This window comes from Piliocolobus tephrosceles, chromosome 10 (assembly GCF_002776525.5).
Source record: "Piliocolobus tephrosceles isolate RC106 chromosome 10, ASM277652v3, whole genome shotgun sequence".
Classification (NCBI taxonomy): Eukaryota; Metazoa; Chordata; class Mammalia; order Primates; family Cercopithecidae; genus Piliocolobus; species Piliocolobus tephrosceles.
In genome coordinates this window covers 66,167,387-66,311,565 of record NC_045443.1, presented here as the reverse complement: position 1 = coordinate 66,311,565, position 144,179 = coordinate 66,167,387, and the positions used below count along the sequence as shown (strand labels likewise).

Genomic DNA, 144,179 nt, shown 5'->3' with positions numbered 1-144,179 from the left:
GCCCAGCATGTTATTTCTGCCTTCTTTAAATCTCAAGTGAAAAATACTCTTCTCAAACTTGGACTTGATGAACTGACAGCTTCCTGCAATAGCTGTCTGGCTTATCATACCGATAAACAGTGTGACAGCACCATCATGACTGGCGAGTCAACCCTCATGTCTTCTGGCTCCTTTGAGTTTGCTATATTAAAATCATGGTTCACCCAAAACAAACAAACAACTTTATTTTCATATCATTGTGTGAGTCCTAGGATTGCCAAAAGTGTGGCCTATACAGGTACATGAAGAACAATCTTGGGATCAGAAAAGCAAATATTTAGAAAGTAAATGCAATACAATTTTCCTGGACTCTAAAGATAGGAAATGTCAATTCAGGAACTCATACCTGCAGGATCTGCCTTTCCCCTTCTTCATAACTGCAGAAAATGCAAGAGAGGAAACAGTCGCCATCCACTAAACCTTTATTACTCAAAAGTGTGGTCCATGAACCTCCAGCATTGGCATCACCTGAGAGCTTATTAAAAATGCAGAATCTTGGGCTGTATCCCAGACCCACTGAATCAGAATAAACATTTTAACAAGTTCTTCAAATTATTTGTATGTACATTAAAGTTTAAGAAGCCATACTAAATTTTCCAAGCATGCAAAATTCATGTTTAAATTATTGGCATTTTAAACATGATCCAAAAGCATTGCTCTGGCCATTATTTTGTAACCACCCAGTGGGTTCATCTTGCCCGATGCCTAGACAGAGCCGATTTACCAAGACAAGGGAATTGCAATAGAGAAAGAGTAGTTCATGCAGAACAGGCTGTGTGGGAAACTGGAGTTTTATTATTACTCAAATCAGTCTCCCGGAGCATTCAGGGAGCAAAGATTTTAAGGATAATTTGGTGGGTGGGGGAAGGCCAGTGAATTGAGAGTGCTGATTGGTTGGGGTGAAGATGAAATCGTGGGAAGTCGAAGCTGTCCTTTTGAACTGAGTCAGTTCCTGGTTGAGGGCCACAAGATCAGATGAGCCAGTTTATCGATGTATGGGTGGTGCCAGCTGATCCATCAAGTGCAGGGTCTGCAAAATATCTCAAGCACTGATCTTGGGAGTAGGTTAGGGAGGGTCAGAATCTTGTAGTCTTCAGCTGCATGACTCCTAAACCATAATTTCTAATCTTGTGGCTAATTTGTTAGTCCTACAAAGGCAGTCTAGTTCCCAGGCAAGGAGGGATTTTGTTTTGGAAAAGGGCTGTTGTCGTCTTTGTTTTAAACTATAAACTAAGCTCCTCCCAAAGTTAGTTCAGTCTACACCCAGGAAGGAACAAGGACAGCTTAAAGGTAAGAAGCAAGATGGAGTCGGTTAGGTTAGATCTCTTTCACAGTCTCAGTCATAATTGTGCAAAGGCGGTTTCAATTTCATATTGCTGGCAGCAATATACAGTCTGATCTATTAGCAGTTTCTATGTAAGATGAGGGAGCACAGTGTTAGGATTTTACCAACTTATATTTTAAAGGTTTCACTTGTGATCTGTTTATTAGAAAACAGTTAATCAGGAACTGATTGGACACAGTTATAATCCAACACCAATTTGGTGATATTGCAATGACCAAAATGCTGATATCCTTAAGGATTATTTTACATAGTAGAACCTCATATCCAACTCTGCTTCATTTAAATGATATATGAGGTTCTTGTGGACTCCAGAGGAACCCTATCATATCCACATCTAGATCCCCTATAGAGCCTAATAAAGTATTTTGTAGCAGAAGTATAATTACTAAGGGTACGGCTTAGAAAACAAGGCTGTACATGTAGAAGAAAAAGGAGAATAAATAATGGTGGCGGAAGGAAGGCAAGCAGAAAAAGGTGACCTGGATTTCACCCAGGTGTGATGGGTCTTGGGAGCCATCTCCTCTAGCTTTGAAAACAGGGCTCAGCCTACATCACATCTGCACCAAAGACTGTTCATAAAACTTCAGAGAACAATGTCAATCTTATCAGATATTTTGTGGAAGACAAAAAGATGGCTTATATCACATTTGATAAAAGAAGAACTTCAGCTGAATTAAATTTAAAAGAGTTTAATTGAGCAATGAATGATTTGTTAATTAGGCAGCCTCCTAAGCCAGAATAGGCTCAGAGACTCCTGCACAGCCACGTGGGAGAAGAAGATTTATGGACAGAAAAAGGGAAGTGATGCAAAGAAAACAGAAGTGAGAGGCAGAAACAGCTGGATTGGTTACACCTCAGCATTTACCTTATTTGAACATGGTTTGAACAGTTGGCTACATTTTATTGACCAAAACTCAGTGATTGGCACAAGTGTAGGCTACAGTCTGTTTACACCTCCACTTGTTATAGTTTATGATGTACAGAGAAACCTTTAGGCTGAACTTAAATATGTCAGGAGGCAGCTTTAGGCTAAACTTGATTTAACAGTTCTCCCCTTTTGATCATCTTTTCAATTTTGAAAGGTTGACCAAAGCTTTAGTCACTGATGTCACTATCACCATTGTAAATGTACTTATTTGGCCTTGGTATTAGTTCGTTTTCATGCTGCTGATAAAGACATACCCGAGACTGGGCAATTTACAAAGGAAAGACATTTAATGGAGAACTCACAGTTCCGTGTGGCTGGTGAAGCCTCACAATCATGGCAGAAGACAAGGAGGAGCAAGTCATACCTTACATGGATGGCAGCAGGCAAACAGAGAGCTTATGCAGGGAAACTTCCCCTTATAATACCGTCAGATCTCGTGAGACTTATTCACTATCACCAGAATAGCACAGGAAGGACCTGCCCCCATGATTCCATTACCTCCCACCAGGTCCCTCCCACAACACGTGGGAATTCAAGATGAGATTTGGGTGGGAACACAGCCAAACCATATCATTCCACTCCTAACCCCTCCTAAATCTCATGTCCTCACATTTCAGAACTAATCATGCCTTCCCAATAATCCCCCAAAGTCTTAACTCATTTCAGCATTAACTCAAAAGTCCACAATCTAACATCTCATCTGAGACAAGGCTTCTGCCTATGAGCCTGTAAAATCAAAAGCAAGTTAGTTGCTTTTTAAATACAGTGGGGGTATAGGCATTGGGTAAATACAGCCATTCCAACTGGGAGAAATTGGCCAAAACAAAGGGGCTACAGGCCTCATGCAAGTCTGAAATCCAGCAGGGCAGTCAAATCTTAAAGCTCCAAAATGACCTCCTTTGATGCCATGTCTCACATCCAAGTCCCCTGATATAAAATGTGGGTTCCCATGGTCTTAGGCAGCTTTGCCCCTGTGCCTCTGAAGGGTACAGCCTCCTTCCCAACTGCTTTCATGGACTGGCATTGCGTGTCGGTGCTTTTCCAGGCACACAGTGCAAGCCATCAGTGGATCTACCATTCTGGGGTCTGGAGGACAGTGGTCCTCTTCTCACAGCTCCACTAGGCGGTGCCCCGGTAGGGACTCTGTGTAGGGGGTCCCACCCCACATTTCCTTCTGCTAGAACCTCCAAACAAGCTCTCAAAACAATGGACTCCCATAATTTTGCTTTAAAAAATTCCCCCTTTTTGGTCAGGTTCTTACTTAGGTAAGAGTGTGACCAAAACTTAGAGCCTCAGCGGCACCCACAATTTCGGGTTTCTGGTCTCAGCATGTTATTCATAGGTTATGATGCCCTCATGTTCACTTACTCCTTTCAGCTCTTGTCATTCCAGTTAAAGAGAGACCATTTGACATTCTTGAGATGGCTTCATGCAAACATTTAAAATTTGTGCTGTATTGAGGGAATACTGCACACCAGGGAGACTACTATTATGACTATCAGGAGGATAATACCAAATGTTTGGAGTGTGCTCCTTACCCAGGGTCCACATAAACCAAACCACCTAAAATTAAATACATCAAACAATGAGCCAGATAAAGAATTGACTCACTTAACTAAGTAGTCTCTTCTTTAATCCCCTACAACTGAATCTCTATAATCTACATTTGATGTATGTTTTCATAGACCACTCAAGTGCCAGCAGCTGCACAAATACTTTTCCATTTAGCCACTAAATAATCTGGAGCAATCCTGTTATTTAGCATAACTTTCACAAGATAATTTAAAGTCTGTTGTGTAACCATAGCCTTTACAGTAGAATCTGCTATAGAGCCTACCATGAGGGATATATTTCTAATCATTGCCTCTTTTATTCCAAACCATGGAAAAAGGGCCTAACAAATGATGCCCTTCTAGAAGATTGAAGGCCTCCAGGCAATGTTCTCTTTAACCCATGGTATGGATTAAGAGGCGTGAACCAATGTTCTGTTTCTGACTGATTATGAGGCAACACAGGTACCTAGCTTTTCATCTACGTTGGGCCTTAATTTTTCATCTATCAAGATATAAGGTTATCCATGTATAAGGCTGGCTGCAAAATCCTTTACAAATAAAAGTATATCCCATGAGTGCACACAACAGACCCCTCTTTCACTTCTATTGTCCACAGAGTCATAACCAAGGAAAAAATATCTAAAGATAAGAGTTTCATGATAGTAGAGAAGTTGTGATCTGTGATCTTGGGAAAAGCTGCTCACATCAGGGATGCCATCTTCTTCTGGGGAGGAACTTCCCTGGTTAACTTTACCTAAAGGGGTCCAGTGGGTGTACAGTTCCGAGAGTGGAGGGATCCTTCTTAGTTGTGAGATTATGAACACGAGGTTCAAGGTCCTAAAGTTTGCTGCAGTGTGGATGGCAAGGGCAGGCTTTCTCTGATGTTCCCAGAAGATCCAATCTTCAGGTTCTAGATTGTGAAGGGGTTGATTGTCCTCAGTCAGTGAATCATAAAAAGGTTTTTTTACCTAGTGAAAAAATACTGTGGTATAATAACCTACTGTTATAACATCAGCCCTCTTGCATGGGAGACCTTTTATATAACCAGAAAACAGGCATTGTGAATGACAGTTGAATGAAATCCCTCTATCAATGCTTAAATGGCCCATCAGGTAGCTGAATGTACCTGAAGCTTTGATTGTCTTCCCAGGAATATGGGTTTGACGAACCAAACACTGGTCATAAACTATTTTAGTAATTTAGAAGTCACCACACCAATATATATTTAATTTGGATCATTGTATCTTTCCCATGATGAGTCATGGAATACAGAACTTTTAATAACAAAAGCTTTAAGAACTCAGGAAGGACAAGGCAGCTGTCCTGGTTCTCTGTGATTCCATGCTTAACACTGGACATATGTCCTCTTGAATACTAGTTGTTTCTCCAACTTAGGTGAACAGCACTGAAAACTAATGGGTTATCATAGGTAATTTGACTTAGACCATGGAGTTCATTCAAATTGTATATCTAAACAATTTCAGTATCAGCTGATTTAGCATGAAAATCTGCAAAGTATTTTCTTGGTATTCAATTAATTTTTGTTCTACTTGGGTAAGCAGTTTTGTAAACCAGTCAGTCTTTTCATTAAAGCTCCAGGAATTCTTACCTAGTCCAGATGATATGATTCTAAAATTACCAGAAACCTGTATTCAAGAGTACTTTTCAGAGTACTTTCCATTCTTTCATGAACCTCCTAAAATATGCCATATTCTAGGATTTTGCATGTTTGTGAAGTTTTCAGAAACTGCATCAGCATTAAGCAATTAACTATGGAAATGACTTTAAGTAGTCATAGTTAAAAGACACATTGACAAGCATATTTGGTTATTTCCATCATCTACAATAATTTAACATAATAACCATACTTATGATTGATAGCATATATTCAAACATATTAGAATTTTAGAAATGCCATACAATTTTGGAACATATATTAATAACATTCACTAAAATGTAACCTGAAGAAGGTTGAAACTTGTTTTTTATTTTGACCCAATGCTTCCCGTGTAACTTAACATGTTATATAGTCTTGTTTACCTCTCTTTTGGATGCTTCAGGGACCCTCTGTAGTATCCCAAAGTTAGAGGTCAGAAAAGACCATTTTGAAGCTGAAATTTGATTTTGGGAAGCCTGTCAAATATGTTAAAGGTTTAAAACAGTTGATATTATGAGATAGAATTCCTGGTCACCATAAGTCATTCATTTAGCCAAAATGATGACTCAAAAATTTTAAAAAGGCAGAAACCTTTACTAACAGAAGACTTTGTTTTCCAAACAATCTGTCTCTTGTGTTTCTCTTCTTTTTTCCTGTAGCTTATTCAAAAGGCAAACAAAAATATTTGACTATCCTTCAATATCATGCAAAAATCTTGTTCAAAGGAGAAAGCCAAATTTCACCCTTGCATTAGCATACTATTAATGTCAACCCCAATCTTTAATAAATTATATAGGCAAATTTACCCAATCTTAATCAGTTTGATCATAAGGTGAGATTCTCATAAATCTTTTATAACACTTTACAAATATTTGTTAAAGAGCAGATCAGTGCTCTAAGAAAACCCTATTGTGCCTTTATTTCAATGTTCAACTTACAGAAAAAACAAGTAATAACCCTTTAAATGTAGCCAATATGTTCACACACAGAATTTTTTTTCTTTTTTCTTTTTTTTTTTTTTTTTTTTGAGATGGAGTCTCGCTCTGTCTTCAGGCTGGAGTGCAGTGGCGTGATCTCTGCTCACTGCAAGCTCCACTTCCCAGGTTCACACCATTCTCCTGCCTCAGCCTGCCATCACGCCTGGCTAATTTTTTGTATTTTTAGTAGAAATGGGGTTTCACCACGTTAGCCAGGATGGTCTCGATCTCCTGACCTCGTGATCTGCCTGCCTTGGCCTCCCAAAGTGCTGGTATTACAGGCATGAGCCACTGTGCCTAGCCAAGAATTTTTTTTACAAGATTAATTTTTCATAAATCTTCCACAATTTGCTCAAACCTTCAGCTTTATCCTAATTTAAAACAATCTTTTAAGCCTCTAAACTAGACAAAAATTTACCTTCCTGCTCCTTCTTATAATCTTTTGCTAAAAGCATATTTCACTTTCCTCACACACCTTGCATGTAAAATGGTTTTTTCAGTGGTCTCAGTTACATGTTACAATCTTAACTCTTAGCAATTTTTATTTTTGGTGAAAAACCCTGGTAAGTAGGTGATTTTAATTATGTACCAGGTGTGAAGCCTAGGACACCAAACAGAAGTATAGATAAAGTCTGACTCTTTTTAGCATAGCCAGGGGGCTTGGCTAACTCCACATGTCCTTAGAACTTACTTCAAATCTAAAGCAGGCCCCAAAGCAGGTAAGTTGAAAAATTTTCAAAAGTCAAAGAAGCAGTTTATTGCCTTAAAGTATTTAGCAAATCTAGGCTGGGTGCAGTGGCTCACGCCTGTAATCCCAACACTTTGGGAGGCCAAGGCAGGTGAATTGCTTAAGGTCGGGGGTTTGAGACCAGCCTGGCCAACAAGGTGAAACCCCATCTCTACTAAAAATACAAAAATTAGCTGGGCGTAGTGGCAGGTGCCTGTAATCCCAGCTACTCAGGAGGCTGAAGCAGGAGAATTGCTTGAACCTGGGAGGCGGAGGTTGCAGTGAGCCGAGATCACGCCACTGCACCCAAACCTAGAAGGTTATTTAGCGAATCTAATACGTGACCTGCCTAACTTAGACCAAATGTCTTTATTTATTTCCCAAAGCTTACTAAAGTCACATGAACTAAAAGGCATTACAGTTTTAATTTTTCTTACAAAATTTTTGATTTAAGTGTTTATTGTTTTTAAGCCAATTAATCAGAGCTCTTTTATACACAAATGTCACACACAGAACACATAGAAACACAGAAGATCCAGTCGTTGTAAGATGCTTCATTTGCCAGTTTTTAAGTTTCTTAACTGGATTACTGGATTCAGGGTGGAGTCCTTGGAGGAACAGGGCTAAGAAAACTTTCAGTTTCTAGGTCCTAATAAGTAAGCACAGCTGGAAGACAAAACAGATCTCCAAAAACACAGGATCCCAATTTTATACTGGATCCTGTATCCTCAAAAGAGAAATGTTATGGAACAAGACAGTGCAGTGATTTGACTGTGCATTTCATTGCAAAGCCACCCAAAGCTGATCAGCGCCTTCTGTGATTAGCACACCCCAATGGGAGTCTTATCTCTTGGTGGGGGGTGGGGACATTTCCACACTTTCCAGGTGGCCAAGAGTGTGCTTCTCTGATCCAATGTGCAAAGAGCTGTTTCCCCAACTGCCATTTGCCATCCCTAAAAGTATATTTAGCCTTAGATTTTGAGAGAGATCTATCTGCTTCTAATTCCTGGGGTTTCATGAGGAAGACAGGTTTTTCCCAAAACGGGGTCTGTGGCACCTCCTCTGTTTTTCCCAAGGAGTCCTAGACTGTTAGAAGTTATCTTAGGTCCTCTCATGTATGCATCAAGAGTGGCAAGAAGAAAAAAATGGAGAAAAACAATTCAGTTGCCTGAAAAGAAAAAAAAAAGATCCAAAAAGAGAAAAAAACCATAAATGCCTTTTAACTATACCTATGGCTGGAATATCCACTTTTAACTGGGTGTTTTGTTTTTTGTTTTGTTTTGTTTTTTTTTTGGGGGGGGACAGAGTCTCACTCCATCACCCAGGCCGGAGTACAGCAGTGCAATCTTGGCTCTCCTCAACCTCTGCCTCCCAGGTTCAAGCAATTCTCTTGCCTCAGCCTCCTGAGTAGCTGGGATTACAGGCGCACAGCACCATGCCTGGATAATTTTTTTTGTATTTTTAGTAGAGATGGGGTTTCGCCATTTTGGCCAGGCTGCTCTCATACTCCTGACCTCAAGTGATCTGCCCTCCTCAACCTCCCAAAGTACTGGGATTACAGGTGTAGGCCACTGCACCTGGCCTACACTGACTTTTAACCAAATATTTTTTTAACCGGATTCTAGCCAGAACAAATAGCAAATATTTCTGGCTTATGAACTTTACCAAAGGTAACCTCCCAGGTGCTCAGAGAAAGAAGAATTCAAGATGGGAAGTCAAAAGGAGAGGAAGAGAATCAATAAATAGCAATAGCCACTTAGATATCAAACCAGAAAGGACTCATCCCCTAAGCCAGGAATGGAATCCTGACTGCCACTGAGAAGAGACAAAGCCTTCGCCATGAAGCTACAGCATTGGGCAGTTTCTGTTGTTTCTTCCCAGAAGGAGCCTAGAGCAGTCAATTTTGAGCTGCAATGGCTTTTAAATGTTCACAATAATTTTTAGAACTAACTGTCACATGAACGCCCAAATTCCTGTTTCCTGGATGGCAGAGGCCAAGAGAAAGTACCACCCTATGGTTACAAGGTCAAGCTCGCAAGAGCATGAAACAAGACAAGAGGGAAACCTCATCCAGTTTGTTGTTGTTGTTTGTTTCAGGGACCTGCAGCAAAGTTTATAACTGACCAGTTTGCTGGGTTGGCTTGACCAGCAAGCTTATGGGGGCCTAGGCCTGCATTCCATCTTATGGTACCCCTTTTTATGACTGAACGATGCAGAAAGACAAATTCATAGCACAAAGTACACCAGATTTGCTACAGCTTAAGACCAGCCTCATGAATCCTTTTCACATTAATTAAAATTTCACAAGAGATAGTAATTTTTTACCATTCCTACAACCAGTTTGCACAGAGAGAGAGGAAAGAAAGGAAAGGGAGAAAAGCATTGCTTGCAGCAGGGTAGAGAAGGCAAGCCACTCAGGGAGGCCAGAGTAAGACCCACCCACTGTAGCGACGCTGAATCAAAAGTTCAGATGGCCACACGTCAGTTGAAAAGGGATATTTTCCAGCAATGCCATCAGCCCTCAAGTTTCCCTCTTTGGGGAGAAAAAGTTTCCCTGGGTCCCATGATCCTCTACATGCCTAATCCTGTCACCCACTGTCATCAGCAAAAAGTGAAAGACAGATTAATCCAAGGAGAGTAACAGTTAACAGCCCATAGTGCCAAATCCATTCTTAACCAAGAGGGATTTTACTGAGGGGAGGGCCTCTAACTCAGTCCTCTAACCCAGTACAGGTAAAATGTACTCCACTACTTACCCCAAGTCGGCCAACTGGTGCTGCAGTTACTTCCTTTGGATTAGAATAGTAACTAAGCCAAAAGGTTAGCAGATTTAATTTTTTAAATCAATTAGTCGTTTAAGCTTCTTATTTGCCTTTTATAAAGTCTTCAAATAAAAATACTGAAATATTTTTACAAACTTCTGCATATCAATACACATCCCTAGATGAGACTAATTTGGAAGCCCTCATTTTCTAACACACTTCAGTGCAGTGTTGTTCATTTGGAAAGTTCCACTGTAATTTATCTTTAGTAAGATTTTGCCATTTCTTTAAGACTTCGTTGCTTATAGGGCCTAACACTTGTGCATGTATAAGCCAGAAGGAACTCAGTTCTTCAGAAATTAAGGATGTCATTGTTACCTCAAATATTGGCTTTGCTTTCAGGTTCCCTTGATCAACTTAACCGGTGATTTTTTCCCTACCTAAGTGCACAAGAAAAATGAACCAAAGGGGTAGAACAAGAAAATCCCTATGAATTTCCAAAAGCCAAATTTTACACCCCCTGCAATATTGCCATTTACTACTGGTTTCTTTCTGACCCAGTCAGATGCAAGAAGCCTCTAGCTGGATCCAAACTAGTTAATTACTGGACCCAGTCCAGTTTCTTGCCACAACTTCCAAATCCAGTTTGGATCAGAAGCTTGCTCAAAGAAACTCGGAGAGCTAAAAACACAATCCATGGAACTTTGGAATCTGAGAGAGAACTTACCACAATCCCCAGTTGCTCCAAGAGATCAATGGACACAATGGGTCTAGAGAGTTCCTCACTTGGTCACTCAATGCTCCTAGGGGATGTTAGAAACTCTACCTCGGATCCCACTTCTGACACCATCTGATAAAAGAAAAACCTCAGCTGAATTAAATTTAAAGGAGTTTAATTGAGCAATGAACGATTTGTGAATTGGGCAGCCTCCTGAGCCAGAATAGGCTCAGAGACTCCAGCACAGCCACATAGGGGAAGAAGATTTATGGACAGAAAAAGGAAAGTGACATACCGAAAAAAGAAGTGAGGTACAGAAACAGCTGGATTGGTCATAGTTTGTTGTTTGCCTTGTTTGAATACGGTTCAAACAATTAGCTACATCTGATTGGCCAAACCTTGATGATTGGCACAAGTGTAGGCTATGGTCTATTTATACTTCCACTTGTTATAGTTCATGATGTACAGAGATACCCTTAGGCTGAACTTAATATATGTAAGGAGGCAGCTTTGGGCTAAACTTGATTTAATACATTTTAAACAGGAAACAACCTAATAATATCCCCCATTAGACCTTTCTGTTATCCACCAGCTCTGGGCTGCCCTAGAACATGTCGCTTAATACATTTTCCTCCCATACTCCTAATTTTCCACATCCCCCCACCCCTTAATCCTTTCCTGTGAGAATGATATGACTCTGTCTCAAATCTTTCAATTTTGCATAACTGCACATTACTTATACTGTCTTTAAGAAGAATGCTTCACTTTGCAGTCAGGAAACAAATGATGCTCCAAATGCTGGGCTCTACCTTCCTTATGGGCTGCAGGGGATCAAAAATATTAAATGACTCCGCAGTCTAACCTAGCAGTCTAAGGCTTTGGTTCTGGTGTCAAGATTCTATTCTGTGACCTCATGTAAATTACTTGACCCCCTAAGCCTCAGCTTCTTAATCTGTAAAATGAAATGTCGACCCTGAGTAATAAAGACTGCATGTTGGGTAATAAAAATAATGCCTACCTTATGCATTTGGGGAGGGTCATGTCAGATATTGTATGACAAGAACTTCTCTAATCTCAGTGCCTATCCCAAAGTATTATAATAATAATTATTAAATCCCTCCTAATCTTAATCATTCTAAGTATTTGATAGTTTACTAATTGAACTCCAAATACTCATTTATTAAGCATCCATTTAATGACTACTATTTCATATGTGCATAGTACTACAAAAACAAATAAGGAGGAAGGAAGTAGGGCAAAATAAACATCCACTGAGAGCCTTCTACGTGCCAGGCACTTTATATAAATCATCTTGTTTACTCCTTCAAATAACTTGAGAAAGCTTTGTGTCCTCACTTCTATGGATGGCACAGAGCTATGAGGGGTTATATAACTTGCCTGTAAGGCACAAATCTGAGCTGGCATCCGGGTCTGTTTCACTCAGGGTCCCTTTCTCCTCCACAAATTGCTGTGCCTCACAAGTAGAGTGTATGTCTCAAACTGACCAAACCTTAAATTCAAAAGGAAAAGGGAAGAAAAGAGGGGTCAGATGGATTGAAAGTGGAAGGGAGAAAGAGGGAAGGATAGGAAGGGGGAAGACCGGAAAGAGAATCAGATGCTGAGGAAGAGAAAATGGAACAACAGGGGGAAGCCAAGTAGCTCCCCTACTTCCATCCATTGCAGAGGCTGGTGGAGAGCCAGCCCCCTGAGCTCATCCTCATCACCTTAGGTGACGTGTCCCTGCCAAAAGAACCAGTGCCAAAAGGAAATGCATCATGTCTGTGATTTCCCACAAACTCCAGCTAACAAAAGCTGACCTCACCCTCTCCTTTTGGAAGCTCCAACAAAAGCTCTATAGCCTTCTAGGTGGATTCTAACTCCCTGTCTTATTTACAGTTTAATTTTGTACTGATAATTGTCTCATGTGGGCTCATCTTATTCTCACACCCAAGCTATAAAATATTCAATGCATGCATTTTGGTTTACTCCTCTGTAAGAAGACGGTCACAGATGAAAGCGCACTACAAAATTTTATATGACTTCCCTGAGAAGAAACTGAAAAACTCTGCCCAGAGCTTGGGGTAGGCACTCATAGATTACTTGTTGGGGTAGAGAGAGTTACTTAAGAGCGAATAGCATAAACTCTGGAAATACACTGCCAGATATTATGAGGTTATCCTACTGGTCCCATGGTGATGGGAGTGTCTGCTGAAGGGAATGAGCCCTTGTCATTGGGAAGAGGTCAGTTTGAGAGTAGGGAACAGAGACTCTGGAAGGAGCTTACCTGATAGTGGTAGGAGGAATATTTTCTTTGTTCTAGATCTGGCCAATGCTTGGCAACCTCAGTGTCATGCAATTGCCGGAAGCATTTCTGTTGGTGGAGGGTGACTTTCCTTGTCCCTGGGAAATTACCTGCGAGAGAGCCTGGGAATGTGCCAAGGAAAGGGCCTCGGGCTGGGTCCTGACTCATGTGTGTCTAAATTATGCTCTGTGCCACGTGTCCTTTCATCATCAGTACAGCCTGTCCTGCATTGGATCAGGGAGGGGTCCACACCCACACCTGCGTCAGGACGATGCAGGGAAATGCTGGACCCCTTCCCTGGAGGTCAGGTGATGGTGCCAACAGAGGACAACAGGGCTCAGCGGCAGCCGGAGTACTGCCTAGGGCTGTTACCTTGTAATATGAAAAGAAGCAGTATCTACCTCTCGGTTGTCACGAGAATTAGAGGAAAGACATGCAAAGAGACTGGAATTCATATCCTCATTCAACGTTTATTCATCTCATCACATGTCGTAGTTACTTCATGCCAAGCTCCTGGCAATAGGAACAGAGCAGTGAGGGAGCTGGGTCAAGTTGCTGCTCTCTTAGTTTATTTCCTCTTGAGAAGTGGGGACAGACAGTAAGCAGATAAACACACTGTCAAGGACTGAGATGGGGATTTGGGTGCATGTGATTTATGAGGATGTTCTCCTCAGGAAAACCTGTAAAGGGTGAGGAGATCAGGATGGGGAAGGGGAAGAAGCCAAGTAGAGGGGTGCTGTAGAAAAATTTAGCCTGGGCTTGATCTCTTGGGGCCCTGAAATGCAAATTTCACCTACAGAGTTGTCCTTGAAGGCAAGAGGGGGAGCTTTTGTACCCGTCTCTGTCAGTCACTGGCCGCCCCAGGGTGTTGTAGTAGCCTCCCAGGTAAAGAGGCTCCTTAGGCAAGAGCGTTTCTTAGAAGAAGGCCATGGGTGTAAGGCGTCAGCTGCTACGTGCACAGGAGTGGGGCACATGGGCTGGTCATGGGGCATGCGCAGAGTGTCAGCAACATCGGCTACATCTCTTCATAAGGGGAAAGTCAAGTAGTGGGAACTGCTAGGAGAGATGGAAATTCAGCGACAGCAGAGAGACTGTACCGTTGCTTTAGACTGCGTGACCATGAAACGGGTGGATTCAGATTTTATAGATTTTGAGACTTAGAATTTGGAGGGGCCTTTTTAAAGTAAAAGACTATGAAATCATGAATGCAAAGCTAGTACAAACATGAAAATTTATTCAAAATGAGAAGACAAAGAATTACAAATAAAAGCTAACAAATAAGCATCACAAAATCCAGAAAAAATAATTAATATTGAATTAAAGTTAATTAAACTTTCTGACACACCTCTACAATACCTTTTCCTACATTATTCGGCCATATATATTTTTGATTACCTCCTTATATGATAATGGCTTGGTATTTGCTTTTTAGTAAGAGACTAGAAAGACATTTTAATCTTTTCCTTAAAGTGGTAAACCATTTATTGTTAATATTTTTAAAAAGTTTTTGAGCTTCACGACTTGTTATTTGGTAAAATTACATGAATTTTGAGGATTATTATCAAGATTGGGAAAGCCTCAATTAAGCTTCTTTCATATATGAGCTATAAGCTTTGAAAAGATGCCCCACAGATAGCTTCTGACTCCACACATTTCAAACTCACTTTTGCCAGGCACAGTGACTCACACCTGTAATCCCAGTTATTAGGGAGGCTGAGGTGGGAGGATCCCTTGAGCCCAGGAGTTTGAGGCCATTCTGGACAACATAGTGAGATCCGGTCACTTAAAAAAAAATTGGCCAGGGGTGGTGGCTCATGCCTGTAATCCCAACACTTTGGGAGGCCGAGGCGGGTAGATCATCTGAGTTCAGGAGTTTGAGATCAGCCTGGCCGACATGGTGAAAACCCAACTGTACTAAAAATACAAAAAAATTAGCTGGGTGTGGTGGTGGGTACCTGTAACCCCAGCTACTTGGGAGGCTGAGGCAGGAGAATCGCTTGAACCCTGGAGGCAGAGGTTGCAGTGAGCTGAGATTGTGCCATTGCACTCCAGCCTGGGCGACAAGAGCAAAACTCTGTCTCAAAAATAAATACATAAATAAAAATAAAAGAAAAAGAAAATAAGACAAACTCACTCTCCTCCCATACTATCTTTGTCTTCTGGTGCTGAGTGTTTTAGGACATTTTCATATTGAGATGCCTTCGTGTGACGATAACAGGTGGTCAGCAGTGAGTGACGAGTATTTCAAGAAATCATTGCTGTACCAGGGTACCACGAGGAAGTGACTGCAAAACACATACTTCCCCTCAATTCAATGAACCCCTAAATCAACTTCCCCTTTGCCAGGTCCTCCAAATGCCTATAGCCACTCCAATGCCAATGGAAGAGAGGCATGAGGGAGAGAAAATTGGAATAAAAAGAAAAAGTAGCCTTAAGTTTTAACTGATTGTGGTTAAAATATCTTACTTTTGCAACGTTTACAAAAACATACATACATGTGAATAGATCACTAGGGTCCCTCCTAGAACTTACAAAGGACCCCTGCAAGTGAGGGGCTCTGAAATGTAAGCCTCATTGATTTCACCATAAATCCACCTCTGTCAGTGAGGGACTCTTTGAAGAGGTGACATGTAGCTGAAAGCCCTTAGATGACATTCAGTAAGTTATTATTAATTGGAGACTCATGGTAAATCTACGGCAGTCTTTGAAAGCAGAGCTGTCTTGCTCCATCCTGAGTCTCAGACTAACTTATACAAGCACAGGAATACAGCACTTCCCCGGGAAAGCCTCTTTAAAAATAGAAGTTGCCTGTGTCAGAGACCATCCCAAAATTACTGCACTTTGGCCATCCATGCATACAGGGAATGCCTGGTAACGGTCTAAGTGTCTCTGCAGCATTGGCTGGAATCTATAAAGATCTGAAATCAATGCATTGTTTGGCTGCAGTTTGTATCCTCTTTTTCTTTGCTGGCTCTGGGTCTCTGGGGGAGGGAGTCCCTTGTGCCTGCCAGGTGCTCTTGATTAGAGTTTGGGGCTCCCATCATTGTAATTATTTGTTTACCTGCCTATCTCCTTTGCAAAAGTGAGCTGTGTCAAGCAAAGGCCCTATCTTATTTATGCTTGCATCCTCAGGGCCTAGCACACAGCCCAGCACACAGAGGGCACTCCATTCATGTTTCCAGATGAATATATAATTGCCTATCCAGGAATGTATGAAAGAAAAAAAAAATCATTCCACCAATTTCTTTATTTCATCTCAAATTCTCCAAAACAGGTAAGTTAATACTTTGTTCAATTTTGTCAGTAATGCAATGCTTGACCCTGAATCACTTAAAAATATTTCTATTTTTCAAATCATTTGCAGAAGGCATGAGCAAGTTTACATAAATAATTTTCACTGTTTGATAGAAAGCATTCACAAAATCAAGGAGAAATAACATACAATATGCAGTTTTCATTCTGGGTGCTCTGCACTGAAATATGCAACAGATTCTCTTTCTTATTTTTGAGAAGGACAAGAGAGCTGCTTGTCTAGAATCACTGTTCCCTTTGTCAATAAATAAAAGGCCTTTGTATTTGCAAGGATTTCACATGATGTTACAAAAAAACAAAAAGAAAGAAAGAAGGAAAGGCGTGTAAAGTTTTCCATAGCAAGTGTGCTCACAAAATTTGCCTGTACCGCTTAATTACAGAGGATTCAGAGGGAAAACCCACAGTTCTGTGCGGTGCTGTTAGAAAGGCTTCAGGGTGTCTGGGTGTCTTTTCCTTGGGGTCTCCTCTTTCCTCTCTATCTTTCACAAATTAAAAAAAAAAAAAATGTTAATTAAAGCTGAACAGTTGAAGCTGATTTCCAAGGGACTGACAACATCTGACACCAAGCTGAATTAATAGCAGAGAAAATATTTTTTTCCTGTATTGAAACTACCAACAGTGTTTAGCAAAAGTGATTTAAATCCTTTATAAAGTTTCTAGAGTTCTTAAATAAACACTGGACTAAGATAAAGGTCTAGTTAACTCCAAATATTTCAAAGGAGTTAAACAATATAAATATTTTCTTAAAAGTTAAAATCGAGATGAATCTCAAAACTAGTTAATGAAGATTAACTCTGGATATTTAGAAAAGATCTTTATCTATAAATATGTACGTTTATAAGGCAAGAAGAGCCTTGGTTTCATTAAGGAAGGAATAGCAGGGGCTGGCAAATGGAATTTTATTAAGTAAAGGTCAATCCATGTAGCATCAGGTGATAGTCCTGTCACCAACTGCCCTACTTCTACAGATAATCTTTAATGATATTAAAAGTTTTTGTCTAACTCCACTTAGTTATTTCTGCCCACTGTTGTACAATGTATGTGAAAACCCTGGCGTCAGGCTCATTTAACTCTGCTAAAATAAGTTAGTTCTTATTAATCATTAGTACCTTATTGAACTGACATTTGCACTAGCAAGAACATGAAAGAAAGAACATAGAGTAGGTATGTGGGCTACAGGGGTCAGGAAGGTTGAACACATAAAATGGTATCCTAAGAGCGGTAAAGGCAGCTGTCCCTGGGAGAGATATCCTCTCCAGGGGTGGAACTTGTAGAATGAGGTGGTTCTGGAAAGACCCCCGGACTGTGGTCATCTCACCCAAGTCATGCCATCTTGAAGGCTTTTCAGGAGATGCCGGATCACCTTCTCCAGGGCCTGTGTTCTCTTCTCTCTCAATGTGGACTTACAGTCATGGTCAAACGCATGAGCTCTGCAACCAGACTGAGGTCCATTGCTCAATTACAATTTCAGCTGTGCCACCTGGGAGGGGGTACTTTTTTGTTTATACATGTCTGCCCCATTTAAATGTAGCTTTCATGAGGGCAGAAGCTTTCATTCACAGCCATAGAAGAGGGCTCAGTGCATGGTGGGTGCTCAATACTTCATTTAAATTTATTAAAAGAATAAATGAATGATAAGTGAATGAGTAGATGAAGTGTGTAACCTTTCTGGGCCTAGTTGGTTCATCTGCAAAACGAGGGTAATAACAGCACTCAGTGTGACATCTACACAGGTAGCAACCGGTGTCAGAATGCAGCAACAGGGTTTACCTAGCCAAGGGGTCCTTTATGTTCTTCCTGTTTAGGGAGAATGTGGTTTCAGGATGTGCAGCTGCTGGCAAAAGGGTGACAGCTAAAGCAACTGCAGGTGGGTCCTGTTATGTGTTGTTTAATCATGTTCACTTGGAAACTCACTCTGCTTTTTCAAGAAGGAGATTTGGTCGTACAGACGACCTTAGGTCATTCTGTTATTTTTGGTTTCATAGGACAGCCATTTATATTTAATGAAATAAAAGAAACTCAAATAATATGTAACTGAAGAAGGAAGAAGGATAAGAGCAAGATTTTCCAGTTATATCTCATGGCTCTCATTCTCATTTCACCTACACGACTTGGGTGGGAAAATATTTTTAGAATTCAGTATGCTCAGTTGCAAAATAAGTGTATAAACATTGATATCTTTCCTACATATGGCTCTGTTTGGTTGGAAAAAAATAATGAATATTGTTTTGCAATAGCAAAACTAAATATTAAATACCCATGAATAAACTCGACAACAAATATGAAGGCCTGTGTAAAGAATCCTTTACAATTTTACTCAGAGATAAAAAAGGAAATAATTAAATGAAGTGACATACTTTATTTCCGGATGAAAAGATTCACTCTTATAAAGGCATCAATTTCCAAGTCAATTTAAAAATTTAATGTGAAAATTTCCACAGCATGTTTCTTGGATCTATTCAAATTAATTTTAAACATTATCTGAAAGACTAAACTTATAAAAATAACCCGTATCATTTAGAAAAATCAGAAGAATATGGTTAAGGAAGAACTTGTCCTGTTAATTATTTAATAAAACATATCATAAAGCTTTAGTATTTAATGTGTAATAAAAAAGATTGCAAGTCACGACCTCCTAAATTATTTCATAGCCTACTAAGGGTCATGAACGGCAGACTAAAAAACATTGGTTTATAAATATCCAAAACTGAGCAGTTTCATTAAATATATTATAATACAGTCATAATGCAGAATATATGCAGTTATTAAAAATAATGTGGTAGAACTATATCGGTATGGAAAGATGTTGACAATACGTGGGTGAAAAACTTTACTAGAACCACCCTGTTTTGAAAGGAAAAAATATCATATATTTTTATATATGCAGAGAAAAAGCATATGGACAGAAAAGTACCAATAAATCAACAACAGCCCATTTGTCTCTAGCTGCTGGGTTTATGGGCAAGTGTAATCTTCTTTTTACTGCCTATAATGAATATGCATTAGTAATTAAAAGATGAATTTTAAACGTTTTAGACTGTTACATAATATATAGATTTTGTTCATTATTTTCAGTCTAATGTTCAAGAAAAATGCAGATTTGGTCCTTAATACATAATTAATATCCATTACACGATTCTTTAGCAAAGATATTATAAAGTTATAGTGCTTAAAGTATAATAAATAAGTTTGCTAGTCATGACCTTCTAAATTATTTCATAGCTTACTGAGGGTCATGAACTGCAGTTTTATTATATTTTCTGTCATTTTCTTTGACAGAAAAATACGATAAAATGAAACATTCCTAATTTCTTTAACATTAAGTTTGCAGCAGTAGGCAATCCTCAATCAAAATAATCATATTTTTAGCTGCAAAATAGGAAACACTTCTTCCAATTCCTGTCATAGAACTTCTCTAAGAATAAAACAGCTGCTTAGCTATCATTGCCTTTAAAGGAAAAATTACCATCATTAAACTGCTGCTTTGGGTATTTGAGTCGAGGTGCTCTACGGGCTATTGTGTAACACTGTGCCTCCTGTCACACTACCAACCTGCTGGGCTTGAGTGGGCCATCCAGGCTTAGAGCTGGCTCTAACCAACACGGGTAGAAGTCAAGATTTATTTATGCCAGGGCTGCTGACTAAGGCAGTTACTCATGAGGACATTTTTAAACTGGTACAAGTAAACCCAAGCAACCTTTAAGGGGAGAAGTCACAAACAAACACATGAAGTCTGGAGTTGGACATGTGTCTTGGGAGAAGAGACACGGGTGAGGGAAGATGATGCTTGCGATTTCCAATGTGCACCTCCCTCTTTAGCTGTGGCTGGTAAAGTTACCTAAGTCATTGATTTTCTCCCCTCTAGATGCTGCCCCGAATTTCACTTTTGTCTGCTTTCATAATTGAGTGACCAGAGTAACAGTCTGTCAACCACTCCTCAAAATATTTGCCTCAAGTCAAAAATAGCCTAGAAGAGTTGTTGGTGAATACAAGGCCAATTTCATGCTCTCTTAAAATAATGACACTTCCAAGAGTAGAACTGAATAAGTTTCATAGTTCATATCTCTTGTTCTAGACTTCTACATCAGGAAATGTTACAATTTTCAAGGCATGTAGATTCAGTGAAAAAGAAAAGAAAAGAAAGAAAGAAAAGAAAGCTTAAACTCAGGAGGCAGAGGTTACAGTGAGCCCAGATCATGCCACTGCACTCCAGCCTGGCGACAGAGGGAGATTCCCTCTCAAAAAAAGAAAAAGAAATGTTACAATTTCACTGTTTTCGGAATCATTCATTCTGAAATTTTGTACATCTATAAGTTGAAAGAACTAGATGAGATGGTTTTAAATAAAAGTACTGAGTGAGAACATTCTCTAGCACATTATCTGGCAATATGAGATGTTGTAATACAATGTTAACAGTATACAATGTAAAGACACCATTGTATGCTGTTAACACTGTAACAGTACACGTTGCCTCATAATATTAAAAACTCTTATAAACTTCATCTTAATGGCAGAATAATATTCTAAGATGTGATTAGGAAACCACTTTGTAAACCTCATTTCCAATTTTTTTGTTATTTTAAACAATATTATGATTTCTAACTTTATGAAAAAAAAATTTCCAAATTTCAGGTCATGCCTTTAGGATAGATTCACAAAGTAGAATTACCATAATAAACATTTTAAACTTACATTGCAAAATTATTTTCTAAAAGGCTTGTAGCAATTTTCATCCCTACCTGCAATGTATCAATAGCCACTTCCTTGTTCCCTCATTCATATTAGGCATCTCATTTTCAAAAATGAATACATACAAAAAAATTTTTTAAGTATTTGATACATTGATAGGTTATGAATTTTGTTCACTGTTGTTTAAATTTGTATTTATTTTTATTTACAGTAAGATTAAACACTTTTCTGTATGTTACTTAGTCATTTGTATTTCCTCCTTTGTGTATTGTTGCACATGCCTTTTGCCTGAAAAGGACCATTTCCTTTTCAGTAGTAATCAACATTAACTACCATGATGGCTACTATGACAGGAGACCTGATTTAGCTTGGGCTTGGGGGAGGAAGCAACAGAGGTCTGTCTGCTGGAAAGTGACCTTTGAGTGGATATTCAAATGATGATGGTGGGAGGTAGAGACATTGGGCAGTAGCTTTCCCGGCAGAGGGACAGAATCATTTGTTTTGAGGCAGGTCTGACCTGTGAGTCCAGGGCTGTCCAGGGAATAAGAATGCTGGCTCTAAGGGACATGGGCATTCTGGTAAAAAATGAAGAACATTTTCATCCATGCTTTGATGAGACAGACCTCAAACTACTATCACACTACTATGATACCATAGATGATGACTACTATGATATGATTTTTTTTCTTTTTTTTATTATACTTTAAGTTCTAGAGTACATGTGCACAACGTGCAGGTTTGTTACTTATGTATACATGTGCCATGTTGGTGTGCTGCACCCATCAACTCGTCAGCACCCATCAACCCGTCATTTACATCAGGTGTAACTCCCTAGACAATGTAGTATAATACAATCTCATATCAAAACTCAGGGTCTAATACCTTCTCCTATCTAAAGTGTTACCTTATCATAAAACAATGAATGGTTTTAAGATAGCTAAGAAATGTAATACCCTACAAATTTATTATAATCATTTCTTGCCAAAGACATTTTCATTTATGCTGACATTTCAAATATAAGGACTTTTAAATTTCCTCTTTTTCCTAAATGCCATAAAAGTAATTGTAACTAACATGTTGGGCCATTACTTTAAGAAATTTTATTTACATAACATAAAATTCCTTTATGAATGAACAACATATTTTTAATTGGATTGTATTGTGGTCCAAAAGACCTTAAAAAATAAAAGAAGTTGACTGAGCTGAAACTAATTCTTGATCTACTTTCAGCCATCAGAACTATTACATACTTACAGTGTCATAGGGAAGGCAGTCATTACTTTGTTTTCATAAGTTGGCATAAGTTGGGCATTTTATTAAGTAAAAGCACTTTTGAAACTGTGAATCATGATCATGATCATTAGTGAGTCATGAAGTCAGTGGATCAGACTGGCTTTTTTTTTTTTTTTTTGAGACGGAGTTTTACTCTTGTTACCCAGGCTGGTGTGCAATGGCACACTCTCAACTCACTGCAACCTCCACCTCAAGGGTTCAAGTGATTCTCCTGCCTCAACCTCCTGAGTAGCTGGTATTACAGCCGCACTCCACCACGCCCAGCTAATTTTTGTATTTTTAGTAGAGATGTGGTTTCACCATGTTGGCCTGGCTGGTCTTCAAACTCCTGGCCTCATGTGATCCACCCACCTCAGCCTCCCAAAGCGTTGGGATTATAGGTGTGAGCCACTGCTCCCATTCTTTTTTTTTTTTTTTTTTTTTTTGAAATAGAATGGAAGGGAAAAGAAAAGAGCATTGCATATAATAAAGGTAAGTATTGCTTCAAGTGGATGTGCCACGTTGCTATGTAAAATGCATCCCTACTCTAAGGCTATGGTCAAACTGGTGTAAAAAGCACTGGAATTCAGGCATAGTGGCTTATGCCTGTAATCCCGCCACTTTGGGAGGCCAAGGCATGAGAAAGGACCACTTGAGAAGCTCAAGATCACTCTGGGCAGCATAGTGAGACTCTGTCTCTACAAAAAAATAAAAATAAAAATATATAATAAGTAAAACTTAGTCTAGCATGGTGGCACACACCTGTAGTCCTAGCTACTCAGGAAGCTGAGGTGAATGAATTGCCTGAGTCCAGGAGGTCGAGGCTGCAATGAGATGTGACTGCATCACTGCACTCCAGCCTGGGTGACACAGCAGGACCCTGTCTCTAAAAAATAATACTAATAATTGTTTTTTAAAACATTTTAAAGCACTAGACTTTACATAATAGCTGGTACACTTCTTATTTTTAAAAAGTCTTAAATTATTCTATCCTCACCCCAGCGAATACTCTCCATTAACATTAGCCTTTAATAAGGTAAATTTAAAGTTAAATGTGCTGCTACCATGTGCTACGGACTGTTCTAGGCCCTGAGGATGCAATGGTAATAAATTGGGATCCTAGCTCTCATACAGCTTCCATAAAGTTGGGAAGACAGATGAAATATATGAAATACAGAGTCAAGTTGTTCTACAAGCAACAGAAAAAGATGAAGTGTAATGGCAAGGCAATGACTCAGGTGCAATTTTATGTAGGATGGTCAAAGAAGGCATCGTTGAGAAAGTGACATTTGAACAGAGTCCAACATTTAAGTTTTTAATCTAGCATTTTAATGTTATTTTAAATTTAAGTGAATATTTTGATAAATAATAGCTAACAACTGCTGAGATTTAAAATTTTAAAAACGATTTCATTCCCTATTATGATGCTTAACTTCTTGTTCATTTGTGTATTTGGTCATTTACTCAACAAATATTTATTTTGTGCTTAACCAAGGGCTGGTCACTGTACTGTGCCTTGGGGATTGAGCTGAGGAAAAGACAAACTTATTTCTTGCTCTTAGAAGTGTCTGGCCTCCTGAGGTGTACACTGAGGCAGGAGAATTGCATGAACCCTGGAGGTGGAGGGTTTTTGTACACTGGTGTGTACAAAAGAAAAGAAAAGAAAAGAGATACACAATTCCAAAGTGATAAGTGGATCATGGGGTAGTACAGATTGCAGTTCCCTTCTTGGGAGATCAGAGAAGACTTTCTGGAGGAAAAATGATTAAATTGAGATATAGAGGGTAAAATTAAATTTCAAATTTTTGCACACACCCTCATTTTAAATTTTAGTCGAGGCCACAGGCTTTTAGCGGTGCTTAATAAGAAACTTTGAGTTGTGACAAAAGTACTTTTAACTTCACTGGATCAGTCATTACTCCCTGATTTAAAAAATACAGAAGTTTAAAGAATGTTTACACACTTGTTACCATTAAATTTACATTAAATCTATAATCATTCTGTATCTTGTAATCATAAACTTAGATTTCCCTCTATTTACTGAGAAGGGCAAAGAGTGCCCTGTAATATTCAGAGGTACGTTTTTGCAGTTTGAAGGGCAGTTGGTTTATAATCTGGAGACTGCAAATGTTGGTACTGCAGAACTGCAGTCTACACTATCGAATGTTGTTGTAGAGAATTGTGTTTGTTCACTTGAGGTTGCAAACTGTGTTTGTCATGTGAGGTTAAACTTGCTCACCAACCCCACGATAATTAACTAGTAAGGCCTCACTGATGTTGTTATAATGAACTCAACCACTATAAAGACCTGTGGGTTTTCTTGGCATAAGGAAAGTATTTGAAGCTTTTTCCTTGCATAGTTTATGCAAATAAAAATAAATAGGTAAGGCTAAGCCAATTAATTTCAAGCACAACGCCAAATCTCATTCTTCCACAGAAGTTAGCGTGCAAGGTGGAGCAGAAGTGTCTAGTTTTCCAAATCAAGGGAACGGAATGCAGCAAAGGCCTCAAGGCCAAAACCGGCAGGTTTGTTTCAGGAACTTGAAAGTAGTTCAGATGCGAGGCTTCCGGGTGAAGAGGGCAGATGGAATAGATGCGTGTTATCTCTCCCCCGACCCAAACTTAATCCACTGATGCAATGCCCTCCAAAAATGGCATTTCATAACCACCACCACCCAATTTTTATCCAAAGCATTTATCACTCTCTAATAGACTGTGTATTTTATTTCATTATTTTCTGCTCCCAACCCATTCCCATGGCCATTAGAATATAAGCTCATGGAGTACAGTAATTTTGTCTATTTTCCTTACTAATGCTCCAGATTGAGGATGGGGAAGTAAAGACTGATTGGAAGTTCAAGGCTGAGGCTTATTAATTTTGACCTTTACTCTAGGTCCAAGGTGCTTTGGGTAGACTATTTTTTGACTTCCCTCATCCCCACCCTTAATCTCCATGTTAGTATTTAAAAGTATTTTCCTTTGGACTGGTTGGAAATTTCCCAGAGAAGAGTCTTCCAGTCTCCTGCCTGGAGGGTAAGGTCTGGGAAACTGTCAGATTCTGGGGGCTGAGTGGGAGAGAGGTCTGGAGTACCTGCACCATGGGCATTAAAATGCAAGCAGCCACTACACCTCTGCTTTCCACAGAGGGTACCATTCCTTCACCTATGTCTGGTATCGCTCACTCCAGAGACACTATTTTGCCCTCTCTAGAAGATAAACCTCCAGTCTTCAAGGGGCTATGGCCTCAGTCACCACAGTGATCTGGAGTGGGGCAAGAGGTGAGAGAGCCCAGAACTCCAGAACACAAAAGCCTGCCTGCCTTCCTGGGAGGGTGAAGGAGAAAATCACTTTTCCTTATTTCATTGATGAATCTGATCCAACAGTAAACCAGTTCCAAGTATATTTCTATTTTAAATTATTACTCTATACCCTGTCACATTAGCTAACGCCAATGAAATCCAGGGAAGCTCATTGCTTTACGATCCATTAAAAGAGAAGAGCCCCACCTGCCTTCATAAACATTTGTTCTCTCTTTGATGTGCTTTTTAGGGCATACTAAATAAGAGGCCCATGGTAAGATATTAAATGTTAAGCTAAGCATTGAACTAAAGTCTGAATCTGTGTTCCCAATGGGAGGAGAAGGGTTTGGGTTTAAATGTTTGACATCTTACACTTGTACAACATTCTTGTAGCACTCTGACAAGTATACTAATTATATTTCTGATGGCATTATGAAAAATTTGTATTATCCCATTACTGAGTATATACCCAAAGGATTATAAATCATGCTGCTATAAAGACACATGCACACGTATGTTTATTGCAGCACTATCCACAATAGCAAAGACTTGGAACCAACCCAAATGTCCATCAATGATAGACTGGATTAAGAAAATGTGGCACATATACACCATGGAATACTACGCAGCCATAAAAAAGGATGAGTTCATGTCCTTTGTAGGGACATGGATTAAGCTGGAAACCATCATTCTGAGCAAACTATCATGAGGACAGAAAACCAAACACCGTATGTTCTCACTCATAGGTGGGAATTGAACAATAAGAACACTTGGACACAGGGTGGGAAACATCACACACCGGGGCCTGTCTTGGGGTGGGAGGAGGGGGGAGGGATAACATTAGGAGATATACCTAATGTAAATGATGAGTTAATGGGTGTAGCACACCAACATGGCACATGTATACATATGTAACAAACCTGCACGTTGTGCACATGTACCCTAGAACTTAAAGTATAATAAAAAAAGAAATATTTGTATTATCTGTGTTTAAGGAAATATTTGTGATTTTGAGGAGGGTAGCTCATTCTCCCCACCCCCATAACCCAGGTTTCCAAACCTTCTCTGAGGAGGTCAGAGGAATTAGAAAAGAATCCCAGGGCCGGGCACAGAGCTCACACCTGTAATCTCAGCATTTTGGGAAATGGAGGTGGGCAGACCGCTTGAGCCCAGAAGTTCGAGACCAGCCTCAGCAATATGGCAAAACTCCATCTTTACAAAACATACAAAAATTAGCGGGGCATGGTGGTGAGTGCCTGTAGACCCAGCTATTTGGGAAGGTTGAGGCAGAAGGATCACCTGAGCCTGGGGAGGTCAAAGCTACATTGAGCCATGATCATGCCACTGCTTTCCAGCCTGGGTAACAGAAATCTTGTCTCAAAAAAATAAAAATAAAAAAGAAACCCATTTACTTAACAATTTCCCTGGGGATGTTTCTGCACAGCCTCAACCTTTGCTCAGCCCTGGTCCTGAGATCTCTTTTGAAGAGGACCCGTTTGAACTAAAAGTCTACTCAAGTCTTTCACTACTTAAGGTCCAGGACCTCAGCTAAGGACACCTGTTATGAGGTGAAAGTATTCATAGCTTCAACTGAAAAAAAAAGGTTCTAAGTCTTTTGGAGAAGCTCTTAAATACCAGTAGATACTAATGTTGCTCTGTTTCCTGTCACAGTGACAGTCTATATGACGCTGCCCCTTGTTGCACCACCCCGTAGTCACCCAGAGAAGCAGCAGAGGTCAGAATATTAGTCATTAGCATTCAGCAGATTTATTATTAACTTTTCTACATTGCCTTTCAGACTCAGGAGCAAATTTATGTCCAAGTTAGCTCAGCTCAAGACATAGAAGCAAAAAGCTGATTATTTGTCTGGTCTTCTCTTTCTATCTGTGCTTCCAACTTCTGCTAGTTCTCTTCAACAGTCTGGCTGGTAATGGTTAGGTCCCATTCATCAACTCAAATATTAAGCTATGGCTTACCTAAGTAAGTCTATAATATGCTCCATATGGATCTCTGGCTTCAGACATCCCCTCTCTTTCTTCTTCATTCTTCTACCACAAACGAACCATACCTTCTCTTCTTATTAATATTTAGGACAGGAGCTGTCTTATGTAGGATAGGTCTTATTTATTTCCTTTACACAAGGCAAGCAGAAGCCTCACATAGTGACTGAAGTCACATGTATTTCTGATGAAAGAAAATGAGGTAAAGGGAAAAGGAAGCAAAGGAACTCACAGGAACATTGGAGTTCCATAACAGCATATTCAGTATGCTTACAAAAAGTTTATGGACTGCTTTAACTCAGGCACATGTATACAAAGATTTCATTTGATAAACTTCATTGATCCATGAAGTCATATTAGCAAGAAAAATGGCCTTCAAGATCAATTCCTGCTTTGCTGGACCTTCTACTAATTCTTCTGATTCCAAGCTACCAAGTTGCAAATGAGTTGCAATGATAAGTCAAGATCACTGTTTAGCCAGCATTTGCAGATGGGGATTCTGGAACTCTCAGATAGATGAAGACACCCTTCTGAAATAATGGTTGATTATTTACCTAATGCTGGTTTAACTTGCTTTTTTAACCTGGCAGCCAAAACACAGTCTGCTGTTGGTAAAAATGGAGAAATTTTATTCAGTAGAATTCCTTTTAGGGAGAGCACTGTACTTGTTTCAAATGAATGTCTTGATAAGACATTTTGGGAGTATTTTTAAAAAGACTACCAACCCAAGTGTCCATCAATGGATGAATGGAAAAACAAAATGTGGTGAAGGGAACCAGACTGTTCCACCCCAAAATATGCCACTTTGGCATAAGAATTATTTTGAGCTAAAGACAATCAAGAAACAGCAGACAGAAAAACAAAAACTCTCTGCCGTCCCCCTATCTGGCTAAAAGCAGGACATGACTTTCCATTTTTAATGGAAAAACCAAACTCTGCAAAATAGTTTAAAGAGATTTTTCTGAGCCAACAAGAGTGGCCATGACCTGGAGAAACACAGCCTCAAGTGGTCTTGAGAAAGTGCGCTCATGGCCAGGCAGAGTGGCTCACACCTGTAATCTCAGCACTTTGGGAGGCCAAAGCAGGTGGATCACTTGAGGTAAAGAGTTCAAGACCAGCCTGGCAAACATGGTGAAACACTGCCTATACTAAAAATGCAAAAATTAGTTGGGCATGGTGGTGGGCACCTGTAGTCCCAGCTACTTGGGAAGCTGAGGCACAAGAATCACTTGAATCTGGGAGGTGGAGGCTGCAGTGAGCTGAGATCATTCCACTGCACTCCAGCCTGGGCAACAGAGCAAGACTATGTCCAAAAAAAAAAAAAAAAAAATCAGAGAAAGTGTACCCAAGGCAGTCGGGTTATAGTTTGGTTTTATACATTTCAAGGAGACAAGAATTACAGCTAAAGACATAAATCACTTCATGGAAGGTAATATCGGTTCAGCCCAAAAAGGCAGGACATCTTGAGGTGGGGAGAAGAGCACTTACAAGTCATAGGTGGGTTTTTGGGATTCTTTAGGTGGAAATTGGTTGAAAGAATTAAGCTTTATCTAAAGACTTGAAGTCAGTAGAAAGGAATGTTTAAGTTAAGGAGGTTCATTAACCAATACACTGCGTCAGAGTGACCTGTAGGGATATGACTTAACCTTTGTCTGGCATGGTCATAGGTCCCGTTTATAATTTGGTATCTTACTGTCACAAAGAGTCTGTTTTGTCAGTCTTGTGATCTCTATTTTAACATTAATACTGATCAGTTGTGCCTGAACTCCAGAAGGGAGGGAGTATAAAAAAATGTGTTCAACCTCACTTCCTGTTATAGTTGGAAATTCAGTTTTTAAGGTTTTTTGGGTCTCCATGGCCAAGAAGCGTCTTGTGTCATGTGGGCTTAGGATTTTATTTTTATGTTATGCATTTACAAAGGTGTGCTCTCCCTTGTCAAGGAAGAGAACAACTCTTAACACAATTCCCTGATGGGTTTGGTCAGCCCTCTGCACAGACAAATCCAATTTACTGAGATTGTGTTATCGCAGTAAAGAAAGAGTTTAATTAACGCTAGGCTGGCCACATGGAAGATGGAGTTAATACTCAAATCAGTCTTCCTGAAGGCTTGGAGGTTAGGGTTTTTTAAGGATAGCTTGGTGGTTAGGGGACTAGGGAATGCATGTTGCTGACTGACTGAGGACACAATCATAGGGTTGTGGAAAATGGTCCTCATACACTGAGTCTGCCTCTGGGTGGGGGCCACAGGACCGGCTGAGTCATGAGTCAGTAAGGTCAGTCAGTGGCCAAAATGCGAAAGTCTGAAAAACATCTCAAAAGATCAATCTTAAGTTATACAATCATGATGTTATCTATAGGAGCAATAGGGGAAGTCACAAATCTTGTGACCTCTGGCCACATGACTCCTGAGTAGTAAGGGATTATAGAAACTATATTTTAGCAGAATTTAGGCCCCTCCCATATTCTAATCTTGCAGTCTTTCACTAGTTTTACAAAGGTGGTTTCAGCTCCTGAACAAGGAGGGGATCAGTTTTAGGGAGGGACTATCATCCTTGCTTCCACATTAAACTAGAAACTAAATCCCTTCCATGGTTAGCTTCCTATGCCCAGGAATGAGTGAAGATAGCCAGTCTGTGAGGCTAGAAGCTAGAAGGTTAGACTCCTCTCACTGTCATAATCTTTGCAAAGGTGGTTTCATTAATCATCGGGACTCTTCATCACTGGAGATGACTCCAGATTCTTTTCAACCCAAAGACCTAAAGGGGAATGTATATAACAAGCCTTACTAAACCACTCTTTTTTTCTATTTATTTCCTCATATATTTCCTTCCCACAAGTTACCACCCTTAGGAATCCCCCTTTTCCTTTGTCTTGTCAGTCTCTGCAGTGTATCAAATGTATCACTCTTTGTCAAAATGCTGTGTCATCTCTTAGGTCTAACTGCTTCTCTGCCCCTTCACTTTTCTAGGAAGGCTCCTGTATATATATAAATGATAAACCTTTCCTCCTGCTAATCTGTCTTTCATCAGCCTGATTTGCAGGGCCCCAGATACTGAACCTAAGAAGGTAAAGGAAAACATTATTTTTCTTTCCCCACAGTGGTATATGCATACCATTAACTATTATTACTTAGCATTTAAAAGGATGGAAATTCTGACATATGCTATAATATGCATGAACCTTGTGGACATTATGCTAAGTGAAATAAGCTGGTCACAAAAAGATGAATACTATATAATTCAACTGGTGGGGTGTCTAAAATAGTCAAATTTATAGGGATGGAAAGTAGAATGGTGGTTGTCAGGTGCTAGGGGGAGGGGGAAATGAGAAGTTGTTGTTTAATAGCCATAGAAGTTCAGTTTTGCAAGGTGAGAATGTTCTGGAGATTAGTCATCTAGGGGCCAAGGGAAAAGTTCCCCTTTGCCCTGTGAAATTTCACTGAAAAATCAACTCACAAAAGGCAGACTAATAGGAGAAATAACATACAAATGCATTTAATGTGTACATGGGAACCTTCAGAATCAAGACAAGGGAAAGTGCACATTGTTATGTTTAGGTTCAACAAAGTATGTAGAGCTGTGTAGAAATATGACTGGACAAAAGAGTATGATCTAACTTCAACAGATGAAGTAAGGAAACCCAGCAAGGCCTGTCTGTCTAGATTCTTCTTGACTTCCCTGAGCAGCATTTCTTCCTTCTGGGTATGGGACAGGACCCTTTCTGGAATGGGGGTCTTATGACCTACAGTCAAACAAGGTAGGTCTGATCATTTCCTTATGGCCAGTTTTTATACACAATGTCAACCAAAAGTATCTGAGACAGGTCCCAAGCAATGTAGAAAGTTTGTTTTGCCAAGGTTAAGGGCACACCCATGACACAGCCTCAAGAAGTCCTGCCTCTGTGCCTAAGGTGATCAGGCCACGGCTTTGTTTTACACATTTTAGGGAAACATGAGACATCAATCAATACATGTAAGATGTACATTGGTTTGATCCAGAAAGGTGGGACAACTGAAAGCGGGGACTTCCAGGTCATAGGGAGATTTAAAGATTTTCTGATTGGCAATTGGTTGAAAGAGTTATTATCAATAGAAAGGAATGTCTGGGTTATGATAAGGGATTGTGGAGACGAAGGTTTTATCATGCAGATTAAGCCTTCAGAGAGAACAGATTGTAAATGCTTCTCATCAGACTTAAGAAGTCTGTTCTATCAATAATTCTAAAAGGGAGGAGGGTATAAGGGGGCATGTCTGGCTCCCCCTTCCCATCATGGGCTGAACTTGTTTTTCCGGTTAACTTTGGGATGCTTTTGCCAAGAGGAGGAGTCCTTTCAGATGGTTAGGGTACTTAGAATTTCATTTTTGGTTTACAAGAAAGGTGGATGAAAAGTTTGATAATATTTTTAGGTTTTATAACTGACTTTGAGGAAAAGGGGTTCTGGTTTCTAGGACCCACCTGGGGAAGAGGGATTCTAGTTTCTATGGCTGCCCTCGGGGGAGAGTGGGACTGAGAGACAGGAGGCAAGCAGGAGAAGATCAGAGAAAACCTTTTGCTTCTCAGGCTGCTTCTGAGGCCTTGATTTTAGGGTATTGTTTTCCATGTCCCAACAGTGACACAACAGTGTGACTGTACTTAAGACTACTGAACTGTAGATTTAAAAATGGTTATGATGGTAAATTTTGTGTTATGTGTATATTACCACAGTTTTTTAAAATCTATTTTAAAAAGACCATGAAACACTTTAAACATTAAAAATAATCAAATATTTTTTAAATTGCTGATTTAAATATACTTATGATGGCTTTTTAACCTACACAGTTGTCGTTGGGTTTTTTGTTGTTGTTTGTCTGTTTGTTTGTTTAGTAGAGATGGGATTTCACCCTGTTGGCCAGGCTGGTCTCAAATTCCTGATGTCAAGTGATCCACCCGCCTTGGCCTCCCAAAGTGCTGGGATTACAGGTGTGAGCCACCATGCCTGGCCCATTCAACTTATACAGTTTTTTTTTTTTTTTTTTTTTTTGAGACAGAGTCTTGCTCTGCCATCTCGGCTCACTGCAAGCTCCGCCTCCCAGGTTCACGCCATTCTCCTGCCTCAGCCTCCCGAGTAGCTGGGACTACAGGCGCCCACCACTACGTCCGGCTAATTTTTTTTTTTTTTTTTTTTTTTTGTATTTTTAGTAGAGATGGAGTTTCACCGTGTTAGCCAGGATGGTCTCGATCTCCTGACCTTGTGATCCACCCGTCTCGGCCTCCCAAAGTTTCTTCTTTAAATAAAAAATACATAAGCCAGGCACAGCGTTGCACACCTGTAGTACTGACAACTCAGAGGTTGAGGTGGGAAGATTGCTTGAGCCCAGAAGTTCAAGGTCAACATTGGCAACATGGTGAAACTTATTCTCTAAAATAAAATATATATAATAAAAAATTTAGGCTGGCCACTGTGTCTTGCATCCGTAATCCCAGCACTTTGGGAGGCCCAAGGAGGGTGGACCACTTGAGCCCAGGAGTTCGAGACCAGCCTGGGCAACATGGCAAAACTCCATCTTTACAAAAAACACAAAATTAGCCAGGCATGGGTGGCACGTGCCTGCAGTCCCAGCTACTTGGGAGGCTAAGGCAGGAGGATCGCTTGAGCTCACTGGAGGTTGCCATGAGCTGAGATCACACCATTGCACTCCAGCCTGGGTGACAGGGCAAGACTCTGTCTCAAAAAAAAATTTTTTTAAGACTACAGGTATTTTCATTATTTTTCTCATGACTCTTCTCATCCTTCTGATATTTGTACCTCAATCCTCAGACCACTGTCCCTGTCTATTCTGTCTGGGTGGACATTAACAAATTTCCTAGTTTTTTACTGGGGATGACAGTTCCCAATGCTAAGTTGCATAGCCTTTCACCTGCCTGACTGGTATACTAAAAAATCAACTCTCAGTTGTTACAGGCAATCATCAAGATTAATAGAAAATGCGTTACTCTTTTCACCTGTTCAGCAGATAGGACAAAGTAGGTGCAGAATGGTTAATTCACCTGAACAAGTCATACCAAAGGACTCAAATGAGGGCTTATACAGGGTCAGCTTTCTGGGCTTGAGACCTGTACAGTCACAAAGGTCGCCACACTTAGAGGAGTCCCATGCTTGTTTAAGGTTCTGCTGTTATCATCTTGACATTATATATATATATATATATACATTTTTTTTTTTTTTTTAACAAAATGCTCCATATTTTCGTTTTGCACTGGACCCCGCGAATTATCTAGCTGGTCCGGGACTTAGGTCACTGATCTCAAAATACGATGTTCTGGGCTCAGCAGTGGGAAGGGTCATACAAGTAAAGAAGCGTTATCCCTTTTATCCAAGATTCAGCGTAGCTATTTTATACACAATGGACATACTGATTTTGCTGTAAAGCACTGCAATACTAACACTAGAATCCACCATTTAAAGGGAAGTTAGAGCCCTCAATAGTTACATCCAAGTTTCAGAGAGAAATCCCCACAAAGACGGATATAATTTTCTCATAAATATTTACAAGTTTTAAATAGTTGGATGTTAGTCACCCCATTTATCTTGGTGTTGTTTCCTTGTGAATGAAGCCCATCCAATGTCTACATCGTATTGAGAAAAATCTATGAAGCTAATGCAGAAAAAGGAATCAAGAGTGCCAAAAATAAATGTTTCCATCCTGAGCCAAAGAATGAATCCCTTGTGCATTCATATGTTATAGAAAATGTGATTCCTTTTTTCCAGTTTTACAAGGCCAACACCTATCAGAAACACAAATTCTGACTTTTACTGACTTAGACTAGGTCTCAAAAGCCATAAAAAGGCTGTTCATGGAAATGAACAAAGAATGTGTTTGTATCTTTATCTGAGAAGTCATGCCAGAACCCCTTTCCAATCAGCAGGGTAACATTTGCTTTTACATTTGTATGTTTTAGTGAGTTTTATAAACCCTGAAGCTAATCGACTTTTCTTGTAAAGTAGAGACGTAAACTGATTTCAGGAGAGATGCCTGGGGATACAGCAGAGCTGAAATGTTTGTGCCTTGTTTATTAAACATGATCATCCTCACCAGAAATTACCACAGCATCAGGTTTCCCAGAAGGTTCTGAGGGCTAGAGTTTGTGCTTCACTTCTTCCTTATTCCTAAGGCACCTAATGCGACGCTAGCATGTGAGAAGTACCCAGCAAACCCTCTCTTCACCCTCCCCCCAATTTTGGCCTCTCATGGGAAAACCCCCTCCTTGTCCATGATGTTTCACCCACATCTGTCTTGACTCGACAATGCCCCCATGCAGCCAACTTTTCATATTCTCTCTTTCACACTTTCATTATAATGTATTTGTCCTTGGTCCCACTGCCTTTGATTTCTAAGACAAAAATGATTTAAAAACTAACTCAGTCTTATGTTTTGAAGAATTAGTGTATTAACAGCGTAGCACAAGACCTCTATTCTCCTTTAGGTAATTTTTTTTTTTTTACAATAACAATGATATTTTAAGACAGTGACCAATGGAATGAATCTAAAAGTTGGAATGTCTTATTAGGCAATGGGGATTTTGAGACACTTCTGAGTCTCATCATTTAGATTGCAGTCTATGGAGAGGACTGGCTCTTTCTAAAACATATCCATTCATTCATTTAATCATCAAACATATCCTGAAGACTTACTCTGTGCCAGGGACTGCTGCGGGTGCTGGGATGGAACACTGAACAGGATGACCAGGACCCTTTTCTCATGGCACTTACATTTGGAGGATGGTGGTGGCAGGAATATATGAATAAGGAGAAAATATTTAATGATAGTAAATGGTATGATGAAGGTGAGACAGAGATGTGCAAGGAAATGACAGTTGGGGTGCAAGAACTGGGGGCTACATCTAAGTGGTCAAAGGTCTCTCAAAGAGGATGGCACTGAAGTTGAAACCTGAATAAGAAGGAACCAGACATGGGACAACTTGGAGAAGACTGTGTCTGGCACAGGGCAGAGCTTGTGCAAAGGCCCTTGGGTGAGAGGCAGATCTGTGTGTTCAGGGCACATGTGGCTATAATGTAATGTTACCAAGGGAGGAGAGGCAGGCGGGGCTAGTTCATGTAGGGTCTCGGGGTCCAGGAAGGAAGAGGCTTTGGGTTTGATTCTGAGTGTGACTATGACTAGAAGCCCCTGGAGTGAAAAGGACATGTTCTGATTATGTTTTAAAACACCCCTCTGGCATTTGAGCTACAACTAGACTACAGGTAGCAGAGAGGAAGCAAGGAGGGGATTGGGAGAGAGACGATGGCATCTCGGACCAAGATGGCAGCAGTGGAGGAGACACAAACAGCATTAGGAGATATCTTGGTGATGGAGTTAACAGGACTTCCTGAGGTATTGCATTGGCTGGGGTGGGTGGAGAGTCAAAGACTCCTGGGGTTTTGGTTTGAGCAACAGTGTAAGGTGGTTTCATTTCCTGAGACAGAAAAGCCAGGGGTGGAGGGGACTGGGTGGAAGGGGTTTGAGGGGAAAACCAAAAAAGTCATTTAAAAATCCCCTTTTTAAGTCAGGAAACAACAGATGAAGGAGAGGATGTGAAGAAACAGGAATGCTTGTACACTGTTGGTGGGAGTGTAAATTAGTTCAACCATTGTGAAAGTGTGGCGATTCCTCAGGGATCTAGAACTAGAAATACCATTTGACCCAGCAATCCCATTACTGGGTATAGACCCAAAGGATTATAAATCATGCTACTATAAAGACACATGCACACATATGTTTATTGTGGCACTGTTCACAACAGCAAAGAGTTGGAACCAACCCAAATGTCCATCAATGATAGGCTGGATAAAGAAAATGTGGCACATATACACCATGGAATACTATGCAGTCAGAAAAAAGGATGAGTTCATGTCCTTTGCAGGGACATGGATGAAGCAGGAAACCGTCATTCTCAGCAAACTATCACAAGGATAGAAAACCCAACACCGTATGTTCTCACTCATAGGTGGGAACTGAACAACAAGAACACTTGGACACAGGAAGGGGAACATCACACACAGGGGCCTGTCATGGGGTAGGGGGCTGGGGGAGGGATAGCATTAGGAGAAATACCTAATGTAAATGACGAGTTGATGGGCGGCAGCAAACCAACATGGCACATATATACCTATGTAACAACCCTGCATGTTGTGCACATGTACCCTAGAACTTAAAGTATAATAATAATAATAATCTCCTTTTTAGTACCTAACATCCAGTTAAAAGAGAAGTCATGACTCAATCCTCAAGAAACATGGTTATATGGAGTCATTGCCTTATGTGGGCACAGTATGCATTTAGGAAGGAAGAGTCTGTCTTCTGGGAAAGTGTGGAAAATCCAAATTGGACAGAGCTCATTGAAAAACGCAAGATTTCAGTCACCAGAGCTGTATTTCTCAACTGCATTTTGGAAACTTTTGCCAGCACATTCTTAAGACAGGGAGCTCGGAAGGGAATTTGAATCGTGGAGATGCTGCTAAAGGAGCAGTATGGTGCCCCCTTAGCTGAATACAGAATCACCGGAGAGCTGTGTCCATGACCATTTTTGTTTTTAATTTTTATATTTTCTGAGAATCACTTCTTGGTCACAACACATCATAGACACTGTTTCTGGAATACAGGTTTGAGGATACCGTGTCAGCAGCTTCAAGAAGAAGAGACCTTCTTGCCAGGACATTAAATGATACTCTGCTCTGGGAACCTGCTTTGAATAGTGGGATTCAAGGACATGAGACCTTCTTGCTGGATTTTTATAACACAATCTCTTCATGATTTTACAAATAAAGGAATAAAATCCAGATAAGATGATGTCTACCCTTCCTCGGGGTGCTCTGCCGATTGTCTGGCGATGATGTCAGGGCAGCCAAAGACAGGATAAAGGCGGAGGAGGGTGTTTGTGCCCTTATGTTTTTAGCACCATTGTTCATAGGACTTGTGAGAGGATTCTGGAACCAATAAAGGGGTAGAAACAGGTACCTGATTCATAGGTGAACTGGAACAAACACGAATGTGCCAGACTTGTATTGAAGCTAAGCCATATTTATTGCAATGTTGAAGATTCTCAGAAATCAAATTTTATGTCTATCCATAAGTAAAATGGAACTGCCATTAATAGAGCTTTTACAATGTAACATGTGAACGGTGATTTGGTGCTCTGAAAAAAACACGGAATGAAGAGTGGGAAGGAAGGTTCTAACCTTGGCTCCTGATAACTTGTTCTGTGATGTGGAGCAAATCATTAACCTGTCTGTTTTTTACTGGGCAAATGGGGATAATCAAGCATAGGTCCTTTGGCCAATGGGTTGTGATGATTAAACAAGGTAATTTCGTGCAAGAAGTCCAGGTTTGGGAGTCAGACAGACCTAGGTTTGAATCCAAGTGCTGGTGATGGCAGCGGTGGCCTGTCTGGAGTGGCTGCTGCCATGATGCCAGCTGTAGTGGGGGAGGCGTGGCTGGGGCAGCAGGCTCCATGGAGCCAGTGGGAGCCGGGAGCAGGCCCTTCCAAGTGGGAGGGATGGGAGCCCCGCCCTCCTGGGTGCAGCTGCAGCTGCCCAGCCCCGACTACAGACCCTGGCATCCCTGCATTCTTGGGGCCCAGGAATTCCCCCTGACCTTGCAGGCTCAGAGGTGACTGGTCCCACTGCCTGGCCTCTCCCCGCTCCTGGCACCCGTTCCAATTTTAGAGCAAACTGTGGCCAAACCTGGGTGCTGTCATGATTTGGCCAAGTGTGCATGCTCTGAAGCACTGACATGCCAGCACCCCGCCACCTGGGACCCCTCCAGACTTTGGGCACTGAGGAACATTGGAAGCAGGCTAAGAGGGGACTGGGTGTGGGTCTGCAGGAGCCCCTTAGCAGGAACAGCCTGGGCACTGTGGGTGCTGTGGAGGGCAGGTTGATGGTGGCAGGAGGCAGACAGGCTCCTGGGTGGAAAGCGGCAGGTACCCAGTGAAGCCCCACCTCCAAACTAGGGATGGCCTGAAGCCTGGGAGCTGGGCTGTCAGTTCTGCACACTGGAGTGAGAACTTATGGTGCTTTTTCTGGGACACCCATGGCCACCCATGGACCAATCCATACACACTTCCTCCCCTCTAAAGCCTGTAAAAACCCCAGACTCAGCCAGACTCAGGCAGACATGGGATGACCTGCCTGAGGATAGGAGACACCTGTTCCAGGTCTCTTCTTAGCTGAGGGTTGCACAGACCTCAGGGCAACCTATCTGCAAATGGGAGCTACCCACTTCAGGTCTCCTCAAGAACTGTTCTACCACTCAGTGAAGCTCCTCTCTCCCTTGCTCACCCTCCAATTGTTTGAGTACCTCATTCTTCCTGGATGCAGCACTAGAACTCAGGACCCACCAAGTGGCAGGACTAAAAGAGGTATAACACAAACAGGGCTGAAACATGCCCCCCCACCAAACACACACACTCACCATGTTGTAAGCAACAAGAAGAAGAGAAGAGTTGCGGCCCTTTGGGAAGCGCAGACCTAGGGGTTGCTGAACCCAGGTCTGTGACACCCAGGGTTCCTGGCATCTCTCAGCTTCCAGGCACCACTATGTTCCCCTCATCCAGACACAGGTGCCTGCAGCAGAAGCCATGTGCAGTACGTCTGGTCCAACCACAGCCTCACATGGAGCTAGCACCTGTGCCAGTGCCTGGAGCTGCCTGCCCTGCAGTAGCAACCAGCGTGCCTGGCTGTGTGCAGTGGCTGGAGCCTGCACTTGCTTGCCCACACACCCCTTGCTGCTCCACACCTGGCTTGTGTTTGGCAGGTGTGGAATCCGGGCCAGTAGCACAAGCTGAGCACAGCCTGCTGGGCTGAGTGAGCAGAAGGAGCCCAGCAGGCCCAAGTAAAACTCAGGCAAAGGTGCCGCCGGCCACAGAGGCTTCCAGCAGGAAAAGTGACACCCCTGAGGATCCTGGGACACTGACACTTACTCGCTTAGTGATTGTGGATATAATTTTAAATCTTTGTGAAGCTCACTTTGAAAAATTGTAAAACAAAGTACTTAGCATGCTGCCTGGTACATAGAAGTCCAGTCAGTGGAAGCCATTATTATTATGTGAAACTTTTCGAAAATGTACTTTTCAACTATAATGTAACATGGTATTACTGTTTGAAAATTAGAGGCAGTAGTTTGCATTTCTCATGATCAGAAGCCAAAATATAAACACACACTACCTAAGAAAGCTAAAAAAATTGTTTTTTTTTTTAGATGTTGAGTTTGAGAGGCCTATTAAACATCCAAGTAGAAATGTCAAGTGAGCATTGAGATATGTCAATCTGGGGCACAGAGGAGAGGTCAGGGATGAAAATTTAAATCAGGGGTCACTGGCACATAGATAGGAGTTAAAGCCAAGGGACTGGATGAGATTATCTAAGGAGGGGGCAACACAGAGAAGGCAAGGAGCCAAGAAGGCCCTCACTTGGGGAAGGAGAGAAGTCAGCAAAGGAGCCTAAGAGAGATAAAAATCCAGACTGTGTGTGTCTCAGAAGCCAAGAGAAGGTAGTGCTTCAAGGAGAGGGAGTGTAAACTACGTCCAGTACTGGTGAGAGCCTGCCGCAGAGGCAGACAAAATATGCGCTCCTTGGAGGTCTTTGGCAACCTTGAGAGGGCGGTTTCAGAGAGATGGGAACAGAATAAGGGGACTGAAGGAATGTATGTCATACGCTTCCAGGTTGGGCAATACCCCCCAAGTTGTGCTAGACTAGCAGCATACAATGTTCTTTAAAGTTTTAATTTTTTTTCTAAGTGATGTGGCACAGAGAAAATATACAATGAAAACATGCCGTGACATTTTTATCACCACCTACATAGCTCATGAATCTTGAAATGTCATGAAAGAGTTCCTAAATTAACCAGCATGAATAACTTTATGGGGTGGCTCTTCAAGACATCATGAAGGAGTAACTAATAAAAGCAATTGTAAAAAAGCCTAACAAAAATAGAAAATCTGGCTCGGAATAACTCATGCCTGATGCATTTTATGTTGTAATGCTGACAAAACCACCATAAACACACAACAATGACTTCTGTGGTGAAGGCATTTATATTACAACCCATCCCACAACTAACAAAACATTTCTCTAGAATTGTGACAGACTTTTATTTCACTTGTCACAAAGTGCAACTGGAATCATATCATGTTCCATTTAATTCAACGAATATTTTTGTTGAGCAGATAGTAAATGGAAGAGGCTGTGCCTGCCACTGAAGGAGACACACAGAGGAGTCACAAGTAGCCCTTGACTTCAAAAAGCCAATGAGAACTCTCTCTGCCTCCAGGCTGCACCACCACCAGGGCGGGACGGAGCCTGTCCGGATTGCCACTGTTACACAGCACCTGGGCAGAGAAGACACTCACGGCAGTGTTTGTGAATGAATAAATGAATTCAAAACAGAGAATGATAAGTATATCGAGTACATAGTAGGTGTTTAATAAATTATGGACCAAACATCTTAGGACATGTTACAAAATAAGGCAAAAATAAATACAGGGATATTGGACTGCCAGAAAAGATTACTGAAGAGATTGTGGCTTCTGAAATAGGCCCTGAAAGCTAGATAGAATTGCAACAGAAGAGTCAGGAGGAAATATATTCCATGCACGGAAATAAGAAAGAACTGCTTCTGTAAGATTTTTAACCACAAAAGGAGATCCTTGGGTTCTACCATTCCTGCTTAAAAAAAAAAAAAGAAAAAGAAAAAAAAAAAACATACCTGCTGAAGGAGGCTCGCCATTACTGAGGCACGTGAAGTGTACTACTCTGAGCTCCTTTCTAACATTGAGCCAAGTATTCTGCAGGAGCAATGGGTATGAATGTCCCATGCTGGCCCCCACAGTTATAACTTACAGGGAAGGCTATTCTCTATGAGCCAGTACCTGCCTCCCTGGCCTGACATTAACTTCTTGGGAAATAGCGATTTTGGTTAGGTCACCTGTACATTTTGGATGAAAATATTCTACCATTCAACCTTAGCCAGAATCACACAGATAGGCCAGGGTGTATGTAACACAGGCAACAGAGCTCAAGCGTCGTGTTCTCCAGATCCACCTGTAGGCACAGGGCAGGGATACATGGTTGGCCACGAAGGGTTTTTCTTTCTACTTACTTCTGGGAAGAAACTCAGGCAGGCATCAAAGACATCTGCAGAACTAACCAACAAAATGAAACCTCCATGGAATCATGCCCTGTCCTCAATCTTCCCAACAATCTGGAGAAGGCAGAGACCCTGTGGGAGGCATGAAAAGATTATAAATAGGAAATACTAGGGGAAAGTCTCTATCTCTTCTCTCTTCAGCTGGTGCTGTATCTCAGAAATGTCCCAAATATGTGCTGGGATGAGGGGACGGGCTGGGCAGAGCCAGCTTCACAGGTGTGGGGCCTGCCCGATCACTCAGAGCCCTCTGCTTAGAAGGGCCCCATGCTTTTAGTGCAATGCTGTCACCACCTTGAAATTCTTAATAATTTCATTTTACACTGGGTCCCACAGATCATGTAGCCAGTCCTGGAGATGTGGGGCTGGCAAGACCTAACCTTCAGAGAAAAGAAAGTTCAGACTAGACTCTCACCTGGGCTTTCAACTTCTCTTTCTCTGCCCAAATACTCTCAATGCCAGAACAAGGTAGCCTCGTACTGGCTAACCTGAGTCTAAGGGAAGAGCAGGGAACAGCTCTCCCCAGCAGAGGCATTTCCTTGAAGGTTCAAATTTATCCTAAGAAAAAACCCAAAACATATTTGCATTCTGTTCTATGAAATATCTATTAGATACATTTTAAAAATAAGATAGACTTTCCCCCAACAAAGCAATCCTTAAGTAGCATTGATGCTTCAAAAAGATATACCCTTATTATCACTTGGATATGAAGTCCTTCTGGCCCCCAGATAATCTCAAATGCCATAGCACAACATGGCATAGCACAACATGTCCCGGAGAGGAGAGAGGAAACTCCAATTCAGCAAAAACCCACCCACGGATTGCAGCTTCCTCCCTCCCCTCACATGATTCCCCATGGCCTTTGCTGGCACATTGTGTAACTCATGGCATCTGGCTCCTTTCTTTCTGCCCTTCCTCCTTGTCCTCTTCTTAGGAAGTCATGTTTACTTGCTAGAATACTGCCCTAAAATAGGCTTACATTTCCATTCCCAGTCCAGGGTGTGCTCACAGCCAGTCTAGGTGGTTCCAAGAGGCCTCTGGGCTCCTGGTTGCTCTGCTCCCCGGGCTCTGCCACCTCCCAGTTTCCATGCCTCCTCCCTGCTCTGGACACACGACCCGCTCGCTGGTGGTGGGGGCTGGCACGGCCAGCACTTGGCATCTGTAATGTGAACCCTAACGATGATGAGAACCTCCAGGATCTCCCTTGCCTCTCAGCTTTGCACACACAATACCGTCTTCCTAAAATGACAGAAGATTTCCATCTGTCCCCGGGGCCCAGTGTAGACGCCAATTCCTCTGGGAATCCTTCCTTGACATACTCCTCTCCCCTACTCACCACCAAGATGAAACTAGTCTTCCCATCCTACTTCTTCTTTTCCTTGTAGGAATACTCACCACACTGTACTTACTACACTTGTTTAATTTACCTGTATCCCCAGCTAAACCCTAAGCATGATCGGGTCAGGGACATACATGCTTGCCTTGTTCTCCATCATATTCCCAAAACCTGAGAGCCCCAGAAACGTTGTTGAATGCTGCTGAAGTTTGAGAATTGTTAAGTGATTTTTATTTATTATATCGCAACAATCCTAAAAGGAAAGGATTAGTGTTCTCATTTAACACTTGAGGAAAGTAAGGCTCAGAGAGCTTGAGTGAGTTTCCCAAGATCACACAATTGCCAGGCTGTCAGACTTTAAAGCCCATATGTTTCATTCTATGTTCCAGAATTCAATCAGAGAAGCAGAACCACTGGGAGTGATATAGACTAAGGGATTTAAGGATTAGACCTTATGCAATTGTGGGAGCTCATTAAAAGTTCTGTGATATGGCTTCTGCACCCGGTGCTTGGGTCTGCAGTCTGCAAGGAAGATAGTTGGCAAGGAAAGATGGACATGAAGTTGGAGAAGGTAAAGACAAACTAGAGCCTGTGGGGATGAACGGGCCTCCAGACAGACTGGAACCCATGATGGTATCTCCCCACCTCCAGGCCTACCACTTCCACATGAGGATCACTTTGAAGAACAGTGGCACCTTAGTCAGGAGTAAATACATACCTGGCCTGGGGGTTGCAGAAGCTGAAGGAGGCAATCTGGCAGGATCTATAAGAGCTGGTGGACCCTGCTGCTGTCCCATGCCTCTCAGGTGAGCCAGCAGAGAAGCAACAATGTGTGTGAGCTACAGTGGCTCTAGTGCCCTGGACTGACCTTCTGAGCATGAAAAGAATAGGCACTTAACTCCTACCTTCCAAATCTTGGACAGAGCTTCTGCTGTGACCCAATCAATCCACAACCATGCAGGGAAAAAAATTCAGGGAAACCCAGTTCCAGTTTAGCTAAATCAACACAATATAAATCTATTTCCCTTTCCTCCTACTTGCTTTACTGTTACAAACTACAAAATAAGATTTCCATTTCCTGAAATCCAAGATTTATAACACTAATATATAACATAATGTAGTATATTAATTATTTCCTACCTTTTTCAATACCCTGTTGGCGTGCATTGGGCGAATGAAGATATACCTTAATGGTATATCTTCTTGAAGCATCAATGCTACTTCATATTAATTATTTACCACCTTTCAAAAGCTATCTTTTTCTACACAGCAGTTATTCACCTTCTTTTAGAACATGCACCTTAATCTCCCTCTGAGGAACCAGCCCTGCCTCCACTCTTGGTCAATATGGTTTAGGAGTGGCTGTCTGCCCCCTCACTCCAGGCACGAGCCCGTGAACAAGGCCCAAGCACACTGCATCCTCTGGCCTCAGAGGGTGGCTCAGGCACAGGTGCATAATCTCCATTCACCCAATGCAAGCCAACAAGACCTAGCTGGCGCTTTGATTTGACTTCGAAGGAAGCAGACTCTTTCTTCTAAGTCTTGACCTGGAGAGGAGAGGCTGTCTGAGAATGGAGCAAACACAGTGAACGCAACGCCAGGATCTGAATTGAGAGAAACCAGATCTGGGTGCTATCATTTGAGTTCCTGAACATGCTGTTCTGAAGCCAGCCTCATCTGCAGTTTTCCATTGCTGTGCCTCAACTGTGTTCTCTTACTTGTGCACCACCAGCATGATCCATAATTCAGCAACCTAATACACCTTCCTTGAACACCTACTGCAAAACCTCCATTGATAATAGCAACATTTACTGAATGCCAGACACATTGTTGAGTGCTTTATGTGGACAATCTCATTTAACCCTCCCAACATCCTTATGAGGTAGGTGCTACCAATTATCCACATTTCTAAAGAAGAAACTGAAGCTTACAGGAGTAAATGCCAGGAAGAGGATGAAGGTGGTAAGTGGTGAATTCCTGATTACAACTTTAAACACCAAACCACAGTCATGTTGGCACTCAGAATTTGAATCCTTATCTACTGGGCTCCAGAATCTGTACTTTTTAATTTATTTACTTATTTCTGAGACAGGGTTTTGCTCTGTTGCTTAGACTAAAGTGCTGTGGCACAATCACAGCTTACTGCAACCGTAACCTCCTGGGCTCAAGCAATCCTCTTGCCTCAGCCCCCTGAGTAGCTGGGACCACAGGTGTGCACCACCTGCCCAACTAATTTTTGTATTGTTTATAGAGATGAGATTTCACCATGTTAGCTAGGCTGGTCTTGAACTTCTAGACTCAAGTGATCCACCCACCTTAGCCTCCCAAAGTGCTGGGATTACAGGTGTGAGTCCAGAATCTGTACTTCTAACAAAAAAAAAAAAAAATATATATATATATATATATAGTTTCTAATACATACAATACATACATCTAATACAGGCCTAATGGATAGGCCTGATGGAGGATAAAGGAATAAAGTCTATTTTGTGTCTTCAGGGAGCTTACCATTTAGTGGAGGAAATATGTATTCCCACAGATAACTGTGGGGCACCAAGTTATAAGTACTTTTACCTCCACTCCAATCTGACACTGGCTACTGAGCAATGCTCCAAGGTTAGAGCATCATATTTAGCCATAGTATGCATTGGCATGTTTACTGGGTTGTGTGGCAGCAATAAATGGCCCCTGAACCAAAAGATGCAGGATTCTAGCAAGACTTTTTACTTCTGGAGCAATTCCAGTCTTCCAAGTCCTTACTGAATTATCCTTCATTGCAATTTATCTCATTACAGAGATGATGAGAGTTTAATCATTGAGACTATTTATTCCTAACTTTGTAGCTATATGCAGGCAACCAAGCTTCATTCTGACTGGGGGTTACACTAAATTGGATTTTAAAACCCAATTCTGCAGTTCAAGAGAGATGATAAATGGAGTACAGGGACCTCCTCCCTACCCTCCCCCCAAAATCCCAAAGCCTTCCCAACTCCCTATATACTCTAAAAGACAGACACTAGAAACTAAAAAACACATAATCTGATGGGCTGATCAATAATGCATTGGTTTTATTACCTGAATATCTTGGGATTACTTTTTCATGCCAGTCTCTCATGTCAAAAATTCTCATTTCCCTAATGCCTACCCCCTCAGGCCCTCATCTCTCTTCCATCTTCCTCGCGAATGATAATTTAAAGTCATAAAACAGATAGTTTCAGTATAAACTTTCAATATAAACTCCAAAAAACAAATTGTTAGCAGTATTTATCTGATCCCCATATTCTAGCTATTACAGTCAGATAATAAAATGCAGGGTGCTCGAGGGAACAGATCAAGGGGACAATTAGAAAACTTAAGTTTCAATGTTGCTGTTGACTCTGGAAAAGCAAAACTAAAATAACTCATCTATAGCCTGAATATCATTCCCAATAGGAGTTAGATAAAAGCCTATCTTGACAAAGCTCGAGGTCCTTAAGGTTTGGGTCTTGTTTGTTAGACGATTTTGGATCTTGAGAGTTTGCTTTGGGATGGGGAACAGCTATTAGAGCTGTTTGGTGAGTGTGGATGCTAGAAATGGGTTGAAATTATGACATTAGTATAAATTTTTATAAAAATCAAATTTCCAGACTGGGCAACATAGCAAGACCTTGTCTCTACTAAAATAAAAACAAACAAAAAAAGTTGGCCAAGGTGGCACACACCTGTAGTCCCAGCTACTTTGGGGGCTGAGGCAGTAGGAGCCCTTAAGCCTGGGAAGTCAAGGCTGCAGTCAGCCCTGATTGTGCAACTGCACTCCAGCCTGGGCAACAGAACAAGACCCTGTCAAAATAATAATAATAATGATAAATAAAATTAGTCATTATATAAAATTTATTTATTTATTTATTATTTATTTATTTTGAGACAGAATCTCACTCTGTTGCCCAGGCTGGAGTGCAATGGCGCAATCTTGGCTCACTGCAAGCTCTGCCTCCCAGGCTCAAGTGATTCTCCTACCTCAGCCTGAGTACCTGGGATTACAGGTGCATGCCACCACGCCTGGCTATTTTTCATATTTTTAGTAGAGATGCAGTTTGGCCATGTTGGCCAGACTGGTCTTGAACTCCTAACCTCAGGTGATGTATGCATCTTGGCCTCCCAACGTGGTGGGATTACAGGCATGAGCCATTGCACCCAGCCTCAAAATTATTTCTAATGTGTACAAAGATATATGATAAAAACTACATGAATATGTAAAATAAAACATACTATTTCCTCTGCCTGGATTTTCTATTTCTTCATCCTTCAAGTTTCAGCTTAAACAAATCCATCTTCTGGAAGCTTTTTTGATCTCCACTTAACCCCATTTCAACTCAATGAGCACCTTCTGTGCTCTTGAATGCAGGTTTCTGATGACTTTGGAGGTTGTGCCACTGGAATAGAGGGAAAAACTGCTAGGACTTTCATGGAGAGCTTATGTGTTCAAGAATATTGAGCAGAACAGGAGTTACTTTCATGGACTGAGCAAATAGAAGACCAAAATAATATTTTTATGATTTTTTGCTTAAAACATTGCTTATTCTTTGTGTTTTTCAGAGTCAAGAAAACTTTTTTATTTGGAGCTATTTACAGCTTTTAACAACTGGGTAAAATATACTCCAGTGAGCACAATTTGGAGCACATTTCTTTCTCTCTACCTTATTTCTCCATAATTTGGAAACTGTAAGTATACTTAATTTATGTAACATAGCTATTTGCATAAGTTCAGTAAGCATCTGTTTTCTTTTGTAACAGGACACTATTAGAGACACTAGTTATTTTTCCAAGGCTTTGACTGGAATGACATGTTTGCAGACTTTTCAGGCTGCTTTGAGGAATTGAGGTTGAGCTATAGGGCTGATAAAAACCCCTTGGAAAAACTGGCCACCTTGTTTTTACAAGGTTCCCAACCTGTGGTAAGTAAAAATGTCCCTTTCTGATAGGCCTAGGAATCCCAAGTTATTTTGGTACCTCTAGAAAAGAGGAATTCATTCAATTCATACAGGTATCTGCAGGCAAAAACAAATCTTTGGCTGGGCTCGAGATGATTTTAAAAGGTCTAATCTGAGATTCCTTATAAAAAAAAAAAAAGATCCAGCAAAGCCAATTTTTTTAAAAGATCTATATAACAAATAGTTATTCATGCTATGTTTTATGCAAACAATTAGGCCTAGTATAAACAAGACTAAAGCTTATTTTGCAAATAAATTGGTCCCACTATGATTTGTCTTTGGTAAAAATAGAAAACTGGAGAAAGAAAAATTATGTCTCAAAAAAAAACTTATAGCATGCCTGTTATTAGATTCTAGCCTTGGCTGGGCACAGTGGCTCACACCTGTAATCCCAACATTTTGAGAGGCCAAGGCAGGAGGATGAATCACTTGAGCCCAGAAGTTCGAGATCAGCCTGGGCAACATAGGGAGACCCCATCTCTACAAAAATTTATTTAAAAATTAGCTGGGTGTGGTGGTACACACCTGTAGTCCCAGCTACTTAGGAGGCTGAGGTGGCAGGTTCACTTGAGCCCCAGAGGTCAAGGCTTCAGTGAGCTCTGATCATGCCACTGCACTCCAGCCTGGGCAACAGAGTGAGACCCTGCCTAAAAAAAAGAAATGAAAAGAAAAATTCTAGCCTTGTCCATTGTTTTTGAGCCTATACTAATGACTCATATCTGATTGGTTCTTGGGGATATTCACCTGAATCCCTCAAGGCTTCAGATCACTTCTGCAAGGACTCCTGAAGCTAAGACTTTCACACCTTACATTAGGTCTCTTGTAGTTTACTGTTCTCTTAAGTGCTGTACTAACGATGTGGATAAGAATGCTAATGTTACACCACAGAATACTATGCAGCCATAAAAAAGGATGAGTTCATGTCCTTTGTAGGGACATGGATGAAGCTGGAAACCATCATTCTCAGCAAACTATCGTGAGGACAGAAAACCAAACACCGCATGTTCCCACTCATAGGTGGGAATTAAACAATGAGAACACTTGGACACAGGAAGGGGAACATCACACAAAGGGGGCCTGTAATGGGGTGGGGGTGGGGTGAGGAGGGATAGCTTTAGGAGATATACCTAATGTAAATGACGAGTTAACAGGTGCTGCACACCGACATGGCATATGTATACATATGTAACAAACCTGCACGTTGTGTACATGTACCCTAGAACTTAAAGTATAATAATAAAAAATAAAATTTAAAAAAAGTGTTATCAGTTTAAATGAGTATTAATTTAAAAAAGAATACTAATGTTTTTATTATACCAACACTGGGACCCAACAAGGCACCTGGGAATATATACAGAAAACTGCAAAATGGTTTCACTCCTCTTACCCTGGGGGCAACACTTGCCCCAACTATACCCCCTGTCAACAGGAAGAAGTTAGAGTAGTTGTCAGCCTTTTCCCACCTCCCCAGCTCACACCTCAGGATTGAGGTGTGCTGAAGCACAAGGGAGGGAACTGAAACCGTCTTTGCAAAGATTATGACAGCAAGAAAAGTCTAACATGACTGACTCCATCTTGCTTCTAGTCTCACAGGCTGCTGTCCTTGCTCATTCCTGGGGGCAGACCGAGCTAACCATCAGAGGGATTTAGTTTATAGTTTCACCTGGAAGCAAGGATGATAATAGTCCCTCCCTAAAACTAATCTCCTCCTTGCCCAGAGAGTGAAAACTAATGAAAGGCCACAAGATTAGGGTTATTGGAGAGGCCTGAATTCTGCTAAAATATAGGTATAGTTTCATAATCCCTTACTGCTCAGGAGTCATGTGGCCAAAGGTCACAAGATTTGTGACTTCCCTAATTGCTCCTATAGATAACATCACTATTGTAGAGCTTAAGATTGGTCTTCTGAGATGTTTTTCAGGTTTCTGTATTCTGGCCATCAACTGATCCTACCTGGACTCATGACTCATGACTCAGCTGATCCTGTGGCCACCACCCAGAGGCAGACTCAGCTCTTGAGGACAGTTTTCCACACCCCTGTGATTTCTTTCCCAACTAATCAGCAGTACCCATTACCTAGCCACCTGCCCACCAAACTATCTTTAAAAATCCTAACCTCTGAGTTCTCAGAAAGACTGATTTGAGTGGTAACTCCAGTCTTTCTGCTCTGCTGCCTTGTCATTTCTTTACTGCAATTAAAAAAAAAAAAGAAAAAACAAGATGAAGGAGTCAGGCATGGTGGTGTCTCATGCCTATCATCCCTGCATTTTGGGAGGCTGAGCTGGGAGGATGACTTGAAGCCAAGAGTTTAAGACCATCCTGCGCAACAAAGTGAGGCCTCATAGCTACAAAAAAATAAATTAGCTGGGTGTTGTGGCATGTGTCTGTAGTCCCAACTGCTTGGAAGGCTGAGAGGGGAGGACTGCTTGAGCCCAGAAGTTCAATGCTTCAGTGAGCTATGATTATACCACTGCACTCCAGCCTGGGCAACAGAGCAAGAACCTGTCTCTAAAAAGAAAAAAAAGTAAGCATGTTCTGATAGTATGTCTCATAATATCCTGTAATTTTCTTTTTGTAATATGCATCAAAATGGTAACTGAGTGACTGCTTATCTCTGTATCATCTTTCCCAATACAATATGAACTCTATCAAAGTGAGGACTATGTTTCTCTTTTACACCATGGTATTCACAGTGCTTAGCATATTGTTAGACGTTCATTAAATAATTGTCAACAGAAGGAATGAATGAACCAGTTAATTATGAGTCATGAGGAGACAAAAGAATTTGTTTGGCTATTGTTTAAGTATATTTATAATTTGACTTTCCGGAGGTCATTGTTGAATAGATATGATGCATGCTGTTTTCAAAAGGGTCATTGAAAAGTAAATGATTAGATAAACTTACAAATTATTAACTATCTTCAAACAGTCTCTTTGTCACTCTGCTATATATAAATTTTTTCCTTCTTCCCACACTCCCTGCCCTTTCTTTCTGCTACAGGTGCAGAGTATTAACAAAGATGACAAATTCTTTCTCAAATATCCAGTTTTTTTAAATCCAAAAATAGTTTTCTTGACATTTGAAACAAAGCTAGAAAAGAAACAAATTTCAGTAAGTATATTGTTTCCTAAAGAGACAAGAGTATGACTTTTATCTGTTGTTATGTCAGATTGTTTGATATCACAAAATCCAGATTAAATGCAGCTAAATAGGACTGCCTTTGCTTTGGAAATCGGCCTTATTAGAGCCAAGAAGTTTTCTTGCAAATCTATAATATAAACAAAGTATAGTAGGAGAAGTTAGCATTACTTTTGCACTCAAAGACCATGAGTTTAAGAGAAAAAGTCACTATTGTAACAATTGCTTTGTAATTGTAAATTATCACAAATTTATCATTGATAAAGATCTATTCCACTATTGGAAATATGTTGGAAGGAGCTGTGATGTGGAAATAAATAAGATAAATGTAAACATATACTATCTGTCGTATCCCTTTCTGTCTTGTTCATCTTCACTAGATGGTAATAGTAATAAAAATGAATTCTGCTTCGGACTTATAAAGCATTTATAACATGCCAAGCACTGTTTGTTCTAGACTCATTGTCTGTGTTAACTCATTTAATATATGCACTGTAAGGTCATATAATCCTCTAAGATCAATACCATGAGTTAGCCCAGTTTGCAGAGAGGACCTGAATGCACCAAGAGGTGCAGTGGCTTGCTCAGGGCACACAGTAAGTGACAGAGCTGGGGTTTAAACTAAGATGGTGTGGTTGCACAGACCTTGCTTTTAATAATTTACTATTTCAGTTATTACATATAATCTATTGACGCTATATTCTTCCTAGGATAGCACTTATAAATCAGCAAGCGTGCACTAAGCACTGACCTAGATGCCATGGGGGAAACAAAAAATGGTACCATTTGATGCTTCACTCACTCTGTTTGGGTATCTTACTGAACTGAAATTAACTTCAAATGTTTAGATTTTTCCTGACATTGTTTCTCAGCTGATGTGTTAGAACATACTGGAGTGTCAAACTTTGATCTGATTACACTTTAATTTTGCTTCACCAACAGTAGATGGAATGTGAAGCTAAGAAGGTCATGCTATGTAGTACAGAATGTGGTACAAACCACTAAGGGATAAGACACAAGAGGCAGAAAGTAATATTATGCCAGCACCCCAAGAAAGATCATAGGTTTCTTTGAACATATGAAATTCTTTAGTGGAGATTTTTGACTCTTGTAGAATATAAGCTACCCAAGGGCAGAGATTTGTTCTGTCTTGTTTACAGTTGTGTTCCCTAGGAGCTAGTGCAGTGCCTGACACAGAGTAAACAATAAGTAATTGATAAGGAAATGAATGAATAATTAAAAACCAGAGAGTGGGGCAAAGCAGAAATAGGTTTACTCTCACAGTGACATAGTGCCAACGAGGGACAATAGTGTGATAACGGTGCATGATTTTGTAGTCGCTGCTGTGTATTTTTATATTCTGCCTAAAGTGTGCTTTTTGGTTATTTAGATAGCATTTTTTCAGTCCTTTTCTTTCTTTGTGCCATGAAAAATTCTAGGATTCAGAAATTCATCATGAACACAAGTGTGTACACAAATCCTTTCTAAATCTCTCAAAGGAAAGCTAATGTATTTACAGTTGCACATCCAAAATAAAAGAACTGCTCTGTTTGGTTTTTGATAGACAACTTGCATAACAAACAGAAAATACAGCCACAATTTCTAGAGAAATAGTTACTAAAAAGACATATACAGTTTTAAAAAACAAAGTCTACTAATAAAAAAATAAAGGAACAATTTTTAAAAGATGCACAGCCCAGACTACAGAGTCCTTGTTTTAAACAGAGAGTGCTTGAGTTGAGATACACTCTTTAAATCTCTGAGTCCCACTGTTTAGACATCACCCTATGGTAGTTTAGGGAAAGGATTGTCTTGGACCTCAACAAAAAACATCTAGCTTTTCATTAACAATTTTCTTATCTCTAGCTATAAATAGCAATCTTTCATTCTGAAGAATTGCAAGGTCACTTTCTTTTTTTATTTTTATCAAAAACAAACAAATCCAGTTTTGCTGGGGGTACTAATCTGAGTTGGGGGAGCTAGTTTGAAGGAGGTAGGTTTAGTACTGGGGGAGGTACCAGGAGATCCCAGCTTAAGATAAATACCTAAACTCCCTCAGATACATGAGAAGCAGCAGACAATAGAAAGAATCATTGAGCAGCATTAGTATAAGGCATTATATTCTACATGTGAAATTTCAAGAAAATGTGTCTTTAAGGCCTAGGCAGGCAGATCACTTGAGGCCAGGAGTTCGAGACCAACCTGGGCAACATGGTGAGACCCCATATCTACAAAAAATAGCCATGTGTGGTGGTACACACCTGTAGTCCCAGCTACCCGGGAGGCTCAGGTGGGAGGATTACTTAAGCCTGGGAGGTTAAGGCTACAGTGAGCTGTGATCACACCACTGCACTCCAGCCTGGGCAACAGAGCCAAACCCTGTCTCAAAAAAAAAAAATCAGCAATACCTGGTACAAAATGTAGTAAGTGTAAGCTATTGTTATTGACAGTTGTAACAGTAGAATAAGCAGAGGAATAGGTGCTGTTTAAATGTTTGATGAATTGATGAGTTGGTGTGGAGTTAAAATAATAATAGGTGACATTCATATTTTACCTTATGAGGTACTGTTTAAAGCACTGTTGCATATATTATTTCACTTAAAAACCCTATGAGGTACATACTATGATTTTCCCAATTTTATAGACAAGATTTTATAGATGAGAAAACAGAGGCTGAGGGGAGTTAAGTGGTTTGCTCAAGTTTAGATAGTCATGGAATTGGGATTTGAACTTTGTTTACCTGTATCCACATAGTAAGTACTCATTATTTTGACATTTGCTAGGAGATGGATCCTTAGTAGGAAAATAAAGATTTTTTTTTTTTTTAGCAAATGCCCTTTCCCCTTACTTTTTCTTAATGCACCTCCTTGAGGTTCATCTTTTCTTGACATTAGAGTGGTAACATCTATTAAGGTTTACACTTGAGTAAGAAGAGTTAGAAGACCACCTGACTGCTTTCAATAAGCTTTACTTTCTTCTAAAATCTAAGCCAATGTGTTTTTGACACTGAAATGCAATATATATATATATTTATGCAATATATTTATGCAATATATATGCAATATAAATGCAATATATATGCAATATATGCAGTATAAATGCTATATATATATATATATATACACACACACACACTCAGCACATCTTCAAATTACTTCTGTAGCACAAAAACAGACAAATTGACCAATGGAACAGAAACAAGCCAGTCACAAAAAGATAAATATTGCATAATTCCATTTATATTAGGAATCTAAACTAGTCAGACTCTTAGAAAGAATGGTGGTAGCCAGGAGCAGGAGAGACAGGGAAAAGGTGAGTTGTTGTTCAATGGGTATAGAGTTTCAGTTTTGCAAGGTTTGAAAAAGTTCTAGAGCTCTATTGCACAACAGTGTGCACAGAGTTAACACACTGCACTGCACACTTAGAAACAGTTAAGATGGTAATTTTATACCACAATAATTTTAAAAATATAGAAAGGACATGATCTCAGAACTTTTATAATAAAGAACAAATTGCAACCCAATTCCAACGTGTTAAGGTGTTCTCTTCTTGTTTCAAAGAGAGCTGCTAAAAGTCTCATTGTCTCATCTAAGCAAGAGGAACCTCATAGTGCCAAATCCCCCAGCCCTTCTCATTTGGATGATGGTTCTACTCAAACGTTTGGAGACTAAAGCCCGAATTGGTAATAAGAATGATGTGTTGCTTGGCCTGGTGTTCTGGGCATATACCTTTCAGGAGAACCTTTGGTAGGTAGGGGTTAAGGATTGGAATCATAGGTCCTAACAGAACAATGTCTTCACACAATTAACACATAGTTCACATACTAGATGAAAATAAATTCCAAGTGGACTAAAAATATAAATCTGGGGGAAGGAGAGAGGGATGAATAGGTAGAGCACAGGGGATCATTAGGGCCATGAAATTATTCTGTATGATACCGTAATGTTGAATACATGCCATTTTACATTAGTCAAAACTCATAGCATATGCAACATAAACTATAGATTTAGTTAATAATAACGTATCAATATTGGCTCATCAATTTTAACAGATGTGACACACTAACGCAAGATATTAATAATAGGGGAAACTGTGTATGTGGGTAGGGCAGGAAAAGGGCATATGAGAACCCTATACTTTCTGTTCAATTTTTCTGCAAACCTCAAACTGCTCTAAAAAAATTAATTTTAAAAAATGAGATGAAAGAAGAAAAAGTAAATGAAAAAATAAAACTACCAAAGAAATTAAAATAGAAGAAAATATAAATTATTTTATAATTTAAGAATAAATTTTGTAAGAATATATCAAAAAACTATGAATCCAGAAGGAAAAGACTAATACACAACCAGAAAAATGAGCAGAAGCTATTAAAAGACTGTGTTTTTTAAAGAAGAACAATAAATGTTCAATAAGACTATGAGAGACCGGGCACAGTGGCTCACGCCTGTAATCCTAGCACTTTGGGAAGCTGAGGCGGGCGGATCACGAGGTCAGGAGATCGAGACCATCCTGGCTAACACGGTGAAACCCTGACTTCACTAAAAAAAAAAATACAAAAAAAATTAGCTGGGCGTGGTGGCGGGCGCCTGTAGTCCCAGCTACTCAAGAGGCTGAGGCAGAAGAATGGCGTGAACCCAGGAGGCGGAGCTTGCCATGAGAGGAGATCGCGCCACTGCACCCCAGCCTGGGAGACAGAGCGAGACTCAGTCTCAAAAAAAAAAAAGACTATGAGAGAAATGTTCAGTCATATTAATACTAAAACTTAAAATTATAAGATTTCATTTTTATCTATGAAATTGGCAAATTTTTTAAAAGAGATAATAGTAATCATGAGGGGCCAAACAGGCATGTTCACATATCACCAGTAAGGACTGTAAATTGGAATGACCTTTGGTCAGAAAAAATTTTCCAAAAACTTGGAAAGCAAAATATGATTGCATAATTTGTTTTCATGTTAGGCATTGCCTAACCAGTCCATCTAAGGTGAATTCAATCCTGACTCGTTATTATGGATTTGCACATTTTACAACTGTAAATTCAAATGTTAGCTTGTAGAAAAATGGTGAGATGCTATATTTTTGTCCAGTGGAGATATAATTTCTGTCCTGCACAGATGAAAATAATTTCTGCTCTGTAAAGATAGCACCAAATGTTATGGTTTATCACCCTGTAAGACATTAATCAGATTTATATCTAATCTAGCAATAATGTAGAATGATTTTAGTATTCTCTTTTTTATATATTTATGCACATATGTATATAGGATGTATATTTATATATGTATATCATATATAGTACATATATACATAACATAAATAATATATGTATATAGGTATGTGTACACAATACATATACTATATGTATATAATATAAATACTATAAATATATGTATGTGTTATGTATATATACATTACATGATATATACATATATACATAACACATACACATATTATGTATATATCATAGATATATGTACATGATATATATACATAGATATATGTACATAGTAAATGTATATACACAGATACATATGTATACATATATAGATATGTACATATCTATGTATATACTTATAGATATATGTACACAATATCTATGTATATATTTATATATCTATGTATATACTTAGATATATGTACATAATATCTATGTATATATAGTTATATATACACATAAGATATGTATATACACATATAGATATACATAATATATGTGCACATATAGATATATGGGTGTGTGTGTATATACACACATATTTTCTCATGTCTTTCTTTGAACTGGCTTTGTTATCCTGCTGGTTTCCTCATTAATAAGTTAAAACTTGACCTGTGCTTATTCTATATTTATATGAGAATGCTTTTTAACATTTAAAAAATTATATATTTGACATTTTATATGAGTATAATTTGGCCAAATATTTTAAGTCTTAAAAATGTACATGCTTTTTAACCTAGCAATTACATGTCTAAGAATTGATCCTAAGGAGGTAACGGTGTGCTCAAAGATTTAGCTCTGAGAATGTTTATAGATGTGCTGTGTATAATAATGAAATACCAGAAACAAATATTCCACATTAGGGCACTGATTAATACCTAAATGTGTGTGTGTTTGTTTTGGAGTTTGGGTTTTTTTTTTTTTTTAAGACAGAGTCTCATTCTATCACCCAGGATGGAGTGCAGCAGTGCGATCATGGCTCACCGCAACCTCAAACTCCTGGGCTCAAGCAATCCTCCTGCCCCAGCCTCCTGAGTAGCTGGGACTACAGTGTGTGCCACCATACCCCGCCCCTAAATGTGTTTTAAGAACGGTTGTTTCCAGGTATGTAAAATTTGTAACTTTAAATTTTTTCTTTTATCTTGTTCAGATTTTCTTGTGACACTTTCAAAAGAAAAAAGTTTGAAAGTCACAAAGTGTAGTTACATTTTTCTCATTCTTGTTGACATCTATTGAGGTACTTAGCCCCCGACTATAGTTGTTCCCTCTGTCCCAGTTCCTGCTACTATCTTAGGGAAATTCAGAGTCCTTAAACAGAATTGATCCAATACTCTGGCTTTTTCATTCCTTAATTTCCCATTTCCAGTGATTTTTACCTCCTCTTCACTTTTGTAATTCACCCTAAGACATTTTGATCCTGTTTTCATTCAGAATTAGTCATTGGTCCTCTCTAACACTCTTCTGCTTTTTCCTCTGCTTTGCAGAGGAAATGCCTTCATTGTTTTTCTGATTTAAAAAAGTAATGCATGTTTGCTGGAAAAACTTTTCAGAAAATACAGAAAGATTTTTTAAAAAATTAAAACATTGCAACTAGTGGATTAGCACTCAGCATGTTGGTAACCTTAGAAACATATTGCTGGGAATAGGTTTTCTTGTTTGCTTTATCTAAACAAGATCTTACTATTCATTTTACTTTTATTATCTGCTTCTTGCCTGAACAATTTATCTTTCCAAGTGAATAAATACAGATCTACATTGACATTATGAAAAATAATTAATTGTACAGCTATAATATTCTTTAACCCAGGTGTCTCAACTTCAGCACTATTGACATTTTGGGCTGAATAATTCTTTGTTGTGGGAGGCTGTGTTGTGCATTGAAGGATATTTAATGCCTCCCTGCCCTCTGTATCAGTACAGTACTAGATGCCAGTAGCTCCCATCCCTAGTTATGACAATCAAAAATGTCTCCAGATCTTTCCAAATGTCTGCTGTGGGCAATACTAACTCAAGTTGAGAACCACTGATCTAACCAATCTGCTATTGTTTGACATTTAGATTTTATCTACTTTGTCACAATTTAAAGCAGCAGGACTGATGAAGCTCCTCACATATACAAACTCAATACACCATCAAATTACTTTTATAGCATACATTTCTAGCAAGGAATGGCACATTTAAAATTTTGATGTCTATTCCCAGACTTCCCTCCAGAAAAATTGTATTAATTTAGAATAGCATTGAAACAGCATAAATGTCATTTCCTGAGATCCTGTCTACTTCCAGGTATTGTCAGTCTTTTTAATTTTGCTTTGTGATAAGCAAAACAAAATATTACTTTACCTTTTTAACTTATAATTCTTTGATTGCTTACCAGATTGGCAACCTTTACTATGTTTATTAGCTATTTGTGTTACTGCTTTTATGAACTGCTTATTAATCTCCTTTGCTCATTCTTGATTTTGTAAGAATTATTCATTTCTTATTCCAGTTTATAATTTTTCTCATAACCTGATTTAAACCTTTCTTCTTATAACCTTTATAAGGCTTCCTGTACAGAAGTCATACATTTTTATGTTTTTAAATTATTTTTATTATGGTTTTACCTTTAATGGCGCCATGCTTAGAAAGATCACCTCTAGGGCCAGGCCTAGTGGCTCACGTCTGTAATCCCAGCACTTTGGGAGGCTGAGGCAGGCAGATAACTTGAGGCCAGGAGTTCGAGACCATCCTGGCCAACATGGTGAAAACTCATCTCTACTAAACGTACAAAAATTAGCTAGGTGTGGTGGTGGGCACCTGTAATCCCAGCTACTGAGGAGGCTGAGGAAGGAGAATTGCTTGAACCCGGGAGGTGGAGGTTGCAGTGAGCTGAAATTGTGCCACTACACTCCAGCCTGGGTGACAGAGCAAGACTCCGTCTCAAAAAAAAAAAAAGAAAGAAAGAAAAAAAAATCACTTCTAAAATCTCTAAACTTCAGTATTTTACTCTTGTAGGCAAACCTTTTATTTTGCTGTTATCTTTCATACTCTAACACTAAATCTTTTTTCTCTCTAGACCAGTGCACCTTAAAGTTGAATGTACATATACATCATCTGGAAATCCTATTAAAATATGTGTTCTGATTCAGTAGGTTTGGAGGGGGGTGAGAGATTCTGCATTTCCAACAAGCTCCCAGGTGATGCCAGCGCTGTCCCTGGCTCGCATTCTGAGTGTTACTAGCTCCTAAACCTTCAGCACTCAGTCCTCCGTACCCGCTACCTCCATTCTCTGACTCCTTCCTGAAGTTGCTTCCCTTCTTACCTAGTGTGAACCCCGATGGCAGCAATTTCAGCTATAGCTCATCTCTGTTTTTCCAAAACAACAATCCTGGCAATCTCCATTCCAGTATTGATGAAGCCACCATTTCCTCCAGTCTCCAGCCATAGCACCTTGCAGGAAAACAGATAGTGTCCATGTTCTTCTATTAAAAAGATATGATTTCTAAGGTACATCAGCAAGCCTTCACTTTGCTCCCACTCAGTTCCCTTCCCCATTCCTAGAGTAACTTTGCCTAAAGTTAATCTCCTCAAGCTCTAGTCCCCCTCCTCTCAGACCTCTTAGTCAATGAACAACAATGAAAGGAGAACTTCTTTAACCCATCCAGTGGAAATAACATTTAGCATAGTGACTACTGACACAATTAAAAAGCAAAAACAAAAAACAACAACAACAACAAAAACCTACTCAAAGACTCAACAATGTCATATTAGATTTTTCAACTCTTGGGCCAGGTGAGGTGGCTCACTCATGTAATCCCAGCACTTTGGGAGGCTGAGGCAGAAGGATCACTTGAGGCCAGTAGTTCAAGACTAGCCTGGCCAACATGGTGAAACCCGGTCTCTACTAAAAATGAAAAAGTTTGGCAGGTGTGGTGTAAAAATACAAAAGTTAGGCAGGTGTGGCAATGTGCGCCTGTAATCCCAGGTACTTTAGAGGCTGAAACACAAGAATCGCTTGAACCTGGAAGGTGGAGGCTGCAGTGAGCTGAGATTGCACCACTGCACTCAAGTCTGGGCAACAGAGTGAGACTGTATCTCAAAATAAATAAATAAACACATAATAAGCAACTTCTCTTAAAAAAAAAAAAAGATGGCTGGGCGCCATGGCTCAGGCCTGTAATCCCAGCACTTTGGGAGGCTGAGGCGGGCAGATTGCCTGAGGTCGGGAGTTCCAGACCAGCCTGGCCAGCATGATGAAAACCCGTCTCTAGTAAAAATACAAAAATTAGCCAAGAGTGGTGGCAGGTGCCTGTAATCCCAGGTACTCCGTAGGCTGAGGCAGGAGAATTGCTTGAACCCGAGAGGCACAGGTTGCAGTGAGCTGAGATCAGGCCGATGCACTCCAGACTGGGCAACAGATCGAGACTCTGTCTCAAAAATATATATATAGTAGACACAGTCAATAAGTGTCCGTGCAAGAATTGGCGCCCATCCCATGAGCGCCTCAGCTCTTGATCCACTCTTCTCTGCTGCGGCAGAATCACAGGAAGTCTCAGGGAGGCCTGAGAACTCAATTCTAGGAAAAGTATCTGTATCTGTAAGAAAGAAGGAGCAGAGAATCTAACAGTTCTCAGCTCTTGAAGGCACATTAGATTCATTCAAGGTCCTCTTTAAAAATACACTTTCTTGGGCCTCCATGAGAAAAATTCTATTCAATTAGTCGGGGGCTTGCATCCGTATTTTTAGTCTGTAAAAGAGGAATGTTATCTGAAATCAGTGGTTTTCAAACTTTTTGTATCCCCCGGACCTTGACGGGGCCCCAATACCCTGATACAGTTACTTAGAACCCAGGAGAGAGGGGGAGAGAAGAGGGGAGAGGGGGAGAGAGAGACGGGGGGAGAGAGAGGTGGAGAGAGAAGGGGGGAGACAGAGACGGGGGGGCGGGGAGAGAGAGAGAGAATGAGAATGATTTTTTTAGAGAGGTAAAAAGGGTTGGCCTTCGCCACAAACCACCTCTCAGGTTTAAGTGAAGCCTTCGTTCTCTCTCGTGCAGAGACCATGCCATCCTTCCAGAAATGAGCATTTTAGGACGAGAGACCTGGAATTGGCCTAAGACTCAGGTGCAGGTGGGGGAAGCATCGGATTTACAGCAGAGGTCCTGCCTTCTTCCATGTGACTTCCAGTTTTAAATTCAATTCTAATTTACTCAAATCCCACCCACTATGTAAATTTGTAGGAAGATGTCCTGCACTCTGCACTTTGTGGCATTTAAAACTTTCACACACCCGCGCGTTCTTTCTTGAAGCCCCGCGATTGCTGAGCCTCGCTGGGCAGCTTGGCACCGCTGGGAGCTTGGCTCGCCCTGCCGGGGCCGACACCGCCCATCCCGCAGGAGCCCGCGTGGGGCTCAGGGCACCCAGGACTCCGGACGCGTCCCGGCTCCAGGTGGGCCCCGGCACCGCCAACCGCAGGAAACCGGCCGAGTCCTAAACTTCTTCCAAGTGGCTGTAGCCAGCGAGAGTGTCCCTCAGTGGAGCGCCTTGTGGCTGCCCAGGCCACAGCCATGGCCGAGGCGAGGACACACTTCTACCCTGGGGCGCCAGCAAAGACTGTCCGCGAGCGGCGACTCCATGTCCCGCAGCCCTCCGCCCCGTTCCGCCGCCCGCCCCCCAGTACCCGCAGCAGCGCCACCAAAGGGCACCCCGCGCGGGCGCCGGCTCTGCTAGGTGCGAAGGCGGCTGAGGCCCCGCCCGAGAGGCACCCGCGCGGCTCCGGAGTGGGCTGGAGGGACGAACGGGGGCGGGGCCCAGGCGCTCCCGCCCCCTGACCTGGCTATAACACCCAGCCCCGCTGGGCAGCCGCGGGCGGGTAGAGGTGCGCGCTTGGGACATGGTGAGGCTGGGGGCGCGCGGGGCCGGGCGCAGCTGCGGCAGCTGCTGGGCGGCTGAGGCGCCGGGAGGAGGAGGAGCGGGAGACGCCGGCTGCTGGGTTGAAGGCACCGAGGCTGCTCGTGCTCCCGGTCTCCGGTTGCACGGCTCACTCCCGAAGGTGTTGCTTCCAGCTTTTGCCTCCTTAAAAGGCAGGAAGCGTCAGTGTCGGGAGACCCTGAGACCTGAGTACCGAGCCGTAGCCGGTGATGCCCCCGCCTGCCCTCATGTGTTCTCAGGTTCTTATTTTTATTCATCTCTAGAACATGAACTTCCCGTACCTCTGGCTAGAGCTGTTGCTGCCTTTGGTAGCTGCGCTGGATTTCAACTACCACCACCAGGAAGGGATGGAAGCGTTTTTGAAGACTGTTGCCCAAAACTACAGTTCTATCACTCACTTACACAGTATTGGGAAATCTGTGAAAGGTAGGGTCCGTCTCTGCACACTTTCCCAGACCCTTAGTACTCCCTTTCGGTATTCATTAAATATGCCCCAGCTTCCTGTCTGCTCTCCCATGCACCTACTCTGAGTGGCAAAGAACGGGTCAACCGGTACCACGCGTGTTGGTTGATTTCTGCTTTTGTTGGGAGGAATAGTAGGAAGAACTGATTTTTACTGGACTTGTCCGTTCTAATTTAGTGTCACTGAGTCCTTTGCATTATTGGAGTTCTGTCTTTTTGGATCTTGCAGACATTGGTTATTTGGGATGTGTGTTTTAGTTCCTTTTCAAGATAAACTCCCAAGTAAGTCCATTTATCCGTTTCAATTCCCCTTTGTGTGGGCTTCTTTAAATATGACTTGGACTGTTAATACCATTTCTTCAAGTCTCTTTTAAACTGAAATAATGCAGTTTTGTTGGTAAGATTTCTATGTTATATGTAATTAGTCTTTTATTTAAAGTTATGCAAAACGATCATTTATGCAAGGTTCTTTTAATCTAAGTAGTACAGTTCTGTTGGTTAGATTTGTGTCACGTATAATTAACCCTATGGCTTAAAGTTATGCAAAAAAGTGGTTCTATGATTAAAGGCTGTTTTCAAAATGTATCCATTTGAAGAAGACAATGCTAGATAATGAATATACATTAGTAGTGATTGAAACTCTTCCCAACATTTTCATATTTATCATTAATAATTTATTGTTCTAAGTTAGAAACTACGTAAAGTTATTTTCATTTTTATAGACAGCAAGTTTGAATCAAAGAAATTAAATAATTTGTTCAAGGTCTCCCAGATGGTGAATTTTATAGTCAGCACTGGCATCCATTCGGACAAGGCAAATAATTTGATCAGATATCGTTATTCCTTTTTTCTTTCTTTTCTTTTCTTTTCTTTTCTTTCTTTCTTTTTTTTTTTTTTTTTTTTTTTTTTTGAGACAGAATCTCACTCTGTTGCCCAGGTTGGAGTGCAGTGGTGCGATCTCAGCTCACTGCAACCTCCACCTCCCGGGTTCGAGCAATTCTCCTGCCTCAGTCTCCCGAGTAGCTGGGATTACAGGAATGCACCACCACACCTGGCTAATTTTTTTGTATTTTTAGTAGAGACAGATTTTCACCATATTGGCCAGGCTGGTCTCGAACTCCTGACCTTGTGATCCTCCTGCCTCGGCCTCCCAAAGTGCTGGGATTATAGGTGTGAGCCACAGTGCCCAGCTGAGATATCGTTGTTACTTAATCATCTTTTATTATCCTGATGTTCCCAAAGAGGTTACCAGAAAACTTAGTCCTTAAATCAAAAGTTTCAAAAAGTTTATGCAATTTGGATCTCAACTTTTTGTAAGGTGGGTTCAAACTCTGCCTGGATTTTAGCTCTGAGCTTTTGAGTCAATTGAGAGTCTCGTAATTACCATATCCTTAATCATTTTTCAAAAATAAATCAAGGCTATGGCTTCTATATTAAAGAAAAAGTATTATATAAATGTATTTATGTACAATGCAAAGTCAACATCCTGGACTGTGTGTAATAGTAACTTTGTTTTTAAACAGCATTGCCAAAGAGTTGGTGCCAGAATTACTCTGTATTACTCTATAATTCAAAATTATACAGGTTGGGTGTGTGAGAAATCATATCTTGAATCAGCATACATATTCAGCCTTCTGAAATCATTTTCCCCTAGGGCTAGAGTAGAACAATTTAAAAAGATCTAGGAATACTAATTATATTAATTAAAAAATATATAGAACACAACCAGCTTGAGTTATTGTTCAGTCATCGTTTCAACCACAAGACGATGAGGATGTTGTTAATTTTAAGTACTAAGTGATTTGGTAAGGTTTTGTATTTTCAAACACAATGTGCTTATGACAGTTGGGGGCTCTCTTTCCTAATATGAATCAGCAATTGTGATCTATCCTGCATGATGTCAAACCACAATCACAGTGAAAGTCCGCAAGCTTAATTTTTTTTTTTTAATTTTACCTTGTATGCACTCTTGTGGTTAAAGGCTTGAGGAGTTATCATGTAAAAATGAAATCTGGCGCTAGTGGTTAAATATTTGTGTTGAATATGTTGCTCTGAATAATAACTCGGATTAAGAAAAATCTCAAATCTGCCATTTGGCTCCAAGTGGTAGATTAAACTGTATGCCAGTAACTGGGAGTCAGTTGCCAAAGTGTCACTGCACATTAGTGTGACAATTGAGAGATGGTGCTCCTTTGTTGGTGCTCTTTTTCACTAGATATTTTCCCTAACCATTCTGCCCTCTGGCGTAAGATAAGTTTGCTTAGAAAACAAAATTTATGACCAGGCCCAGTGACTCACACCTGTAATCCCAGCACTTTGGGAGGCTGACGCGGGAGGATCACCTGAGGTCAGGAGTTTGAGGCCAGCCTGGCCAACATGGTGAAACATTGTCTCTACTAAAAATACAAAAAATTAGCCAGGCGTGGTGGTGTGCACCTGTGGTTCCTGCTACTAGGGAGGCTGAGGCAGGAGAATAGCATGAACCCAGGAGGCAGAGGTTGCAGTGAGCCAAGATCATGCCACTGCACTCCAGCCTGGTTGACAAGAGTGAAACTCCATCTCAAAATAAAAGAAAATAACACAGAATTTGTTATACATGTGTTATTTATTTATTTATATTACACGTATTAACACGGGCAGTCTTACCCAGAGAGGAAAGTAATATTCCTACATAACCAAATACATGTTTAGTTTTTGTAAAAACTTAAATATATGTGATATGCCTATGTAAATATATGCATATCACATATTTTCTTTGTTGTAATTGTGGATTATATTCTGCTTGTTTTTTCATTTCGTGTTATTTCCTTATATATTTCCATGAACTGACAAAGTCTGCAGATGTGAATTCGTTGCTGTATAGTATTTTATCCTCTTGATTATGTGAATTTTCTTAGTCATTCACCTCTGAGCATCTGTAGAGTTTTTGGTTAACTCTGTTATAAACAGGGATGCTATAAAACCATTGATACCTATCATGATAATTACCTTCTATTATTATTGGTGATTTTTAAAACTTTTTTATTTTGAAACTTTTAAAATCCACACAAAAGTTAAGCACACAGATACCCAGCTTCAGCCATAGTAGACCATATTTCAATTGAGTCTTTTGAAGGAAATCCCACTGCCTCGCAACATAGTAAAGAAAGTCTTAGGTGAAATGAGATGCAAAAAAGTACTGATGACTTAGTTCAGAAAAATCAGAAAAGGTACAGTGTTCATCAGTTTGTTCATTCAATCCTCCATTCAATTAAGGAAGCACCTCCCATTTTTTGCCCCTAACCCCTTTGTCTAGAAGGATGCCTGGCACACAATCAATAATCTATATATATTTATTTAATGGATCGAATATTTGCTGAGCAAAAGCCATGGGAGGCAAACAAAGATGTGCATCATTCATTCCCTGCCATTAGGCAGCCCATTTTCAAATACAAACATATTTACTGTGAATTTCTCAGAGTAGTCTCTCCACATATACCCCAAAATTAGTTTAGGAACATTTTATTTTTTTTAAAAAAAATGAACCCTTGTGTTGAGAGTTGACTTTCAATAGATAGCAACAAAAGAGCTGCTCTGCTACATACAAAACCCCAAAGGGCCATTTTAAATGAGATTTCCTACTATCTATTTTAAGAATCTTGTCTTGGCTGGGTGTGGTGGTTCATGTCTATAATCCCAGCACTTCAGGAGACCAGCCTGGGCAACATGAGAGACTCCATTTAAAAAAAAAAAAAAAATTTAATTAACCAGGCATAATGGTGCATGCCTGTGGTCCCAGCTACTTGGGAAACTGATGCAGGAGAATCACTTGAGCCTGGGAGTTCAAGGCTGCAGTGGGCCATGATCGTGCCACTGTACTCCAGCCTGGGCTACAGAGCAAGACCCTGTCTCAAAAAAAAAACGAATCTTGTCTTGCCTCTTGCTAAGTCTAATCATCATTGTATCTGAATACGGTAGGTGGGATAATAACATCTTCCTTACTAGTAATAATATTATTAGAGATTTTTTAAAGCCAGTCAAATTTAGTAGTCTCTGTTATCAAGTACTTTCCATGTCGTAGATAGTTTAATACATTATTTCAATCTCAGCAACTCAAAGTAGGTGTTATCCTCATTTATAAAACAGGTAAAATGAGGCACAGGTTAATTAACTTGCTGAAGATCACATAGCTAAGTGTTAGAAGATTCAAACTCAGATCTGCCTGTTTCCCAAGCACCTCTCTGTTCTCTTTTAAAAAGCAGCTTGACACAGATGGGGATGATTCCATGGAAGTTGAGGTCATTAGTACAGGGTTTTAGGATCATGATTTGGGCACATTTGACCTGAAGGTATAGCTTCTACCAAAGATCTAGAGCTGTTCAATTCTGTAGCCATTAGCCACTAAGCAATTGAGGAGTTGAAATATGACTAGACCAAACTGAGATGTGCTAGAAAGTGGCTTTGAAGACTTAATACGAAAAAGGAAAATATTTCACTAATAATATTTTATGTTGATTACATGTTGAAATAATACTATTTTAGATATGTTATATAAGAAATATTTTTTAAAATTAACTTCAAGGCCAAGAGCAGTGGCTCACACCTGTAGTAATCCCAGCACTTTGGGAGGCTGAGGCAGGTGGATCGTCTAAGCTCTGGAGTTTGAGACCAGCCGGGGCAACATGGCAAAACCCCATCTTTACCAAAAATACAAAAAATTAGCTGGGCATGTTGGCATATGCCTGTCATCCTAGCTACTTGGGAGGCTGAGATGGGAGGATTGCTTGAGCTTGGGAGGTGGAGGTTGCAGTGAGCCAAGATTGTGATTGTGCCACTGCATTCTAACCTGGGTGACAGAATGAGACCCCCACCTCAAAAATAAATAAATATATAAATAAAATTCAATTTCACCTGTTTCTTTTTACATTATTAATATCACTAGTAGAAGATTAAAATTATATATATGACTTGCATTATATTTTGATCGGACTGTGCTGCTTAGAGTGCAATTTGTTATTATTAATTTTTTCCTGACTACAAAAGGATTTCTAGTTCATTTAGAAAATTTGGACCATACAAGAAAGCACCAAAAAGAAAATTAAAATCTCACCATCCAAAGGAAACATTTAGTAGACTGGAATCATACTACACAGTTTTGAGCCTTTTTACCCCCCTGAGTCAAATATCTTATTTTGTTCATCCATGCAAACATGTTATGTCTAAAACTTGATTTTAAATTTCTGTTTTGTGTCCTATCAATAGGTATATTATTGTTTATTTAACTTATGCCCACTGGTGAATATTTAGTTCGTTTCTAAACTTTCCCTGTTATAATCAATGCTATAGTGAACATCCTTGTGGCTAAGACAGCAAAAATCTGAGCACATGCTTTGGAACCACCCTGCCCAAGTTCAAATTCTTGATTCTCAGTTTTGTAGCTACATGACCAGGGATCTTTAGAACAATTCCTGACACATAGTAAGTGCTATGTAAAAGCTGCTATTATTATTATGGATACACACCCAAAAAGGAAATTACTAAGTCTAAAGCAGTTTTAAGTATTTGATATACGTACCAAATTGCCTTCCAAAAAGATTGTGTTGATTTATAATCTCTTGGGAAATGCATATTACGGAAAATAAAACAACTCTTCTAAAACTTACACTAGTCATAAATCAATACTGTCATTAGAGCTTTGAAAGATGACTGTAGTATGTATTTTTCATTGTTATATTTTAAGTATGAGGGAGAATTTATTTCTCTTGCATCCTTCCCTAAGAACTCTCACCTTCCCATAATCAACAGACATTTACTGAATTCCTTTACTAGGATTCCTATACCATTTCAGATGTTCAGAAATCTTCCTAACATTAGTTAAGATTCTTGCTCCTAAAAGGAAAGTACTGTGTTTACATACACAGATCTCTCATGATCACTTGCCCTCGACTGGATAGATTTTAGCTGGTGATTTACCCTCAGAAAAGAGCACTGTATGTAAAATTTTGGCACAACACTTGATCATCCGTCACACTCTGCTCATTTCCCAAATATGCTCGTAAAACCAGTTTGCTTGAGATCCTGCATAAAATGCCTATTGGGATGCAAATACTGACATATTGAGGATGAATATCAAGAAAACCACTAAAATCCAGGAACTTCAGCTATAATATACATGTTTGTGATTTAAAGTTATATGGGTTTAGTAAGCCTTTCCCCTTTAACATAATATGCAGAGTCCCTTTCTGAGACATTTATCAGCCATCAGCCTTATTCTCATTCTTGAAACATTCAGGGTTTCTTAAAGACACTGCCTTTTTTTTTTTGGCACAGAGTCTCGCTCTGTCGCCCAGGCTGGAGTACAGTATCACAATCTCGGCTCACTCTGCCTCCCAGGTTCAAGCAATGCTCCTGCCTCAACCTCCTGAGTAGCTAGGATTACAGGCGCCCACCACTGTGCCTGGCTAATTTTCGTATTTTTAGTAGAGACAGGGTTTTACCATGTTGGCCAGGCTAGTCTCGAACTCCTGACCTCGTAATCCGCCTGTCTCAGCCTCCCAAAGTGCTAGGATTACAGGTGTGAGCCACTACACCCCTCCTATCACTTATATTTTCATGCTTACATGAAGAATGTAAGTTGTGTTTTTAGTTTTTTTTTTTTTTTTTCAGTAGAGGCAGGGGTCTCACTGTGTTGCCCAAGCTGGCCTTGAACTCCTGAGCTCAAGTGATTCTCCTGCTTCAGCGTCCCATAGTGCTGGGATTGCAGGAATGAGCCACTGTGCCCTCTGCCTACAATTTTCTAATGTCCTCCATAGGTGTAAGATGAGCTTACAATTATCTGAGCCTAAAGCCAAGCTCTTTTTTTTTTTTTTTTTTTTTTTTGAGACGGAGTCTCGCTCTGTTGCCCAGGCTGGGGTGCAGTGGCCGGATCTCAGCTCACTGCAAGCTCCACCTCGCGCGTTCACACCATTCTCCTGCCTCAGCCTCCTGAGTAGCTGGGACTACAGGCACCCGCCACCTCGCCCGGCTAGTTTTTTTTTTTTGTATTTTTTAGTAGAGACGGGTTTCACCATGTTAGCCAGGATGATCTGGATCTCCTGACCTTGTGATCCGCCCGTCTCGGCCTCTCAAAGTGCCGGGATTACAGGCTTGAGCCACCGTGCCCGGCCTTACCAAGGTCTTTTTTATATACAAATACAACATATTTCCCCCCACAGTTTTAATATATACTGAACTTTTCAGGGATGCCACTATATGTAAATTGAGGGGAAATTATATTTTGTTTTGCTCTCAACATGACTGAAAGATATTTCATATTCAGAAAATCCTGACAACAGTGACAAAAGAGCCAAATGAGTCTGCATTTGTAATCTATATGTTCACGGTGCCTCTCAAGTATAGATACAAGCATGTGACTTCTTCATTTGTCTTCCAGTGGAGCGCCCAAGTTTTTGCATATGGATACCATATTTTATGTAAATTGCTTTCTTTTTTATTTCTGCTTTATATAGTTGAACACTATATTGATCTTTTGAAATTATGTATGTAAATGTGTTAGAATTGGATGCCAGCATAATAAAATAGAAGTTGCAAAATATTGGATATGAAAACAAGAGGCATCATCTGATAGGGTTAAGAACTATTGGTGTAAAAGCACAAAGACAGCTGATAAGGACCCACTTCAAGTTCATGTAGCCAACATCCAAAAGATGCTTAGTTTCTGTTCTTAATCCCTGAATGTGTGTGTCTGATGGTAACACTGTGGTGACAGCAGTATCTAGAGTTGAGATGTGATAACTGCCATTAGCCCTGATTCCTCCTTTCAGTTTGTGTATTTAGAACACCCCTTTCTCTAAGAGTGCAAAGAAAGTAAGATGTTAAAAAAAAAAATCTTAAAGTGAAATTACCCCAAAAAAAACAAAAAACAGAAAACCACACACACACACACACACACACACACACACACACACACACACACGCACATTATATCAAATACCAACATGCATTTGGATTAAGGGAAGGAGACTAAGTCAAATTTAGTCAAATCTTTCTGCTTGGAGCTAGGCTTGGTCCTGTAGTCCCCAGCTACCTGGGAGGCTTACACAGGAGGATCAGTTGAACCCAGGATTTTGAGGCTGTACTGCACTATGATCGCACCTGTGAACAGCCACTGTGCTCCAGCCTGGGCAACACAGCCAGAGTCTATCTCTTTAAAAGAAGCAAACAAACAAGCAAACAAACAAAAAACACTTCTATCTAGTGATTTCAAGCAATTGACATTCTTCCTAGAAATTAAATGTAATACTGTATAGTAGTTTGTGAAAAGGTTAGTAAGTCCTAATTTGAATTTGTGTTAAAATAAAACAGACACAAAATGCACATTAAAAATGTTTCTCATCTCTGTTTTCTGAGGACTGCTCCATGTCACAGGTTTTAAAAACACACATTTTCTATCTGTGACCTTTCACATACATACCTTTGTCAAGCTCAACTGGAGGGCTTAATCTCCACTGCATCAAAAAAAAAAAAAAAAAAAAAAGCTGCCAACTTCAAACAAATTGCCTTGGAGGTGGCTTCACAGAGTTATCATACACTTACCCGGAGTTGAAGATAACTACCTTGACAGTGGGGATACAAAGGCAGTAATGATAGTGCTTACTACCCCAGTCTTTGGCCTATCATGGAATTCAGGGGAAGCCAATTAAATAATCCTTCTGTTTGTTTAAAGAACTTTCCATTAGTCGCTTATCCCATTTTTAAATTATTCTGATGCGAATGTGTGAAAACTAGAACCCCACTTAAAAATCACAACTAAAGTAACAAGTATTGACAGTTATTCAAACACATAACTGAGCCTCCTTTCCCACATAATGCACATACACATATACAAATACAGGCAGGTGAAATTTAGCATAACATCCTGTTTTTAGAGCAGGAATAAATGTTAGAACTATTTCATCATTCATTAGGTTAATTGAAACAGTTCAAAATGTTGCTTCCTCCAGAAGCCTTTTTCTATTCCCCTGGGCAGAGTCAGAGTCTCCTTGCACACCTCTTCTCCTCTTGCGCATCTTCTAGTAACTCTATGTGCATATACAGGCCAAAGACCAGGCTTTGTTCAGCCTTGTATCCTAGGCACTAAGATGTGATTATTACATGTAACAGATACTCTCAGGGACAAAGATGAAGAGTTATTATATGCTTATTAAATGAAACATGAATGCAAATATATTGTATGTAGTATATTAAATAATATATAAGTATATAGGATGTACATTTTTAGATATACTTTTATATTGTTACATATATTGTATGTAAGTTTATCTATATACTTTTATATGGTTACCTATATTGTATGTAAGTACTACAGTCCCTCAAGAAAATGACACTGTTTTCTTATAAACTTTTTGTTAAAATTAGTTTTATATTAGTAGTAAATAATATGATAGCTTAGAGAGGTAGAATTGGGGAACCCCAATTATGCCCCAGTTCAAGATAAGTTTCTGGCATGTAGGGAAAAGCCTCAGAGAAGTTAGGGACTTTCAGGCAGTAAAGGACACAATTGAATTATTCACTGGCTAGCCTAAAATGGATCTTACCCCCTCCCTTGCCTTCAGCCCCCCAAAACACTAACCAAACATGCAATAAGAAAAGAGTAATTATAGAAGGTTCACCACCATTACCCTCACCCCTGCCTTCATTAAGAAGTGTTTAGGCCGGGTGCGGTGGCTCACACCTGCAACTCCAGCACTTTGGGAAGCTGAGGTAGGTGGATCACTTGAGGCCAGGAGTATGAGACCAGCCTGGCCAACATGGTGAAACCCCGTCTCTACTAAAAATACAAAAATTAGCTGGGCATAGTGGCAGGTGCCTGTAATTCCAGCTACCTGGGAGGCTGGGGCAGGAGAATTGCTTGAACCCAGGAGGTGGAGGTTGCAGTGAGCTGAGAGCCGAGATCGCACCACTGCACTCCAACCTGGGTGACAGAGCAAGACTCTGTCTCAAAAAAAAAAAAAAAAAAAAGTGTTTAAGTAAATGCCTCTGGCTTTATTTAAACAGTCCAGGAATAATCAAGGGTCTGTCCCAGAATTTTGACAAAGAAAAGAAGGTGGGAGGGATCATGTGAAGAAGGCCTTTGTTCCCCCAAGAGTTAAGCAGGGGCCAGACGCGGTGGCTCAGGCCTGTAATCCCAGCACTTTGGGAAGCTGAGGCAGGCCAATCGCATGAGGCCAGGAGTTTGAGACCAGCCTGGCCAACATGACTAAACCCCGTGTGTACTAAAAAAAATTCAAAAAAAAAAAAAATCACCCAGGCGTGGTGGTGTGCACCTGCAATCCCAGCTACTCTGGAGGCTGAGGCAGGAGAATCGCTTGAACCCAGGAGGTGGAGGTTACAGTGAGCCGAGATTGTGCCACTGTACTCCAGCCTGGGCAACAGTGAGTCTGTCTAAAACGAAAACCAAAACAAACTTAAGCAGAGATATGAAACCCTTCCATTTTAAGTGTCTTTTCCCCCTCCATACTCAGAAATGTACACATTTTCGGTGAAGGCAGATGATCTGTCTAACTATTCTTGCTGTGAGTGGTTCAGAAGGGCACAGCTTTGGAAATACACAGATGAACTGTTGAAGGTAGTTTCACCTTAAGTTTTAGTCCTTGTTAAATATTTATTTTCTTGTCCATTGTTGGTGACTCAGTTGAGCCCACTCTTTAAAATCCTTTTCACAGGGGATACTCACTCTTACAAAAACGTAGACACCTGGAGACATGTGGGAAGCATAGCGTCATTTAACATGTGGCGATTCTACAGCAGTTTTCTCATTGTTTAATTAGAGAGATTTATTTACAGCTTGTGTTAGGCTGTTCTTGGGTTGCTAGAAAGAAATAGTGGGTAATTTATAAAGAAAAGAGGTTTAATTGGCTAAGGGTTCTGCAGGCTGCACAAGCGTGGCCCCAGCATCTGCTCAGTTTCTAGGGAGCCATCAGGAGGCTTTTATTCATGGCAGAAGGTGAAGCAGGACCAGGCATGTCACATGGTGAAAGCAGAAACAAGGTGCCACACAGTTTTAAACAACCAGATCTCATGAGAACTCACTCATTATTGTGAGGACAGCACCAAGCCATGAGAGAGCCACTCACATGACCCAGACGTCTCCCACCAGGCTCCACCTCTAACATGGGGTATGACATTTCAATGTGAAATTTGGGGGAACAAATATCCAAACTATTCATACCTTACTAATAATACTAAATGTACACAGTTAAATTTCAGATAAAGGTTGTTCAATTGGGGCAGACATTTAATTTTTTCCATTGCTCTTTGGGACTCAGATAAGTAATCTTAGTGTGGTAGAGATAAGCCTCGCTGGTTTATCATTTGTTACTGTAAGTTCCTTTCAATCTATGAAGAAACAAAAAGATAAATTGGGAAATGCCACATTCTAGCCTTAACAAACTTTTTAGTTGGACTTGGCCATCTTTTGAGTTTTAAGAACATGTACTTCTAAGGGTACAAAATGTGTTTCCAAACTCTGTGGCATACAGTTCTAGCATAACACCATGTCAGTCCATTGCAGAAACTTCCAAACATTTTTTACACTGAGAGCTCTTTGGTCAAATAATTCTTGCTTGGAAGTAAATCCCAGTCTGTGTGTGCCAGGCACTGTATTAGGCTAGAGACAGAGTCGTGAGCAAACAGCCTCTCTGCTCTGATGTTTCTTACATGTGCTAGTGAGGGAGGCAAACGAAAAACAAGGCAAGTTCAGATTCTGATCATTGCTATGAAGCAAATACATAGTTTAACGTAATGGAGAGTGACAGTTACTGTGGAACACAGGTTCCATGAAGACAGGGAACCTATCCTGTTTGTCACTGTATTTTCAGTGCCTAAAACATAGCAGTTACTGTTTGAGAGAGTGTTGTATGGAAAGAATGATAGGAGGCCTGCCTGAAAAGGTGGTAGGTTGAAGTGGAGATCTTAAAGGTGACAATCAGCTAGATCTTACAGCCTGGTTACAAAGTGCACAACATGCAAGTGATGTGCAAAGGCCTCGAGGTGGAAAGAGTAGAATAGAAGTGAGACCAGGGTGGCTGGAGCCCAGTGAGCAAGGGGAAAGTGGTCTTTGAGGAAATTGGAGGGTACTCAGGGGACAGAACATAGAGTGCCTTCTAAGCCAATTCTAAACTTCGGAGTTTGAATTCTGTTCTGAGAATAATGGGAAACCGTTGAAGGTTTTTAAGAAGAGAGTGGTGCAATCTGATGTGGGTTTCAGAAAGATAACTTTAGCTACTGAACACAGAAAATGGCCAGTATAGAAGCAGGGAGAATAATCCAGTTACAGTAATCCTGGCAAATGTTGATGATGGTGATTTGGATTAAGATGCTCTGTTAGGAATGGAGAGAAGTGAAAGGATTGGGAATCTGTTTTGGAAATAAAACCAAGAGTACTTGCTAATGGGTTGAGTTGAACTGGATTGGATTGGATTGGAGGAGGAAGGTGTGTGAGCAGAAGAGGAAAATCAAGGATGACGCTTAGGTTTTGTGCTTGACTGAGTGTATGAAGTGTTCTTACGTTAGATGGAAAAAAACTGGAAGAGGACAGGTTTGGGATGAAATCAAGAGCTCTGATTCAGACATTTTCTTTAGAAATTGTGAACTCCTCAGGAGGTATCCAGTGGAGACAGCTGGATATGTAAGTGGAGCTCAGGAGAGAAATTTGGCTGCAGAAAGAAAGCTGGGAGTCATCAACATAGAGATGGTATTGAAACCCGCGCGACTAATAAAACAATCTAGCAAGAGAGTAGAGATAAAGAAAAGAAGGCCAGAATCGAGCTATAGCACCCTCACACAGTTAGTCTGGTAGAGAAGAAGAGCCAACAATGGAGATGGGAAAAAATCAGTAATGAGGTAGAAGGAAAACTAAGAGTGGTGGCTCAGATGTCAAAAAGGGGAGTGGCTCAAGAAGGCGGATGTTTCGGGGAGTACCATGACCACCTACTAGTGATTTGCTGGAAGGACTCACTCACAACTCAATATAAAATCATGTTCAAGGCTAAGATTTATTACAGCAAAGGGTATGGTGCAGCAACAGCAGGATATGGATATCTGGTGGCAAAACTAGAGAGGTCAGAGCAGGCTTTCTTGTCCTCTCTCTGCAGGGATCACACGTTTCTCAGGAATGCATGTTTCTCTCCAGCTGTAAACTGTAGAGACATATGCAAAACACCTCCACCCAGGAAAGCCCACTCAAGTCTTAGGAGTTCAGAGCTGGTCAAGGGAACTGGTCATGTAGCTATGTAACCAGCCAGGATGCAGACCCCAAACTAGGTACTAGCACGCATCAGGAATCTTCACGTTAACTTTAAACAGTGATACTGTCTTGATATATTTTGACCACTGCCTTGAGGGCACAAAAATAACATAACTAATTAGTAAGCATTTCAGGAAGTTTAGTGCTCAGGATTTGGGTCAGGGTCATTGCTGTGACTGCAGGTGTTCCCAAAGATAAGCAAGAACTGAGTAAAACATACTGGTTAAGTTAACTCTTTCCTCTCGAGGTCATGCTTAATGTTGAAAGGTGAAAGTCAAAACCTGAGAGCCATAAAGTTAATTTCTATATCCCAAAGTATAGTTAGTGAAATTATATTTCTCTCCAGATAGACTCATTGCACTTATTTAGTAATCATTTATTGAATGCCTAATATAGTTTGTGACATGTGCTAGCATGAGACTATAGAGGTAAAGAAGTTAGACATGGCCCCTGCCCTGAAGGAGTTGACAATCCAATAAACGCAGATGTCATTAGCTGTGTGCGAGAATATGACAGAGGTCTCATGGCTGAGACCTGAAGGATAAAGAGAGATCAGCCAGGTGAAAAGGGAAAGGCAAGGCAATAAATAGCATGCTCAAAGTCCTGGAGGTGAAGGATCATATTGACTTGGAGGAGCAAAAGAAGTTCAGTGTGGCTGGAGGGGAGAGAGGACAAGGTGAGTATGGGGTAGATTATAGAGGACCTTATACAGGCTGTTAAAGATGTTTTGCTTCATCCACAGGGAGATATAATCATCCTAAGAGTTTTTGCTTAATAGAAAAATGACAGACTTGTTTTCTTGATTGAAAAATTTCTGATAATTTTACAATTAGTTTTACATTGCAACAGAGATTCTCTCTCTCTCTCTCTCTTTTTTTTTTTTTTTTTTTTTTTTTTTTGAGACAGGGTCTCACTCTGTTACCCAGGCTGGAGTGCAGTGGTGCGATCTTGGCTCACTGCAACCTCCACTTCCCGAGTTCAAGCGATTCTCCTGCCTCGGCCACCGAGTAGCTGGGACTACAGGCATATGCCATCACGCCCATGTAATTTTTGTATTTTTAGTAGAGACGGGGTTTCACCATGTTGTCCAGGCTGGTCTCAAACTCCTGACCTCATGATCTACCCACCTTGGCCTCCCAAAGTGCTGGGATTACAGGCATGTGCCACCATCCCCAGCCCAGAGATTATCTTTAAGGAATATGGTGCAGCAGTCATTTCTGGAACAAAAAGTCACGAGAAAATACAAACACACCAGGGAACATAAACCAGAGCACTACAAACTGTAATATTAAGTGTCTAAAAATAATAACAATTCCTGAGAGCTATCATTGTGAAAAGTTTTAATTTGAATGCCATAATTGAATGGAATTATTTATTTAAACCTTCAAGTGAATTTATTTGTATGTCTAAAACTTATTAGAAATGTTTCAATGGTGATTATATGTAGTTTTCGCTTTTGCTTTCAACAGAGCACAGATCATACAGAAAGGAATGATTTTTTTTTTTTATCAGCAATTTTGGAGACAAATTCTATGAATGTCAACCTTATATAGAAACTGATAAGCATTAATTATTCAGAATGTAAAGTGAAATGCCAGAGTGTTAAGGAACAGACACCTAGATTTAAACATAATTTTGGAATATTGTAATTATTATAAATTACAACCACTTATATTTGAGGTAGTGTGTAACCGCTGTGTGCATGAGCAGGAACTTGAGAGGGAATGGTCTCATTTTCTAGGCAAGCCATTCAAGAGGAGCAAAGAGAATGGGAAAATGAAAGCAATGACACTGCTGATTATTGAACATCTTTATGTGCCATGCACTGTGCTAGGCCCTTTACACATTTTCCTCCTTTAAATTATGTAAAAACTCTGTGATAAGTTTTTTTAAGTATTCAGACTTTTGTATTAAGTTGGAAAACCAGTACTGGAACCTGGGGGTGGAGGTAGGGCAGGGGTCTTCTAATGACTGGCCTTGTGTTCTTTAAGCTCCACTAGCTATCCCACTTTGAAAAGAATGTATGAAACACAGTTGCAATCATGCATACTCCATCTCCAAAGAATGGATTCATTCTTCATGCCATGGTATATTGACTATACTTTTCTGTTTGTAATTACCCAGATTCCAGGCCTGTTTATAGAATTTATACCTGAGGAATGGAATGGTGAGGATTTGAAGAGGCTGCAGTCCTTGAGGTTTTCCTTGATAATAATATCTGTAGCTGCATCAAACACAAATTTGACATTCTGTGTATCTGTAACACAGTCATGTGACTGTAGATTCTTTTGATATCTTTTTGCATACTGAGGTCAAGGAACTGGCTCTTGATGTAATTCCTCGCCTCCTCATAGGAGTTGTTACCATCATACTCTGGAAAACAAATGCTGAGATGGATTAACTTTTTACATTGGGTTTCCATGTGGGATTTTATAGGAATAAAGGTTCCACTACCAGCAGTGAGTAGCCTGAAGTCTGCCGCATTGACCAGGAACCTTTGCAAGAATAAACCGAGGATGTGCCCTCAGCAGGTGAATGTGCTAGGCTCTCTCAGGGTGCCAAGGAGTTTGAGTCCCCATCCTTGGGAGTGTAGTATTCTAGTTGATGTACACATGATCCTTTGCAAAGGCTCAGAGCCCTCTGAAACTGATCAAAATTGCATCTGTTAGAAAATATTAAGTATATTCTATATATCAAGCCAAATACCGGGAGCTTGTATAAGCAACAGTATCTTGGTAGATCACATGGGTGTTGGGTTAGGCAAAAGATCCCACTGTTGGCCCTCCCCACACCCACATCCTTACTATGCTCTGGGCAGAGTTACTGTATCTCAAAATGCCCAGAAACCCTTAACTACCTCTACTGATTTGCCTGTACTCGGGAGCCTCCTTCTTCACAGCTGAGATTCAGGCTTCATTGAGGGACAAGGTGAATGAGAGGGTAGGGGACAGTAGCGGGCAGAATCTGGTCATCAGGAACTTTGGACTTTCCAGCGAGCACAGACTGAGATACCTCAGGTGCTAGGACTGCAGCACCCCTGGAGGAAGACGGTATACTAGACAACAACAAGGCTGATTGGCGGGACAGCATCTAACCCAGCATCCTTAACATCTGGGAGGAGATCTTGGTGCCATGTAGGGACACTTGACCCTGTCCATAGCAGCCTCAGCTCCTGTGCATCCTGGGAGTGAAGTGATCGGGTCATGCAAGAACTACATCAGTCCTCACCACTGGGATCCTGATTGCTGCAGAGGGGAAGGCTTTTCCCTGTGTGATGGAGATGGAGATAGAAGTGTATTAATGGAGGACAACAAAATAAGCTTTTACATCTGCTAAATTAACAGAATCCCAGGCTGCCAAAACTCTGAGGCTTGCTCAGTCAGCAGTCCAAACTGTATTTCCTCTAAGGGACAAATTATGAGCTGCTATAAAGCTACATGCAGTCTAGTGAGAAACCATTCAATTTTGAGGGGGAAACTCTAGGGAAATAGAATAAGTTAAAAGAGTAGAGTGTGCCTGTATGAGAAGGCAACTCTCCTGGAGTTTGAGTTCCAAAACTCAGTGGGCTCGTAGGTCATGGTGTGACCTTAGAGGTCATAAGTGACCAACGAGAAGTTTAATAATGCCTTTTCTTATGCTTCCTCTTTTTGCACAGCCCTTATACCAAGTTATCATCTGGCAGTCATTTTAAATATAGGTTTCTAAGTTAGACGGTAGGGTCCAAATGAAGTGTTTGGCAAAGTCATCTTAATTTTTTAAAACTCAGTATGAAAAAGATATTGGTATCAGGTATTGAAATTGAGGAGCTATCAGAATAGGGAAGAATTCCCCATTTATGCCCATACCCACAAATATACAAATATTTATAAACAATAATGAGACAGGCAGGCATGGTGGCTCACACCTGTAATCCTAGCACCGTGGGAGGCCGAGGCAGGTAGATCACCTGAGGTCAGGAGTTCAAGCAGCCTGGCCAACTTGGTGAAGCCCCATCTCTACTAAAAATACAAAATTAGCTGAGCGTGGTGGTGCATGCCTGTAATCCCAGCTACTTGGGATGCTGAGGCAGGAGAATTGCTTGAACCTGGGAGGTGGAGGTTGCAGTGAGCTGAGATCGTGCTATTGCACTCCAACCTTGGCAACAAGTGCGAAACTCCGTCTCAAAATAATAATAATAGTAAGACAGTTTATTTTTTCCCCTTTGTGGGGCTTTCTAGCAAAAACCAGAAAGCCTATTAGACAAATTTTAAAAGACCTGTAACACTATAATAAGACTGTTTCATAATAGTTGAGAACACAGAGCCCGAAGAACACAGATTGCCTGGGTTCAAATCCTGGTTCTGCTCTTCAGTAGCTGTGATCTTGAACTACTGTCTTACCCTATCTGTGCCTATTTCCTATTTGGTAAAATAGAAATAATAGTTCTACCTCATAGGTTGTTGACAGGGCTAAATAAATTAATAAATATACAGTACTCAGAATATGATTGGCACATAAGCGCTATAGAAGTATATGCTATTCTTACTGCTATTACATAAACTGTGATATTTGGCAGCCTTGAAGTGTGGCCCTGCCATATGCTTTGTGTTTAAAACCCTCAAACTACTGTTTATTGAGGGCATCTTTGATGTCAGGCACAGGGCTAGGCAGTATTCCTGCTTGTATCTCAGTGAATCTACACAACACCCTATGAGGTAAATACCAATTTACAGCTTTAGAGACTGAGTTGCCAGTGGTTAAGCAACTTGCCCAAGGCCACAAAGCAAGTACCTGGTAGATTCAGGACTGGAGCTGCAAGTCTAGAGAGCTTGGCTTCAACCACAGCTGCAGTTTGGGCTGACCTTGTTCCTGCCAGCACACTTTGGTACCTGGGCCATACAAGTTATAGCATCCTGGACAGACCCTCTATTTTATAGAAAAGGAACCTGAGGCCCTAGGATTAAATGAATTGCCAGAGGTCACTCTCCAAGGAGACTCTGAGGTCCAGATTAGGAAACCTGAAGTAATGTTGAAGCCGTGTCTTTCTGCATAAGATCCAACTGCTTGTGGTATGTTTGGCAAAAAAGACTCAGGTTAAAGTCAGATACCAAATAACATATTTCATTGACATCTATCATATTTATGCCCAGATGCTGTATAGCAAATCATCCTTTACTTTAATTAGCTTATGGTTATTTATTCGAGAAGGTGAATGAACAGAGAAAAATAAGGTTTTTTTTTTCAGCTTCTAAATTTGCTTGGGAAAATCCTCCGTGTATTTTACAGGTTTAAAAATCATGTTTAACGATAATATAGTTATCTTAGGGAAAAGACCAACCTGTTTTTATCACTCTTTATCACTGGGCCATCACAGATGAGAGCTTTCTATCTTATGGAATCATTTGCACAAAGTATATATAAGGACATACAGCATTGTATTTGCAGCGTTTCTTATAATAGTAAAAAAATGAAATTATACAGTCATCCAGTTAATGCCACTGAGTTGTACACTTAGAATGGTTAAATAACAGATTTTATTGTATGTGTTTTACCATATTTTTTTAAAAAATAATAGTGTAAGAAACGAGTGAATTGTATACTTTAAATGAGTAGATTGTATAGTATGCAAATTATGTCTCAATAAAGATATTTTTTAAAACCCATACATTCATCCACGGAGAATTGGTCAGATTATGCCAAACCCAGTCAATGGAGTATTTTGCAACCTTTATTAAAGAATTAGGTGGATTTATATGTTTTGACATGGGAAGATGTCCAGAATATATTGTGAAGTAAAAAAAAGTTAATGTGCATTTCCATACACCGCATACACATGTCTACAGTTTTGTCTTATAAGTAACACTCTTGTAAATGTCATTATGCAACTTGGCTTTTTCACTTACATGTGTTATGTTAGAGGTTACTACATATAGAGATACCTCATTTTGTAAACTGTTTCAAACTATTCTGTGGTATAATTTCATCTTACTTTATTTAATCATTTCCATATTGATAATTCTTTAGGTCACTTATAACTTTTAGATATTTCAAAGACTGCTGCAATAGATACCGTTAAACAAGCACATTAGCTCCTTAATTTCCCAAGGTAGGCACTGCTAAATCAAAAGTACATGCATTTTCCCCCAAGTTTCTTTCTTTCATTGATGCTCTTCCTCTTCTTCTTCTTCTTCTTCCTCTTTCTCTTCCTCTTCTTCTTCTTTTATAGATAGATATATACTTTAAGTTCTAGGTTACATGTGCAGAACGTGCATGTTTGTTACATAGGTATATACGTGCCATGGTGGTTTGCTACACCCGTCAACCCATCACCTACATTAAGTATTTCTCCTAATGTTATCCCTCCCCTAGCCCCCCACCCCCCGACAGACCCGGGTGTGTGATATTTCCCTCCCTGTGTCCATGTGTTCTCACTGTTCAACTCCCACTTATGAGTGAGAACATGCAGTGTTTGGTTTTCTGATCTTGTGATAGTTTGCTGAAAATGACAGTTTCCAGCTTCATCCATGTCCCTGCAGAGGAAATGAACTCATCCTTTTTTATGGCTGCATAATATTCCATGGTGTATATGTGCCACATTTTCTTAATCCAGTCTACCATTGATGGACATTTGGGTTGGTTCCAAGTCTTTGCTATTGTGAATAGTGCCACAATAAACATATGTGTGCATAAAAAGTACATGCATTTTTGTGCTTGATGGATACTGACAGATTACCCTACAAGAGGATGTATTATTTACACTCCCAGCCCCACATGAGTATGTACATTTCCCCACATCCTAAACAACACTAATTTTTTTCCATTCTAATGGGTGAAAAAAAAAATCTCCATTTTAAGTTGCATTTTCACTGAGCATGGTGTTACCCACCTACAGTTCTAGTGACTTAGGAGGCCGAGATGGGAGGATTGTTTGAGGCCAAGGTTGGGAGTTCAAGACTAGCCTCGGCAACATAGCAAGACCCCCATCTCTACTGAAAATTTTTTAAAAACTAGCCAGGCATGAAGGTGCATTCGTGTCGTTCCAGCTACCCAGGACACCAAGGCTGGATGATTGCTTGAACCCAGGGCCATGGTCCCACCACTGTACTCTAGCCTGGGTGACAGAGTGAGAACCTATCTCTAATTAATAATTAGTTGCATTTACATGATTGAAAATCAGAATGAACATGTTTTCACATTAATTAATCATGAAATCAACATTGAGGTACTGCCCCAGAGGAACAAACACAAACCCCTGCCTCTGTGGAACTTCTTTTCGACTCTCTTGGTCATTTCTATCTTCTCATGCCATTTGCCTGTTTCTCTATTTATTCATGCTTTGTGATATGTGTGACAAGTATTTTCACCTCTTCTGTGGCTTGTCTTTTAAGCTTCGTTTTCAGTATCTTTGGCCTTACAGAAGTTTTTAATTTTTATGAGGTCATATTCGTCAGTCCTTTTCTTTATGCTTGCATGTTCCATGCCTCACTTAAAAAGGCCCTCTTTCCCCCAAGGTCATAAATATATTCTATACCTTTTTCAATATTTTTATGGTTTTAGTTTTTACATTTAGCACCTAACTCCATCTGGAATCTATTTTTGGGAATAGAGTGGTATGTAGATAGATTTCATGTCTGATAGTATATATTTTTGAGCACTCAAATTTTTAGAAAGTATGTATGACTTTGGTAAACAGAAAGAGCCATGAGGAGTTTGAAGAGACACTCAAAAAGTGGATATCCATTCTGGGTGGGCCCAGGAGCTTGCAATTTTAGCGGATACCTCCAGAGAAAAGAGAAAGTGATGGGGGGGAAAAAAAAAGCTGTGCCCTCTGGAGTAGATTCAGGTCATAATGGCTGTAGGTAGAGACAGAGCAGAAAGAGTAGCCCTGGACTGGCCTTGTATCCTGGTAGCTACAGCACCTTAGGAAATACATAAAATACATGAAATGTCACAGCTTTGCAAGAACTAGAAGACAGGCCAGAATGAATCAGAGAAGGGATTCTTCAGTGTTTCTACTTGTAATAGAATTTTTAATTCCTCATTTGGTACAAAAATGAGTTTGAGATAATAACCCATTTAAAAATAACCCAGGTTGGTGCAGTGGCTTACGCCTGTACTCCCACTACTTTGGGGAGGCTGAGGCGGGCCAATCACCTGTCAGGAGTTCATGACCAGCCTGGCCAACATGGTGAAACCTCGTCTCTACTAAAAATACAAAAATTAGTCAGGCGTGGTGGCAGGAGCCTGTAATCCCAGCTACTTGGGAAGCTGAGGCAGGAGAATCACTTAAATCAAGGAGGCAGAGGTTGCAGTGAGCCCAGATTGTGCCACTGCACTCCAGCTTGGGCAACAGAGTGAGACTCCATCTCATAAATAAATAACCAACTCAGCCCTGGATTAATGATGAATTTTCATTCTGGCTAGCAAAGGTTAGCAAAAGTGGTGACTATGTGTAGGCATATCAATTAACACTTTTTCGATTCCGGAAAGAGAATGTTGTGTGGCAGAAATATGCAGGTGGAGTGGGAGCTGCTGGGCTAACCTACCTCAAATCACTGCACTACCTTTCTTCCCTTGGCATGAAAACCATATGACCCCTTAGTGTCTGTTTGCACTCATGAGTTCCGAAGTTCCCGTACATCTATCAAACACATATGTTTGCTTACTGTGCATGTTGTTCTAAGTGGCTCTTCACTGGTTGTGACAACCCTATGAGGTACAATTATAAGCCTCCTTTTACACATGAGGAAACTGAGGCTCCAGAGAATTAAACATAATTCCACAAGCAGTGGCAGCATTGGGATTTGGACTCAAGTTGTCTAGCTCCAGGTTCGCAGAATCACCCTAATAATGTTGCCTCCAAATTGGTTATTTCAGCAACTGCAGTGTTCAGGAAAGAATTATACTCTGATGAGCCTTCATGAGGCAGGGTTGAAAAACCTGTGTTAGGAAAAGATACACCTCACTGGTTATCAGACCATGCTAGAAGGAGTCTCTTTAAAGTCAAACAACAGAGCCACTGCTCTGGCGCAAGCAGCACTCTCACCCAGCCCTCTGACCTCAGTCACAGTGTGAGCTCTGTAGTTCCTGGCAAACATTAGTCATGGGGTCAAAAATGGAGAAGCATCCTTCAGATATAACATGTGGTGTGTTCATGCAGGGATTTGCTCTGTAAATTTAGGCTTAATTCTGGAAGGCAGGGTTCTTAATTTTGTTCGCATTCCCTGACGGAATACTATGCAGTCCTGAGAATGAATGATTTACATTTACACAGCAGTGTGCATGGATCCACCACGGGGGACAGTGCCTGGAAATAGGCACAAGGGTGCTTCGAGGTTGCTGTCTACACAAGTGTGTGTTTAGTTTATGAAAATCCACAGTGGCGCCTGTAACCCCAGCACTTTGGGAGGCTGAGGCAGGCGGATCACTTGAAGTCAGGAGTTCAAGACCAACTTGGTGAAACCCTGTCTCTACTAAAAATACAAAACAATTAGCCAGGTGTGATGGCAGGTACCTGTAATCCCAGCTACTCAGGAGGCTGAGACACGAGAATCACTTGAACCCAGGAGACAGAGGCTGCAGTGAACCAAGATCGTGCCACTGCACTCCAGCCTGGGTGACAGAGTGAGACTTCGTCTCAAAAAAAAAAAAAAAAAAAAAATCCAGAGTGAGCTCTTCAGCATATAGCTTTCTCTGCATATTGTATTCCATGTATTCGTTGTACTGATTCAATGTACAGCATCCTATGTATATTGTTATTTCACTAAAGAGTGTGTTCTTAATGGTGTGAATTAGAGTCAGCTGAGGTATTTGTGAAACATGCAGACTCCTGAACTCATGCCTCAAGATTCCTGTTCTGGATGGAACCCACGAGTTTGCAGTTTTTTCCAGATACCTCAGGTAATTCTGCTGCAGGTCATCTGAAGACATACCTGTAAGAACATAGCAAAGCTACAGACCTGGTCTGCTGTTGATGTGCTTAATTCTGGGCATCAATAGGACTCTCTAAACCAAGCAAAAGAATGACTTGAGAATGACTAAGCTCACACATTGGGATGGTAGGAAAACAGCCTGGTGCACTGCAAGGGTAACACCATCTTGAAGCCAAACCGCCATGATGACCAATGCTTGAGTACTCCATGCCAAGGTGCTCCTGCAACAAGGCCAAGAAACAATGCCTGTAGCACAGATACATGCCCCTCATAAGCATGCTTATCTGACTTCCCCAGTGGTCACCAGTGTTTCCCAGGAGGATCTGAGACATGACCAGCTGTCTTTATTCTAAACACTTGCTATATAAAGGATCATTTCTGGTGGGTGGACACAGGGACTCACTTTCTGGAGCAGCCCAATACATTGCTTCTATTTGCAAGTCCCTATTAAATGTTTTTTTCTGAGGAACTGGATTTATCAGCCTCTTTCTTAAACCTCTTAGCTCCCTCTGCCTTTGTGGGTAGGTTCACATAGACCTACTCACCAAGAAACAAGGCTACATCTTACATGTATCCATGATTTTTTTAATGTACAAAAATGCAAAAACACTATATAAAATAACTACAATAAGATTTCTGTGAGCCAGGTACAGTGGCTCACGCTTGGAATCCTAGCACTTTAGGGGGATAAGGCGAGTGGATCACTTGAGCCCAAGAGTTCAAGACCAGCCTGGGCAACATAGCGAAACCCTGTCTCTACAAAAAATACAAAAATTAGCTGGGTATGGTGGTGTGTGCCTGTAGTCCCAGCTACTCAGGAGGCTGATGTGGTAGGATTCTTTGAGCCCAGGAGGTGGAGGCAGTGGTGAGCTGAGATCATACCACTGCACTGTAGTCTGGGTGACAGAGTGAGACCCTGTTTTTAAAAAAAAGAGAGAGAGGAAAAAAAGATTTGTCTGAATCCTTCTCATGCATATCATGAGAAATGTTTTAAAATGTTTCTGTATTTTGGCCGGGTGTGGTGGTTCATGCCTGTAATCCTAGCACTTTGGGAGGCTGAGGCAGGTGGATCACCTGAGGTCAGGAGTTCGAGACCAGCCTGGCCAGCATGGTGAAACCCCCGTCTCTACTAAAAATACAAAAATTAGCCAGGCGTGGTGGTGCGTGCCTGTAATTCCAGCTACTTGGGAGACTGAGGTAGGAGAATCGCTTGAATCCAGGAGGTGGAGGTTGCAGTGAGCTGAGATCACACCATTGCACTCCAGCCTGGGTGACAAGAATGAAACTCCATCCCCCCAAAAAACCCACATTTCTGTATGTTAATGCACCGTTTAAAAATGCCCGGCCCGGCTCTATTCTACTTAGGTTTATGTTCATTAGATAGGAGTCATTCAAGTATGACTGAATCACCGTGTTCCTCCCCTCTCTCTTCTTTCCCTTCCACCCACGTGCCAGGCTGTGGTTCCGACTGCTCTGCTTTCTCACTGGGCCTCTGTCGTGTGATCTTGTGCCCACCTCCCTGTGTGTTAAATGGAGAGAGTGGCTTGAACAGTACCCTTATGGTTGGTCTTCAAGAGCTCATCTGATTCTGAATGGTGGTTGGGCATATCTGAAGGTATTAGCAATTCTGTTGCTCAGCATGGCTGATGTATTGAGCAATGTGAAAACCTTGGCAAATCGTGTTGACATCTTCCCCTAAGAATCTGCCTCATCCTGAAGCCCAACCATTTGACTCTGTGGTAAAAATGAAGTAACTTGAGTAAGGTCCGTGTCTACAGATTTCTCAATCTCAGTTGAAGTAAATAGATGCACATTGTCAGAAAGGACAAAGCTGGCCACCGCGTACTGCACATGATGGCCACAGAGTTGTGATTGTCCCAGCAGACTTGAGATGAGCTAGGGATACATCGATCCATTATGAGAAGGTATCTGTTCTAGTTAAGGGTCTCTCTGGAATGACTTCTTATAATTATTTGGACTTTCTACCAAGGTTTCTGTGTCACAGCCTGTGGAAAAGTAGATTCCTTTCAAGAGACCTGACTTGCCAAGCTTGGTGGTTCACGCCCGTAATCCCAGTGCTTTGGGGGGCCAAGGTGGGGGATTGCTTGAAACCAGGAGTTTGGGACCAACCTGGGCAACAAAGTGAGACCCCATCTCTACAAAACATTAGCCAGGTATAGTGACGCATGCCTGTGGTCCCAGCTACATGGGAGGGCAAGGCAGGAGGATCACCTGAGCCCAGGAACTCCAGGCTACAGTAAGCCATGTTCACACCACTGCATTCCAGCCTGGGCAAGACCCAGTCAAAAGAAAGAAAGAATGAGAGAAAAGGAGGGAGGGACGGAGGGAAGGAGGGAGGGACGGAGGGACGGATGGAGGGAAGGAGAGACAGAGGGAGGGAGGCCTGACTTGTATATTTATGTGCATGAAATCAGTTCTAGGCCTCTGAATATGGCACTTGGCCCATTCTTTCTTGAGAATAGTTTGCCACTGAGCAATGTGCTGTGTGACCGAGCTGCCTCATGTCCTTTGTGAAACTAGCAGAGCATAAATTATTAATTTAAAATATACAAACTAAGATCAAGATAAGATGTGATTTAATGGGTGGGTAAACTCAAATGGCTTATTAACAGCTTCATTTCCTCATGCTCCTTCTGCAATGGGTGTTTCTCAACTTACATTTTAAGGTAGGAGCTAATCTGAGATGCAAGTGAATTATACAGTTTGTCGAAGCCAAAGAATTGGACTTGGGAGATTTTCTGACCTAAAAATGTTCAGTGGCGGTGCCCATGTAATCTTTGGCCTACTCTTACAAACAGTTTAGAGCCTTAGCATTCAATGTTGGTCCTTTGAATATGTTGAACATAAGCTACAGTTTACGGGTATGAGAGGGCATTAATGACTGAGACTTCAATAGTTCCAAAGGGGGGAAAAAAGAGAAAGATGGCTTTATTGAAGCTACTGTCTTCAGCTCGGGAAAAAACATGTGATCAGCCAACTGTAAATGCACAGCTTGAGAAATTTACCAACTCCCATAATAGGTTCAAGTTTCTTTGTGAGCATGTAGGCCTACTTGCTGTTAACAAAGTAACATTGACTTTGTTAACAATGTTTGTTAGCAATAACATTGTAGGCAGTTAATGTCTCAAAGCTCTTGTAGATACAAAAGAAAATAAACTTACAACTTCCAGACAGCATCTTCTCATCGATTAGTCTGAATAATGCTCATCTATTGGAGAAGCAACTTGTTAATAGTGACTTTTTGTCACTTTTGTAGGGTGGGGAGAGGGACACGGGAGACGAAGCTCTTTATTTTGGGAGTGAGATGTCTCAAGTTCTTTATTCTAAGAAAAGTAAACATCAGTTGCCTCTGAGGTAGAAGAAGGTCTGTTTTACATTGGAGAGACATTAACCTTAGAGTAAAACAAACAAAAACCCAGTTCAAAGCCCAGGCTGTCTGAGCCCATCTCCTCATTTGTAAAATAATAGTACCTGCCTTACTTATCTCATGGTGTTTCTGTTGAGGATTAAATGATAAAACACTTTGGATATTATGTAAAATATCAGTATTTTAAGCAGGTATGATTTCCCAAAATCTTTGCGTTTTTCCTCTGATTCCATGATGACAACATCATTTAAATATGCCACCCCTATGCTATCCTAATACCCCAAATCTCAGTGAAACACTGGAAAAGTCCAAAACCAGTAGAGATTTCTACTAGAGCAGATCCCCTTATTATGCCCCTTAATTAGTGATCATTGTTAATGGGTCTGCTGAGAGCATCATTGCCAGGTGCTTTGATAAGCTAAAGAAATCTGTTGATAATTTCTTGAGGCAGGGTATTTCAATGTGTGGAATACTTGGATACTAGTTCTTGGGTTTTTTTAAAGTAACGTATTTATATTTGTATTGACTTGGCTATCTTAAAAATTAATAGAAACAAAAAGGTAAACAAATCTCATATTTGCCAGTCCTTGGAAAGAAGTTGAGTGATTGTCTTGTAGCTTCTCACACTTGTTATCAAGTATGTGTTATGATTTTGTTAAAGGATAAATTGAAAGGATTCTTAAAGCAACAAATGTTTGGTCCTACACTGATGCATATTAAGTAAAATAGAGCTCCTCAGTTGGCATTCCCAGGCTGGGTGACACACAGGTGCCTCTTTCTGATACTCTCCTTCTCAGCCCCTGTGCCATTCCCTCCCCTTCCCTCTCCTCTCTCCTCTTCTTCTCCTGCAATATTCCTGCTACTTGCTCTGTTCTACCCAGAGACTGAAGGGGAGTGGTGATCTAACTGAGACTGAGTAAGTCCAAACATTTATATCGCTTCCCCTGTACTCCATCCAAAGTCCATCCTGAGGAAGACATGGAGGTTATGATTAAACTTGCCCAACACCCAAACTGTACTGACTCCTTATTCTTATGTTAATCACTTGGCCTTTGCTAGATGAATGACTGAGTCACCAGAATTCTCAATGATCCCATAAATCGTATGATTTTGAACTGTTTTTATAGCTTTGCTAGTTGTAATAAAAATTTTCAAATAATTTTTTTCCAAATAGAGAGATTTAATAAAGAGTGTGTTTGACCAGGTTTTGGAGAGTTTACATACTAATTTCTTAACCCCTTACTAATATGGTTAGTATAGCTCTGTGTTTTCATCAGGAAGAAGCAGCCTGTGGATTACTCACCTTGGGGCTTCCATTCTCCCTCCAGGTGGCTTCACCTTTCAGGTGAACAACCCTGACCTCTCTGGCTCCTAAATCCCACCCTTACAAGCTGTAGGAGGCAGTGCATGGGAGCATAGTTTCTTACCTTTACCTTTTTCAAACCTTCCCCCTCCTCACCAGCTTTTTTTTAAAGACTTTATTTTCCTAGAGCAGTTTTAGAGCAAATTTGCCCTACCTACTGTGGCAAAGTCAATACAAACATAAATATTTACTTTGAAAAACCCAAGAACTAGTACCCAAAATAAAAAATTATCTAAAGCAAAATTGAGAGGAAGGTACAGAGATTTCCCACATACCCCTTGTCCCTATCCCCACACGTGCATAGCTTCTCCATGATCAATATCCCCCACCAGAATGGTACATTTGTTACAACCAATAAAGCTACACTGAAGCATCGTTACCACCCAAAGTACATACATAGTTTACACTAGGACTATGATCCACTCTTGGTGTTATACATTCTAGGGGTTTGGACAAATGCGTGATGACATGTATCTAGGACAGTTCCCCTGCCTTTTGTTGGCACTGACAGATTCATATTGAACCAATTTTATGTCATTGGTTGATTCCTAATGAACCATTTCCTTGTCTACAAGCTCTTGGCTTGCCCTCTTACAGTGATGAGTTGGAGTCTCTCCACGACAGAACCAGACTGGAAATTCTTATCATGCTTTCCAGTCTCATTAACATTGAGATAGTCAAAATCTGTGTGATGTCCTCAATAATTTTGGAAACAGGCCATGTAAGAAAATGTTGTGGAAGATGTGTTTATGGTTAATGATTCAACACTGTTAACAGAGGTGACTTGGCTTCCTGCCCTGCCCTCATGGCAACATGCGGCTTCCCAGTTCAGCACTGTTCTCTGCTATTAGGGCCTGGGAATTCTGAATGAGATTCAGTCCTTGGAGTTGAGAAGGTCATTTACCTGATGCTTGGTGGTGTGAATGTTTGTGACAGTTTTCGTGCTAATACATTCTGAAGGACATGTTCTCTCAAAGTAGCCCCTTCCACCTTTTGAATCCACACTTCAGTTTTCTTTTTCTTTTTTTTTTTTTTTTAACCAATCAATACTCGTAATGACTTTATTTCTCAGAGCTGAAAACTAGAAACAGCTATTGGGTCAACAGGTGAATGGAGAAACAAATTTTGGTATACCCATGTAATGGAATACTGATCAGCAATACAAAAGAAATGTTGATATGTACAACAAGAGGCCGGGCACGGTGGCCCACGCCTGTAATTCCGGCACTTTGGGAGGCCGAGGCAGGTGGATCACGAGGTCAGGAGATAGAGACCATCCTGGCTAACACGGTGAAACCCCGTCTTTACTAAAAAAAATACAAAAAATTAGCCGGGTGAGGTGCCGGACGCCTGTAGTCCCAGCTACTCGGGAGGCTGAGGGAACCAAATTCAGTTTTCTTTTTAACTTCAGTGAGTGTTGTTCTGTTTGACCTGATGTGCAGATCTTCTGGCGCATACATTTCTGCTGTCTCTTGGCATAACAGGTTGGCAGTCTATCCCTGTGTGGTGTACATTGTTTATATTCAAAATTTGTCTTTCATTGGTCTGATACTACATCATCTGCTAGAGCCAGTAGTTTGTCATCAGCCAATCTGTACACCTGAGGCCCTCAAACAAACACATGCTTCCAGTGTTTCTGGCACTATTTTTAAAGCTTGTAAGAATTAAATGAGACAGCACAACAACCCCATGAGGGTAAGTACTGTTAATCCCACAATATGGATGAGGAAACTGACTCATTTAGAGGGATTAAGCAATTTGTCCAATACCACATGGCTAGTAAGTGACAGAGCTGGGCTTTAGCCCTGACACTGACTGTGGAACCTGCATGTTTCATCACTATGTCACATGACCTGAAGAGGATACTGCATATCATCTCATCTCATATTCTGTGTTCAGGCAGATGAGGTGCTGCTCAAATACTGGTTTTGATGTCTTTAGTAAACTACTGATCTATTTTTGAGATTTAAATCTCAAAACAGTGGTACTAGTGAGAAGTGGTCCACCTTTGTTAATTCACCAAATGTCCCGGTTAGGGAAACTAATTTTGGTAACTTCAAAGCCTCTCCTGCTATTGGGAGCTGAGCATCCTTCACTGTGGACTCTCACTTGCTTCACTTTAGAATGAGAGCTTTTTAGGGTAAAACTCAGGAAGTAGGATGAATGCAAGAAAAGCCTTTCTTCTCCAGAGTAGCTTATAGGGAAACTAGTAAATTAATTGCCATTATTCCTTGCCACTAAAGGATGAGTTATTATGGTAGCAATAAGTAGACAATAGGGCTGTGCAGACCTCCAACAAACTGTCTTTTCTGGGGTCAAAAGGGATCTGAATTAACCTCTTCTTAAATTACAGCTCTGTGACACCTGCAGGCACTCATAACAAATAAGAACACTAGGTCAGGCACAGGGGCTCTTGCCCGTAATCCTAACACATTGGGAGGCTGAGGTGGGTGGATCGCTTGAGCTCAGGATTTTGAGACCAGCCTAGACAACATGGCAAAACCCTGTCTCTACAAAAAAAAAAAAAAAAAAAAAAAAAAAAAAAAAAAAGTACAAAAATTAGCCAGGCATAGTGGCTCATGCTTGTAGTCCCAGCTACTCAGGAGGCTAAGGTGGGAGATTGACTTGAGCCCTGGGAGGTCGAGGCTATAGTGAGCCATGATTGCATCACCGCATTCCTGCCTGGCTGACAGAGTGAGACCAATAGGGCAGGAAGAAACAAAACCTCAACACTGAACCAGAACGTCCCTGACATACTGTAAAAAGAGAAACCTCAAATGGACAATAAATGTATAGTGCTAGTTGTAATTATTATGCTTTTTTTTTTTTGAAATGGAGTCTTGTCCTGTCACCTAGGCTAGAATACAATGGCGCAGTCTCCACTCACTGCAATGTCCGCCTCCCAGATTCAAGCGATTCTCCTGCCCCAGCCTCCTGAGTATCTGGGATTACAGGCACACATCACCATGCCTGGCTAATTTTTTGTATCTTTAGTAGAGATGGTGTTTTACCATATTGGCCAGGCTGGTCTCGAACTCCTGACCTTGTGATCCGCCCGCCTTGGCCAAGAAATCTCTTTAAGTATTCATTTGTACTTTAACATAATGCTTGATCTCACTCTTATTATAGCTGAATTGCCCTCCAAAAAGATAATCTGATCATGTTTGACCTCTTCCCCAAGGGACCAAAAAGGGAAGTTCTCAGCTTTTTATAGTATGAGGCCCCTAGAGGTTTTCACTTTGGGGATTTAAAAACAAGTTTCCTGTATCTATATGGCGGGGGGGGGGGGGGGCGCCCTAGAGGGGAACATAGAAAAGTTATAATGATTGGGGCATGATAATTATGTCCAGTTTTTAAAACTCCATTCTTAAAAATGTCTTATAATTTATAGGTTAAAAATTAAAATGTTTAGAGGAAGCGGGGCAGGTTTATGAGCCTCTGACCTGGGAATGGAGCGGGAGGAATAGAGAAGGTGGAGTTGCAAGAGAAGAACGGCAGAGGAATTTCCTACAGTCTTCCTGTTTTTGTTGATGGTTAGTGATTAATGAGACAAGCTGTTCTGTTTCTCTGGGAGTCTTGACTGTCTTGAAGAAAAAGAAAGAAAATGTATTGCAACCCAATACAGCTTCAGATTTTTCCTTTTTTTTTTTTCAATTAAAAAAGCAACTGTCCCTAATTTAGGAACTGAAATTCCCAAACCTCCCCATTCACCTATTTGGGAAGAAATGAAATGGAACTTAACATCTACATTTCTTGGGTATAATATCAAAACTTTAATGCCATGGAGATGAACGTGTAAGCAAATGAAACTGTATCTTCCCATAATGTTGGAATAATCTAGCTTGAAGCCAGACATTTGGTTTGGATCTTGGCACTTTCTTGTATGGAAGTATTCCAGGAAGGTCCATCGACTCTTGATTTGATCTAGAAAATTGGGTTCTTTCCAGAGCCCACCCAAGATGGCACCTCATAGACTAGCCACGGACTTTTCCATCAATACTGGAAAACAGTTTCCTCTAATCTCTGGACCAGGGGTGACTCGGACTCCAAGTGAACTTCCTCAGGTTTGTTTGTTAATTTATCCAATCATCCATTGACTCAGCAAACATTTACCAATCATTTGCTAAGTATACGCCAGACACTACATTAGGATTTTGCAAACACAGAGATACATAATCCTTTGCTTGCAGGAAAACCTTTGGTTTCAATAAGTGATAGGAGAGGGGTTGCAGGGGTACAATCTATGAAAGTTCAAAGGAAGCATCTAACTTAGGGTGGTAGGGGATGGGGCTGAGCAGAAGGATCAGGAGGCTTTTAGCTGAGCCTTGAAAAGGCAAGAGGAGGTTGGCTGCTTTGATGGGGTGGGCTAAGGACAATCTGTGCAGAAGAAAGTGCAGATATTAAAGGTGTCAAGGCAGGGAGTTACCTCCTTTGGGAACTACACTTAATGAAGAATGGCTAGGGCCTGGTATATGGGATTGGGGTGGGAAACCCAAGGCAGGAAGAAGACAGATCCCAAGGGAGTCATTGAAGGAAAAGCAGTTAGAGCCATGGGATCCAGTTCATATTTGATCAATCACCCAAACAAAGGAAAGTTTACTCAACAACATGCTTTCATTTGGACTTCATTTTGTCAAAGCATGAAAGTGATGTCAGAAATATAAATGAGTGTCTTGACTGCGCACCACCACATCCAGCTAATTTTTGTACTTTTGACAGAGAACTCCTGACCTCAAATGATCCACCTGCCTCAGCCTCCCAAAGTGCTGGGATTACAGGTGTGAGCCACCTTGTCTGGCCTAAAACACATTTTCTAAGCTTTCTTTCCTTCTGGGTCACCTCCACAAAATTTTATGGTTCTGGAACCCCTATCTGAAAAAGCACAGGTATCAGCATTAAGTATAATGAACATTCACTAGAGGGAAAGTCATTTTGGTTTGGGTTGGTTATGGAAGCAGTGTCATGAAAAGGGCTGGACTATACTGCAGAAATAGAAGACCCACAAATTGCTATGGCTTATAACAGAAAAATAAAGATGTAGCTCTCACTCATATGTCCATTATTGAACAGTTGTGACTCTGCTCCCTGTCACCTTCCCTCCAGGACCAAAGCTGACAGAGCACCCTCTATCCAATCATTGCCTGTCTTGTGTCAGAGGGAAAGGAGATGGCAAATCACGCATTGGCTCTTACAGCTCTGCCCAGAAGTGGTACATATCATTTCTGCCCACATTTCACTGGACAGAGCAGGTCACATGATATGCCTGAGTTCGTCAGGGCTCCAGATGTTGGGCCACCAATAGTACAACCCACTACCAAGGTCTTTACTAAGAAGGTGACCTGGGCCTTGGGGAATCACCATGATTTACCTGGTAGACACAGTAGGGGAGCAAAAGGAAAATATGATAATATTGTTATAAAATCAAGACTTAGCCACATGAAACCTTTTTTTTTTTTCGAGACTGAGTCTCGCTCTGTCACCCAGGCTGGAGTGCAGCGGCGTGATCTTGGCTGACTGCAACCTCCACATCCCAGGTTCAAGTGATTCTCATGCCTCAGCCTCCCAAGTAGCTGGGTTACGCACACCACCATGCCCAGCTAATTTTTGTATTTTTAGTAGAGACAGAGTTTCACCATGTTAGCCAGGCTGGTCTCAAACTCCTGACCTCAAGTGATCTGTCCTCCTCGGCCTTCCAAAGTGCTGGGATTACAGGCATGAGCCGCCATGCCCGGCTGTGACACCCTTAGAAAACTAACTTCAAGGCAGAATGCTTCACAGTGACAGTTCTTGGGTTGCCACTTGATAGAACTATTCTAAAGAGAGAAAAACCCAGGTGAGTCAGAGCAGTCTGGGGAAACTTCTTAGAACCAGGATTCTGTGGGACTCAGAGGATTTTAAAAGGCAGAAAATCCAATGAAGTCATTTTAGGCTAAAATAACATAAAGAAGGTGGGGCTGTGCCTTGGGTACTAGGGTGCAGAAAGGAACCCGCCTCCTGCAGGCACATTTGTGGTGGCAGGTAGTGGGAAATTCAGGTGGAGGGCAGGTGATCGAGGACCCTGAATACCCAGGGGAAGAATCTGGATCTGGATGTTACGTGCCAATATTTATCAATAAAAAGCAGTCCTAGAGATATACCAATAATTTTTGAAATGTTACAGTAGATGCTAATTGAAACCTACTATGTGCCAGGCACTGTTAGGTTAGCAGTGAACAAAATCAGCAACCCAAACAAAATGGTGAACACAACAGGCAATGCCCTTGTGGGTTACATTTCGGTTGAGACAGACACTATATGGATAAACAAATATACAATCTCAAAGAGTGAAAAAGTTGTGAAGAAAGATGACACAGGATTAGAGAGTGACTAGGGTGTATATGGTGGCAGTGGTGGTGGTGGTGCAGCCAAGGGGTGGGGTGGATGACAAGACAGCTGGGAAGACTGGTAAGCATGAGGTAGTCCCTGGTAACAACCAGCGCTCCACACCCTATCCTCAGAGTGCCATCGCAGGGTTAGCATACTCCACTGAGTAAAGCTTCCTTGTCCAGGCGATCAGTTAGAAGAGCCAGGAATGCTGGGCCCGAAGAGGTGGGCCAGAGAGAAAAGTGCAGGGGACATAGTTCCCAGATCCACGCAGAATCCCTGGGGACTGCTGAGTCCCACAGCCTCCACAAGGCCCAGGGTTATACTCACACAGCAGGTGGCCTCATTTTAGAGCCCACACCAGAATCTGTGCAACGGGAAATTCCAGTGCAGCAGAAGTCGGAGTCAAATGCCTGCCTATTTCTCGTTCCATTTTGGGATGCCTGAACAGGGAAGCCTCCCGTGTTCCTCTCACTCCCATATTAAACTGAACTGCAAAACTCATGGTTCTAAGTAGATTTTAGAATTGACCTAGGCAGAAGAAACAGCCCAGCCCTTTTATTACTTCAGAGCAGAATAGCGCACTTACTGTTATCACAGCAGCACAAGACCCCTGGGACACCTGACTCCCTGAGACCCTTCCTTGACAGATTCCCCTGTCCATAAACAAAGTCAGGAATTCCCAGCCCGCTATGCAGAATATGACAGTTAAGCTTTACTGGGATCCTGTGGCTGACCTGGGGCGGGCTAGAGGGCATCACATCTGACAGGCTCTCAGCTTTGCAAGTTCAGAAACAGACTGGGTGTTCCTGTGGACTGGACTAAACTGGAAACTCTGCAGAAACCCCAGTGCATGCCGGGTGGTTTGCCATGAAAAAAGGTGTATGTCCCAGAGACGGGGTGTGTATGGTGCAGATGGATTTTGTCCATGTCTTTCCTTCCCTTGTCACTCCAGACACCCTACTTCCTTTTTTCTTTTCTTTTTTCTTTTTTTGTCAGTTTTTTTTTTTTTTTTTTAATTTTACTTTAAGTTCTGGGATACATGTGCAGAACATGCAGGTTTGTGACATAGGTATACATGTGCCATGGGGGTTTGCTGCACCTTATCAACCCGTCATCTAGGTTTTAAGCCCCGCATGCATTAGGTATTTGTCCTAATGCTCTCCCTTCCCTTTCCCCCCAACCCTCCAACAGGCCCCAGTGTGTGATGTTCCCCTCCCTTCGTCCATGTGTTCTCATTGTTCAACTCTCACTTATGTGTGGGAACATGCCTACCCTACTTTCTTTTCAGTTTGTTTTTTTGTTTGTTTTGAGACAGAGTTTTGCTCTTGTTGCCCAAGCTGAAGTGCAACGGTGCAACCTCTGCCTCCTGGGTTCAAGGGATTCTCCAGCCTCAGCCTCCCGAGTAGCTGGGATTACAGGCATGCACCACCACGCCCAGCTAATTTTGTATTTTTAGTAGAGACGGGGTTTCGCCATGTTAGTCAGACTGGTCTCGAACTCTCAACCTCAAGTGATCCGCCTGCCTTGGCCTCCCAAAGTGCTGGGATTACAGGTGTGAGCCACCATGCCTGGCCTACCTACCCTACTTTCTTAGCATATTTGCTGACTAGCATTCAAATTGAGTGGAGGGAGAACACCTAACAGCCTGATCCCAGAAGTGCAGCTACTCCAGATTCCACAGCTCTGGAGCAAAGTGACTAAGGCTCACCTGTAGTCCTTAAGTGGAGAGCAATTTGGGATGTACCAGCTCATCAAACAATACCAAGGCAGCAAACAATAGCCATCACTTCTCAAACCATCCTCATTGTGCCCCTCGACTCCCTTCTTCCATTTCCAGTTCTCCCCAGAGGGGAGACAGACAATAACCTCAACAACAGAAGCCAGTATACAGCAAGCTTGCTTCACACACTCACATTTCTTTTGTTTTTCTTTGATTTTTTTTCTTCAATGTTTTCCATTTTCCATCTCTGAGGTGATTAGCAGTACAGCATAGTGGTTAAGAACACAGCAGGGACTCCATGCATAGACTACCCAGTCTTGTCCTTTGTTACAGTGGTTCTTAAGCTTTCAGGCGACTGGGAATCACCTGGAGAGCTTATTAAAACACATTTCCAGCCGCATGAAGTGGCTCACGCCTGTAATGCTAGCACTTTGGGAGGCCGAGGTGGGCAGATCACTTGAGGTCAGGAGTTCGAGACCAGCCTGGCCAACATGGTGAAACCCCGTCTCTACTAAAAATACAAAAATTAATTGGCCGTGGTGGCGCACATCTGTAGTCCCAGCTACTCTGGAGTCTGAGGCATGAGAGTCGTTTGAACCCAGGAAGTGGCGGCTGCAGTGAGCCGCGATTGCTCTACTGCACTCCAGCCTGGGGGAACAAAGCAACAAAGCGAGACTCTGCCTCAAACACACACACACACACACACAGATTACTGCTCCCCAACCCCAGAGTTTCTCTTTCAGCACGTCTAGGGTGGAATGCAAGGATGTGCAGTTCTAATCAGTTCCCAGGTGATACTCATGCTCTGGGTCCCGCGACCACACTTTGAGAACCTCTGCCTTATGAAGTTCCCAAGGACTGTTGAATTGTGTATGAAAGGATAACCCTATATCTACCATTTGTGGCTATTAGGGTTAAATGAGTGACTATACGTAAAATGCTTTGAGCTGTGAATAATAAAATGCAAGCATAACTAGTCTGGAAACTTCACCCATGCCTTTTGTCTCTGTTTTGTTTGTTAACCTCCATTTGTTTTGTTTGTAATAAACCACTTAACCAGGTACCTCTTCCTCTCCTTCAAATACAGAGGGCGTGTGAACTTTGGAGACTGATTAAACTGACCTAAATAATACGTGATTTTCAACTCTTCTGGGGATTCACTCATTATTTAATGTGGGTTTTGCGTGCTGTATGTGATAAACTTCTTGTGTGTGGGGTATAGTGGGAATGTGCATACGTGAAATTGATGTCAGATCTTTGGATCATTATTAGGGAAGATAAAAGGAACTCACACTACAGTGCAGCCTTACAGCAGCCTTGCCAATAGGGCTGTTATTCCCACTTACATGGAAGAAACTGAAACTCAGTTCATTGAGGAAACTCTCTCAAGCTTGGACTTAGGTCAAAGGTGACCTGTAAGGATACACAGAGAAACATGCAAGCCTGGGAAGCCAGCTGATCTATTATTCTGTGTACCAGAACTTTATGTATCAGACCAAACACACAACAAGCCTCACGAAAAACTGGAATGTGCTTCACGTCACTGCGGCTTTGTCCCAGTGACTGGGCCACCCAAGGTCTCTGCTTCTCCCTAGGCATGTCCCACTGAGACTCTCCACATAGAGATAGTCTGATGGAGTTGTGACATTAACAGCCAAGGTGGAATGTCCCAGTAGGGTAGCCGTGGATTCAGGTGTCTTGTTCTGTAATCAGTCATAGCCAGGAAGAAAGCCCAGTCTTGCTCCAGGTGCAAACCACAGCAACACGATGCTGAAAGAACTGCCTGGGAACTTTTTCCCCAGAGTGGGGTTGACTTTGACCTGTTCAGTACTTTCAGGGACATTGAGGCAGGCTTAGATCCTCAGAAGAGCACAGATTTTGGAATCAGACAGACTTGGATTTGAACCCTGGTTCTGCCACTTAGGTTTCCTCAACTATACATTGTGGCTATCACACACCTCACAGGTATTGTGACGATCAAATAACATAAAGTGCTTAGCAGAGTGCCTGGCACATAGTATCTGCACTTTTGAATGATAGGGTTTGGTTTTTTTTTTAATTTAAAAAACTGGAAAGAAAGAAAGGTGAAAATAATTACTTGGCTTTATCATCCTATCATTTAGTCTCTTATCCCTGACAGTGTGCCATTTCAATCCTGTTGGGATGCATTCGTTATTATTATTAATTTTTTAAGAGACAGGTCTCGCTGTGTCCCAGGCTGGAGTGCAGTGGTACAATCATGATTCACTGTAACCTCCAACTCCTGGGATCAAGGGATCCTTGCACCTCAGCTTCCTGAGTGTAAGGTTGTATTGGTTGGAACCCCGAGAGCGCGCCAACAGACAACAGGAGGCAGTGTGGAGCAACATGCTGTTTTAATGAGCGCCTAGGTGCACGTGGCTGAAGCCTCAAATGGCGTCAGCCCCAAGTGAGGACACTGCAAAGGTTTTATAGTCTGTAAACAGGAAGTGTCCTAGTCTGACGTAACTGCCACGTTGTACCCGGATGGCCTGTTTCTCGATCTTCAGGGGTTCATGTCTTCCGGCCAGGGTAGGTGTCTTCCGGCCAGGGTAGATGTCTTCCTGCTGGCTGTCTTCCTGCTTCTGCTGTCTTGCTGAGGCACGCTGCTGATGCAAGTCACCTTGCGCCTTGGAACTGGGCCTGAGAAGTGAGGAGTTATTCATCTTCTTAAGCTTTCAGGCCCTGGGGAGAATGTTACAGTGTGTAGCTAGGATTACAGACATATGCCACCACACCCAGCTAATTTTTAAAGTTTTTGTAGAGATGGCATCACACTATGTTGCCCAGGCTGGTGGTCTCAAACTCCTGGCCTCAAGTGATCCTCCCACCTCAGCCTCCCAAAGCCCTGGGATTACAGGCATGAGTCACCACACCTGGCCTCATCCGTCATTTAAGGCTTTATATGCTACGAAGCTATAGGTTTTTAATAGAAAGTCTGTTTAACAGGGTTGTGATTATATAATTTTGCGTTCTTTTTCCACATTATAAATATTTTAATGTTATAAATTCTGTACGTAATTTTAGTGAATGTGCTATAATTTACATAAAATTACTTATCATTGGACACCTAACAATAGAGAATTGATTGACTAAATGGTAGTGTATTCATATAATAAAATATTAGTCAGCCATTTAAAAATGTGGATTAGAAGTATATTTCTTGACATATAAACATGTTAACGATTATATGTAAAATGAAATGATTGTACCTAAATATCAACTACCTCGCAAATCTGTCTGGACGTTTTCCTACCTCAGTCTCAGCAACTTTCAAACTTTAATGAGCCTCCCAATCACCAAAGGAACTTGTTAAATGCCAGTTTCACACTTTACCCCAAGAGTTTGATTGAGGCTGGGGCTCAGGAATTGGTATTTTTACAAGGATCCCCAGTGCCTCTGATGTGGGAAAGGCACCTCACCTATTTCTGCCTGTTGAAGCTATACTTAATTTTCCAAGCTTCTCCTACTTTGTCCTGAACTCCTATAGTATTTTGTAGCACTTGTCTGCTTTCTTGTCTTAGAGATCTTAACAAACACTTCTAAATTATAAAACTTCCTGATCCTCCAGGCAAACTTAGTCGTGCACTTATGTCACAGCCCCAGGATTTGTGTTAAACCCTGTGTGAGTTCGTCAACATAGATAAACTTCATTTACTTAGTGATGGAGAGAGAGGGTTGAGTACTTCAGAACTCTTTAGAACACCTGTTTTAGCAGGAACTTTTGGGAATAAAGTTAGTCTTTCTAACCTTGATTTAAAACAAAAACAAAACCTTGTTTAGATTACTTCTTACCCTGACAGTCATGTTGTGAAAAGTAAATAGTTTGTCCTTTGTGCATTTGCTCTGGTCTAGACCAGAGATAGCCAGTAAGTTGGAGAAGGCAGTTAAAACCCTTCAAGAGGTCTGTCATTCCAAAGGATAGTGTTCTTCAGGTCAGTTGGTTGGTTTTCATTCTCAGACTGTGTCATTGGGTTGTTCAAGGTAACATTCTCATCTTGCAGTTCACTTAGGGGCCACTCGTGCTAAAATTGAGATTGAATTACTCATCAAAGTACTTCTTCATTTAGATTTTTATCAGTGTGATTTCCCTCCTTCCTTAAACAAAATAATATTGAATATTCATATCAAGTCAGGTTGATGCCATCTTCCATTATCTTTTATGTAATAGGCCAGCTTGCAGATGCATAGTTATCAATAACTACTGATAAATATTATATTGAGATGATACTTAATTTTTTCCTTGCTTGTAAGTGGACTAGATCATATTCTGTAAAATTAGTTAACACAAAACAATTCCTCAGAAACAAACTTTAAAAGCCAGGTGTAACAGCTCACTCATGAAAAGTTCCTTGTTTCATATGAAAAAGGTAACTTTGTAGAAGTAAATCTCCAGACAACAAAGAATTGACAGGGTTGGGGAATGGAGGTTAATGAAATTGGTTGATCAAATGCTTCTGATGGGGAACCACCAGATGTAGTAGTGTACTTGTCCACATGGCAAACTCAGAATCACTCTTCAGAACCTTGTGTAGAGGCATCATCTGTAAAACCCTACATCCGTAAAGCTTTTCATCAGCCCCCTCCTTGGAAAAAATTACCCATTTCTTTTTTTATTCTATGCCCACAACAGTACACTACACACACATCTATGATATGTCACACTCTAGTATATGCTTGTGTGTTGCTATTCTCCGATAGATCAGAAATTCGTTGGGCATAGAGCATGTGGCTTATTAAGAGACAAGCAGTTTTTGTTAGTGGGAGGAGCACTAGAATTGAAGTCAAATAGACCAGAGTTCAGTTCTTGGCTCAGGGACTCAAATCACAGCCTCTGATTGGCAGTGTGATCATAAGCCCTTTACTTAATATTTTTGAAGATCAGTTTTTTCATTTGTAAAGTTTAGATAATAATCCATCTCAGTGGGTCATGACAAGGGATTACTTGAGATTACCTGAGCCTAGAGCAGCACACATAATATCTGCACAAAGCAAATCCTCAGTGAGCTTTCATCTCTGCCCTTTCTTGCCCAAATCACACAGAGCTAAGACTTAGACGCTTTCTTTGGGTTGTGGTTCCCAGTTCACCTGACAGGACTCACACAAATCAAGGATGCTCCCAAGGGGCTGTGTCACATCAGCATTTAAATACAGAATTCAGGATCTCCTACTTTAAAAACAATCTCCCTTCTGAGTCACTTTTTTTTTTTTTTTTTTGAGACTGAGTCTTGCTCTGTCGCCCAGGCTGGAGTGCAGTGGTGCAATATTGGCTCACTGCAAGCTCCACCTCCCGGGTTCACGCCATTTTCCTGCCTCAGCCTCCTGAGTAACTGGGACTACAGGCGCCCGCCACCACGCCCAGCTAATTTTTTGTATATTTAGTAGAGACGGGGTTTCACTGTGTTAGCTAGAATTGTCTTGATCTCCTGACCTCGTGATCCTCCCGCCTCAGCCTCCCAAAGTGCTGGGATTACGGGTGTGAGCCACCACGCCCGGCCCTGAGTTATTTTTATTGTTGTTGTTTTTTCTCTGTCCTTGTACTGTGAGTTATGACACCCTCCCAGTCAACCATCAACTAGGATTTAACTTTGTATAATTGTGTGAATTAACAAGATCCTAGGAGGCTCCAGGATCTCAGAGGCTCCAGGATCTCAGAGCAAAGTATGTACACATTTTAGAAGAATAAGATCTACATCACCTAATAAGTCTTCAGCTTTTAAAAATCACGTTCTAAAATAATAAGTGAAATATTTGTGCTGAATTGAAAGGGTTTCCATAAATTCTGGCAGTAAACGAAAAGTGTTTTAAGCACGGAGATATTAGTCATACAAACTTAAGTCACCGTGAAACATTCAAGCGATCATGTGGGGGAAGCAGCATCCTGTTTCCTAGTCTCAGTCTCCCAGAGTTCATTTGTCATTTTAAGAGACAACTTACTTTTCCATCTTTTCTTCTTTTCCTGTAAAGGTAGAAACCTGTGGGTTCTTGTTGTGGGGCGGTTTCCAAAGGAACACAGAATTGGGATTCCGGAGTTCAAATACGTGGCAAATATGCATGGAGATGAGGTACGTATGTGGCTCGAATTTCTGAAATGTCACCAGAGAAGCTTCCCCTAGGGTCTCTCAAGCTCTTTGTAAATGCTACAGAGGAAGCCTGGGAAGTCTCCAGCATGCATTGTAGCAAAGAAGCAAGGCCTGGAGAGGTCTTCCTGTGAGACCTGTGGGAAGTTAAGGAATCAGGGTCCAACAACCACCACAGCCGAATGGTTGTGTACCCAGCGCCCTGTCAGAGTAGCTGGAGCTTGTTTTGTGTTTGGGGCCGAAAGAACAACAGTTCCCCAGCCCTGAACTTCTGCCAGCCAATCCCTGCAATCTCCTTTCTGGGTTGAGTTTTCCCACCTCCTGGTCAGCATGAAGGTGACCCAGCAAAGGAGCTGTATTATATCCGAACCCACAACCAGATCTGGCTTTTCAAATGCTTTTGTTACTCTCTCTTAAATCTAATACTCAGGGTCTTCAGTGCTCCAGTTTAGACAGTCACACTTGGGATTCTCTCCTACTCACCATTCAACAAACACTTGGCTGGGTGCAGTGGCTCATGCCTATAATCCCAGCACTTTGGGAGGCCACGGCAGGCAGATCACTTGAGGCCAGTAGTTAAAGACAGCCTGGCCAACATGGTGAAACCTTGTCTCTACTAAAAATATAAAAAATTAGCCAGGTGTGGTGGCACGTACCTGTAATCTCAGCTAGTCGGGAGGCTGAGGCAGGAGAATTGCTTGAACCCAGGAAGGTGGAGGCTGCAGTGAGCCAAGATCGCGCCACTGCTCTCCAGCCTAGGCGACAGAGTGAGACTCCATCTCAAACAAACAAACAAACAAAAACACACACACACAAAAAAAAACCAGACTTCTTAAATTCCTTAATAATATCTTGCCTCTTTTCCAACTTAGCAGGGATAAACTCTACTTTTAACTAATTTAGGTTCTACAAAATACCATTTACCACTGTTACCTACCCAGCCATTCTTGCCAGGCAGTTGAAAATGTTCACCTCTATTTCTCACCTTGCTTCCTCAGCATATTTTGAGACCATGACAACCGAAATATTTTCTGTTTACCAGGACTCTATAAAACTGAGCAATCAAAGAGTTCCCAGCCATCACAATAAGGAAACTTTGCACAGGAATGTGGGTATTACACTGTAAAACACAACTTATAACTAGGGACTTTCTCATTTACATGCATATTCCAGTAAGTACTATCTGCTGACCTGTTAAAGCACTTCTGGATTTGCAATAGTACGGGTGGCATGCTCTAATCAGTGCTGAGCTTCCTGTTCTGACTTGGGCCTCCCCAAACTCTATAGGAACCGGATCCACCCTTCATGGTACACTCTGCCAGCCAATCCCTGCAATCTCCTTTCTGGGTTGAGTTTTCCCACCTCCTGGTCGGCATGCCGCCCAACCTGTCCTGCTGAGAGAGGATACTTCTTGCAGCTGCAGCTAAGATGCAAGCACCTGCCCCTAACAAAGGAATAAATCTTTGAACTCGATTTTGGGATGGGTGCAAGTTTAGTCCATCTGTGACTTTTTGAGCATAACGGGCGGTTTCTTTAAAAAAGACTATGTTGCAAGGAGTCTGACCAAAGTTGGTTTTAATAAAACAACTGTTCATTACAGACAGCAACTCAGACTGCCTTTCCCTTTTGCTATCTAGTCTATTGATCAAGGTCCCTCAGAATGCTTTTTTGTTTTTTTTTTTTCCTGAGATAGAGTTTTGCTCTAGTCTCCCAGGCTGGAGTGCATTGGCGTGATCTCGGCTCACTGCAACCTCCGCCTACAAGGTTCAAGCAGTTCTCATGCCTCCTCCTCCTGAGTAGTTGGGACTACAGGCATGCATCACTATGCCCAGATAATTTTTTTATTTTTTTTGTATTTTTTTTAGCAGAGATGGGGTTTCACCATTTTGGTCAAGCTAGTCTCCAACCCCTGACCTCAGGTGGTCCACCCACCTCAGCCTCCCAAAGTTCTGGGATTACAGGTGTAAGCCACCACACCCAGCTCAGAATGCATTTGTAACAAGAGACATACGGCATTCATTGTCTTTAGTAGTTTATTTATTGCTGGCATTTCAGAGGTTCCAGCCATCTACTCAGAAATTAGTCGTCAGAACTGAAACTCCCAAAGATAAGCAAGAGTCCTTTCCCTCACCTACCTCCAAATTTGCTTATTCTTTCCATGCACTTTCCTAAATTTCTGGCATCTTGCCGTCTGGGTAGTTGGTGTATTGTTCAAATCAGGGCTTGCGAGTGCACTCTGATTCTTTGAGAAATGCTGAGGGCTGAGACTAGGCAGCGAGGAAAAGTCCCAGTGTATTTTGGGGTGGGGATCTCAAGCACTGTTACCCCCTTATGTGTCCCAGCTCGTGGCAATGTCTGAGGGCTCTATGGGGCTAGTAAGAAATTTATTATTCTGAATTTGAGACCTTATCTATTCTGCCCTCCCCATGCCGCTAGGAGTTGAAGAAAGTGATGGCTTAACATTGGAGCAGAGAAGTCCTTCTGAATACAGGATCTAATGACCCCCTTTTTCCTCCCATAGATCTTTTGAAATTGAAAGCATTTTTAAGGAGCAACAGAGCTAACATTTTAGGGCAGTGGTTCTTAACCTTTTTTGGATGTACTCCTTGCTATTCTGTTATAAATTTGACCTCTGACTTCAGGGCCTGTGGATTATCTAGGAGTTTATGGACCTTAGATGGAGAATCCCAGCAGGGAACACATACACACTGAGTGTCAGGGTGGACAGAATTGGCCACACTGTTTTTTAAATGAGACCCCCACCCCCACTGTGTGTGTGTGTGTGTGTGTGTGTGTTTCCACACTTAATACCATGGCTAGATGACAGGGAGCATCAGCTGCATCAGGGAGACTCAGCTCTGCTGATTACACCTGCCAATTTCCCCCATGTATTTTTATTTTACTTATTTATGCCTTGTTTTAGAATTGGGTCTTTCTTTAAATTAGAAATTGGTGGCCAAAAAGCATATGAAAAAGTATCTAACAACACTAATCATCAGAGAAATGCAAATCAAAAACCATAATGAGATATCATCTCATACCAGTCAGAATGGCTATTAATAAAAAGTCGAAAAATAACAGATGCTGATGAGGCTACAGAGAAAAGGGATCACTTATACGCTGCTGGTGGGAATGTAAATTAGTTCAACCACTGTGAAAAGCAGTGTGGTGATTTCTCAAAGAACTTGAAACAGAACTACGATTCAACCCAGCAATCCCAGTATCTACCCAAAGGAATATAAATTGTTCTGCCATAAAGACACATGCACACATACGTTCACTGAAGCGCTATTCACAATAACAAAGACATAGGGTTAGTCTAAATGCCCATCAGTGGTAGACTGGATAAAGGAAATGTGGTATATATACATCATGTCATACTATGCAGCCATAAAAAAAGAACGAGATCATGCACCTTTGACCTTATCCTAAGCAAACTAACACAGGAACAGAAAAGCAAACACTGCATGTTCTCACTTATGAGTGAGAACTAAACATTGAATACACATGGGCACAAAGAAGGGAACAATAGATACCAGCGCCTACTTGAGGATGGAGGGTGGGAGGAGGGTGAGGATCAAATACCTATCTATTAGATACTAAGCTGATTACCTGGGTGATGAAATCATCCATACACCAAATCCCCACAGCACACAATTTACCTGTAGAACCAATCTGCACATGTACTCCTGAAACTAAAATAAATGTTAAAAAAAAAAAAAAAAGCAGGCCGAGCATGGGGGCTCACGCCTGTAATCCCAGCATTTGGGGAGGCTGAGATGGGTGGATCACCTGAGTTTAGGAGTTCAAGACCAGCCTGGCCAACATGATGAAACTCCATCTCTACTAAAAATACAAAAATTAGCTGGGCACGGTGGCGTTCACCTGTAATCCCAGCTACTCGGGAGGCTGAGGCAGGAGAATCGCTTGAACCCAGGAGGCAGAGGTTGCAGTGAGCCGAGATTGCGCCACTGCACTCCAACCTGGGCAACAGAGTGAGTCTGTCTCAAAAAAAAAAAAAAAATTACAAGATCAACATATGTTCATGTTAGAAAAAGTATAAACAAAACATTATATACTGACCTTCCCAAAATTAGTGCTCCTAATTTCTTATTTATTTTTCCAGATATTTGTGTGTGCATGCACTTTTACCAAAAGAGACTATGCTATTTGCAACATTTTTAGGTAAATACTAGCTACCTTTTTGTACCAATAAATCTTTATTCTGTCTTTATCTTATCGCCTACTTTCTAGTTTCTCCAATTGTCCTCAAATGTCTCTAAAATTACCCAAATCAGGATCCAGTCCTGGCCCATGCATCACATTTAGTGGATATGTTGGATCTCTTGGATCTCATTTAATCCAATATATTTTTATTATGATACCAGGCTTGATAAAGAGCCTAATCAGTTGTCTGCCCTGTAGAATGTCACATATTCTGGATTTTTGGTTTGCTTCTTTATAGTATCATTGCAGTTGTACCTCTAGTCCCTGTCTTTACTTCAAACTGGAAATTAAATCTAAAGGTTTGTTGAATTTGGCAAAATCTTTTTGGCTAATGATCTTAGGAATTGTGAAGATAGGTTCATTTGATTGATGCTGAGGGTTCAGGCTAATTCACCTGACTACACTCAGGAATGCCAAAAGCAAACTATTTCGCATGAATTTCACATATTCTGTTATTCTTGCAAAGGTCCTTGTTCTACTAGGATCATGGCTCCTACTGTAGATATTTTTCTTGTCTTCAGTGACCTTCCATTGTCTCACATGCTTTCTATGGCACAGGCTCACTATGCCACATTAATCAGGCTGGCAAGTTGCCTCCTCAAACAGTGCTTTATAAGAAAATAATAACAATAGCTAACATTTATTGAGCACAGATGACAATAAGTGCTTTTTAGGCCTCATTTCTTTTGATCACCTCTGGAGAAGGCATGTTTATTAGTCCCATGAAGGGGGCCCAGGTTTGTGCTTGGTTACCAGCTGTGGGAACCCAGCGCCTGAGCACCGAGCCTTGCCCAGCTGTGGATCCACTCCTTTACTCTCTCTTCTCTGTTTTTAAACTGTTCTGTTTTATGGTTTTAGTTATTAAGTATGGATCTATGATCTATCTCAAATTAATTTCACTTGGATGGATACTAAGTTGTTCCAGCACCATTTGGTGAGAGGATTTGGGCTTGTTGGTTCTGTAAAAAAGTAGCAAACTCTCAGAGGGCAACACTGGAAAAAGGTATCTTCCAGTCACCTACCTGTCCCTTTCTTTCCCCTACTCTTCACTTCTCTCTCATTGACTGCTGGGGAGCTAACAGACAAAGCACTCATGGTGAGCCTTTGTCACTTATGTTCATTCATTTTTCAGAGCAGCATGGGAGAAACATTTCTGAGGTTCTTTCTCATTTTAATAAGACTAGTAGGTGTTTTTCTGGTTCATCCAGGCACACACATTATTTGCACACATATTGGCATGTTGGATTGAAGCCTCAATTCTAGATTTAATTTATACAACCTCCTAATTGACTTCCTTGACATACCTATAGTCAACCTCCAACTTGACATACCTATAGTTGAATCTTTTTTTTTTTTTAATTGGAAGGGTTGATGCTAGTACAGGCTGAATGGGGTTCTCTACCATTCCCTTATGCTACAGATATTCAGATTGCCTAGGAATGGGGTCCTTGTCTCCTCACCTTCTCCCATCACCTCATTCTGCTCCTGGCTTGCTGTGTAGTAAACTATAACCAATACTCTAAAATCAGAGCTATGCTGAAAACTGGGACCATGCCCTGAAACCAGGAGCATCTAACATCCTCAGCCTAAGTGTGGATGCAGAAGAGAAGCCTGGGAAAATCTTCCCCAGCCCTCCCTACTGTTTGTTTTGTGCCTGTCTTCTATGCTATGTTTTTCAAATTTTGCAGAAAAAAATACTTTTCTTGGGTAATCTCTAGGTTGGTAAGACATCTCTAATTTCTGCCTAACGGAAATATTGAAGCAAGGCATGACTGTGTGCTTAAAGAATTGTGTGCCCAGGCCAGGCATGGTGGTTCATACTTATAATCCCATCACTTTGGGAGGTCAAGCTGGGGAGATTGTTGAGGCCAGGAGTTCAAGACTAGCCTGGGAAACATAGTAAGGCCTTGTCTCTAAAAAAAAAAATTTTTTTTTTTTTTTTTTTTGAGATGGAGTCTGGCTCTGTCGCCCAGGCTGGAGTGCGGTGGCCGGATATCAGCTCACTGCAAGCTCTGCCTCCCGGGTTTAGGCCATTCTCCTGCCTCAGCCTCCCGAGTAGCTGGAACTACAGGTGCCCGCCACTTCGCCCGGCTAGTTTTTTGTATTTTTTTAGTAGAGACGGAGTTTCACCGTGTTGGCCAGGATGGTCTTGATCTCCTGACCTCGTGATCCGCCCGTCTCGGCCTCCCAAAGTGCTGGGATTACAGGCTTGAGCCACCGCGCCCGGCCAAAAATTTTTTTTTAATTAGCCAGGCGTGGTGGTGCATACCCGTGGTCCCAGCTACTCAGGAGGCTGAGGTGGAAGGATTGCTTGAGCCTGAGAGGTTGAGGCTGCAGTGGGCCATGATCACACCACTGTACTTCAGCCTGGGTGACAAAGCGAGACCCTGTCTTAAAAAAAAAAAAAAGCATCTAGTGCCTAGAGTTTTAAGCCAACTCTAGAAACATTAAGCAAAGTATTTTAGGTCAGAGCCTGAGTTCAAACCCAGGTTTCCTTGACTTCAGGGCCAGTGGTCTTAAACACTGTACTGTAGAAGTAACTGTTGAATATGTTTGTTAAATAATTTAACTAAATTGCAATTAGTTTTTCTTTTGGAGTTGGGGTCTTGCTGTGTAACCCAGGCTAGAAAGCACTGGTGTGATCATGGCTCACTGTAACCTCAAACACCTGGGCCCAAGCACTCTTCCTGCCTCAGCCTCCCACATAGCTAGGTCTAGAGGTGTGTGCCACCACACCAGGCTAAGTTTTTTATTTTTTGTAGAGATAGGGTCCCACAGTGTTGTCCAGGCTGTTCGCAAACTCCTGGCCTCACGTGATCCTCTGGCCTTGGCCTTCCAGAGTGTTGGGATTATAGGCTTGAGCCATTGTGCCCAGCCTAAATTGCAATTCTGCTTTTCTGGGGAGGTGGAGGATAGGAATTTTTTTTAAGCTTTCATTTCTTAAAGATCAGTGAATTATTTTTACTATGATAGACTTGATATAGGCTTTTGTAACCGCCCAACAGGTTCATTTTGCCCGTTGCCCAGATAGAGCAGATGTATTAAGACAGGGGAACTGCGATAGAGAAAGAGTTTAATTCATGCAGAGCCAACTGAACAGGAGACCGGAGTTTTATTATTACTTACATCAGTCGCCCCAAGAATTCAGAGACGGGGATTTTAAGGATTATTTGGTGGGTAGGGGGAGAGACAGTGGGGAGTGGTGATTGGTCAGGTCGGAGACGAAATCATAGGGCATCAAAGCTGTCCTCTTGTGCTGAGTCAGTTCCTGGGTGGGGGCCACAAGACCAGATGAGCCCGTTTATCGATGTGGGTGGCGCCAGCAGATCCATCCAGTGCAGGGTCTGAAAAGTGTCTTAGGTTTTACAATAGCGATGTTATCCCCCTGAGCAACTGGGGAGGTTTGGAATCTAGCGGCCTCTGGCTGCGTAACTCCTAAGCCACAATTTCTAATCTTGTGGCTAATTTGTTAGTCCTATATTCAGGAAAAGGCTATTATCATCTTTGTTTCAATGTTAAACTATGAACTATGTTAGTTTAGCCTATGCCCAGGAATGAACAAGGACAGCTTGAAGGTTAGACGCAAGATGGAGTTGGTTTCATCAGATCTCTTTCACTGCCATAATTTTCTCACGGTTAGAATTTTTGCAAAGGCAGTTTCACTTTTGAAAAATTCACATCACATATAGAATTTTACATTTGTGGCATTGGTTTATAGTTTATGGTTTTCCAGAAATATAGGTTGAAAAGAAAAATCATTCCCTGGATAATAGTGGCCATATTTGTCAACCTAAAAATAAAGAGATAAAGGATAAATGATTTTCACACACCTTCTAGGTATAAAAGACAGTTTATGAGATGTAGTTTGCATGTCTAAATGTTTTACTTAGGGGGTATTTTAATGGTTTTCACAGACAGTGGCACACAGTATCTGAAATTATGGCTGTTCTGAAAAATCTGGAATGTATAGTCAACATGCAGTAGAGGTTCCCAACTTGTCATTAAACCAAAACACAGCATTAAAGCTTGTCTTTCTAAATGCCACTTCCCAAGCTCCTTTTTCTACCACTGTCCCGGGTGATAGCAAAATGTCCTCAGTAACACTATGTAGTTTGCATAATTAAGTTCTTTCTTTTTAGATTTAGGCAGAGCTCTTTGTTTTCCAGGTGAAATGTCTAATTCATTTTGAGCATGTTTTAAATTAATTAACTTTTTGATGACGCTGGGCCAGCGTGACCAGATATCCCAAGTCCCTGTCAGGAGCAGAATTATTAGCCTGTACCTCTATAAAATTTGTTCGGTGTTTAAAAATCCTTCAGATGAAATAGCTTGATCATTTTTACATCTCCCCTTACAAAGCACCTTAAGTCCTTATGTGAATTTCAGAAAGTTCTTCCTCAGGATAGTCTTGACCTTATAATGAACTGCCAACAGTAGTTTATTCACAATTATTCAGTGAATACATGATAGACCAGGAGCTGGACAAGCTATACCAGGAACACAGGGATACAGAGAAAAACCGTGAGGGTCCCTGACTTCGGGGCTTCGATGGTGGAGTTGGAGAAGGGGAGGTCAGTCAAGGTCAACCAAGTGATTGTAACGTGTGTGACCAGCATTAGATAATGCAAGTGTCATGGTGAACCCAGACTTGGGAGGCCAAGAAAAGTATGCTAGATAAATGTCATGTTTAGGCTGATATTTGAAGAAGAAGAATTAGCTCGGCGGGTCAGACAAATAACTTAAATCTATAACACACACACCACTGTGGAGCCCCATAGCCCAGTGACTTTCCCGCCAGAAGCTGCATCACAGTTAAACAGATTCCATTGTTAGGATAGCTGAAGATTCTCTCTCTCTCTCTCTCTCTCACACACACACACACACACACACCACAACACTGTCCGGGTTGTGGATTGTTCCTTCAAAAATTTTTTTCTGTTTTTTTATAAACAATCTGTGAAGAACCAGAACACTCACTTTTGTCTGTGTGGCAAGTTCCAACTTGGCTGAATTGAACTGCAGCTGATAGAGAATGTATTTTCTGCTTTCTGGGTGATTGCCATTTTAACCACCGGATGAAGGAGATGGAGTGAGTCTCCGGAGGCCCGTGTGTGCATCAGGCCCCCGTCTCTTCATGACGGCTTCTCCCTGAAGGCTGTGCTCTCACAGGAAGGAAGCCAGCATGCTGGGTGAAAGGCTGCCTGGGCAATTGGAGACTCTTTTGACCACATTCTTTTTTAAAATTTGGACTCTCCAGGGTTTCCTGTCAAAGACTTAATTTTCAATGAAGGGAGGTTTATACATAAAACATGAATGAGTGTTTGAGACATTTATATTAAGGTTGGGAAGAATTAATTTGAATAATATTTGGCATAAATCTGCTGTTACAGAAGCAGGAAAAGATGGCCCAAAAAGAAAGGAGGATTTTGTTTAACTGCCTCTGAAATTTCATCTGTTTACCTCAGCGTTTAAAAAATTATCTGACGCTTAGTTGGTTCTTTATCATATTTTCAAGATTTTTATTTACCCTTACAGTTGAGAACTTGTGATTTGTTGTGGAATATTGAGACACACAGAAAATACTTTGGTTATATACTTGTTTCCCTGAAAGAATCATGATTTTATTATTTTTGTAAAAATGACATAGGTTTTCTTTAAAAAGAATAAGGGGAAATAAAAATCATTCAGAATACTGTACCCAGCAATAGCCATCATTAATATTTGCCAGACGTCATTCTAGACATCTATATATTTCCGTAGTAAGAGAATGAGAGGAATTAAAAGAATATAAAATAAAATGTGTCATATGTTATATCGTATGAAATTTTATTTTATTTGAATTAACAGAAGAGTAAAACTGAAGTGAAACTAAAATAATTGGTGAAATTGATCCTTTCTCAAAATATGAAATTGATTATCACATTTTTCTTTCTTTCTTTCTTTCTTTCTTTTTTTTTTTTTTTTTAGACGGAGTCTCACTGTTGCCTGGCTGGAGTGCAGTGGTACAATCTCAGCTCATTGCAACCTCCAACACCCAGGTTCAAGCGATTCTCCTGCCTCAGCCTCCCAAGCAGCTGGGATTACAGGCACTGGCCACCATGCCCGGCTAAGTTTTGTATTTTTAGTGGAGATGGGGTTTCACCATGTTGCCCAGGCTGGTCTCAAACCCCTGACCTCAGTTGATCTGCCCACCTCAGCCTCCCAAAGTGCTGGGATTGCAGGCGTGAGCCATCGTGCCCAGCCCCAACTTTTATATTTCGTTCTGTACCCATGCTCCCAAGACTGTGTCTATCCAATTCTGTATCTAACAGAATACCAACTCAGCCTAGCTCCTAATCATGGCTTCTTTACACTTCCTTTTCACTTTCTTTTGGTTGGGTGAATTTCATTGCCAGCTCATGTCTTGATTATTTGCAGGCTGGAGAATGTATGGTTCAGATAGCTAAGAGAGAAATTCACATTTAGAGTCACATGGGGATTCTGATATCATTTCCTCTCTGTTCTTGACTTGGGACTCATATAGGTCAGGGATTTTTGCCAATTGAACCATACTATGGCCTCTAACCAGCATTTAGACATTTAAGGAACTATGGGACTCCTGGTCACTTCCTCCTCACCTTCCTGTACCTATTCCTCCCCAAACCCTTCTGAGAAACCTCCTTAAACCAACTATCCTTTTCACTTTTTTTTTTTTTTTTTTTTTGATATAGTGTCTCACTCTGTCACCCAAGCTGGAGTGCAGTGGTGCGATCTCGGCTTATTGCAACCTCTGCCTCCCAGGTTCAAGCAATTCTCGTGCCTCAGCCTCCTGAGTAGCAGGGACTACAGGCACCTGCCACCATGCCCAGCTAATTTTTGTATTTTTAGTAGAGACGGGGTTTCACTCTGTTGGCCAGGCTGGTCTGGAAGTCCTGACTTTGGGTGATCTGCCCACCTCGGCCTCCCAAAGTGCTGGGATGACAGGCGTGAGCCACCATGCCCGGCCCCTTTTCACATTTAAAGTTACTGTCCCAGTTTTATGTTACCAGCTGCTCCCCGCTGGCTTTAGGGCAGATCATAAGTAGCTCGTTGAGGTTACTTCCAAAGGTGCTGGACCTTCAAAAACCTATTGTATCTTAAAATTGGAACCCAGTGTGGGGTACGAGTGACTTTTTTGGTTATTAGCTTGTAAGGACTTTTTCCAGTGACAATTTTGACTATAAAAACAAAAATCTGACTGGGTGCGGTGACTCACACCTGTAATCCCAGCACTTTGGGAGGCTGAGGTGGGCAGATCATCTGAGGTCAGGAGTTCGAGACCAGCCTGGCCAACATGGAAACCTTGTCTCTACTAAAAATATAAAAATTAGCCAGACAAGGTGGTGGGTGCCTGTAATCTCAGCTACTTGGGAGGGTGAGGCAGGAGAATTGTTTGAATCCAGGAGACGGAGGTTGCAGTGAGCCAACGTGGTGCCACTGCACTCCAGCCTGGGTGACAGAGTGAGACTCTGTCTCAAAAAAAAGAAATCAAGGTAGTGGAAGAGGAAGATAAAAAATGAGTAGGAAAAAAGTTGAAGTCAGGATTGGAAATAATCTCACTCTAAATTTTATGGTTGTCTGTGAATCTATAATTCATATATCCCAAGTTCCCTTCCTTCCTTCCTTCCTTTCTTTCTTTCTTTCTTTCTTTCTTTCTTTCTTTCTTTCTTTCTTTCTTTCTTTCTTTCTTCTTTTTCTTTTCTTTTTTTTTTGAGACAGGGTCTCACTCTGTCACCCATGCTGGAATGCAGTCGTGCGATCTCTGCCCACTGCTGCCTCAACCTCCTGGGCAGCACAAGTGATCCTCCAACCTCAGCCTCCTGAGTAGTTGGGGCCACAGATCTGTGTCATCATGCCAGCTAATTTCTTATTTTATGTAGTGATGGGATCTCACTACATTGCCCAGGCTGGTCTCGAGCTCCTGGGCTCTGCCTTAGCCTCCCAAAGTGCTGAGATTACAGGCATAAGCCACTGCCACCAGTCCCAAATTTTCTTGTCCCAATTTCAATTATTCTATATTCATTAGAATAACAGATGTTTAAAGTGTGGTCTCTTTATGTGCCAGTGAGGGAATCAAGTGAGAAGTGGTCATCCAAGGATCACTTATCCTATGTCACAATGTTGAAGTCCTACAGTGAAATCATGACTGGAAATTCTTCTGAAGCTCCATGAAATCTTTTCTTGCACAGTGTCTACATGAATGTGCCTGCAGCACTCTTCTGATTTTCTCACCTGCTGCCCCTGAGTTTTCATTTACTAACCCCTCAACAATATCCATTCTTCTGAAGCAGATTCCTTGAACCTAGAATGACAGGGAGAACTTGATGTAGTCTAAGCAGATCTTCCTATGATAAGGCTGACATTTAAATTACTTTTTTTAAATAAGAAAAATAATGAATCTCTCTCCTGGGGAGGAATTATAAAGCAAGATCTCTTACAGGCCTTCAGTTTCCCAGGCCTTATTGATATGTAAGCTAATTTTAGGTGGATATGACAGTTTTTAACATTTTAATAGTCATGCTTTTACTTAACGTATATTAGAAATATATATCTAGAAAAGTGATAATGATATGAAGTTTCATGTTACAAAATAAAAGATAGTATACAGATAATATGCAGATATGGCAAAGAGTTATGAGGATGATGTACAAATGACTAAAGTATTCAGAAATACATAGATATGGCCAAAATTGCACAGATGTGCAACAGGAGAACCAGCAAATAAGCAAATGTAAAAGTCAGAAATCTATTTAAATTATGCTTATTACAAACTTGGATTTTTCCCTATTGAAATCTGTAGTCTGATACAATAGCGCACATCTGTAGTCCTAGCTACTTAGGAGGCTAAAGTAGGAGGATCACTTGAGCTCAGGAGTTGGAAGCCAGCCTGAGCAACATAGCAAGACCCTGTCTTAAAAAAAAAAAACTACAATGCGATGATTCTAAGTCAGTTATCGACCAATACATACATGATAAGCTTCATATGCACCATGCATTCTCAGGGAAATGCGTGATTCCTGTGCTTCTCTGTAACTCGACCTCTTGCTCTACCACTCCAGAAGATACCTTGGAAGGCAACCAAATGAAAAATGTTATAATAAGAATCATTATTCCAGCCAGGCGCAGTGGCTCATGCCTGTAATCCCAGCACTTTTTGGGAGTCTGAGGCAGGTGGATCACTTGAGGTTAGGAGTTCAAGACCAGCCTGGCCAACATAGTGAAACCCCATCTCTACTAAAAATACAAAAATTAGCTGGGCATGGTGGCACATGCCTGTAATCCCAGCTACTCAGGAAGCTGAGGCAAAAGAATCACTTGAACCCGGGAGACGGAGGTTGCAATGAGCCAAGGTCACGCCACTGCACTTCAGCCTGGGTGACAGAGTTGAAACTGTCTCAAAAAAAAAAAGAAGAAAAAGAAGATGCATTTTTCCACTCTAATTCATTTTTGCAATGTGTAAACTATTTACAAATAGGCACTTTAACTCTTGCTAACATTTTTCAGCACACCCTATGACTGCTCACCACCTGATTGCCACTTGGCAGAGCATAAGCATGCTTGAGAAAGAGTGGTCTTACAAACTAGTTTGGGTCTGAGATACCATATGTAGCAACCCCTGTTGGGGAATTTGCGCTGTAGGGAGTGCTTTCCTTATTGCCTCTGACCTAATAATATCCTCTTTTCTCTTTAACATATACAGACTGTTGGGCGGGAGCTGCTGCTCCATCTGATTGACTATCTTGTAACCAATGATGGCAAAGACCCTGAAATCACAAATCTGATCAATAGTACCCGGATACACATCATGCCTTCCATGAACCCAGATGGATTCGAAGCCGTCAAAAAGCCTGACTGTTACTACAGCATCGGAAGGTAAAGAGGGGCTGGTCTGTCTGTACTTCAAAACAAGCAACACAACACAAAGGCTCCTGTCAGCAGCTGTTGGCCTTGGCAAGAGGAGTTGTGTCATGGTGAGAGCCCTCAGCCGGTGTCATGTCACTGATGTGCCAAAGCTTAAGGCATATCAGGGTTACCCCTGGCTTGCAGGAAGAAATGCAAATAAGGCTACTTTGCACCGGTGCTCGCCTAGCCTCTCCATCTTCATTTGCCACTCCCTCTCCCTCCCCTGCCTCCTCCCCTCTGGGCCTCCTTCCTGGAACTACCAGGTGCTTTCTTACCTCAGCGTTTTACACACAGCATTTCCTCCCCCTGCCTAAATAGCATTTCCTCCAAGACTCTTTCTCCCGACCTGTCATACACTAGATCCCCTGATAAACTCTCAGATCACCTGGCACTTTACTGTCAGAGCACGACTTTGAATATCTCATTTCTTGCTTCATGTCTCTGTCCCCACTACACTGCAAGCTACCTGCAGGCAGGAATCCTGTCCATTATGTTTGTCGTCGTTAGATCCCCAGTGCCTGGCAGAGTACCCAGGCCCTTAATGACTGGTTGATTTATTAGGCCAGACGTCCAAGAACTAACCGTAACCCAGGGTGGGTCTTGAAGGAGCTTGATTCCCTCCAATTTTAAGTTTTTCTAGCATATTTGAACATGGCCGTTCCACGTTTCACAAATACTTTTGTGTAATGTAGTTGTTTCTGTTATCAGTTGCTACTTAATGAACCACCCCAAAATTAGCAACCTAAAGCAACAGCCTTTTTCTTTACTGTTGATTCCGTAGGTCAGGAATTTGGACAGGGCAGAGCAGGGATGGCTGTTCTCTGTGTCACAGGTCTGGGGTCAGCTCTGGTCTTTCTGAGACAATTTACCTGGAGCCATGGACTCTCCGTGGGCTCTCTACGTGGCTACTATTGGGATCTCAGGGTCCTAAAAGGGAGCATCTAAGAGCAGAAGTCCCAAAATACAAACACTTATCAAACCTCTGCCCGCATCAATAGCTAGTATCTCATTGGTTAGAGCAGATCACAAGGGATAGGATGCCATGGGGTGTGAGTGCCAGGTGTGGGTCATAGCAGGCCACCATGGCAGCTATCCACCACGCCCATACTCACATTTGGAAAGACACCTGGAGCCTAAACCAAAGGGCAAGACACTGTAAGAATCTACTCCCTCATGCCCTATCAATATGCTCTAAAATATTCTTTCTTTTAAAGGGAAAATTATAACCGGTATGACTTGAATCGAAACTTCCCTGATGCTTTTGAATATAATAATGTCTCAAGGCAACCTGAAACTTTGGCAGTCATGAAGTGGCTGAAAACAGAGACGTTTGTCCTCTCTGCAAACCTCCATGGTGGTGCCCTTGTGGCCAGTTACCCGTTTGATAATGGTGTTCAAGGTAAGCAGGTACGGGCCCGGTTCTGGCTTCCTAAGTCCAGAGTGGGGCTGAGACTCTCTGCCTCTGGGTGGGGATCAGCTCTCCCTTCCCCACTTAACTTCTCCGGCACGGTGAAAAGGGCTTCGTGTTCCCAACCCTAGCCATCCTTCCTGGAATTCTTCAACAGCAGATGGGCAGTGTGGCTGAACTGACAACCCACAGCTGGACATGTATCAGTGAATTAGTGAAATTTAGATTCTAGAAAGTACGATCTAGTCAGATTTTGATTCTCTGACAAGAGACAACATGGCTAAAATAACATAAGACTGGAACAACTCATTTTTTTTTTTTTTTTTTTTTTTTTTTGCTAATCATATGAACAATAATTGTTGACTCTTCTTAAAACTCTGTGGGATGAGGACCCAAAATATTACAGTAGCTTTAATTCACCCCTATAATACCCAATGAAATTGTCTTTACCTCCAGAAATTAGCAAGAGTGACTAAGAGGACACTTAATTTTTAAGCTGATTTAGGAGTTTGGATTTGTATCTGACTTATTTGGGGGCTATCACCTTGCATATGTTTATTATAAAGTAGAAAGAAGAATAGAGGAAGCATTCATGGAGGTGGGTGGAGGATTTCTCTCTAGGGAAATCAGAGCATCTGTGTGTGATGTGATTATGTCTTCGCTAATATAGTGTTTGTGTTTCCTCTTACTCTAAAGTCAGTTTAAAGGTCTTGGTTCATCTTTTAAATGCAGCAACTGGGGCATTATCCTCCCGCAGCTTAACTCCTGATGATGATGTTTTTCAATATCTTGCACATACCTATGCTTCAAGAAATCCCAACATGAAGAAAGGAGACGAGTGTAAAAACAAAATGAACTTTCCTAATGGTGTTACAAATGGATACTCTTGGTATCCACTCCAAGGTGAGTTTCTCTTCATTTCTTCCATTCCCCTTATTGCCTTCACCCAGAAGTACCAGCTGGTTTATTTTGATCCAGCAGTTGTTAAAAGAACTTTAGGCACAATAAGCCCTTCACTGTGTCCTTATCAGCTGATATCATAAGGGCAGTGGGTGACTGATCGCTTGAGAGCTGCTCAGACATGTTTCTCATTACCAAGGGCCTTCTGCATTCATTCAGTCACTTATTCTGTGTCTGCCTACTGTGAGCCAGGAATTGTACCAAGAAAGATGAACAAGACACACACCTCACCCTGGAGTTGAACAGGGGAGACAGACACACAGATAAGTAATTGTGATAGCAGTGTAATTAGAATAAAAACAGATTTAGAAAAGGTGCAGTGTACCCCAAGGGTGTGCAGAGCCAAAACACAATAGGGAGTAGTGAAGACCTTGGAGAAATGTGATACTTACATCCCATCTAACAGGGACAGCTGCTACTAGATCTAGCTAATTATTGCCATGCAGCCTTGGGGAGCCAATACTGCCAGATCTTGCAGTTTGTAAAAAGAAGCTGGATTTGTACATGAAGTATCATGATTTTAAAGCCATTTTGTGGGCTCAACAAAAGAGCTCTTCAGACAGGATACAGCGGGAGGAGGGCCCCCAGTTCTCCACCCTTGGAATAAGACAGCCAGGTAAGGGACAGGATGAGATTGCTGTGTAGGCAACATGGAAGGAGAGATATTCTTATTAGAGGGAATAATATAAACACAAACCCGGGGTAGGAGGGACCTAGGATGGAAGGACAGGAGGAAAGACGGTGGACTGGAACTGGATTTCCATGCCTCAGGGGAAAACATTCCCTTTTGGACTAGTTAGCCTGACCCCACCAACAGCAAGCTGCAGCGTGCATTTCTGCATGCAGGCCACTTCCAAAGGTGGCCCTAATTGTCACTTTGGATACACAGGCTTTCAGGTAATCTTGCAGCACAAGCTGGTATTTTTATGCCTGGGTGGCTCTCTGTCAGTTTTCCAGGTAATATAAATAAGCATAGACCACAACTGATAGGCAGCAGGTTCAGGCAGCATTCTAAACGTCTCTCTAGTGTCCAAGATACAGCCCCCTCTCCTACGTTAGGGCTCCTGCATCGTCCCTGCTCTCCATAATTTGTAGCTAAGAAAGGGCCCATCCTGTCCAGTGGCCAAGCTATCCTTCATGTTCACTGTCTAACTTTCTAAGGCAAATCCAGATGTGTAGGAAATTGGCTAGGAGCGATTGCTGCTGGTAATTGTTCCCAAGTGTGCCTGTGTGTGAGCTGTGTATCCTTCTCAGACGAAAAACAGGTGAAGCCAGCTGCCTTGAGGAGCCCAGAAGAATGTGCCTGGCCTGGCCTGGATGTTTTGTTGGCCAGGCCTGACCCCCCTTATCCAGAACTGCACTCTCCATGCTTGGCAGTCTCAGTCCTGGCTATTTGCTAGGGATCCATAATGCATGCCTATTTTGCTATTTAAATTTTTTCCACCGGAGACATGTCCAGCCGCAGGCTTTGTCTTGTTTTCTTTCCTCTCTTCTTTTTCCTTCTACTACTTTTTGGTGAAAATGAGGTCAGAGAGAAATACAAAACCTGCAAGGTAAGTAAAGGAAATAGAAAGGACAGAGAAATTCTTCCTGGCTGGAATCTGGGCCGACTGGCTTACATAGATATTACTTAATATTTAAGTAACATTTTTATATCATATTTTGACCACTTTCTTAGCATTAAATTTTTTTAAAAGAAAAAAGCTTTTTTATTTTTGTTTTGTTTTTAGAGATGGGGTCTTATCATGTTGTACAGGCTGGCCTTGAACTCCTAGCCTCAAGCAGTCCTCCCACCTTGGCCTCCCAAAGTGTTTGGATTACAGGCATGAACCACAGTACCTGGCCTAAAATTTTTTTCTACTTCAGTGCTTCCAAAATATCCTGATGAAACTGAGAATACATATTTTTTTGGACAGGTATCAAGTGTAACAAATTAAAATCTGTCAGAAACTACTTCCTTAAAAGTTACTATATTTCGTCAAATCCAAGATACTGTTGATTATAAAACCCAGTGTACCACCAAGAAAGAAAATAAAATATTTTCAGTTAAACTAAAGACATGATGCTTTTAGCAATAAAAATGTTTAAGACACATCCCAATTCAGAGATATTAAAGTATAAAAAATGTTGCATCTTCGGCCAGGTGCAGCAGCTCACACCTGTAATCCTAGCACTTCGGGAGGCCAAGATGGGCACATTGCCCAAGCTCAGGAGTTTGAGACCAGTCTGGGCGACATGGTGAAACCCCGTCCCTACCAAAATAAAAAAAAAATTAGCCTGGCGTGTTGGTGCACGACTATAGTCCCAGCTACTCGGGAGGCGGAGGTTACAGTGAGCTGAGATGGTGCCACTGCGCTCCAGCCTGTGCAACAGAGCAAGACTCCATCTCAAAAAAAAAAAAAAAATGTTGCATCTTAGAAAATATGAAATGAAGGCCACCACAGTGGCTCATGCCTACAATCCCTGAGCGACAGAGCAAGACCCTGTCTCAAAAACAAACAAACAAAATAGCCAGGTGTGGTGGCACAAATCTGTAGCCTCAGCTACTTGAGAGGCTGAGGCAGGAGGATCGCTTCAGCCGAGAAGTTTGAACTTACAGTGAGCTGTGATTGCACCACTGCATTCCAGCCTGGGTGATGGAGTGAGACCATGTCTCTATTTAAAAAAAAAAAAAAAAAAAGGAGAAACAGAAAAAGAAAGTATGAAATGATTATAACCTTTTGAAAGCAGGGGACCAGAGGAGAGAATTGGAAAGTCAGCATGAGCAGTGGCAGCGTGGGCTCCACAGGGGGCGGGGCCTTTCACCTTGGAGAGGCAGTGCAGCATTCTTTCTTTGATCCCCAGGAGCACTCCTGGCATATTGGGAAGCCCACAGGGGCTGGCGGAAGGTGGCCTGCACTCCAGTGTCTGCCATTTACTGGCCGAAACCCCAGGGCACTTTGCTTAACATCTGTGATCACGTTTCCTCGTCTGTAAACTAGGGGCAGTTGCTGTGAGGATTAAATGAGCTGATGCAAAGCACTTCATACGGTACCTGGTAATAGTGAATGTTGGCCATGATTCCCCCAAATTAGTGTGCTTAGCTTTACTTAGTAAGTGTATTTATAAAGGATTTGTAGAAATATTTTTAAAGGAATCTTATTCTAGCTTATATCCATTTAAAATGTAATTTAAGAAACAAATGGAATTCAAAGAATTGTTTTTGTGATGTAGGATTTCAAAAAATAAAAACACAAAAGGACACTTCCTTCACCCCTCACTTAATTTTGATGCACAGCTGAACTTCAGTCAGCTCTGATCCAGTTACCCATATGGGGATATTTAGGATTGTCTGGTCATACCTAGGTAATAAAATGTCAAGCCCTGATTTTACAAGCTAATGTGTCAAATTCATCTTTTCCTGTTTACATGTAGCTGTCTGATTCACTTGTCCCCAAAAGGCACGTGAAACTTGGCTCCACTCCAATTTTAGACCCTAACAAAAATTAAATATGCTTGTGTTTAGGTGGAATGCAAGATTACAACTACATCTGGGCCCAGTGTTTTGAAATTACGTTGGAGCTGTCATGCTGTAAATATCCTCGTGAGGAGAAGCTTCCATCCTTTTGGAATAATAACAAAGCCTCATTAATTGAATATATAAAGCAGGTGCACCTAGGTTTGTAAAATCTTCTTATTAATTCCCTATTAATACAAAATAGAGCATCTGGCAAGACCTCTGGGTTGAGTAAACGCAAGCCTTTTTTTATGCTGTGTAGTTACAGCCTCGTTTCAGTGCCAGATCTGATGGTTAAGAATTCTCTCTGCATGAGTATCTGCAGTGTGTGAGAAATGCAGTGCCCGCTCGTTCATAGAAAAGGAAGCATGATGTGTGTTCCTTTAATATGAGGGTATAAAAATCCAGAGAACTAGCCAGCCGTGGTGGCTCACGCCTGTAATCCTAGCACTTTGGGAGGCTGAGGTAGATGGATCACCTGAGGTCAGGAGTGCAAGACTAGCCTGGCCAACAAGGCAAAACCTCATCTCTACTGAAAATACAAAAATTAGCTGAGTGTGGTGACGCACGCCTGTAGTCCCAGCTTCTTGGGAGGCTGAGGCAGGAGAATCACTTGAACCTGGGAGGTGGAGGTTGCAGTGAGCCGATGTGGTACCACTGTACTCCAGCCTGGGCGATAGAGTGAGACTCTGTCTCAAAAACAAACAAACAAACATCCAGAGTCCTCCTAATTTTACATGTCGAATGATCTAGAAATCTGGCAAAATATCAGGAAAACAGGTTTCTACTCTGTTACATCATGTCCCATTTAGAAAAATACTATGTTTGCTTGTCACTCACCACACAGTACCAAGGACCCTGAGAACACTGGACATACCACTTTGCATTTTTTCCAGAATTGGGGTGGTGAGCTAGCACCATTGCCTTCAACCCCTCTTACCTGTGAACTCTGCTAGATGTCCTGGTGCTAAGAATCTTGCCAGCCTGTTTCCTGAAGGCTGACTGGCCCTTATCACAGATAGACTAAATGTGGCAGAGTGGTAGCTCTCAAACGTGCAGCAGACGCACTGGGAGGCCTTGCTAAAACAGATTGCCAGGCCCCAACCTGGAGTTTCTGTCTGAGTAGACCTTCAGTGACTACTGCCTTCCCACATGATGCTGGTGCTGCTGGTCCAGGGGCTATACTTAGAAAGCCATTGTGCTAGAGAAACACACTACTTGAGATGATGGAATCTTGTGCAGTTCAAGTTTATTAACCAGGTGGTGTTTCTTTGGGCAAGGTGTGGAAGGCTCTTCTATATTTATAAAGTTATCTTTCTCCATTCAGAATGGCTTGGGGAGAGAAATATATCAGGAATTGGCATAATAGCTATGATACCACATAGAGAGAGAGTGTGTGTGTATGTGTATGTGTGTAGGTGTGTGTGCATGCATGTGTTGAAAAGATTTGCTGCATGGGCCTACTGCATAATTGCATAATTCCTGGAATTTTCTGCATGATTCACAGCAAAGCTTTCCTCCTGCTACAAAGAAGATGGAGAAGGATGAAGGAAGGTAGCACAGGGCCAGAGGGCTGAGTGCAAGGATAATTAGAACCCTTCCTGGGCCACACATCCCTAAAAGGGATGCCCCTGCCCTCTTTCATACCTGTGTCCCCAGCCTCCAATCCCTGAACTGAAGTACACAAAGATTACTGGTAAACTCACAGCGCTGTGTCTAACTGGCTGAGTCATTCATGGACTAGGTTGACTCCCTATTATAGGGGATGTTATGAAGTATCGTTCTTTCTCACTAGCATCTTAACAAAGACTATAAACTTATTATTGGGACTTTCACCTTCTTCATTATGTCATCAAATGTTGTCTTGGGTTCTCTCTTGCTTAGTATTCTGGTATTTCTTTCTCCACTAGATTTTCCTCATGAGGTATGTCATGCATTAATCTAACATTTCTATTATATTTCTACTTCTATTGATCCTTTAGTTTGTTAATCTATTACTAGTATTATTATCATTATCATTAGTTTAGAGACAGGGCCTCACTCTGTCACCCAGGCTGGAGTACAGTGGCGCAGTCATCGCCCACTGTAACCTTGAACTCCTGGGCTCAAGTGATCCTTCTGCCTCAGCCTCCCAAGTAAGTAGGACTACAGGTGCACACCACCACATCCAGCTAATTTTTAAAAATATGTTGTATAGAGATAGAATCTTGCTATGTTGTCCAGGTGAATCCCAAACTCCTGGGCTCAAGCGATCCTTCTGCCTAAGCCTCCCAAAGTGCTGGGATCCCAGGTGCGAGCCACTGTGACTGGCTCTGCCTGTTTTCTGAAATGCATTCTTCACCAGTATCAACATGGTTATGTTGATGGGCATGCAAGTGAACATCAAATATGCTCTGTGTAACTGCACCACTATTTTCAGAACCTCAATCTAGCTATAAAGATTATTTACCAAGCACTGAATTAATGTGGGCTTTGAAGTATCATGTCGATGTAATATTGCCAGGGAAAGGGCTTTGTGAACTGATAAATAACATACAAATTGCAGCATACCTATTGTTATTATTTTTAATAATTTGGAAGGCTTACCAGTCCATTTGCATAGGTTTTGTTTGTTTGTTTGTTTTTGAGACGGAGTCTCGTTCTGTCACCCAGGCTGGAGTGCAGTGGTACAATGATCTCGGCTCACTGCAACCTCCGCCTCCCAGGTTCATGTGATTCTCCCGCCTCAGCCTCCCAATTTGCTGGGATTACAGGCACCCACCATCATGCCCAGCTAGTTTTGTATTTTTGTAGAGACAGGGTTTCACCATATTGGCCAGGCTGGTCTTGAACTCCTGACCTCAGGTGATCCGCCGGCCTCGGCCTCCCAAAGTGCTGGGATTACAGGCATGAGCCACCATGCCCAGCCCATTTGCACTAGGTTTTATAAAGAATGTTTATCTGCCTGTCTCCATAATCAGATGTAAACAACTCACTCAAAAAATACATATATTGGCATATCAACCCTGCCCCCTTGTGGTTTAAGACAGATGCATAACATGGTTTAATAATGAAACCATATTTCAAAATACCAATACAGTGTGGTTATTACTCCTCTCTACTGGTATCCAATAAGAGACTAATGAATATTTTGTTTGTGAAGAATGGCAATAAATGACACCCCTTTATTGGTATTGCTCTGGTTTAAGGACTTTTTTTTTTTTTTTTTTTTTTTTTTGTTTGAGATGGAGTCTCACTCTGTCGCCCAGGCTGGAGTGCTGTGGCCGGATCTCAGCTCACTGCAAGCTCCGCCTCCCGGGTTCATGCCATTCTCCTGCCTCAGCCTCAGGGGTAGCTGGGACTACAGGCGCCGCCACGTTGCCCGGCTAGTTTTTTGTAGTTTTTAGTAGAGACGGGATTTCACCGTGTTAGCCAGGATAGTCTTGATCTCCTGACCTCGTGATCTGCCCGTCTCAGCCTCCCAAAGTGCCGGGATTACAGGCTTGAGCCACCGCGCCCGGCCAAGGACATTATTAATATTTGTCAAGCTGCATTGCGTTTACTGGTTCCATTATACCAATTGCTAGGATGCTTCTGTGTTTCTGAGGTTTTGACCCATCTGGAAGTCGCTGAGCCACCTTGTCTGGGAAGGAAAGGCCTTCTGCTTTAGTGGAAGGGCCTTGCCAAGAGGGCAGAGGCTTAGATAGAGCCCAAGCTGTTTTGTCATCTGGCGATGTTTGCAATCTTGAGCAAGCGCTTGTCTGTAGTGTTGTCAACAGAAAGTTGAGAATAATAGCATCGGCCTTGCCTCCCACCAGCCTGTTGTAAGGCGTCAGTGTGTTATTCTTTCAACTAGAACTCACTGCAGACCTCAACTGAAACTCGGGCCCTTGGTGCCATGCTGTCCTGCTTAGAGGATGATTTACTAGGTTCAAGTTGAGTTGAGGGTGTCGGCAGACATTATGACCAAGGTAGCAAAGGAGGGCAAGTGTGAATTCTAGAGGCTTAGACTGTCTTGCTCATCCCCATCTCTGAAGCAAAGATGAGCCAGACACGGTGTTACCTGCTCTGGCCCTGTCTCTCCCCTGGACTCCTCAGAGCAGATCTGAACCCAGAGAGCAAGGGAATAGCTCACAGCATCCAGAAACCTAAGTAACTTGGGCCTAAAAGAATCTGATATGTGCTGAGTTCCAGAAGACTGTGGGCCACAGATGTGGATCTGTCATCCCATCCAAAATAGGAGGCAACTGTGATCATGCGGTGGGGACATGGGCACAAACAAGCAGTCTCCTATGTACTGTCCCAGCTCCAACTCTAAATCGTGCCCAACAAATGCAGAATTCTAGTTCTTGCCCATTTCCAAGGGAAAATGAGCTGTACATTTCTCCTGTGTGTCTCCCCATCTGGACACAGAATTTGTGTCTCAGATTTTATGTCTTGTCATTTGTGTAGTATCTGAGCGTTTTTCAAATTTTCATTTTTCTTTTAATATAATAGTGTTGGCTCTCTCTGCGTCTCTTGGGGTCTACCAGTCTCTTTTTCAATGTTTCCACTTCAGCATATAGAAATCAATAACATTTTCTGGTAAAACAATTACTTCCCTCTTAAGTGAAAGGTTTGGTGGTGTGTAGACAAAATATTGTAAAGACGTATACAAGCTAAAGCACGCTTTTATTTGGCTGGTGAGAGGGGTTTTCCTTTGAATATAAATTCCATACATAAGCATGGTCTGTGTTTGCCCAGTAAGAGTGCTATTCACATACACCAGGCTTCCATAGCTGGAATAACCATCTTTAGGTTTAGTTAAGAGTCATATGAAAGTAAGTCTTTGGGCCTGTAATCTCAGCACTTTGGGAGGCCAAGGCGGGCGGATCACTTGAGATCAGGAGTTTGAGACCAGCCTGGCCAACATGCTGAAACCCTATCTCTACTAAAAATACAAAAATTAGCTGGGTGTGGTGTCAGGTGCCTATAATCCCAGCTACTTGGGGGGGCTGAGGCAGGAGAATCGCTTGAACCCGAGAGATGAAAGTTGCAGTGAGCTGAAATGGTGCCACTGCACTCCAGCCTGGGCAACAGAGGGAGACTTCAATTAAAAAAAAAAGAAAGCGAATCTTTGGGTTATATGATGAATGAGGGTCAAACTGGAATATAAAGACTTTCAGACATTTCTTCAAATGCAAATTGTTCTTCCTTTTTCTATATTTGAGGGTAAGCAGACCGCAGGTTAACTGGAGCTTTGATTCAGCTGCAGCACACACTGATACATAGGTGATGTTCAAGTACCTGAGGCCGCCGTCCAAAATCACTGTCATGTGACTGTCAAAAAAGTCCAATCTGTTCTATTAAAGTATAACTGCTTCTAGCCAAGAAGAAATTTGCTGCCTTTTTTTAAAGGGTACCATGACATTTTTTTTTTTTTTTTTTGAGGCAGAGTCTCGCTCTGTCGCCCAGGCTGGAGTGCAGTGGCAGGATCTCAGCTCACTGCAAGCTCCGCCTCCCGGGTTCACACCATTCTCCTGCCTCAGCCTTCTGAGTAGCTGGGATTACAGGCACCCACCACCATGCCCAGCTAACTTTTTGTATTTTTAGCAGAGATGGGTTTTCACCGTGTTAGCCAGGCTGGTCTCGATCTCCTGAACTTGTGATCCGCTTGCCTTCGCCTCTCAAAGTATTGGGATTACAAGTGTGAGCCACCATGCCTGGCCTCTATTTAACCATTATATCCAATGTTAAAGAATGGTGTAATGTTAGCCGGGCACAGTGGCTCACGCCTGTAACCCCAGCACTTTGGGAGGCTGAGGCGGGTGGATCATTTGAGGTCTGGAGTTCAACAGCCTGACCAACATGGAGAAATCCTGTCTCTACTAAAAATACAAAAAAGGCTGGGCATGGTGGCGCATGCCCATAATCCCAGCTACTTAGGAGGCTGAGGCAGGAGAATTCCTTGAAGCTGGGAAGCGTAGGTTGCAGTGACCTGAGATCGCGCCATTGCAGCCTGGGCAACAAGAGTGAAACTCCATCTCAAAAACTCCATCTCAAAAGGAAAAAAAAAAAAAAAAGTGTAATGTCAATTTCAATGATAGCTTTGCTTCGTTTTTTATGCACTTGATTTTCTTCAATTTGGTTAGTTTTGGAGAAGTCAACAAAAAATACAAAAGATGCCAACAGACACACCATCCAGCACAAGCTACCTTGCTGAAACACATGGATTTTCTAAGTGGTAGGAAGACTGTAAACTAGCTCAGAGCCCTGAAGAAGGAAATAATATGCATAGCTTCTTCCCTCACATATTCCGGCTTTGTGGAACAAAGTTGAAGTAAGACTCCAGAAATTCATCTAATATATGTTTTTCCCCCCTGCATAGTTTTTCTTAATCCAAATAAGAGGAAAGGAAAGAAAGCCAGACCTGGTGGCTCACATCTATAATCCCAGCACTCCTGCAATTTGGGAGGCCAAGACAGATCACATGAGCTCAGGAGTTCAAGACTAGCCTGTGCAACATGGTGAAACCCCACCTCTACAAAAAAAATACAAAAATTAGCCAGGTGTGGTGGTGTGTGCTTGTAGTCCCAGCTACTTGGGAGGCTGAGGTGGGAGGACTGCTTGAGCCTGGGAAGTCAAGGCTGCAGTAAGCCCTGATCACACCACTGCACTCCAGCCTGGTTGGCAGAGCAAGACCCTGTTAGAAGAAGAAGAAGGAGAAGGAGAAGGAAGAAGGAAGAAGGAAGAAGGAGAAGAAAGAAGAAGAAGGAGAAGAAAGAAGAAGGAGAAGAAGAAGAAGAAGAAGAAAAGAAGGAGAAGGAGAAGGAGGAAGAAGAAGAAGAAAGAGGAAGAGGAAGAGAGGAAAGAAAGAATTAATGTTTGTTGATCCTCCTGTTCTGTGTTACTTACATTTAATCCTCACAACCATCCTGGGTTGTGGTATATTATTCCCATTTCATAGGTGATAAAATTGAGGCTTGGGAATGTTTAGTGACTTGAGAACTAGAATTCAAATCAAAACCTCACTGGTTCTTTCTGTCACACCAAACTATGATGATGGGTACACGCTATGCTTATCACATATCAAAGGACCTCCTAAGGGGGGCACAGTGTAAATAGCTCTTCAAAATAATGCCACTGAGGCTGAATGTGGTGCCTAACACCTGTAATCCCAGCACTTTGGGAAGCTTAGGCAGGTGGATTGCTTGAGCCCAGGAGTTCAAGACAAGCCTGGGCAACATGGTGAAACCCCATCTCTACAAAAAATACATTAATTAATTAAATAAAACAGAATAATGCCACTGAAACCCAAGGAATAAATGCATAATCAGGTTACCAAATTATTACCAATTTATGATTGGGTACTACCTAAAGATCAAAAGGATATATATCAAGCAGTAGGAATAAATATAAATGGAACTGTGTTTAAAAAAGAGAAGCCAAAGAGGAACACACGATGTGAAAATAGAAGTTTACATAGTTATATAGAGAAAGGGAGAAGGAAATGTGGCATTTTCCTCCTCAGGAGGCAAAAAATGAAGAGTCAGGAATTAAATAGGAAAGAAAGTATAATAAAAGGCAACCTAGGTTAGATAGAAGTTTGTTTAAAGTTCAAGATAAACATTGTTTTGCTAAATGCCAACTTTTTTTTTTTTCATTTTAATCATTCCTGGGGGAAACTGTTATGTGTGCCTCATATTTTTCTGCCCTAATAAATAATAATTGAGCATAGCTGTTTCGGGAGAGTTCAAGGTCGCCTTACTGTTGTAAGAGAACTTACTTCGTTCTCATTTATGTTATTGGGGGCTTAGGCAGCTTCACCTTAAGGTAATATGATTTGACCCTGGAGTAAACAAACTAGATGTGAAATGTAGGATCTAAAATAAGAAAGGTCTTAAAATAGAAATGGCCTTTTAAAAACCGTACTCCTGAAATTTTGAGAGGGGCTCTGGAGACTATCATGGGTTGACGGCTAGCTGGACCACTTCGTTGGCTGTGTGAGCTTGAAGAGATTATTTTAATAAGCCAGAGCCTTCATTTTTTTCATCTGTAAAATCATGATAATAATTGATGACACAGAGCTGATACGAGAATTTAATGAGAAAATACACATTTAGCAGTTAGTACAGAGCCTGGAATATACTAAGTGCTCAATAAATACTGGCTGCTGTTACTGGTCCATTGATTCTATGCTTCCAAGAAGCCTTGGGATTATAATTTTGCTTCCCATGTAGTTTGACCACAAGACAAAACTATTGAGTCCCTTGCGTAGGTAAATATTTTGTTGTAACTAATACATTGACACCGTTTTTATTTAGAATTTGGAATCCGCCAATGGTTGTAATAGTTTGGTGATTGAGTAAATAACTTGGAAGTGACAGGAATGGATCTTAGGTTATCATCTGTGTTCTCTCACTGTGATAATACATGCTGATATAAATGGACTGTTCAACAACAAACAAATTTAAGCTACAAATCAAATTAGTAATTTTGACTATATTTTAAGTTACATCAAAAATAAGTTTTCTTTTCCCTCTCTAACACTTAATATTAACTCAAAACTGAGTTAGCTAATAAATATTGCATATATTTTTCTTAAATATTTACAAGAATTTTTTATATGCCATAAAATATGGCATTAATATTTAATTTTATTTTTGTCTTGCAGGTGTAAAGGGTCAAGTTTTTGATCAGAATGGAAATCCATTACCCAATGTAATTGTGGAAGTCCAAGACAGAAAACATATCTGCCCCTATAGAACCAACAAATATGGAGAGTATTATCTCCTGCTCTTGCCTGGGTCCTATATAATAAATGTAAGTATGCAATGCTAGTTATTGTTATTAAAATATTATAGAACTCGTAATACCTATTCACCCAGAAGGAATCCAAAATAAGTCTAGGAAGTTCAAAAGTAGATCCATCAAGACAGAAAGAAAGGATAGTGTCAGACTTGCAATTGGAGTGGGTGGAAGAAGTGGAAATTATAGGGAAAAAAATATAAAAATTCATATTTTTTTCCCTGATGGCAATTTTTTTTAAATAGAAGCCAAATCCTATTTCTTGTGATATCTTTCCTGATTAAAATGTAACCTCATTAATAAAAAAGAATAAGCAATGTAGCAAAGGTAGTTGATAGTTTCCTGGAATACAATACAACACCCATTCCATGGCATACACTTTCTACTATAAAAAATGAATTGGGAAAAGTTCCTTAGAAGTCATTTTATAAGTGAAATCTGATCCACAAATTTTATCACTATACTCAGCAAATGATAGACATATTTTGCAGCCCTTTTTTCAATTGATGCAAGTAAAATTTCAGTTTTTAATTCCATAAAACACATATTTCTGAGTCATTTTATCCTAAGACAGGAAGGCCTGGACTAATCTGAGCCGGAGTGGATTTATGTGAAAGAACTAAATGAAGCAGTATTGATTTAGTTGGCCAGATTTTGCCTCTTTCTCTTTGATGTGACTTTCTCTGAGAAATCAAAGGTTCTTCTACTTTGCTTAGTGGGTCTCATGCCAATCATGAGCTAATCCTGGGAGAAGGTAGTCATCTATTCTGTCGTGAAAACTGAGTTGGCATTTTATTATTTCATCTTGATGACATCATGGAAAAAACGTGGTTTTTAGTTTATAAAACTACAGAATTCAGAGCCTCCCTGCTCCGTGGGTTCTCCCCGAGGTGCCTGGATGTGAGGCTTACCAATTGCTAATGCTTTTAGGAATTTCTACCCCTACTGAGAAAATGGACAGAGCTTGAAAAATCTCAACTCACTGTGAATCTTTGTCTAAAAAGGCCCTTTCTTTTCCTCCTATTTACTGTGATATTTCTATTCTATTTAAAAATATGGTTTTCCTTGTAGTGAATCTAATTACTTGCACGCAACCTCATAAATAAGGCACACCTTTAGAATAAAGTTATGAATTGTTAATTCCCCATTAGTTAGGCTAACACAGTACACAATGACTGTAAGTATTAGTTCTGGGACAAGATTTTTGAAGGTAAGACTCTGGACATTGAAATGAATGTGTAAAATACATACCAGTGAGTGGTTATGTAAATGTCATTCCCCATTTTTTCCCTTCTCCACCATATATAATAAAAGCATTTCTCAGTAGACATTGCCTGTAGTTAGTTTATCATTTGTCTTACTTGTCCTGATTATTTCCTCCACTAAAAAATAAAAATAAATAAATAAATAAATAAATAAATAAAAATGCCTAACCAAAGATTCAGGCTGATATGAACAAAACCAGGTAAAATCAGCCTAACTGAAGATTCAGGCTGATATGAACAAAACCAGGTAAAAATCAAAGCTTTTAAAGGAGGCTGGGTGTGGTGGCTCATGCCTGTAATCTCAGCACTTTGGGAGGCTGAGGCAGGTGGATCACCTGATGTCAGGAGTTCAAGACCAGCCTGGCCAACGTGGTGAAACCCCGTCTCTACTAAAAATACAAAAAATTACCTGGGTGTGGTGCTGTGCACCTGTAATCCCAGCTACTTGGGAGGCTGGGGTAGGAGAATCACTTGAACCCGGGAGGCAAAGGTTGCAGTGAGCCAAGATTGAGCCACTGTAGTCCAGGCTGGGTGACAGAGTGAGACTCTATCTCAAAAAACAAAAGAAAGAAAAGTTTTTAAAGGAAGCAATAGACTTGTAGGTCAGCTGAAAAATTAGTAAGTTGAGAAAATAATTCTACTTGTAAATAATCTTGATATCCAAGGAGGATGTTAAATACACACTTGGGACAAAGGGAAACAGTTAACTCTTTACCTTTGTGCCCCATGAAAAGGATGGTGGCAGAAACATCTGCTGCTTCCTTCTCTTGACTTACATCGCCAGATAAGGTACCTGTCTGTCCTTATTTCGTTTTGTAATTTTTGGCAACAGCATTCACAACACTGGTCTCTGTCAACAGGCATTGGATAACTCAGCCTGCAGGACCAAATCTGTTGCTGGCCCAGAGGTCTGGCAGATGATTATGTGCATTGCACAAAGGCTGCATTTTAGTGGTGGATATCAGTGTTTTCAGTGTGGGCACCACGAAACATCTTAAGTCACTCATATAATTGTCTCTTGTTTCTTCTCAGGTTACAGTCCCTGGACGTGATCCACACCTCACAAAGGTGATTATTCCAGAGAAATCGCAGAACTTCAGTGCTCTTAAAAAGGATATTCTACTTCCATTCCAAGGGCAATTGGAGTCTATCCCAGTATCAAATCCTTCATGCCCAATGATTCCTCTGTACATAAATTCGCCAAGCCACTCACCGGCAACAAAGCCTAGTTTGTTCTTATTTTTAGTGACTCTTTTGCACATATTCTTCAAATAAAGTAAAATGTGAAACTCAACCCACATCACCACCTGGAATCAAGGATTGCTCACTCCAGGTTACTGCAACCCCAGCTCACTCTAGTGGGACCTTGAATGGAGAAACTCCACGATCTTCCTGAAGAAGAGAAATGGATGTTTCCAAATTCCATAGTAAGCAATACGTGGTGATAATGAAAGGAATGATTCAGTCTTGATGATGAATGGAACACACTTACCTAACAAGTACTGCTCATTTACACTCAAATTAATCTTGAAGTAGTCTTGAAATTTGTAAAAAAAAAAAAAAAAAAAAAAAACTTGAGAAGCAAAAAAGTGCCTGCAAAAAGAAGATCATTTCGTATACAGAGAACTTGATGAATATAAGCAATGAAGATGAACATTTATCGATCTTCTACATACAAGACGTCACCATGAGGCCAGGTGCAGCGGCTCACGCCTTTAATCCTAGCACTTTGGGAGGCCAAGGTGGGCGGTTCACCCTGAGTCAGGAGTTCAAAACCAGCCTGACCAACATGGTGAAACCCCGTCTCTACTAAATATTAGCGGGTCCGTGGTGGCAGGCACCTGTAATCCCAGCCTCTCAGGAGGCTGAGACAGGAGAATCGCTTGAACCCTGGAGGCGGAGGTTGCAGTGAGCCAAGATAGCGCTACTGTACTCCAGCCTGGGCGACAGAGTGAGACTCTGTCTCAAACAAAACAAAACAAAAAAACACCTCACCATGAGTGAGAAGAGATACTAAGTGCCATATATAATTAGTTCTCAGAAAAGGGAGAAATGATCATAGGACTGGGAATTGTTTTGCAAATGTTCTAGGAGAAGTGAGAGAAAATACGTAACCATGTCTCAGTGGCCCAAGAAAATACTGGCCTGAAGGGATAAGATTGTGTCTCTCTATAGAGCCTCAGAGCATACAGGTCAATTAAGTAAGCTCCTCGCCCTCCAGAGCCAAGTGTCCCTAGCTTTTGGCACCTGGATGCCACAGCCCTCTGTTAGGCTGATGACTCCAAAGGTGTAACTCTAGCCTCTTGCCTGAGCTTCAGGCTCATGTCCCACTGCCGACTGGACACATCCACCTGGATGTGACTCACAGGTACCTCAAACCCATCATGTGGAGTTACTCATCCTGTTCCCCCTAGAGCTGCTCTTCCTGCTGCATTCTCTCTCTCAGTTACTAGGACCGCCAAGCTAGGAACCTGGGAGTCATCCTTGATACTTTCTCTTCCTCCTCAATCCTGTGTATTCAGCAAGTAACTAAAAGTTGGTGTTGGCCGGGCGCGGTGGCTCACACCTGTAATCCCAGCACTTTGGGAGGCCGAGGCGGGCAGATCACTTGAGGTCAGGAGCTCAAGACCACCCTGGCCAACATGGCCATCTCTACTGAAAAAAAAAAAAAATACAAAAATTAGTCACGTGTGGTGGCACATGCCTATAATCGCAGCTAATGGGGAGGCTGAGGCAGGAGAATCGCTTGAATGCAGGAGGCAGAGGTTGCAGTGACCCGGGATTGCGCCATTGTACTCCAGCCTGGGCAAAGAAGCAAGACTCTGTCTCAAACAAACAAATAAACAAAAAGATTGGTGTTAATTATAAATATTGATGAATTCTGCTCGCTGTTCTCCATGGTTGTCAACACTGCAAAGTTGAGACCTCATATCTCACCCACACTGCTGCAACAGCTCTACTGGTCCCTTGCTCCCAGCCTTCTCCTCCTCAGTCCATCCTCCACACAGCACTGGGGAAGGGGAGTCACTTGAAACAAAAGTCAGCAACTGGTTGTAGTTCATGAACACAGAGCTGTTTGTGTCCCCTGTATCTGGAATGCCATTATGACCCAACACGTTTTTTCTTTCCTACTCCCCTTAAAACTCAGTTCAGGTAGCAGCTGCACTAGGAAGCCTTGGCTGACCATAATCCCATTCAATTCCATTCCACCTCTTCGCAGGCAGTCTGGGGTTAGGGACCCTTCCTCTGTGCTCCCCAAAATAAACTGGTTATCTCTACTGTTGGATTTACATCATTGTATTATAATCTTCTACTTGCATGTGTGCCTTCTCTAGTAGAATGTGAGCTTTTTGAGGCCAAGGTCTGTCTGTTTGAAAAATTCATAGTTATATCCTCAAAGCCTAGCACATAGTAGGTACTGAATGAATGAATGAATGAATGAATGAATGAATGAACAAGGGGTGCCAGGAGACTGCTACTCCCAGTCCTTCCCAGAAGCTGCCTAGGGCTCTGAGTCATTTTATGAAGCTAGGTCTTATGCGTAGGCAATCTCCAGCTCACTGTGAACACTGACAGAAGACTGTTTTCATGTCTATAATCAAGAATTCCAGATACATTCCTTTTACTGGACCTTGAATTGACCCTAAGGTTGGTAGTAAAGGTATTATGTTACCTCTTAACAGCACTGCAAACTACCTTTTATTATCAGAAAAAAATTTTACCATTAGGACTCAATTTGAAGTACTAATGTTTCTCAAGTTCTCCACTATGAGAGTTACCCGATATTAAACCGTTACCTGTAAGAATTAAGGGGGAAAGCAGTAAACAGAAAAGGAAAAAAAAAAAAAAAAAACAATAGCAACTCTGGTGAGCAGATTCCCTTCCTTCCTTCCTTCCTTCCTTCCTTCCTTCCTTCCTTCCTTCCTTCCTTCCTTCCTTCCTCCCTCCCTCCCTCCCTCCCTCCCTCCTTTCCCTCCCCTCCCCTTCCCTCCCCTCCCTTTCCCTCCACTTCCCTCCCTTCCCATCCTTCTTTCTCTTTTTTTTTACTTCATCCCCAGTGTCATAATAACATAGGCCAATTTCTAGAAGTGCAGTGTATTACTCGTGGAAAGTGAGTTGCCTTGGTTCTTACCTTCAGTTGAAAGTTCTACGGGATCTAGAAATTGTACTGGCAGGAGATTTCCAGAAACCATACTGGCAGGAGAGTGAGAACCACAAGGAGAATGAAGAGCTACAGAAGCATTTAGGCCATTTCTATGCCAAGCTTATTCTACATGCACAAAATTATACATGTTAATATAAACAAAATTTGGAGGCTTCTTTAAACCATTTATAAAATCTGGTAACTTGTGCAGCAGCAATAGATAACCAAAAAAAAAATCTCATCATAATCTGAATATCTTGATCATTTTTATTTAAAGTAGTAGTAATTTATTATATACTTGAAAGTACATAATATTGCAAAAATGACTTTGGTATATTACAAATAAAACTACATAAGATGAAACTTGAACAATTTTTTATCAAGCCCCAAACAATTTTTCAAGCCCCAAACAATTTTTCAACTGGGCATTGAATTTTAACTTTTCTAAGATAGCAATTTTTGAAGGGACACGAACTAAAATCTGAATTCGTTCATGAGCCTTAATGTAAATCTCTTGCTGAAATAATGTTTTTAAAAACAGAATTTAGTATCAGACTCAAAATCATTTAAAGACTAACAAAACACAATCATGGTATTCTGTGGTCAAACCAGGTACCCAAACCACCTCCCTGCCCAACACCTTTCCTGCTGTTTCCTTCCCTCTTGGGCTGGTGGTTATGCTCCTCCAGCTCTACGTTCAGCTATAATTCCTTTTATAGAGAAACCAACATGATACACACTTTCATGATGGGAGAAAAATGTGGGAGTGAAATGACACTTAGAAAGCAGCAGTTAGGCGCGTTGGCTCATGCCTGTTATCCCAGCACTTTGGGAGGCTGGGGCAGGCAGATCACTTGAGGTCAGGAGCTCGAGACCAGCCTGGCCAACATGGTGAAACGCCATCTCTACTAAAAAAAAAAAAAAATACAAAAGTTAGCCGGGCATGGTGGCGGGCGCCTGTGATCCCAGCTACTCGGGAGGCTGAGGCAGGAGAAACCGCCTGAACCCAGAAGGTGGAGGTTGCAGTGAGCCAAGATCGCATCACTGTGCTGCACTCCAGCCTGGGTGACAGTGAGACCCCGTCTCAAAAAAATAAATAAATAAATACAATAAAATAAAGAGAAAAGGCAGAAGCCCTGGATTCAAACCCACTACACATTCAGTTTCCTTAGCTGTAAAATGGAGACCCCACTCCACCCCCGCTGAATGGTGATTCTGACTGTTAGAAATAGTGGTAAGAGATGCTACATTTTTGGTGCTTGCTCAGGTTTAGGAAGGATAGTTAACACTCAGGTAATAACTATTTTGAAGGCAGAATAATATACCTTCTTAAAGAGTATACCTACTCAAGTGTTGGTAAATGTTGACATGACTGAATCTAAATGGCAAAAGAGTCTTTTAGAAAAACATAAGTCCCTGCAGATAAATGAGAGTGTTGATTTGGATGCTTAATTTAATTACATTCAGACTTGAACTGTTGGATGTATTAGAAATGTTAAAAGCTTTTTCTCAACATTTCCAAAAGTCTTTCCAAGAAATCAGTGTTATGTTTTGTTCCAGAAGCAAATTTGCATTTGTGGTCTGTTTCTACAAATGGTATAAGTTAGCTCTATGTTTAGAAAGTAAAAATATCTGATATTAGATTGGAAGTATCTCTTCCTGGGGAATCCAGAAAGGTAAGCATATCATATTGTCTTACTGCAACAGATAAGTTGCTTATTGAGAACTCTGGTTGTTATTCTATATGGTAACAATATAGTTGATGTATATTTTATGATAGATCCTTTATATTTTCCTCATGACTTTGGAAGGGGGAAGGGGGAGAAAATTATGATGACCATACTAGTTAAAGAGGATTGAAAGTCCACAGTACTGTATCTAAAGTAGAAGTTTGGGTTTGTTATAGACTTTATATCGACTAATAAGCAGATACTGTACAGTATTGCTCACCATTTTATCATACTTTTGCATATGAACTACTCCATAGCCTTTTATAGATGTTTTATAGCTGATTTTACCAGTTTTCCTGGTAACTTGTTTTTCTTTTCTTTTTTGAGATGGAGTCTTGCGCTGTCACCCAGGCTGGAGTGCAGTGCCGTGATCTCAGCTCACTGCAGCCTCCGCCTCCCAGGTTCAAGCAATTCTCCTGCCTCAGTCTCCCAAGTAGCTGGGACTACAGGTGCCCACCACCACACCTGGCTAATTTTTTGTATTTTTAGTAGAGACGGGGTTTCACCGTGTTAGCCAGGATGGTCTCGATCTCCTGACCTCATGATCTGCCTGCCTCTGCCTGGGCCTCTCAAAGTGCTGGGATTACAGGTGTGAGCCCCTGTAATCTTTCTTTAATACTATAACTAAGAATTTATTAAAATGCACAAATTGTCTAAGACTGTAAAGTTTATTGGGGAGAGGCCATGACTACCTCTGAATTTAGTAAATTTAAAATATTTCTGATTCGCAATAAAGAACTAATATTCATATAAATAATATATCTTTTTTCCCATTATGTTACCTGAAAATAAGTACTTATACAAGTATAACAAAGTCCACTAAAAATAACATTACCACCAAATAAAACTTGGGAAAGACCAAATTTAATGACCTTTTATGAGGCAATAATACTGCAACAACTCTTCAAAGTCCAGACAGTTCTTCCAGAACATGTTATATATATTATATATAACACATTCCAAATTAATTTGTGTTGTGGGGCAGTGTGTTCCATGGACAAGATGATGGATGGAAAGTATGCCTTCTGGTCAGAAAAAATATTTGAAAATTCACAATTTATATTAATGTAATAAAGAATCTGAGAAACGCAGAAAAGAAATGAATTTCCCAAACATGCTAAGCTATGGGACTATTTCCTTAAATAATACAGCCTCATACCATCCCTTTGGACTAACATACCTATATTTCCAAACACATTTTGGGAAATACTGATATATAGAGAAGTCTTTTGTTCTGAATAACAAATTTTATTGATTTCCAGGTGCTTTTGAAATACGGAGAACAGCGGTAAACAAAGAATTTGCCTCCAGTAGGAACTGGAAAACTAACAAGTCCTAACCCCTGCTAATACCGATTTAGTCATAGGACAGAGGATGGGCTCAAGTTTACATCTGCTCTTTGAAACACACTCAACAAATAATAGTTTAAATGAGACATTGCTGAGTAGGAAATGGCTAAATTACAGGTACTAATTTTTAAAAAGTGATAAATATCTCAATTTAGAAAATAAGCAGGAAATAGTTTCTCGGTTTTCAAGAGGATTCATTACATAGAAACCCCTTAAGCAGAAGTTCCCTGGTATATTTTAGCTAGACTTCAATATTTAAATTTGCAGGGTTTTTTTGTTGTTGTTGTTGTTTGTTTGTTTGTTTTGCAATGGAGTCTCACTCTGTTGCCCAGGCTGGAGTGCAGTGGTGGGATTTCGGCTCACTGCAACCTCCGCCTCCCAGGTTCAAGTAATTCTCATGCCTCAGCCTCTCAAGCAGCTGGAATTAACAGGCACGCACCATGACTCCTGGCTAATTTTTGTATTTTTAGTAAAGACAGGGTTGCACCATGTTGCCCAGGTTGGTCTTGAACTCCTGGCCTCAAGTGATCCGCCCACCTCAGCCTCACAAAGTGCTGGGATTACAGGTGTGAGATACCACTCCTGGCTAAGGGTTTTTTGTTTGCTGTTTGACAACTGAGAACAGAACTATTATTTCTCTCCTCTCTTGGAGTGGTCTCTCAGCGCTGTTAAGAGTCTACTGAGTGTAGTGACTCACGCCTGTAATCCCAGCACTTTGGGAGGCTGAGGCGAGTGGATCACCTGAGGTCAGCAGTTCGAGACCAGCCTGGCCAACATGGTAAAACCCCATCTCTACTGAAAATACAAAAATTTGCCAGGCATGGTGGCTCATGCCTGTAATCCCAGCACTTTGGGAGGCCAAGGCAGGCGGATCAGGAGGTCAGGAGTTCAAGGCTAGCATGGTGAAACACTGTCTCTACTAAAAATACAAAAAATTAGCCAGGCATGGTGGCATGCGCCTGTAATTCCAGCTACCGGGAGGCTAAGGCAGGAGAATCATTTGGCCTTGGGAGGCAGAGTTTGCACTGAGTGGAGATAGTGCCCCTGCACTCCAACCTGGAGTGAGACTGTCTCCAAAAAAACGGCTGGGCGCAGTGGCTTACGCCTGTAATCCCAGCACTCTGGGAGGCCGAAGTGGGTGGGTCACCTGAGGTCAGGAGTTCGAGACCAGCCTGGCCAACATGGTGAAACCCCGTCTCTACTAAAAATACAAAAATTAGCCAGGTGTGGTAGTGGACCCCTGTAATCCTAGCTACTCCAGAGGCTGAGGCAGGAGAATCACTTGAACCCAGGGGGTGGAGGTTGCAATTAGCTGAGATCACGCCACTTCACTCTAGCCTGGGCGACAGAGCGAAACTCCGTCTCAAAAAAAAAAAAAAAAAATGTCTACCATTAGTGGACACCTTTAGTCTTCCAATGAGATACTTCCACCTCCCACCTTGTAGTTAAAAAATGCTTAACTTTGGGCTGGGTGCGATGGCTCATGCCTGTAATCCCAGCACTTTGGGAGGCAGAGCGATCATGAGGTCAGGAGTTCGAGACCAGCCTGCCCAATATAGTGAAACCCTGCCTCTATTAAAAACACAAAAATTAGCTAGGCGTGGTGGCGGGCGCCTGAATTTCCAGCTACTCCGGAGGCTGAGGCAGGAGAACTGCTTGAACCCAGGAGGCAGAGGTTGCAGTGAGCCGAGATTACGCCACTAAACTCCAGCCTGGGCAACATAACGAGACTTTGTCCCCCCACCCAAAAAAAAAAAAAAAAAGCAAGCTTAACTTTGAAGAGATTTGGTCTTCTCATACGCCTCCTATAAAAAGAAACAAAATAAATGTGAGAAAAGGTAGAAAAGGCCTTTGTCGTAGGGAGCAATTTTTTCTAAAAAAGTTTTTCAGCAAGACCCTCTCTCTTAAAAAAAAGAGTTGTTACAATTCTGATACCATATCAACTTTTAAAGACCACTTTTTCTTAGAATGTTTCTTTTTTTCCATTTATTGCACA

The 144,179-nt window shown here is 41.3% G+C and overlaps 1 protein-coding gene and 1 non-coding gene across 4 annotated transcripts; one reads left to right on the top strand and one right to left on the bottom strand.

Annotated features, from left to right (window-relative positions):
* The first annotated feature begins 31,270 nt into the window (after nt 1–31,270).
* On the top strand, nt 31,271–141,588 carry CPM (carboxypeptidase M). 3 transcript variants are annotated; one of them, XM_023195337.1, is made up of 9 exons: nt 31,271–31,336; nt 62,588–62,750; nt 104,805–104,902; nt 118,863–119,035; nt 120,280–120,464; nt 121,206–121,376; nt 124,939–125,091; nt 133,562–133,710; nt 135,993–141,588. In XM_023195337.1, the coding sequence occupies exons 2-9, from the start codon at nt 62,591–62,593 to the stop codon at nt 136,233–136,235; spliced, it is 1,332 nt and encodes a 443-aa protein (XP_023051105.1). In that variant the 5' UTR covers nt 31,271–31,336; nt 62,588–62,590; the 3' UTR covers nt 136,236–141,588. The 3 variants fall into 3 exon arrangements, with proteins under 3 accessions (XP_023051105.1, XP_023051104.1, XP_023051103.1); XM_023195336.1 differs by lacking the exon at nt 31,271–31,336 and adding an exon at nt 62,238–62,271; XM_023195335.1 differs by lacking the exon at nt 31,271–31,336 and adding an exon at nt 62,238–62,289.
* On the bottom strand, nt 80,276–80,337 carry LOC111528627. The gene has a single exon (XR_002727096.1). It is a non-coding gene; the product is annotated as a U7 small nuclear RNA (small nuclear RNA).
* Nucleotides 141,589–144,179: the final 2,591 nt, after the last annotated feature.

Coding starts and splice junctions, on each gene's coding strand:
- CPM (XM_023195335.1), top strand. Junction 120,465..121,205: donor GTTTGATAATGGTGTTCAAG/GTAAGCAGGTAC, acceptor TTTTAAATGCAG/CAACTGGGGCATTATCCTCC. Junction 125,092..133,561: donor TATAAAGCAGGTGCACCTAG/GTTTGTAAAATC, acceptor TTTGTCTTGCAG/GTGTAAAGGGTCAAGTTTTT.